Here is a 144,179-nt window from a genome sequence, read left to right as displayed (position 1 = left end):
ATTTATATATGTACCATAATATGTAGTGAGTCAGCCTCACTCTCCCAACTTCTGTCTGTCCTAAAACATCTGAACCAGCAATTTTTCTGCCCTAAATTCTTATTTGGTAAATATTTCCATATTATCAGGATTGACTTCAAAGAATCAATTTCAGTCTGTGTCAGCCAAGAAAATGTAATTAATTTTTAAAAGGAATATTCCTTTACTTAAACTCACTATTCCTTGAAATCAGAATTCCCTAGCAATTCAAAAAAATTAATTCTCACTTTTTGTCAGGTCTGATATATACAGCCACTGGATTAGAAGTCAGTAGCTACTTCATCTGTAAACCTGTATATTAAAACCTTTCACTTTTAATAAAAATAATAGTGGAAGATTGCTAACACCACAGAGCCCCAGGGTAGATTAGGAAGGCAAGAAACAAAGGAGAAAACGTAAAGCTTTTTCTCCACTTGTAAGTTGCATGTCATTTTTCATGTGTTAGCTAGTGGAAAAGAACAGGATCAAACATGCACAAGGATTAAGAAAGTTTTTGCTGCAAGAAATTGGTCATTCACAATAATCCCCAGCTCACTGCAAAGGGAATGACTCTAGTATGCACAATTTTAAATCTAGAGCCTTGTTTTTTTATTCCAAACTCTAGTCTAAAAATAAGGCTAAATTTTCAGTTGTTGACCAGCAGCTCCTCGGCACTTCTTCACCCACAATAATTAAATAAAGGAAATGCTGCAGAAAACAGCAACCAGAACTCACAAGTAGTAAAAGTTACACTTGTGGAACACACAAATGAAAGCCCCTCACCCCCTCCTGCCAAGGCTCTGGAGAGATTACAGGTTTAATTAAGCCAAAATGTTACAGAGAAGATGAGGGAACGGCTCAATGAGAAAAACACCTTGGCCTGATTTGACAGTGCTGCCTTACCACAAGAATTTGTCTTTCTTCTTGATTTCTCCTAGTTCAATAAAATAATTATTTATGAAATACTGAGATGGTAGGGCCCAGCAAAACTGAGATACAATTAAATTAAGAAAAACATAAAAAAAGAAGACAAGCTCAGAATTTATACAAACTTTATGGCAAGACATAGAGAGATAGCAGAAAGACGGAGAGACAACAAGAGAGATGTGGAAGAAAGAAGACTGGAATTTTTGTCTTTGAACCTTTTTTGGTCACTGGAGCTTAATTGGGTACCACATAATCCATTTAAGCACAGAATTCATCAAGTCATAAGAAATTAGGGGCAATTATGTGAGCAATTTAGGTTCAATAATGAAAAGGCTCACCTCCTTCAGAAGAGCACACAAACACTCAGACTTCAGAGAGGTGTCACAAAATGAAGCAGCTCTTTTACAAGGCTTTGCTGAAGGTCTTGAATAAGCAACCTAAGAAAAGTAAGGACAGAACAAACAATGTTCCTTCCTTGCTAAAACTGATGGATATTTGGCAGATTAATCATTTGACACCAGAAATAAAAAGTATGGCCCAGCACTAAATGCAGATCTCATCGGGTTCCTGACTTGCCTCATTTTTTCCCTTCAAGGTTGTTCCTTTTTTCTGGATGAACAGGTCTGAGCACTTCCTCAGGTTACGATGTAGGCAAAAGAAACTCACGAGCAGAAATACAAGTGGTTGTTCATTTTGCTTTATGAGGTAGGGCGACTGTGATGAGAGAAGTGATGTGTGCGGTACTGGACGAGTCCCTGCACTAAGAGTTTCCTGTGTCTATATTGTTATGTTTGCCCAATTATCCAATCACAAATAAAAAGAAGAAAGGTGTTCTAAACCCTTCATGGCTAAGAAATATTTCTCATTAAAGGCTTTACCACCATCCCTTGCAGAAGAAAAAAAGACACTTACCAGATCCATTTCCTGAGTCAGTTCTGAGAGATCCATTCCTGTTACACAATGGTCCACAACGCCCTATGGGGGAGAAAGACAGGATTGCTCAAACATCAGGCTTTGTAGTTACTATTTTCCAGAATTACTAGAATCAGATTCTATTTAATATTTTCCAACATTTCTAGAATGAAAAGAAATTGTTAGGCTGAGACTTCCTAAGATGTTTAGAAGGTTTTCAAGCCAAATTCTATCAATTTTAATGGAACTAGACCTTCACGTTCCCTAATTATCTCTGAAAAACCCTCTCATCATAAATTTTAAGAATTGTCTGATAACAAAAATCCATCTGAAAACAGACTCCAGTGGATTGGAGTCTAGAAATCCACTCCCACACTTTTCTCAGAGGTCTCAGATGTTCAGTATTGTAGCACTTGAAAGGTAAGCCACATGAAATTCAAACCATCAGAAAAAATTAAGCTGTGCAGAGATGAAAAAGATCAGAGGGCACTCTCAAAAATACATGCTACCTGTCAAAAAAAAAGAATCATTCTCTTCCCTCCACTGTAGTTTACAAAGCATTGCTTTGAACTGAATGATACATTCCATCATTGAGAACTTCTGTCTAAAAAGTGATGCAGGGGGTGTTCAATATTCCATGGGAGCGTACAATTTCATTATCAGAGCTTAAGATCCTTGGAATGTTTTAAAATCAGATACAACACAGAATTGTGCAATTAATTAACAACATTTAACTGTCTTCATTCAGCTATGCCAAAGCTTTTATAGAACAATTAAATCTGCTCCTTGTTAAAACAACTAAAACCAGCTGCCTCAAAATCAATTAGGCCTTGCCATTTAATCTGGGGAAGATCTTTGTGTAGTTTTACAGCTGCAGTTTGCAGCCTCAGCTCCCCTGGTGTCCAAAATACCAAGTCATACTTGTCAATATTTTCCTGCTATTTGCTGCAATCACACTCCTCTTCACAACTCTGGAGATCACCCAGAGTTCAACTAAAGAAAATCTGGCTATTTACCAAGGGGCCTGACTTTTCCCTGTCCTCTGTTTTGTACTGTCCCTTGCACCAAAGCACGTAAGGAGAGACAATTCGGGGGAGCTCTCAGGCAAAAGTTACCTTGCTGCCCTATCTGCCTTTTACATTTCACATTCTGTGAACAGTCCATTGGAATGTTCCTTAGATCACACAAACATGCAAAAAAGGAAAATGAACCCTTGCCTTCACTAGGTGTGAAACACTGTGTGCTGAATTATGAAGGGAGCTGGGAAAAGAACTGCAGACCTGGCTGCTAATCCCTTTCCCAATATTAAATCACACTCAAATTCACACTGGATGAACCTCAATCCAGAACACTAACATATATGTATTTGAAGCTACCATATGCTAATTATTACATATATTAGTATTGTTTAGGGATTATTTCTTCAGTTTTTATATAAAATTTAATTCACTAGATCTATGGTTTAATTTTCTTTTCTGCAGAAATTCTTAATTTAACTAAAGAAATGTCTTACGAAACTATATTTTGTATTTAAATCACTGTTTTTAATGAGCTGCACACTGAAGAGTACACTGAAGAGCACACTGCAATCATTTTAATAATAAATGCAAACTCCAATTACAGTACATTCATAAAAATAACTGCAAAATGGTGGAGAAGTGTACTTGAGTTCATTTTTAATAAACAGATTATTGCAACTTATCTTTTATTAGACATTCTTAAAGTAATTCAAAAAGTACATTAACCTGAACAGTATTACAAACAAAGTAAAACTGAAAAGCAAATGAGAACCTCACTTGCAAGAAACAAAAATTGTTAACTTTGTACTTCCTTGCTGAGTTACCAGGATCACCAACACACACACACATAATGGATCATGCTGCAAGTAAATTGCCAAATAGCTTGAATTTTCCTATTGGTTTTTCTCATTAGAAGTGGAGAAAGGCTTAACCTTCACACAGACATGTGTCAGAAATGTGTTTCTACAGGAGCTGAAGAAAAATGAAGGCATTAAACAGAATGGCTTGACAACAAGGGCTGCTATTTTACAACCACACTGGAAAGGAGCGCTCTGAAAAAACCAAGAAAAAGCCGTGACAGCTCTATGAACTCTGTGAGGTGTCAAACGCCACAACCTCACACAGGCAGCAAAACCTCCCTGGTCCTTCCCCATGGGACAATCTGTTTCAAGCAATGCACTTCAGACTTTTTCCACCCCAGTATGAAACCAAGGAACATAAAATGCCAATAACTATAAATGAAGAGGTCCAAACAAAAAAACTAAAAAGATGGCAGAAGTGAACAATTTTTCTCACCACCAAACCTTTTTTTTTTTTACATTAGCAATAATGTCTTTGAAGATGAGCTGATTTTTCAGCACATGAATTTTAATTTTACAATTACAATTGTAATTTTAGAAATAACACGAATAAGAGCTTGATGACAAAGAGAACCAGTTTAGGTCAAGAAGCTACATAGTTCAGAATGTAATTTCCTGTAATAAAGCATTTTAAGATTTCTATAAAGTTTCTATAAAGTTTTCTATAAAGAATATGAGCTTAACAGTTCTAATAGAAACTTAAGCCATGGATTTTTTTTTAAGAATTCCTATGGTTAGTACAATAATTAACATTAAATCATTAAACAGAGGTAGACATTTAGCAGCACGAAGTACATTACATACACAGCCATTATTCTAGGACACATGACGGCAGTTTTTGAATTCATAGGACACTGACAGGTAAAACAGTAATAATTCATCTGGTCTCATACAGTGGGCACTGATTATTTCACTTTGGAACACAGCTCTCACAGCCAACTGTATTTAAGTTTTTACAGGCAAGAGTCCCTATGAATTTTCTCAATTCAATCTTCATCTTCCCAGTGGGTAATGGACTTTGCAGCGGTAGAAATTCTGCTCTAACTAGCTTCAGACACCTCCTTTGCTCAAACCCTTATCAACAGCTGAAAGGTGATTCCTAAGAAAACAATTGTGTCAACAGAGATGGTGCAGCAGTCAGACAGATGATGGCTACTTTAACTGATTTGGGAGTAGAAATAGACTTGAACAAGAAGTGGCATTTTTGATCACAAAGAACAGGAACTTTTTCGAAGAAACAGATTTACATCCTAATGGAAAGCATTAGATACTATTTCCCCCCCCCCCCACACACACTTATCATATTCTCATAACACTCAAGAATAAGCTGAACAAAATTCTGCGGGTGGTTCTAGTCCCACCTCTCCACCTCCCTGAAGTCCCAGGCATCTCTCTTAGCAGCCTGTCAAAGTTACCAAGAACCAGAGATGCTGGAGGCCCAGCTCTGCAGCGGCCCACCAGGCAGGCAGCCACGGAGCCAAGCAAACTGGCAGGAAACCAGAGAGGTTCCTAATCGAAGCTTTGCTGACACGGAAAAATTCCCACAAATGTTTTGATTTTAAACACTTGCTGACTGAAAACACTCTATTAATAAAGTTCAACCAGCTTTACCCAAGAGCAGCTTGACAGGAATAACTCTTGAATTGTCACAGTTGAGGGGAAAAAAATTTAATTTAGTGGTCCTTTTATGTGCACTGCCTTGTACTCAAGTATTTAAATAAATGCCAAAAATGACCTCTCTCATGCTGCCAGAGCCTTGCTGTCAGCAGTGGAGCAGAGCCACAAGGGATGCCGGGCACATGCCTGACAGCTCAGTGGGTGTCTCCCGAAGCCCTTTCCCGCCCCCGCTTCCTTTCCCCGTCGTTCGAGGCTGTTTCAGCGGCTGATGTTCATCTCGGACAGGTTCTACAGCCCCTGGTTTTCGGGGAAGAAGTGGCACAGGAGCCCAGCACCGCCTTCAGGGAGCAGCGGCACGGAGGAGCAGGCGCGGCTGCTTCTCCGCGGCGTGGAGCCGCCGTGGTGCCCGCGGGGAGCAGAGCGCTGGGAGCCGGGCGATGGGAGCACGGGAGCGCCGTCCGTCCCGGTGCCGCACAGCATCCCGGCTCCACGCGAGTCCCGGCCCCGAGCACAGCCGGCTCGGCTCCGCTGGCCCCGGCCCCGCCGCCGCTGCTCGGGCAGGGCGGCTCCCGGGCACCTTCGGCCCTCCGCCCGGCCGGCCCTGCGCATCCCGCACCACCTGAGCGCAGCACCGCGGAGCTCAGCACCGCCTCCCTCCTCCCCCCGCGCTCCGGCCCGTCCCCACGCACGTCCCCGCAACGCCCGGCGCTCCCCGGCCACCAGCCCAGGTCCCGCCGGGCGCACCCACCTGGACGCGCAGCGCGTCCTTCCGAGCGGTGCATCCTTCCGAGCGGTGCACCCATCCTTCCGAGCGGCGCACCCATCCATCCGAGCGGCGCATCCTTCCGAGCGGCGCATCCATCCTTCCGAGCGGTGCATCCATCCTTCCGAGCGGTGCACCCATCCTTCCGAGCGGTGCATCCATCCTTCCGAGCGGGCGGGCCCTGCGGGGGCCGCGGCAGAGCCGGGGCCGGCCGGGGGTGCGGAGTGTGCGGGCCCCGCGGGGTGGACATGAGGCGGACCGGGGGCGGACACGGGCGGAGGCGGTGCGGGGGCGGTGGAGACACGGGCGGTGCCAGATCCCCCCGGACCAGCGCGGCTGCAGCCTCGCGATGATAAAGGGCCTGAGCAGTTGATGTTTCCCTGATGCTTTGTGGACCACAATGCAAAGATTCCCATGTGAAGCCCGGTAACCCCAAAGAAGGGGCCCGCACCAGTAGAATGTTTCTGGAAATGGAAATTGCTTTAGACCTGGAAGGAAAACATGAACTGGGTGTATTTGCTGGATTCATCTTCAGCAGTGGGGTCAAGAAACAATTACTATGACAATTTAATCAGGGTAGAAAGAGTGGTTTCTTTGTACATTAACTATCACAGTTGGATCACTGAACCATATGCTTTTATACAAAAAAAACCCCTTCATTAATTGTCTGAAGCAAAATTATGGAAATGGGGTTAATAAATAAACAAATAGTTCAAGAACAGGGTCTGTGGATAGCATATGTATCCAATTGTGAGTGAGAGCTGGGCTTCCTGCAGGATGAGCCAATTTCCAGCTTGTCTGGAATGTCTTTGTTCCTGGCCAGAAACATCTGTCCCCCTGGCCTGGGTCTACTGCCCGAGGTGACGGCTCAGCAAGGACAGAAGGGAGAGCACAAAGCTATTCCACAGGGCAGGCAGGGAGCCCACACTGTGTTCAGCTGCACAGGGCAGCCCTGGCACCCACTTTGACCATCACTTGAATAATTTGGATCTCTGGAACACAGACAATTGCCTTTCTACATCCAATTTCTGCCAGCTATATCCTGATAATTTTAAGGGGAAAAAAATTTCTCCAGCTAAAGAATTAATGGATTCCTAGACTAATAGCAGACACAACTTGAATACAGCAAGTAATAATATTAGATTATGAAAGTACCCCAGCCTATGTCAGGGTCTTGCCTTCAAGCAGAAGAATTTCTTTAGCAACTTCTGTACAATTTCTTTACCTTCACAAGGGAGGGGGAAATGACACAGTGAAGATGCTTGTGTGACAGGAGGAAGCTGTGCCATGAAGTTCAGATGTGCATGTCACAAAGTCTAACAGTCTTCTGTGGAAGCTCAGTTAAAGAAGGCTTTAGGTGTGCCTTGTGAAATACAGTACCAGGACTAATACATCATTTTCAGCTCAAGCCTGGCTCATTCCCCACTGGGTGGAATAAACCTCCCTTCTTGAACTTGCTGCTCCTTTGGGTTACATTAACAGATCTGTTGCTACAGGCAATGCATTCACAATGCATTGAGATCCATTCCAGGCTACTGCGTAGAGAGGACTGAACCTTCTCCATGCTTTTTTAAATGTAATAATAAAATACTTGATTAAAGCATATACACAAAACCAGCCATTTGTGTCCCCTCCTACAAAAAAAAAAACCTGGATTTTTTCAAGGTATCAGTGTTCCTCTTTTTTGCATCACACTGAATTTTTTCCTAAAATGCAGTTTTCTTACTGAAAGGAATGGCTGACAATTTACAAGAACTTATAAAATATATATAAGAGAAATGCAATGTGTTTAATTTAGAATTCTTTGTTTTGGGACAGTTAGCTTTTCTTAAATAGACATACTCAATCAGGACAAACATTTGCAGGTATTTGCTAGAATTCTGCTGCACATTTTGTCATTCAAACATTCTTTTCTTTCTGTTTTCCATTTTCCATTAACAACAGCAAAAGGCCCTGAAGAATTCTTATTTCTTTCTATGGCTAATAATTTCAAAATTATTTTCTTGCCATGTACTATATCATACCAATCTATATTGCCACCATTTAGTGATTACTTTAGTAATCTAATTCATTAATTTGCAATGCAGATCACAACTGATCTTGAGGATATGTCTGCATATTAAATAGTTCCATAAAAAGTAATCAGTCATTTCTATCAGATAATTTAAAGTTAATATATAGTGGATAAACAAAAAAAGTTATTAATATATCACTAAGAAGATCAGGAAGAATCCATAAAAACAAAATCAGTAATTAAATATGAAGCCACTTCCTATTCCTAATTAAAACTAATTAATCTTTTTCAATAACACAATGACACACTTTCTTCTCATAAGCTGACAATACCCCATGAAGCCTGAAATGAGATAAATTATTCTTTGGTTGTTTGCTGGACAGAGGTCAATAATACCTCAGGGCAAACACTGTCTATAGCCAATTTCTTAAAGAATTTCAAATTGAAAAGAAAAATCTTTCTGATAGCAAAGAAGGGCACAAATAGCACATTAAAAGAAGAATTTGTGAGGCAGTGTATATGCATTAAAAATCCTGCACAGTGTGTGTGTACAGCGCCCTTAAAGGCTCCTGTCACCTTGAATCCAGCTGGTGGGCAGCTCTGTGTGTGCAAGGATCCTGCACGGGGCTGTGCCTCGGCCCAAGGAGCCTGCTCATTCCCAGGCTTTCCCTGAGCTTCTGCTGCCTTAGTCCTGAACATGTGCAGTAATTTACTGCTGCTCATCTGCCCTCAGCCAGTGGGAACCAAAGGTGTAAGTGCAGGGTTGGTTCTTCCATTACCCATTAACTCAGAGCCAGCCTTCATATCATTAGTTAACAAAAGCAATTGGAGAAATTTCTCGGGGTGCTCACTCAGCCCTCGGAAGTGCTGTGCTTTTGGTTCCAACTCCTTTGCCGTCTGGTTCATGGGTCAGTTGGAACAACGTTCTTGTGTTCTGGTGGTTTGCTGCTCTTTCAGCAGCCTGGCAATGCTGATAGCTCTGGGATAGGGGCAGCTTGTTCACAGCCCCAGACAAAACACAGATCCTGGCTGCAGAGCGCAATTCCTGTGTTTTTGAAGGGCATGCATCGAGCTATAGAGCAGCTGCTGCTGTTAAACTGCAGGAATGCCCACCAACCAGCATCCTGTTGAGGGGGGTGATCATGATCCCAAGCCCTGAACTGCTCCGAGACTGCTGGGAGGGAGCTATTGCCGTGGGGAGCAATGCAGGAGCTGTTACAAGGAGCCCAAAGGTGTGCTCAGAGGTTTGAATGCACAAAGAATCTTTTCTGGCTGTGTTTGAGTATTGACTGCAAAACAGTACTTACTGCCTTTAGACTGTGATTGCTTCATGTATCTATTAACAGTAAACAAAAACATTCCCCAAAAGACAGATAATTCACCTTTGATGAGATACAGAAAATTTCAAATGAGAAGGAAAATCCTGCTGAAACTTTCAAGAAAACATCAACTAAGGAGATTAAAGACTGTTTTGCAACCTCCATACTTACTTAGGCTTGTTGCCATGTGAACCATCTCTTGATATTTCTTAGTACTTTACCGAAAAAAAGAAAATTGATACAAAATAAAAATTTTGTTTAACTGTTGGCATTTTTGCTCAACAAATTAGAATGTGTGAAAGAAATTACAAGATAATTTAAAAATTAATATAAAATCGCATCCCTTTGGCATACTTAGTAGAAAGGTGCACACTGAAGCATTTTATTTAATAGTCTAAATATATGGTGTTACAAATGTTTTTACTTCTGGTGAGTAGCATGATACACTTCATCCAAAGCTGCATTTCGGGAAGGTGGATACACAAGTGAGTATGTGTGTTATCAGAGGAGCCATTTTCAGAACAGAGACTACTGGTAAATATAACAGTGTGAAAGGATTTGCACAAGAGATGTATAAAATTACTATTCAGAATTGTTTTCATTATCGTAGTTCCCGGATTCGTATTCTTCATCATCTTCCTCATCAGAATTGTCATAATACTCCTCGTATTCCATGCTGTAGCTCACGCTTCTACTGCCAGCAGTAAATGCAAATGCAGGAGACGGGCCTGCAAGATGTAATTGAATCCAGATTAAATTAGCTGAAGATAGGAACACAGAGGAAGGGTTGGGTTTGGATTTGTACAGCAAGCCCAGATTTTCTGAATCCTTGTTATCTATGAAAAGGACAGGGGTTTTAGCCAATAGCTTGATCTCATACCACGGAAAGTCATGAGCAAATTTCTATACAGAACCATGGAATCCCAGAATAGATTGGTTTGAAATGGATCTTAGACCTTATCTCGTTCCACTCCCTGCCATGGACAGGGACACTTCCTCTGTTTCAGGCTGCTCCAAGTCGTGTCCAACCTGGCCTTGGACACTTCAGGGATGGGGCAGCCACAGCTTTGAAAAACCTGTGTCAGTACTTCACCACACTCTGAGTAAAGAATTTCTTCCTAACATCTAATCTAAATCTCTCCTGTTTTAATTTAAAACTATTCTCCCTTGTCCAACCACTATCTGCCTGTACAAAAAGTCCCTCTCCCTCCTTCTAGTACTCCCCGTTTAGGGACTGGAAAGGTGCTGGGATCTCCTCAAAGCCTTCTCTTCCCCAGGGTTAACACCGCAGCTTGCTCAGCCTATCTCTAGAGCAGAGGTGCTGCAGCACTTGGAGCATCTCCGTGGCCTCCTCTGGACCCACTTTAACAGGTCCATGTCTTTCCTGTGCTGAGGACATGTTTAAAATGCATTTAATTCCTAATTCTAATAAACTATGGTATCCGTCTTCTGCACCTCCTGTGCATCTTCAAATATTCCCAGAGAAAATGAAGCTTTGAAAGCCATTTATAGAAACTGGACAAATGACAAACTCCCCTAGACCAGGAGGTAAATATGACAATGCATCTTTTTCCTGAATTTGCCAGGAAAAACAGTTCTCCATGGAGGAAGAAAGTTATTGTTCTTCAGGGCTGGGCCCAAAGCAAATCAATAGAAAAGTTATTTCTTACATCTTTCGAACCACTCTCATTGAGGAACAACAACTGTTTCCTTCCTAATTTTATGAAAAATAAACAGCTAAGCAAACCTGCCATGATTCAAAGATTCAAACAGTTACCCCAGCTGTTGTTCTGGGTCCTGCTAACATCAAAGGACTTCTCTGGGATAAGGACGGTGGAATAATGTGTCTCAGCTGTATGGCTCCAATCCACAGCTTTCTGTTTTTTGGAAGCTGGTATAATTTGCAGCAAAATATTACTATATAAACTGTTATGGGATAAAGTAAAATAAAAGCACACAGAAGAGTGAAAATATGGTCACTTTTGGGTAATTTCTCCTATGCTTCATTTTCATTCCAACAACCCCATCCTTTGCATCCTGCTTGTATGCATTTTTATATTTTTTACATCCAAAAAAAAAAAAAAATTACCATCAATGACTTTCAATCTTGCAGAGGCATATGTTGCACCATGCTTATTCTTGGTGTGGCAGATATAAATGCCTTCATCTGATTTTTTGAGGCCTTGAATCTGCAGCCAGCCTGTCACACCATACTTCTGAGGCCCACCTCTTGCCTTTGAGGAGAAAAGAAATGGTTGAAATTAAGTAGCTAGGAGACACCATGATATTTCTGAAAATGATTGTGGATGGACTAAATATCATTACAACTTTTGCTTCTTTTTGATGCCATCATGCTTTGATTCTGCTTATTCTTGCTGCATTGTGCTTTACCTTCTTGTTGCTCTGCACCTCTGTTCACGCTTTCCCATCTCTGCTCTTTCACCTTCACTACCTTGCACGGTGCTCACATTCCTGCTCTCCTTCACACCACTCTGCTCCTCCTGTCCCTTGTCCCAGCAGCACTTGCTGATTCTTCAAAGCAGCTCAAACTCAGGCTGAGACAGGGAGTGACTCTGGGGGAGTTGTTAGGGCTAAGGGGGCCTGACCAAGCTGACACTCAGCAGCCAGGTTTCATGGGTTGGTACGACATTCCATGGGCACTTTCACACTTCATGACAGTTTCAGCTGGCTTGGAGTAAAGTCTCCTAAAGAAGCATAAGTGGTACCCTGGCTGTTGTTCCTTGTGCTGGGACTGCCGAAGCACTGACAGAAATCATCATTCTTTGCACAGTCACAGGGCCCCTACTGGGAATCTATTTATTGCAACAGTGTTGTGTTCTGTAGGAGGAACTCACAGATTAACCACCCTGCTCCTGTTCCCAAACTGGATGGAAAGGTAAATTCAAGTTTTACCTGTACGGAGACGTGGGTGTCATCTCCTGGCAGAAACATTTTATTCCCCTTTTTTTTCCATTCAAGCTGTGGCATAGGATAGGCTGACACCTCACAGCCAAAAATGACATCATTGCCAGTGTAATTCTGGATATCCTGAGGTGGCACAGAAATAACAGGAGCTGCAAAGAACCAACAGGGTGCTTTAGGAGGCAGTACACAAAGAACACAAACAAAAGGTTTGTTAACATTAATCCCTGCTTCACAGGATATCATCAGATTGTGTTTACCTTTTGGATCTCACACACTGTGAAGAGCCACATGGTTCCAAGCACCGTTTAAAGTTCAGAAAACCTTGTGTCTGTGTTTTCTGAGAATGCTTATTCATGTCTGTTTTCCCCCTTGCAGATGATTGTGGAATCCAAGCTGAAATCGAGGGCTTTATTTTGCCCCCTGAGCTGTCATTGTGGAGCAGGCTCGGGCTCCCCCAGCAGAGCCACCAGTGCCCGCCCTGGGCTCCAGAGGAAACCACAGGAAACTGGCAGCACATGAGTCACAGGGTGACTGGATTGTGTGACAGCTCTGAATGTGTCACATTTTGGTTAGCCGAAAGCCAAAACACTGCTGTTGCTGGCGTTTTCTGAGTACATCTTTGCCTTAAAGCTGCTAAACATTGTCGAGCACTGTTACCCATGAAAGTCACAAGTTACAACAGCATTAATGAATTTTACATTTATCCTCAATCGCTATTGATGTCATCCAATATTGGTGTTAAGAATGAAAAGGATTGAAATTCAATTATTTCCATAAGGTTTCATGTTATGCTTATTATACTTGTTACATTTCCACTTGTTTCCTCCTGTTCTCGCACTGTCACCCCCTCCAGCGTTTATTGATTGCCTCGGAATTCTCCTTTTTCCCTTTTCCCGGAGCAAAAGCAGTAGGCAGCCGCGAGAGGGAGCCAGGCCGGGGCTGGAGGCAGCGGAGCCATCCCCGGCGCTTCCGCAGCGCACCGCGGGCGCGTCCGTCCCGCCGGGCGTGCGAGCGCTGCCCATCTCCGGCTCGGCCCGGGATGAGCATGTCCGGCGCCAGAGACAAAACACTGGATTTGCTGTTAGCACAGATTTCCTGTGTTGGAGATCTCTGCTTTGTTCCCCCTGATCTGTTTGTCGACAACAAGAAATGTTTTTCCTTCTAAAACCTGTTTTCTATTTCCAGACCAGTGCTCAAAAAGGAATGCATTTTCTGGGTGACTTGAGTTGTATTGAATTATTTTTTTTCCACGCATCCCAGATGCTTGGAAATAGAAACTTCAAGTAAATAATATATTTTTACTTGCAATATTTGAATCAATACATAGGTGCAGCATTTATTCTTTGGCATTTGAAACTGTAACAGCCTGTTCCATGTTTTCAAGCAACAATTTATAACACGTTTGTCAGTTTTTAAGGATGAGTGTGTGCGCAGAAAATATTAAATGCATCCTGATTAAAATTAATTGCAAATAAATTATACAGAAAACTATCAATATTCCCATTTATAAATGACTCATTAAAAATCTTGCTACTCTTTAAAAGTAAGTTTTTTTCAAACTAGGAAATTAAATCCTTAAATGCTTGCTCTTTCATGAGAACTGTACATTCAGAATCTGTTATTTCAAAAATCTTTATTCAAATCAGCATTAACTGGATATCTTGGATGAGAATTTTCATTATTTTTTTTTTGCCTATGAACTGATCACAGAGGGTTTGATATTAAAATATACTTTTAAATCTTAAAATGAATTGAAACCCCATTCCTTTTAATGATAAATCCACTGTAGTTAAGCCTAAAATGTACAAAAGAAACCAAAAGTCTGCATTGACTCACAGGAGTTTTTTAAATTGTTCCCACACAGAGACAGTGTAAAAAACTTTTCAAATAGGCAGATATTGCCTGGTGAGTATTTTTGTTGTGCTGCTAACTCAGGTGTCCTGTGGATCCCCTGCCAACGCTGATGTGTGGCCAAGGACTGGGTCCTGCCCGTGTCACTGTCCCAGCCATGGCTCAGCCACCCACAGAACACTCCTGGAGTCTGGAGTGCACAAAGGTCTGAATTACAAATCCACATTGCAGCTGTCCAGCACTGCCGTGCACTAGGATAATTCCACACCAGGAATGCCCTTCTTTCCATTAACTGTGAGGAGAATACAGCAGACAGCTGGGAAGTGTCTGGGCTTGATCCCAGTCCTGCAGCTGAGTCCAGGGCTGGCCTCACCTGAGACCAAACCCACAGCAAGCAGCAGTTCTGATCTAACCAAACTGCCCTTTCTGAATGTCAGCACACCGCCAGTACTTTCACTGTCCACCCAAACTTCAGAAATAAAACACTACAACCTCACAATATCATTTTGCTGTGTTTTGTGGAAGAAAATTAAAGTAACATTCTACAATTTAAACAGAAGTTTATAAACTTTATTTTTGAATGTTTCAGGTTTTGTGTTCAGACAAATTCTCCCATGATATCTGTGTGTATTTTGTTTGCATAACTGATTAGAAACAGAGCTGTACTGTGTCATTTTGATTCCTGGAATAGATAAATTTTTGTTGATAGCTAAGGAAAATGTTCTTGTGTCCTGGCGTCCAGAGCTGAATGGGCAGGAGCTGCTTCTTTCCTTTTACGGTCCCATTCAGTCACAAATTATCCCTCTGCATAATAGAAGATGTAAACCAGAAGCCAGGAAAAGTCAAAATACTTTTACCTTTCACAATAAACCTGACATCACTCCAGACCAATTAATTACTTAATTAATAGGATATTTTTCTCATATTGTTTAGGATTAATTTTTGCTAATATATGTCTGATTAGATGGAAATGGCATAAATTTTTGTGGCTTATTTGTTTTTACGCCAAAATTTACATTTAAAATAAATCACGTGGCACAGCTAAATATAAAGCGAATCACTGCTATATTGTTCTGTTAGTTCATTAAATTATCAATGAGAAATGTTTGAATGTGAATGGGGATGGTTTAAGTGTGGAGAATCTGTATATAATCAATGTACTTAGAAACCTTGGTGAATTATTAAATAAACTGATCAAAACTGGTTTTCAGGAAAATAAATATTTTTTTCCATGATTTTTTAGCGAGCTAGGCCTTTTTCTTCTCCTTTTTCTGGCAAGAGAAGAAAGATGAAAGGCTGTATTCCTCTGATGAAAGGAGTTTATTGTTATTTATTTATTCATTGGTTGCTGTATACAATTAGTCCGTTTGGCATCAAGAGGAAACAGCAGATGCTTTGAAGGAGAGAAAAACAAAACAAAGTACTTTGAGCTGAGTGAAGGTTATATTTATAGCTTGGTACCAAAACCCCACAGTGCTCAGTGTTTGTTTCGCATGCAAATTGCCGTGAGGACAGCCCGTGCTGCAGCGTTCGCTGCTCTCAGAGCCAGGATCCTGCTGCCTTTTGTCACCAGCTGCCCGCGGGGCGGGGCGGAGCGCGGTGCCCTGCCGGCCCGGGCTGGGCTGCGGGCTCCCGGGACAGCCGCGCCCGTGGCGGCCCCTCCGAGACCCCCGAGCCCGCTGCAGCCCCTCCGCGCCCCTCCGAGCCCGCTGCAGCCCCTCTGAGCCCCTCCGATCCCGCTGCAGCCCCTCCGAGCCCGCTGCAGCCCCTCCGAGCCCCTCCGAGCCCCCCCGAGCCCGCTGTAGCCCCTCCGAGCCCGCTGCAGCCCCTCCGCGCCCCGGGCTCCGTCCGGGCTCTAGGGATTCCGAGCCAGCGCGGAGAGCGGCAGCTCGAGGCCAGGAGAAGGGCATTTGTGACCCCGGTCGCTGCCAGCCCAGCGCCCTGCCCAGCGCGGGCGTGCTCCAGCTGGGGGCTTTCCTCCGCCACAGCGTCTTTCTTAACTGAACTGCGCAGCAGTGACACGGCTGTGAACTTTCCGCAGGCTTCTGTACAATTCAGTAAGCCGAGCGGCGAGGATAATTCTCTGCATTCCTGGAGGGAGGCTCCGGCTTTTCCGGGGAGCCAGGGAAGCAGTGGGAAAGCGCTGGGGGTGATGCCTGCGTACGGAGCAGAGCAGCCAAGATCCTTCTGCTGGAGGAGCAGCAGTGCGAGGCGCCTCGGGGGTGACTGGGGGCTGCTGGATGACAGCAGCAATTAAAAGTGGTAGTACTTCCAAATTGAAAAGTCTCTTGTACGCGGACAGTTCTGTTAAATTAATTAGAGGGACCACTGCTTTAAGCCTGTGCGCCTGAGCAGATGCCGCTGGTGCAGACTTACCGACACTCGCTAAGGGAGGGGCACTTCTGGCCGAAATCTTGCTGGAGGGGTCATGCCACAAGAACTACTGCTACCGAGTCCCAAAGAAAGACTCCTTCCCAAGCTAACAGACTTCAGCTGTACTGCAGGCTGGCGTGCATGTCCCTTTCCTGACAAGCCTCGTTTCCCAGCTTAATACCCTGATAGCAAATAAAGGGTTCTCTAATGGATCCTTCTCTTGCAGGTAGAGAAAGAGAAAAGAAGCCTGATATTAACTGTTCATCACTTTTTCTAAGTGGTCAATATCCCTTGTTCATTAAATACAAAACCACAGCATACAGTCTAAGACTACTAGAGAAGAGCAGGTGAAATATACCTGAGTTACTCCCAGTCTTTTGCCAGAGCTGCAATTTCAGATTCCTTGAGCTGTGACCCATTTGTGACCCACAGACCTCTTCTACTTCGTTTGAGAAAATATTTGATTAACTTAAAAACCCACAGTAGTTTCTCATTTAGAAACAAACAAAAGCCTCTTCACATTTTCATTTTATAGTCATGTCTTAAGTGATAGATGCCCAGTAGTAATGACTTGTAGTAATGCAAAGAAAGAGAACAGCATATGAGCAGGGAGCAGAGTCCCCTGTACACCCACCTAAGAATCCTTCCACTAACAATGACCAGAGACAACTGTGCACTTTAAGAGTCCTTTAAGGAAATTGTTTCAGCTTGATTTTGTTTTACTATTTTGATTTCTCTTTCATGGATTAGCTAGATTTTATGATGATTCTGAATTGGATTAGTTTGGACCTTTTTGGTAAAAAGAACAGAGCTGTTAATTAAACCCTGTCTTCTTCTATTGCCCCTGCTTCACTGCTTACCATGTATCCTCACAGGTAGATACACACATGCACACATGTACCTGTGTGTGTATATGTATACATGTAGACACAGGATATATATATATATATATATATATATATATATATATATATATATATATATAAAGAGAACACACAGGTACATGTGTGCATGTGTGTATCTACCTGTGAGGATACATGGTAAGCAGTGAAGCAGGGGCAATAGAAGAAGACAGGGTTTAATTAACAGCTCTGTTCTTTTTACCAAAAAGGATATATATATATATATATATATATATAATGAGATCTGCTTTACTATCACCACTTTAAAATTAAAAAAATAATCATACTCTGATTATTCAGAACAGACCCAGGCTGTAGATTGATGCCTTTTTAGCTACCATGAGATTTAATCCACTAGTCTAATACAAAGGTTTATAACAAAGATTAAGTACCAGATGCTGAAACACATGTTTAACACAAAGTAGCATTAAAACAGAATAATGATAATTGTAACAGAAACACAGTATTAGTTTAATGACATTAGGCTAGAGTAACTAGTAGCACATCTGAAGATAAGAATCAGCTCTTTTTTCAGTTTGGAAGTGCCTATGTACACATTACCTGATTCACATGGCCCTTTATGTTTCATGCTGATGTTTCTTTTCGCAGCATAAGCCTTGTTGAACTGACAGATGTTTTCGTAGGTTTTCCCATCAGGTCCACAGATGCTTTCTTGAGATTTGCACACACACTGGGGTTCAGGGACTTCCCCAAACCTTGCTTCATCAGCATCCAACCTGCACTCGAGGTGATCCCCGCACTGCCCATAAAAATGATTGCCCTGGTCCAAGTCGCAGATCTGACCTTCCACATTCCCACATTCCGGACAGCAGCCACAGCGATCCAGCACAGCCCCAGCTGGACAGTCCTTGGGCTCAGAGCAGAGTGCCAAATCACATTTTCCACAACTATCTCCTTCCCTTAGCAGCCTCCACCAGCCTCGGTGGTACAAGGCAGGGAAACTCTGTGAAACCTGTACCAGTGCTACCAGCACTGCTGTAACCATACGGTGCTTCATCTCGAGAGTGTAACAAAAAGAAGAAAAGGTCCTTGGAGTAAAGCCAGGGAGAGGAAAAAAAAAGCAAACCAAAAAAAGAGCAAGCTAGTGAGAGAAAAACATCACAATCCTGATTTTGTTTTAGAATATAAGCTGTACTCCAAACACAGGCTTTAAGGAAAAATTAGTATCAGATTCCTAATCTGGAACTGATAATAAAAATGCATCAAGACCCAGCAGCTTTTCCCTAATGCAGTTTGGAATGTGAGTACTGCTTGCACAGAGACCAAACTGCCCCTTCTGACAGCTGAGTTGAAGCTCTCTGAAAAGCTGTTTGCTCCATGTCTCATTGAGCCAAATTTGCAAAGCCTTGCTCTACTGGAACATTACATTGCAGCTATTGTGGAAAGGGGAACAGGGAAAAGGAGTGTAAAATGAAAAAAGTCACTGCTATGAGTGGCCCTCCCCTACATCAGGCAAAATAGATGTCCACAAAAAGATGAATATATGTACAAAGTAGCACCCAAAACCCCAGTGCCCTGGGGCTTAGCCAGTACTCTAGAGACTAGAGCTTGGTGCAATACCAAATGTGATCCATTCCTGATCACAGCTAGGGGCTCTGAATTAACACTTTATTTACAGGCTCTGTACAAGCAAGAGGCAATCCAAGTCAGCCGGCATTGACTTTAAACTCTCAGGTTTAAGATCAAAGATGCCTGTAATCATTAAAGGACCCATTGTTTGTCTCTCCATATATTTTCTGTTCAGTGTTTATGGGTGTCTGTGCTTTGCAACACAAAATAATGTAGTCCATGTTTGGTTCTGAGAACAATGTGCAAAGGTTTAGAGCACAGGCAAACGTGAGCAAATTGCTATAGCTTCAGAAGGAGATTCTGCTAAGTGTCAGATGCTGTGCTCATCTTTTCAAAGCACTTCTTTGCCTTAGTTTCTTAAGATGTGCTTACACTGCAGGTTATGAAGGAAAATGAAAGAGGTAGCTTGGATTTCCTTCTGTGCTTTTCTGTGTGTATATGGCTGCCAGTTCAGGGAGATGGCTTTGCAGGGTCATTTCTCACCAGATGTTGCACTCCAAAGATGGAGTTCTTTCTCCGTCTCAGGATTTAGACATGCTCCCTGTCTCCTGGCAGAAATCTCCCTTCCTTTACCCTGCTGCTGAGATTTTGTAGCCCACAGGCTGCTGTTACCATTGTTCAGACTACATGCAGCTCACCAGCAATTCATCCTCCTGGCTGTGGGGGTGGAAGTGAAGCATCATGGACCTGCAGCCCAATGCCATGGGTCAAAGATCACCACTACCTACAAAGGAAATGTCTCTGGGTGCTAGCTTAAAACAACCCTACGAGCATCACAGTTTGAAGACAAACACATAAAACTAGGACAATGTTAAGAAGCTGCAATAAAAGAGAAGTCATGCTTCTGGCCTACTTTTCTTAAAATCTTCCACAAGCAGCATTTCCTCCTCTTTTTTTTGTTCATAGTGTGTAACTCCTTGCATGAGCTCAGTGAAGGATGCATTTTGTTGTACCAGCCTTGCATCCTCTGGCTGCATTCACAAAGCCAAATGTTTTGAGGTCATATATCTACTTTTCATCCCAAACATTTCCATGGTTTTTCCTAAATTCAGCTCCCGTACCATCTGCACTATTTGAGATTACCTCTTCATTTGAGTTAAGTAGCAGGCTGCTTCAAAATCACTTCCTTTTCCTAAAAAGCACAAAATGCAATTTCCCCCAGCCTACACTGATAACACTTCTCAAAGCCACCCTAGAGACACCTGCAGGGCACTGAGTTTTTTCCTCTGATCACTGGGATAAATAATATTCTATATGTGCAAGTTGTTGCTTTGAACTCTGAATCAGACTGTAAGCAAGTAAATTATGTGTGTAATTGATGCTTTTAACATTGAGAGTCAGAAAAAAAAAAGTAACCTCAATTTAATAGGAAATTCATTATTTTGTCCTGTTTGATGCGTTTTATTTCACATTTCTTTATCAAGTCCTAATTGGACATTTAGTTTTGCATTATAGGGTCTAGTCACCACAGTCTATTTTATTATCTGTCTGTACAGCTTAGGGGATGAGAACCTATAGGACAAGGATTTGCTAAGGCTCATATGAAGGAAAGGAATATTTATAGGGGTGAAGCCATGTGAGCAAAGTGGAGCCAGAGCAGGAAGGAGCTGCAGGCCAGCAACACCCCTGGTAAGGGTGAGGTTTGTCTGGCATCTCTCAGGAAACTTGGGATCTTAGTGCTGAAAAACAGTGAGTGTATCATAAGGAAGTACCTTCTGTGAGCTGGGACAGAGGAAACCCATCATAGATACCCTAGAAAGCATTTTTGGCATTTACCTGACTCATGTAATCTGAATTCTTGGTGGGTTCAGCCTCTAAATTAAGAACTGGAAGTGCCTGCAGTCTCGTTTAAAGAACTGCCACCTGGCAGATGATCTGCAGCTGAGGGTTACTTGGTCACAGACTCCTGAGATCACCTGGAACAAATTGAGGTTAAATCACTGTGGTATGACATGGAGAAATGGCCTGGTAAATCTCTGAATGTCTTTCATTATCAAGCCAGCTGTGACAAGCTGAAGAGAACTCCCCACACTGGATGGATGTGTGGCAGTCAGAGCAGAGCAGGGGGAGGGAGAGAGAGCAGGATGCACAGCTGGGTTTGAAGAGGCACATTAAAGGCATAGTCCCATCTGCTCATCTGCTTCTGGAATAAAAGATGCATTATTTCAGGATGTCTCTAATCCTTGAAGCTTGCTTTGGTAGGGAAAAAAGTGTTGATTTTCAGGACAAACCTTGAATAAACCCTAAGTATATCCCAGAAGGAAACACAAGCAGCAGTGGATGCATGTCACCACCGGAGCTGCAGGACAACCAGCACCGTGCCCTGTGCTTTCAGCCAGCAGCCCCCAGGTGCTGCCTGCAGGGCACGGGCACGGGAGCTCACAGCCCCAGAGAGGGCAGGAGGCTGCAGTGATGGCGAGCTGGCTGCCATCAGCTGGGAAATGACACCTTGGAGAATCATGTCCTGAACAGGGAGGTGGAGCAGCATTCACATGCCCTGGTCTCACAGCAGGAAGGGCTGTGTGGGCTGTGCAGCAATTTCCCCAGCTTTCCCCCAGTATTTCCATATGGCATGATCAGTGCAAGGAGTTCTGCTGCTTTCCTGTGGAAACACAGGCTGGATGATGGGCAGGGAGGGGACCCAGCAAAGCGGCCCAGGGCTGTATTACACTCAGCTTCTGATTTGTATCACGTTGTTCTGCTTTGTATCATAATAGGTAAGGTATGTGGCTGATGCAGCTTGAAATTCTGTTGTTGGTGACTTTTGAGGTACTGCTCCTTCAGACAAAATATGGTTTGGCTCTTTGTTCTGTTTTTATTTGTGTCAACATGAGTTTTAAGTAAGTGAAGGTTTATCAATTCAACTCCAGCCAGACTTGCAGACCTGGTTCCTGCATAGGCACAGGAGTCCTGTAAGGAATAACAGCAAAATACAAAAATCTTCCACGTGGTCCTTCTACCTTCTCTGTCCTGCAGTGGTTCCTTTCCTTAAATATCTGGAGTCGAGTTTAGAAACTAGAGTACTCTGTCTCTTCGGCTGTACTAATTACCTGTACTTGAGGTTCCTTAAGAAATCTCGGCTGACTCAGTATGTTTCTATCCAAGGTATTTTATACTTGTATGATGTGCCCAAAAGAAGCATTAAAGAATGTTCAGCCTGTTATACTGGCTCACAGCAGGCTACAGGTGGCCGTGCCCAGTGGGTATGTGTATTACCTGCTATTGTATCCATCTCCTAGGAAAACTTCTCCCCCCACAGTATCCAGAACTGAGCTTAAGTCAAGGTGCTTAGCTCACCTGAGAGCAGTATTTAATTTTGTTGAAGTAAGTGGCAAATGGGGATGACTGATGCCATGTGCTGGATCCTCCCAGAAGTGCTGACTGGTGCAGTCCTGGGATCTCCAGACGGGGCCTTTTCTGGGGCCAGTCCAATGTGCTGACACTGCTTTCATCTCATCATTAGTGCTGTAAGCACATTAACTATAAGTTAATCCTACTGTAACATGATTATTAAATCCATTAATCAAAGGCAGGAGATCCATAATTAACTTATTCTCCAGCATCAAGTAAATGATTCTGCTATGAGCTTTAAGAAAGCAATTGTTCCCTAATATGCAGTGGAGCTATTAGACTATAATTGTATAATTAAATTATAATTTTTAAAATAAATTTTGCATATTTCAAGAAGATTTTAATTATTTTTTTGTAGGTTAAAATGTAGGTTTATTTTTTAAGGTTTCACATATCATTAAAAAAAAAAAAAAAAAAAAAAAATCTGTCCCCCACCTTAAAGTTGATTTTTCCATGAAAGCACCAGCAATGGCTAACAGAAGGACGTAACTCATTCTCCTTACAAGCCCAGTTTTGAGTTTTTCAAAATAAAAAAAAAAAAAAAAAAAAAAAAAGTCTGTCCCCTACCTGTAAGCTGATGTTTCCATGAAAGTCTTTGAACAGACTTTTGGTGACTCACCTTGCACGTGTCTCCAACAGTGGCTCACTGTAGATGTCTCCTGTTATGTATTTCAGCATATTTATTGTTGGTCACTGCAGACAAATTTTAACTTGAAAAGACGAAAGTGGCTGATAGCACTGTGCTGGTACCAAATGCTGGGTTTGTTTCAATACAGGCTTACTGACTCACCTTCCTACAAGTTATTTCTTTCCAAGGGGCCAGATATATCAAGGTTCTTTTCAAGCCTGTTCAGTGTCTCTTGTCCTTTAAGTAGACTAAATTTCTGAAAGCTCTGCAGTCTTATCCAGAAACACCCGAGCCTCCCATCCCAGAACAAAAAGGTGGCGCGCAAACATCACCAGCTGTTAATCGTGCATTTCCCTGAAGTCATTCTCTTGAGAGGTGAGAGTTGCAGCAGGAGACTTTCACAGAAAATGCCAGAAAGACATTTCACCCATATGCCCTGCCCACATTTACAGTCTGGCAAAGCCAGCCTGCTCCTCTTAAGCCTTTTTCTGTACACTTCCATCATGTATTGCTGTATAGAGCAAAAGCCATCATCGCTCCTCTTCCCGTTGAGAGGAAGCCACGAACTTTTGTCCACCTTCTGTCTTTGTTTTGGCAATGCCTTTCTGTTATGTGGGGTTATGGGTTGGAGACAGACACATGACACACACTGATCCATCGTCAGCAAACAGCAACGAGTTTATTATGGCTGCCCTTTTTAATCAGGCTTTGAATCTTCCAGACCCAGATAGCTGACTGGATGAGACCTCTCTCTGCCCAGCTCTCTGGCCAGTGGAGTATCTGCGTTTAAGTTTGAACAGGGTTGGCTGAGGTCTCTGTTACCTCTTTTCTAGAATGAGCTTGGTCAGCTGAATTGGATTTGTTATGGCCAGATTTATCTTGTTCAGTTACAGACTAGCTGTACTGCAACATTTTTCCATTAGCCCTCTATTTTGCACAGACCACAGTACTTTCAGGTGTCATGTTTTACTGCAGTTTCACACAGAGTGAAGCAATTTTTGTGTCAAAGGTAGTTGCTGTGTACATCACTAGTGACATGGAAGTGCTACCAGATACAGCAGGGCTCCAAAGACACCAGGGCTTGGGGAAAACATCAGACCTTGGCCCACAAACCCGGAGAATAAAAGAGCAACACAAGAAAGAGTCTTGCACATGCTGCCAGCTACAAGCAGCAGGACAGAAATGGGCAGTGGGCTGGGGGGCCTGCAGGCAGTGGGCAGCAAAGGGTGGCAAATACAGGTAGGGCTCTGGGTGGCACCCACTTACCTCTGCCACCAGGGTGTGGCTGACATGAAAGTGTCAAGCAACATCCATGTGTGCTCCTTGCTATTCTCAGCCCCTTCTGGGTTCAACATGCAGCAGGATGTTGGAAAACTGGCCTGGCTCCTGCTGCAGACCTGCAACAAATATGCTCTAAGCATTTGGAGAGGAGCTGGAAGAAAACAAAATAGAAAACCCTGAAGCCACACGGTTCTGACTTCAGCAATGTTTCAGGGTGCTTTTAGAAGACAGTCTGAGCAGCAGTGTCATCCCTGGCTGCTGTGGGTGCCCATCCCTCCCTCCCCTGCAGAGCCAGAGATAGGAATAACATGAGGAGGGTGAAGCTCAAAGTTGATGCTAGTGCTGCTACCAGCAAAGTTCTTCAGAGTGGCAAGCACAGTGTTTCCTGGGAAAGTCTAATGGAAAGGGAGATCTCCAGAACTTGCAGACAATGAATATAGAGTAATTTTTCTTGCCAACCTTAATGTTGATGGATAGGACAGTTTGCCTTGTCCAGTTTATATAAGAGCAGCTGATATAAAATTACTTCATAGCTGGATATTTATGAGAAGTTTCATTTCAAATAATGTAGTTTTTGCCTCTGGTGGTGCTGTGGTTTAGCCCTATTATTACTGGGAACTAAATCTTTAGGATATTCCAGCTATAACTGTAGGGCCTGTCTGTCTACAGAACAAAGTTAATATTTTCCAAAGCAATGGAAACTTTATAATGGAAAGTCACATTAACAAAAACTCCCTGTCCCTAAAACTGCCAGGAAATCAGGCACAGAGAGAAAATTTGGGGCATGCTCCTTCAGATGCTCCTGCTTTCTCTCACAGCAATACTGAGTCTTCTCCATGACAGTGAATGCAGAGATATTCTATCTTGCTCTTCCTCTGGGAAAGCAACCAGAAACCAAGCTGTGATATAACCAACATTCTCTCACCTTGTCTCTGCTGCACATGGATCTTGCATAAACTACACCTGTCTCTTGAGGGAAATAGGATTCACCCCTGGTGCCAGAACTGAGCCACATCAAAGCAGCAAAGTCATAAAAAAAAAACTGTGGCTAATGAAAGCAAGCCCTGAGGGCAGCCACCTGCTGAAATCTGGGAATTGTTCAGGTTGGAGAAGGCCTTTCTGGGAAAGGGTCTGTAACATAAGTCATATGAGGAGCAGCTGAGGGAGCTGGGAAGGGGCTCAGCCTGGAGAAAAGGAGGCTCAGGGGGACCTTGTGGCTCTGCACAGCTCCTGACAGGAGGGGACAGCCGGGGGGGTCGGGCTGTGCTCCAGGGAACAGGGACAGGAGCAGAGGGAACGGCCTCAGGCTGGGCCAGGGGAGGCTCTGGTTGGATATTTTGGAAAATTTCTTCACTGGAAAGGTGGTGGCATTGGAACAGACTGCCCAGGGCAGTGGTGGAGTGCTCATCCCTGGAGGGATTTAAAGGCCATGTGGATGTGGCATATGGGAACAGGGTTTAGTGATGGCCTTGGCAGGGCTGGGGGAACAGCTGGACTCGATCATCTTGGAGGACTTTGTACAAAGAAATTCCTTTTGTTAACATTAATATTTGGTGGCTAGTGTAAAACATATAAGGGCATTTTAGTTGGGTTTTAAAGAAAGAAACCAATACAGAGAAGAGATAATGATTTTTTTTTAGTAGAGAATCTCTCTGAGGGCTTGTGTTCATATCACAAACATTCACTTTATTGCATTTTATGGAATGGACTTCAAATGCCAGTATATACAAGCCAACACTTCATTATTGGAGTTTGTGTTTATCCACTTGCCATTGTCAGCCTGTTCCCCTCTGTCTTCTTGTGCTGCTCTTTGTAAAAGTGATGATTTATGAATATGTGGGTTAGATCCCTCAAAGTACAGTGTGGTGAAGTGGTTCAATAAAAAGTTATTAAAGTAAAAAATCTATAGTTTCACGTGCTCTGTTCACCTTCTCTAGGAACCCCCAAGAAGAGATCCTTAAGCTAAGCAAACACTGCATGCTGAGATTGCAACATAAGCTACAAACTGAGGCCTCACCCAGCCAGAGCTCTGCTGGATGGAGCCACTGCAGGCAATTCCGATTCTGCCCACATAACTGCAGGATTGCCCTCTCTCAGTGATGAAAGCAGCACAGACCAAAAAGGGAGCCGGGTGGGGCACCCATAAAACATTCATTTTACAATCAGCAAATAAAGACTTCCAGTATTCTTAAGCTACACAGTACCAAATAGCATTTGGTTCTTAATTGTAACTGTGTGGCCACATTTCATTTATCTTTAAAAGAAAATTTTGGCTTTTGCTGATTGCAGGATAAACAAAGCTAACTTCGGGCATTTCCAGAGCCCACTTAGAATATGATTTTTCTCAAAAAAGTAACAGTGTTTCAGCCTAAAAGTGAAAGTGTGAGAGTGAAAGGGTGATTTAGACTAGCCTACCCCAACCCATGCATGTTTTTCACCCAGCAGCACTGTTGACTTGCCACAGCTGCACAGCCAACTAAAGGAGGGGATGACAAATGGCCACTTGTGCCTATGGCTGGCAAGGAGAGAGAGCTGCTTGTAGCAGTGAAGGCCGAAGGAAACATTCTCCAGGACAAAAAATAATTTGTGAGGAAGACACGGAAAGCGGTAGAATATGTTCACATGCAGTACAGCAGGAAGAGTATAAGAGATGGGTTACAAAATTATTTTGCTGCCTCTATTTCGTGTTCCCAAATCTCTGAAAAAATGCAGCTCTACAAACAACAACCTTCCATCTGCCTTGGGGATGGAGGACTTCAGCAAGTGAGGGTTATCTCAGTGAGTTACAGACTAAAATCAATGAGGCACCACTGTGCAGTACTGAATCACCATCCTGGCATTGCACCATCCAGGACAAAGCAGCATCACGCACAGGAGCATCCCACTGCCCTGCACTGAGCTCCTACTGCTGCCTCAGGGCTCTCACTGCAACAGAGCAGCTATTGAAGCAGCAATCACAGTCCCTCTGTTCTCTCTGGCAAACAAAGAATAACAGTCATGATCTTATACATCCTCTGGGACATCTCAGCTTGAAGGTTCCAACTTGCTCCAAGCTACCAAAATAATTCTGCCACCTGTAGTGCTCTGTAGCTGCCAGTGCAGTCCTGCACACCCACCTCCAGCCAGGTGAGGTGTGGAATGAAATGCAGCTATGAGCAGAAGAGCCCAGCACAGTCACTCAGTTGAACAGCTGCTGTCAGAGTCAGTGCTGCTGATGTATGCACACCTCACACACTTCTGCTGGGTACCTCAGGAAACACAAGGAAGCTTTTTGTCAACATTGAATTCACTGAGGTTATGTATCACAATTCCTCTCCTGCTGAAGTAGGAGAATGAAGCAACTAATTTCTACTAAAAATATAGATAATAAGCCCAATAAAACACATTGACCACCATGAAAAACAAAGGGAAAAGCAATTTGGAGTAGTGGTCCACATTGCCAGGGTTCTGAATTGTGAAATAACCAATGATCCTGTGCATTTTGTTCCTTAAGACACATTTGATTTTCTCATGACTTTTCATGGTCAAGTCACTGCAGTTAACATTATCGCTGGAAATCTCAATGCTTGTGAAGCTGATTTTCTGTTCATAGCTGGTGATGGAATTTTTGAGGATGTTGGTGATGTTAACTTCTTCTATTTCTTCAGTCAGTTCATTTGCAGGCCCCTAGGAAACAAGAGTGCACAGTTTTAAGGTCTGTCTTCTGCTGCAGAGGAAGAAGACCATAAGGATAAAGACATAAGAGTACAGCTTCACATGTGGTCATCCCAATACTCAAACACACCTTTCACTGCTGCCTACTCCTAGCAGGGCCTGAGGTCCAAGAGATGCCTGTTTCCACCACTGTATTTCTAGAGATATTTTTAGATCCTTGAGCAAGTTTTACTCTGGGTAATCCAATATCCATCTCCTACAGGATATCCATCTCTTCCTGTCTACACAGTAGCTTAATGGCTGGGAACTCAGTATTGGGGTGGGAAACCTCCTTTTCCCCTGACAGGATTTGGGCCCTTCATGAAACTGGACTACAGTCATACATGATTATTTATTATTTCTCACACTAAAGCAGAGCTCTTGAACAACTCACTCTCACAATCCCCACATAACACTGTGGGACAGATGTTTGGAAGCATCTTCTGGGAAGGGAGGAAGAAGGCTTCAGCTTTCCTCTGGTAGAGGGAAGTACCCCCCTTATTGGAGTTGTTTGATAGAAGAATGAAGAGTTGTGTTATCCTGGCTCTTCTCTGAGTGCATTTGAAAGGAGCAGTGGTGCTTCCTGCTCACATGAGCTCAACTCAGGGCTATGGACCCAATCCACTGCCAGGCCCAAGTGCCTTTTTGGATGTGGTCCTGTGAACCCAACAGAAGTCTGCCAGAGACACAGTATTCCTGTGCTATTCATGTGTTTGTTACACACAAAAGTTTAGATTTAGCGCCAGTTAGGAGGAGCATTGTTGATGTATCCATAGCAAGAAGACAATTTGTCTTGTTCAGTTAATGGAGAACTAATTGCTACCAGTCCAAGACCACTGGCCTTATTAAGGAGCATTGGACCTTACCTCTTCTGGTACTTTAGCTGCACACTTCTGTGAGGAGCTGTAGTGAGCCACTGCATATTCCACAAGGGCGCCAAAGATGAAGCTGAAGCAGATGCCAAGATAAACATCAATGGCCTTAATGAAACAGTTGATTTTTGAAAGTGAACTTCGTGAGCCGATCATCAGAGTTGTCATGGAAAGCACTGTTGTAACTCCTTGGAAACAGAGAGTTACAGAGAGTTTTCTTGTGTACACTTTGGAGAAGTCTTGGCCTACGCTTCTGTTCATGTCATTGCTCTCTATTGCTGGCCAGTTAAAGCACATCACTTCTTACCAAATCCAAATCATCCATCACAGCTACTGAAATACTTTTGTAGCACTCGCTAGCTTCACACAGGCTCTCCCTGCCTTTGGCAGCTTAGCTCCAACAGGCAGTTGGCTCTCTTCTTTTTCATACTTTCAGTAAAAAAATCCCTCCATCCCGCTTTCTCCAAAGCACACCAGAAAGATCCTGTGCCCTGTCCTCTGCTCTCTGCAATGCATCTCCTGAGAGCTTTAGCCACACACAGCCCTGCAGGTGGGCATGTGTCCCTGCCACAGCATCTCCTCCACACCAACCCAGCTCTGCCCTAAACAGCAGAAGGCGAGCACACCATTTATCCCTGAGCAGGTAGCTCAAGAAAAGTACCATCTACCCAGCCTTCAAAGGCTCCTCTGTCTGCTTAAATCTTCTCCATTCCTCAGGCAAGAACTCACCAATGCAGGTTCTTGCAGGCACTGAGTCCAGTGTGATCCAAAAAGAAACCCAGGACAACATGACAAGCAGAGTGGAAGGCACATAGGTCTCCAAAATGAAGTAAAGGATGTTTCTTTTCAGCTCAAACTGTAATATCAATCGTGGGTAACTGCCTGTATATGAAAGCAAGAGTCTTGGTGAATGTGAGGTTCCCAAGGACCCCCGAAGTAAAACTGGGACAGCCCAGCACCAGCACCAGCTGATGGAGCTCAGCAGAGCTTATGCAGGTAACACACCTGACACAGGAGGACACACACAGCACTGACAGGCAAAGAGGCGTCTGAACAACCCCATCTGCACAGCAGATGCCTTGCAAAGGGGCTCCTGCCCCTGAGCATAGCAGGAATGTTACAGCAGGGCCTCAGTTCTGAGTAGAGCAGGGCTGAGAGAGCTCACCTGCTCTTTCACACTCAGCACAGCACCTTTCCCAACACCTGCTCTGAAGGGCACTGCCAGGTTCAGCCTTACCTGATGGCTGAAAAACAGACAAAACATTTGTCTCTCGATCTCAGCAGGGTCTGGCTCACATCCCAAAGCACCCCTGTGCCTTATCATCACAGAAAATCAGACTTCCATTTTCATTAGTGATTTGTGATGTTTGATAATGGTATATTTTTGAGTTCTCTATCTTTTACAAAACAATTTGTTGTAAATACTGACATAAGGGTTCTGAGGCTGGATCAGTAGTGTTTTCAGGATGTATTTCTGCTCTATAAACAATAATTCCCTTTGATGTGTAGAAACAAAGTCCATGTTGTTCATGGACTGTGTATGCAACAAAACAACAAAATGCTGTTATTTTAAAAACCTTGTAATTCTAAGGAAGTTTCGCTCCCTTTCATACTATCTGTAATTGGAGAAAAGAGTATTTTACACTGATAATGAAAAAGACATTGAATTCTGATCTACAAAAATATGTTATTCCATCATGATAGAATTGTAATTTACAAACAAATGTATATTTAAAAAATTAATTTTACTCCTAGTTAATGTAAACATTGCTCTGTGCAGTATCTATAGACTGCACACCTGGATAGAAGGGATAGAGTTTCTTCACTGGATAGAAGGGATAGAGTTTCTTCAGGTGTGTGTAGAGGAAAATAGGAAGAAGGAAAAAAAATTAAATCCATCAAATGAATACAGCATATTTTAAACTTCCATCTTTCTATGGATTTCCATCTTACAGAATACCCTGACTGCAACTAATAGGATGTCACCACCTTTCTGTTCATCTCTTTTTGTGAGATTAAGATCTGCTAAAGGCTTTATGGTTCAGGACTGATCCTGGCCCACAGAAGGAGAGGAGACGGGATGGGGAATACCAAGAGCTTTCCCTGCTTTTTTCTCTCCCAGATTTACCTGTCTCCTGCTGTGACTTGGAGACCAGGGTGTGGTAGCGCTCCACCGTGTACTGGGAGAGCCGCAGCTTCTCGATGCCGTGCACAGAGTTGTTTCCCTTCAGCCAGGTGAAGGTGACATCGTTCTCATCATAGCCCCCTGAGGAGAACACAGACACTGTGTGGCTGCTGTGGCCAGGGAGGGCCCAGCTGTGCCCTGCTCTGCCTCCTGCGGGGAGCAGAACCCTGACCCCAGCACGGCAGACCGGACAGAGGCCCCTGAGCTGTGTCTGACCACGTGGGCTGTGCTTCCTTCACTGCCCTTGGTCTGCTGCTCCAGATGTGGACAGGAACACACACCTCTGGGAATGACACACGAAGTGCAAGGCTGCTGAGAGCCTACTGCAGTTGTTTACATGGGGTAATCATGTTTCCAAAGATAACCCACTGCTGTCACACACAGCTTGATTACATACAATGGGATATTAGTACTGCCGTGGTTAACCCTCAAACACAGTCTCTCTCTTCAGGCTGAGAGGAGAGAAGGAAAAACACAGTGGCTAAGAAAGAGAATTCAGATCCCACTGAGCCCCTTACCACGGAGCAGAAGCACATTTCACTGAGTCATCTATTTAAGTGTTTCAAAACCAGAAAATGCATTTTCAGTTAGTCAGGAGCTTACAGCTGAGATTGCTATGTGGTTATGAACCAGGCTCCTCTGACTGGGTACATATTGTCCAGAAAACCTGCTCATAAAAACAACTTTTTCCACACATCATTCCTCCTATCCTTAAAGACATTAAGTTACTGAGGACAAATAAATGCACACAACATTTACATTAACACCAAATTCCTGCCTCAAAGCAGTGGGACTCCATATATGCCATGTGAGTGTGTGCCTCCAGGGATGACATAACCTCAGGTTAGACTGAGGGAGACCTCAGTCTGAGGGGTAAATCTTGTACTGAGTTGCCAGCCTGCCATTCCCTTCAAAAATTTGACTTAATTTAGTAAACAAGTCCATCAGTTTCACTGATTTAATTCTTTTATTAAGAGCCCTTCTTTAAGACCATGAGTAGAGATGCTGTGATTCTGATAATAACCCATTTGTCCTGGTAGAAGGAATCAGATGAAGTTGCAGCTCTATTTACATCTAATTGTGTTTTCTTATTAGACACAAATTACCAGAGCTTGGGTGTGATGAACTCCTAAATTAGGTGTCCGGAGCATGAATCCCTGAGTAGAATCTTAAGCATGTGACTTTTCAAAGTTCCTAAGTGGTTTTATAAATTGTGGTTAATCAGGAAAATCTTATAAGTGATAGATTGTTGTTAATTCATCTGGCGTATATTTAAATAGCATTATTTCTGGGCACTTATCCTAATGAAATCTCCAGTGGGCAATATGTATGTAATTTCATTGGAATTATACAGCAACTGAGCATGATGTAGGACCCAATCAGTTTTAAACCAGGCCTAAACACGCTCCACTTTAGCAGAAGAGGCCAATCATTATTATTTCAGGAGCTAGTCTTTGTAATAAAGTTAACCATGGTGAACTAATATGATTTTAATGTGAAAATAATATGTGCTTCCCTACGTGCTTCATGCTGCAACCCCAGAAGTTAAAAATCTGGTTTTTTCCATGCTGAGATGGTGGAAGTTTGGTTTTGTGTCATGCAGCAGGAACTGGCTGCCTGCTCATCACAGGTCTGCAGCAGCAGTGCTGCGCTGGCTGAGCTTTGGGGCAACAACCCTGCAGTGGCCCACATGTCCTTGGACCCTTTCTCAGCCAGCACTGCCTTAGGCGAGCTTTTAATCTAACTGAGAGCAGAACTCACTGATAATTCTCCTTATTATTATAGTCTTATTGAGACTTCTCAGTCTGACACTCTTCTGTTGACAAAGGTCCCATCCTCTGTATCCTCTCCTGTGGGAGGATGGAATGTAGGAGAATAGAGATAGTGCTGAGGGCAATCTCACCCCGAGGAGCTGCAGCTATACTAATTACCAAGGAGCAGGAATGGGCCTGCCCTTAACAGGTCACAGCTATGTCCAGTAAGGATGGGCACTATAAAAGAGTGGGTTAGGGAGTTGAGAGGAGAGTTGGATGCTGTGCTGTGAGGAGGAAGGGTTAGGTAGTTGTGAGAGGGGCAGAAAGGGTGAGTATGTACTGTGAGGGACAGAAAGGAGTCAGCATTGTGAGGAGCTGCCCATGAGAACTCACAGAGAAGGTATGAAGGTTTTACAATAAGGTAATGACACCCTCCCTAGTGGGGGGGCAGGTATCACAAACCTGGGTTTGGCCCTAATTTCAGCTCATGAGTTTGAGAGTCATGTTCAACTCTAATTCTAACGAGAATCACCCTTCCCCATGTCCTCTTACAGTGGGGATTTGGGGGGTGCAAGAGGTATTAGCTACCTAAAAATGTGAGAATTGTTCCTTCTTGTACTCTATCACAGGCACTTATCCCGCAAGTTAGTTTTGAAGAAGCTGTGTGCTCAAAAGAACTTGAATTTTGAAAGCCAACCAACAACATTACTTGATCCTTTCTGTGCAAGATTGAATTATCTACACTTCAATAAATATTATTCGTTACCACTTTTTTGCATAAACTGCACAGTGACAGGAATTCTCTGGGCTGTGGAATACAGCACAAACATTTGAAGAATGATGACACAGAAGTTGTTTTCTTTTGGACATTATAATTTGCAGGAATAAAAGTCTACTCCAGAAAGCCACCGTGCTTAATCTAAATATTCAATATGTGTAGTTACTTATGAATAAACAAATTTAGAGTTTTCTAGAACATTATACTTACAACTTTCTAGCTGCAGTTGGCATGTTTGTGTGTCCATAGGGTATTTTGACAGGTCCATGTTACAGGCAACAGTAGTAGTGATTCTGTAGGAAGAGAAAGAGCTCTGAAAATTGAAATAAAAGCATATTTTACACAGTAAACTGGATCACAAAGCTCTGCTCTGTCAGTTAGATTATTTGGACCTATGATATGAATTAACTGAGAGCCCTCAAGAACAAGCACTCTCTGCAGCCACCCCAATGAAAATGTAGCCCTAGGAGGAATTTTGCTTTGATCTGGTGGAATATAGAGTGCAAATTCACATTTTTTTCCCATTGCTACAATTTGCTTATCTTAAGGAGTCCACACTTGCGACATGAGGCGCAGTGACTAACTGCACTGTACTCTGGCCTTCTCTGACATGGAGGTAGGTGAGTTTACTCTGCAGCTGAGCTAACTGGGACCCAGTTAATGCAAGCTAAGGGGAGCACTGTAGGAATTGCTAACTCAAGTGCTGTGCACCTTCCTGCAGTTCATGGACAAACACACTTCTTGGTAAAAAACAGAAGTAATCACTACATGGCATTGGATAAACAAATGGTTTCCCACTATCAGTTGAACTTTTACTTTGTGATGTCTTCCTTCTATTCCTCCCCTGCCCCCATCTGACTGGATTTTTCCTCAGTGACACCTAAACTTGTGAGCTTTCTGAGCAGGCCTCAAGATACAGCATGTACTGTGATGGGAGATCCTGATCATTGACTGGCATTTCTGGAAGCCAGAACAGGGGGAAATGGATCAGCAGAGAATGCTCACAGCTGGTTTGCTGACACCAAACTCATGACCTGTGACAGCTGGTACCTGCTCCTGTCCAGGGTAATTCTGGAAATTGATTCTAAGCCAGCAGCAGCAAAGCCAGAGGTGTCCGTACCTTAAGGCGTACAGGACAGTGCCATTGGAGAACAGCCTGACGAGGCGGTTGCCCACGGTGACGTCGTGCAGGAAGGACCTTTTTGACTCCACAATGTAGGTGTCTGGCACCCAGAGCAACTCCACCAGGCGAGCATCCAGTGTGAAGCTCTTGTTGCCATGGAAGACCAGCCGAGGGTCTGTCCAGCGCTGCCGTAGGGAGATGGTGGCTGTGTAATCCTGCCAAACAGAGCAGAGCCTGGGGATGTGTGTCCAGGCACCTGCATGGCACAGCTGGCACACCACGTGTGTGACACGGGACAGAACACATCCTTTTTCAACCTATCATAGCTAAGCTTCAAGCTTCACTTTCATCACAGTTTTATTCACTGTAATATTTCTAATACATTTCTACTCTAAGGTGTGGAGTTTGAGGACTAAAGATTATACTTACAGAACTTTATGTTTTTAATGAGCAGTTATTATAACTGATGCTTTTGTGCCCATTTTGCAGGTAAGAGAACAGATGGGAAGCACACACTTGAGGCTACCCCACAAGTCATTGACATTACAGATCAGTCATTGCCTAGAGCCAGGAAACTTGACATGTACTATAAATCTGGTCACCAAAGAGGCATTGGCACTTTGGAGAAAAAAGGTAAGTGAATCCAACCTGTTATGTGTGGACATCTTAAAAAAAAAAAAAAAAAACCAACAACAAATAAGTAAAAAAAAAGAACTTGTGCCTTCTATTTTAATAGGGATTTTAAATCTAAGAACACTGGGATTAAATTGAGTTTGGCCTGCCATAATCACCCTGAAGCATTGATTGGAGCATTTTCACAGAGCCCCACCAGAAAAGAATAAGCAGCACCCGCTCAGCTCTGAAGCTGATGCTTTGCTGAGTCTTCTGGACACCACAGTCACTGCTGGACTATTCAACTTCCTTCCTCACAAGGGATGCCACACAGGATTGATTTTTTTTCTATTTCCACGGGGTCTGATTTCCAGAAGGTGCTGAGTTTTTGACCAGTAGGACTTTTGGAACTACTTTTCTCTTGTAAGCTTACATTACTATGGCATCTACAGTTGTCTTAGGGTGACATTATGATGCTTGTATTCCTAATTGTCTGTTCTGTTTATGCTGGATATTAAGTTCTGCACCTTAAAGACTGGTTCTGAAAGTGAAGGGGGGGAAAAGAAGTGTGCAGTTTGTTTTCAGAAACTGCACTCACCCCTCCACGTTCCTTTTCATGGACTGGATTGTGTTGTCCACAGCACAGACAGCGGGAGAGAGCTCTCCTTTGCTTTGAGTTACTATTTTTAGCTAGCAGAGGCAGATAAGTTCCCTTCACTGTGTTTTTTTCCTTTTTCTTGGAACTGTTCAAACGTACTGGAAACCTAGAAAAACACCAGGAGCTCACGCCTGTGGCCCACCGGGGCTGGGACGCAGCATTCCAGTGCCGAAGGGATTGGTAATAGACTGAGTGAGCCAAGCTACAGCCCATGAAAAGGACTTTCTGAATTTGCCATCTTTTCAGAAGAGCTAGAGGTTTTATTGTTTAATATTATTATTTTTTTATGCTTGTGAATACTTTGCTTGTTTCTCTGCTTGTTTTTCCACTTATCTCCAAGAAAATATTTTCCCGAACCAGTTGGGGGAGGGGCCACTTGAATCTGCTTTCTAGAGGAGCCCTTGGGAGTTTCCTCCCAAATTTGCCCTAATCTAGGACAACAGTGTGCAGTCATAAAAGAGCTTTGTTTTCATCCCACTGCTGAAAGTGGTCAACAGCCCCCAAACAGCAAAGCAGTTTCAAAATGACCTTTTCTGTGCTGGACACACAGGAATACATCTGAAGTCTCTAAGGCATATCTCAATCTTATCTTGTAAAAGAAAAGTTTTTTCACTTACCATGTCACTCTCAGATATACTAGAAATACTTGCAATGTCCAGACTCATTGCAATTTGTACAGGTTCTCCTGCAGAGGGAATGAAATGCATCAGCAGAGAGAAGTGTGGAGGGCACAGTAAAGCCACGCAGGATTCTGTGCAGGGTGGGCACTGTCCTGAGCCTCACTCACTGTCACTAAAGCTGCAGAGCCCCAGAGGTCAGACACCGTTTCAGAGCATTAGGCTCACAAATTCTATGATCCGAAATGCAGCTGTCACTGTTAGGGAGCTGGAGTTCTATGTTTGGCGGTGGTAGCAGAGGGCAAATACCCATTAGCACTGGCTGCAAAGCTCAGCAGTTTGGATCTGCAGCATTTCAGGGACATTTGCCGTTGGACAGGCAGCCAGGGCCGCTTTGTCCCTTGATCCCAGCCCACACCAGGCACGGAGCAGCCAGGCCAGGAACCTCTGCACAGAGCACTTCCACAGCTCAGAGTGCTGGGCAGCCCCGGTTCTGGGGAGCAGCCACCGAGAGGAGAGAAGGTCCCTGGTTCCCGAGAACAGGCACTCCTGAAACGCGGAGGAGCAGCGGCCTCGGCCCGGCTCCAGCTCCCGCCCGAGCGATCCGCGAACCGAGAGCGCCGGGAGCCGCCGCGAGAGGGCAGCGCCGGCCGCGACACGGCCCACGGCGGGCCGGGGAGCGCGGCCCGGGCCCGGCACGGCCCCCTCTGCCTGCGCCACGACAGAGCGGCGCCTTTCCTCGAGGAACTGCTGAAACGGCTCTTCATCGTATGAATCACAGTGAGGAACGACCTATGGACACACCTCTGAAACTCTTTCCAGGTGGTTTTGGCTTTGTTTGTTTTAAACAGTTCATAAATTCATTTCATTTGCAGAAGATGTGTATTTTTGAAAGCAGCTGTTGTTCACGTCTCTGTCTATTCCGACTCAAGCCCACTGCATTTACTGACCTCAGGGCACAACTGTGAGGACTCGGCCTCCAGGGGAGGTCACACCAGAGTCCCGGCTGGTTTTGTTTAACATTTGCTGCAGAGGCAGTGAATCTCTGTTCTGTTGTAGAGAAGCATCTGCTCAATGGTGTCACAGGATTTAGAGGAGCTTTTCTAGTCCTGCAACAGGCCAGCCATTCTAGGCAGAGCAAGATGGTAAATTCTGTATTGTCTCAGACTTTTATTACCATGGCCAGAAAAAGGAAGAAGCTCAGGACTGTCAGTAGCAGCAGGTCAGTCTACAATGGGAAATATCCATGGCCTTGTGAAAGCTGATGGGAAATTTTTCTGTCAGGCGGGGCTTCATTAATTGTTCAGGCACAAAACCAAAATTAATAGAAATAAAAGCAGTCATTGCTGTTTCTTAAACTTTCAATGATACTTTTCAGGTTCTGAATGTCATTCTGAGAAACCTGTTCCTGTGTGATGACAGCACTAACCTGGAAGGTAGGAGACCTGACACCCAAATTGCTGGATAGCCTCAGATAAGTTCCTAAATTCCTGCCTGCTTCCAGCTCCCCAGTCTCACTAGGGTTTGAAACAGATTTGTGTCACAGTGTGAGGTGAAAGCATGTGTCAGAAGTTCCTGGCAAGAAGAATGGCTTTGTTTCTCTATAGCTGCATAAATAGCTATAATAGCTGTACACGACCAAAAGTAAAGCATAGAATCACAAGGGTCAGCCTCTAAACAAAAGCTTGTACAGTTAGAGCAGAATTTAATTATTTAGTCAAGTCTTTCATAGAGGTGTTAAAGTTTATAAATTCCCTGCTCTTCACCTCACGGCTGGACCTGTTCCCAAGCCCCACACGTATGTGCACCAGCTATTCAAGACATAGTGGCTGCAGAGAAAGGAGGGCAGCCTGGGACACCAATTTAAAAGATTTAAAAGAAACACAACTTCTGAAACTGCAGCAAGGTTAAAGCCTGCTCTCCCCTCCACATGAACGTTATAGACCGATTTTAAATGCTCCCTTGTATGGAGCCAACATACCACCAAAGTAGGGCCGAAGGTATTTGTTGTACCCCATGGTGAGGTTCTCAAATCCAGGGAGGGACGTTGTGCCCCTGCCATGCAAGCTGGATCCATGACCCAGAGAGCTCCTGGGGACACAAACACCAACTGTTACATGCTGGGCTGGGCACATCTGGTGTGCAGCTGCAGCTGCTTCCAGCTTGTGCTCGAACAAACAGTATAAAATAGTTATTAAAACAAAGTAGATAATTGAAATCACAAGCATTTGCTCACATTGCTGTGCTGGCTGAATAATTAGCACCTTCAAGAGGTGGAAAAATGGCAAATTGTCTCGGCTGATACCTACAGGTTGTACACACGGTATCTTAAGAATGTTCTGTTCAAACAGAAAATCAAGTAAGATCTGTAGATCACAAACCTGAGAAGTAAACCCCCATCTCCCCTTCCCACTCTTTCTTGTACAGTCTATATAAGGAATATTATTTTCTTTTTTCCTTCCATTTATAACAACCTGAGACAAATCTTACAGCCCAACAGCTCCTCCTCTCTAATTTCTAGTCCCCTAAATAAGCTTCATCCTCATAACATGTGAGTATCAGCTTCTACAGCTGCTGTCAGGAATCATACTGGAGGGGAAGGGTGGAGGACTGTGCACTTCACAGACACCCCCTCAGCTCTGTGGGCAGTGCTGCTCCAGCTGCTGGGTATACTGAGGGTCCAACTCTAGATTACAATGTCAAAATTTACATTTTGTGGCTGGTCATTGAAGGCAGAAGCTGTGTTATGAGGCTGACAGATCTGTACCCTCACACAGACAGTGAGAGGGATGGGGTTTGGGGTAAAAGGTGAGTGTTGAGGTGCAGGGTGGCACAGCCTCACCTGAGAAAAGTGTAACTGAGTGAAGGGTTAGGAGTTTGTTCTTGCTTTGGGCAGGAGGAGGTGGGAGGCAGAGCCTTTGCTGCTCCCAATGCCAGGACCCTGCTCTGGCAGAAAGCAGCCATGGAGTTACTCACAGCTCTCACCAAGGGTTTTTCTTCTGTTTCCTTCACAGCTGGGTTAATAGCGCCTTGGAGCTGCAGGATTTAGACTAAACAGGACCTTACAGCAGAATCAGGTTTTGCACACTATATATATAAATACTTCAGCAAATGTGGGACTTGTACTACCAAGGATGGTAATAACAGAGCTGGGAGCCCTGTGGGAGGCATTTCTCGTAAAAAACTACAACCCGTGCTGGTTCTGAACAGGAGATCAGGGGTTGCACTCTTCATGAACATAATGTGGTTTAGGGACCTATGCAGATTGCTCTCTCCTATACCACATCCTTGACTGCACCCTGCTACCTTTGGATGGGCTGGATAACTGGAAGCATAGTTTCCTTTTGACCCTTATTATTTATGTGAAACATCATTCAAATGTTCCCTTTAAAACAAAACAAACCCTACACTTACCTTTGGGTTGGAAGGAAAAGACATAGACCGAAGAAGGAAAAATATCTGCACAACATGTCTGGAGATTGCTTCTGTATTTGCTCTGCTTGTCTGTGAAGAGGAAAAGAAAGACAAAGTCTTGTGGTTTAAGAGAAATTATTTTAAGGGAAGGAGACAGGGAGAAGAAATGCTGCACAGTCAGAACCATTAGAGAGTGGTATTTAACATGCCTGATATGCAATGGCTTCTGCCCTTTTTCCTGGCTAGTATAATTTTTCAGCATGTTCTGTCACTTACCACATAAAAAGCCTTGGTGACAACTCAGGTCTTGAAGTCCTCGACAAATTCTAGCTCCTCTCCTCTCAGTATGGGATGGCAATTAGTTGGTATTGGGAATGGCACCACGGGAATGAATTGATTAAATAGGAAAATGTGTGGGTAGCTCTCAGAGCAGTCTGACTCTGAAGCCAAGAGAGATCCTGCCCACAGATGGCAGTTTCAGCCTCTTTTAGTCCCAGGCTCCCCCGCCCAGCCTCACAGAAGTGCTGTAACTCTGTGCTCCATTGATTGTATATGGGATAAACCCCTGCTATTAACAGCAGTGCTGGCAAGCCGCTCAGCATGCAGCAGAGCATGAGGTCACTGCACTTCAAAGCGGTTTCGTTGACTTTCCTGGGAGTGGAACAAGTTTGGCTGCTGGGCCAAGACTCCTCGGGCTTGTGCTAGCCTTGGAGCAGGTGCCACAGTGGCAGCTCTGAGCTGTGCTCTGCTCCACTCTGATGTCCAGCTTCCTGCTGGAAGTGCTGCTCCAGTCACACACCTTTTTTCAGACCTAGCACCTCTCTCATCACACATGGCATTTAGAGCCTCAGCTTCCAATGTGGCTGCACCATAATAACCCAAACATCATGAGTTTTCTGCTTGGGTTAGATCCTTCCTGTAGTAGCTTCCCACAGCCCAGAGGACACTCTGCCTCCTCAGCCAGATGCACAGCTCTGGTACTTTGCCATGGGACAAGCAGAGCACCAGGAAATAACAAGTTTGCCCACACTGAGCCAGTAAAACACCTGATCATTCAAGTACTATGAATGCAGGGCATCCCACTGGAGAAAGGATGGAGTTTTTTCAAAACACAGTATGCTCTAATACCAGTCCCACATCTGAATTTCCAGCAAGGCTTTGCTCTTCTAGCTCATTCTCTGAAATGGTACTCAGATGTTTCTAGATGTTCTCAAGGGCTCCTCACTATAATGTGAGGATACAGGACCGGAGAGAGAATAATTTTCCTGCTCACAGCAACATTAGACCACCATTTTGATTGAAAAGAAGGAAGATTGGTCCATGTTGTTAAAAAAAAAAAAACTTGTAGAAAGAAGTTAATTTTACAAATCAGACTACAGTTAAAGAACGAGACTTCATGAACTTCAGCTGAGGAACCCCTCATGAGCATCCCTAATGAATATCCCATGTTTTGCACAGGATGACTGTAAAGACAATAAATGTACTAAAGACTGGGAGACAGTGAAATAGAAATCTATGAGTACTCCTGGGCAAGAGAAAGGTGACACCAGTGCCCAGAGCTGAATATAACCACAGTATTTCTTCACTGTTCAGTGTGTCAGTTAATACAACAGCAATTCTGCTGTTAGAGGGCAGGAGCTTTCAAAAGAGATTACCAGTAATGGGAAGAAATTGTAATAAGGTTGTGTATTTATGTTTTTATGTCCAGTAAAGGGTTTCATTTTCACAGAAAAATGTAGCCTTAAACACTGTTGGGTGACAAAGGGCATAGTCAATACACCAAGAGGCTACAGCAAACACACGGTCACAAAATCCTCAGTGAACACGTGGGAATTTTTCTTCCAAGCTTCCAGGTAACAGGTAAATGTCAAACTGTGCAGTTCCCCTAGTAATTCAGGATTACTGTCCTTGGCCATCTGTGATGTTCATGACAAAGGGAGCTGGTTTCCCCTGCAGCCCCGTGCTGGCAGGCACAGCTGGGGGAGCTCAGCGCTCAATCCCTGCGCTCGCAGTCGCTGCGTGCCCCGGGCCACCCCTACAGGGTGAGAAGCAGCAGGGACGCGCTGACCTCTCCCAGCAGGAAAGGAGTGATGGACAGGATCGCTTTATTGTGCCTCTGCTCTGGCTGAGCACCTGCCCAGCACGGGAAAGGAGCCGGCAGGGCTGAAGGGAACGAAAGGGAGGGTGAAAGGAGCTGCAAGTGGCATTAACTGAAGGTTTGACAATGCGCTGACAGATAAGCACGTAAAGAAAAAATAGGAGATAGGGCCTCGAGAAGCACAGTTCAGACACAATCATTCATCTTACACATCTATTAGTCTGCGCTTCTGCAGGGCAGTGAAACACTCCTCACTGCAGGAAGTTTTGGGGGAAAATGAGCCACATGCCCTCCTGAGCACCTCCACAGCCCACATTTATTTTGCTCTTGCAGGCAGCACAGTAAAGGCTGCACTGCAGCTGCACATCCTTCCACGCCAACATTGAGTTTTCCTCCATAAATACTCAATATCTACAATAAGCACAAAGGTATTTCGTCTGCATTGGTTTCCACATTGCCTTGTTTTTAAAGGCCATTCAGCACCATGTTTCTTAGTGCAATAAGGAATTTAATACAGTAGTAAAACAAGCAAGAAGTTTTAAAATTCAGAACAGTTCTTGTTTTAAATCACTCAAGAAATAGCATAAATGTTCCCAACCTCTAAGAACAGAGAAATTAAGGTACACAGAGGTCAAGTTATTTGTCTTAAGTGTCATCAGTAAGACTGTCTGTCAAGATGAACAAGCCCCTGCAGAACACGTACCAAGAGCTCCTTGCTCCGATCACAGGAGGCTCACGCCTCTCCAGGAGATGCTGACAGCGCTGGAGCCGCACCAAGGCACTGCAGCGTTCCCCTGCTGCCGTCCGAGCCCGCACTGCGGAGCAGCCACAGCAGCACCCTCCAGATGTGCACTGCCTTATTTCCCTCCGCATCCTCCACATTCCATTCGGATCCACTGCCCCAGACCCTGCGCCCCTCCCTGCCGGGGCCTGGGATTTGGCCGGGGGGCAGGCATTGGTCTGCCAAGTACCAGCTTTATTTAAGCTAATCCTTCACACAAGTGACCATCAATAACTGCTAACCTACTTCCTAAAAGACACAGATCAATTGACATAATATTATAACTCCTTTAAATATTAATGCCCTAACAGGGAGACAATTGCACTGGGCCTAGGGACTCCTCCACTATTAGAAATTATGCCCTAGCATTAAATAAATTAACTCAATAAATGTCTTACCATGAATATAAATTCCTGCTTAGGGCTTGCAAATAAAATTATTTAGAGCTGTTCTTTGAGGAAAGATGAGGTGTTTAAACTTGCAAAAGAGCAAGGGTGGTCATATTCATTAGTCTTTTGTTTTAAATGAACTGCTTTGTTTTAAACTCAAGGCATTCCTTTTAGAAGGGAGGAGGAAGAATCTGGAAAATTGTTACATTTCTTCCTCTGGGCTGTACAGTTTCGGTCCTGCAAAGATGCAGATGTCTGCTCCAAACTCTAAAGGCAGCTCAGGACCAGGCCAGCTCTGCCCCAGTAGTGCCCAGTGTCATCAGCAGCACATCCCTGCAGCACACAGCACCTCAGGGCACAAGGAGGTGTTCTGGCTGGTGGCACTGGCCAGCAATCTGTGCTGCTACCTTGCTCCCGTCGGTTCTGGCAGGAGGTGGGCATGGCCATCAGCTCTGAGAAACTTCATCTGGATCCCTGAGGCTGGAGGGAGCTATTAGCCTTGTCCGAGGTCGAATTTTATCTCAAAAATGGATGCAATGTTTCTGGTTTTTACTTTTCAGTTTGTACATACAAACAGTTCAGAACTGCAAGGTACACATGCAGGACACAATTCAGGATTAAAAAAGAGCCACACTGACTCCACCTGACTGAAACAGAAAGGTTTGTAGAAGAGACCATAGATTCAGCTTATTTCTTTTGCTGTAGATAGAGGAAAACTCCAATGAAAACCGCACACAGAGACCCTTAAACACAGAGAATTTTACAAGTGGCTCAAGGAGCTTGCCTCGGCATCAGCCTCCTCCTTCCCCATGCCTTTTCTTTGCTGCACTGGGTTTGCACAGGGACTTGTTGCATGCCCAAGGGATGTATCAGTGAGCTGCTGAGCTGTTGTGACACAAACCCTCCCAGCAGGAATGCTGCTTGGATGCTGCAGCTTTTACTTACAGCATCTGAATTCCCTTCTGAGCTCCCTGAGGGCTGGGAGAAATTTAATGCAGGCCTCAAAAGTGAGAAACTGACACAAAAAAAGTGTGCGGACAGGGAGAGGGGGTGCAATCTGCTTGGGAGGGGGAGAGACACAAGCAGTGGCAAGGGCCGTTCTCTTTCTCCCCTCCTTACTGGCCCCCACATCCCCAGGACTGAGAACTCACTGTGGTGCCTGAGCTACCATGTGAACTCCAGACACCCAGTAGCACCTGTGGGGACCATTTCCCAAATCCTGGGTCATGTTCCTCCTCAGCTGCCTCAGTTTCCCCACAGGCCTCACATTTACAGATGCATGCAGCCACCAGCCCCAAGCTGGCCCTACTGCCCAGTGGCCAGTGCTCACCCCTGGACAGCCCACACAGACACCATCAGCCACCAGCACAGGGCCATCACATTTAGGCCATCACATCACACCCAGCTCTTCATCTTGAGCTGTGGGAAGATGTATCTGTGCTAAGATGTGCTAAGAATGAGTGTCAAAGCAATCTGCAGAAGGTAAGGTGAGAGCAGTGACTTGCCAGCCCTGAGCAGCAGGTTGCAGCCCGGTGGGAGGGCAGCAGCTGTGCTCACCCCCGTGCCAGCCCCGCTGCCACCCCCCTGTCCCAGCACCTCGGGGTCCCCGCTCTGTCTCCGGGCGCTGCCGGGCTCGGCTCCGCCGCGATGCAGCCAGGCTGATCCTCGCTGGGGCCAGGGATCCTGGGGGAGATGATTCCTTAATAGGCTGCTCTGTGTGCTAGCACAGGGCCACGGAGGGAATATCAGCCCTGATCTGGCTTTACAGCCTGCTTGCTGCTTTGGTTCTGCCTCCCAAGAGCAGAATTAATTGCTGGGCTAAAAAATGCCGATAAATCAATCAGTTCATAGCACATTTATTTTCTGTAGCTCTGCATTGGCCTCCTGGCAGCTTCAAACAGAAGCAACACCCCTCGTGCTACAGGGAGAGGTGAGGGTGGGGCTCTTGCCAAAGACTGCCTGCAGAAAGGAGCACAGGCAGGGCAAGGTGGGGGCTCGGCACCATCAATGACCTGGAGCCAAATGTCATCCCAGCAGCAGTACTGCTCCACTTCAGCCTTTAAGATGACTGCCAAGTCAGACCATTGCATAATTTATCTTTCTAGATTTTCCAAAATAAATCTCTGAAAGACAGGCTAGAAAGAGGAGGGAGAAAACTGATATTCTGTGAAAAGAAATGCTGATTTATACTCTAGACTTATTTAAATCTAACTCTGTAACTTGACAACGGTGTCTACAGCAACAAAGAAAATAAACCACTCAGTCATTACCAGTATGCTTTTTTTGGGTGAAATGATAGAGCAAACACAGACCCCAAACCAGACTTGGACCGCACACAAACCACTTGTAGTCAGTGCTTTCCCACCTGTGGCTCTGATCCCAGGCTGCAGTACTGCTCAGCCATCCCCATTGGCTGAGGCCTTTGCCAAGGAACACGTAAATCCAGGTAGTGACCCTTCCCTTCCCTTCCCTTCCCTTCCCTTCCCTTCCCTTCCCACCGGACACACCAATGTCCCCAACATCCAGCCCTATCCCACATCACCTCTGCTCTTTCCTCCTGCTTTGTAAAAGGGACTTCGATGCAGCAGGTTCCTACCACAACTCGAGCTCCACAGCTATGGGAGATGCCATTAGTGGGGCCGTATTTTGTCCTGTTATTTACATCACAGATCCAGCACTGCAATTTTTCCTTCCCACAATTTAAAAACACAAACACAGCCCTGTCCCTGTGCCTCAAGTGCCAGGCTCGCTGCTCACGGAAGGGCAGAGCAGGGCCAGGCTGCCCAGCCAGGGGAGCAGGGCTGGGCTGCCCTCAGCTGCTGTGTCTGAGGAGCAGCCCCGGGCAGCCCGGAGCCCCTCAGAGCCCCTGGGTGCCCGGCGCTCTGCAGCACCCCCAACAGCGGCCACTTCCCACAGTGCGGCTGTTCCTGCTGTGAAACGCCCTCAGCTTCCAGCTGCTCTTTGAGATCACGGTGCTCACAGCAAATGCTCTGTCACCAAACCTGCCAGTGATGCTCATACCAGAACCAGAACTACATTTCAATAAGAGCATGCCTGGGCTGATACCAGGCATGTTTTTTTTCCGATTTGTAACCCCATCTAATTATTTCCACTATGATGTTTCCTAGACAACCTGAAAACATTTTATCTGTGTGCACGTCAGCATCCAGTGTTCAGGATTTTAACTCCACCTTAAAGACAAGGAACACAATTTAAATGTAAAAGAAGGTTGGTGTAACCTCTTGTCAGTTACAGGAATGAGTTTGGGAACTGACAATTAATTGGATACACAGTTTTAAGCGCTCAACGTTCTGTTATTATCTCAGATAAATTAACAATTTTAAGTGCTCAACGTTCTGTTATTATCTCAGATAAATGCACAATTGTGGTTTTATCTTTGGCCAAAGCTCTTCCCTGATATGATGTCATTCCTTTTGGCTCCCTAACTTGTTAAATAAATATTTCATCCATGCAAGTGACTTCAGCTGTCAAAAGCTGGGCAGATATTTTAACTACACCAGGTCAGGATTTATTGGAAACAGTTGTGTACTTTTATGTTAATCGGATGAAATACACTTGGAGACAACAAATCAGATCAAGATGTACTCATTAAATGAGCTGCAGTAAGTACTAGTTTCTAGTTTTCATGATCCAGAGAGAAAAAGTTATCTCTACTGATAGTGCCTGGTATTTGGAACTGTTCTGTACACCATAAACATCAAAAAAGCTTAATTAAAAGGCTTTTCTTTAGTTTAACTTTCCCCCCAAAGGACCTAGGCCTATATTGTTCTGTCGAGTGAGGAATATTTTTAAGGAAAAAATCCCAAAACACTTTAATCCATGATTGCTTTATGCTGCTCTGCAAATGAAATGGCACTGATGAGAGGGATGCATCCCAGGGGCACAGCAGTATCTCCACGGAACAGCCACAGTGCCTCGGGAGGTGAGGATGCAGCAGGGACCCCCACAGCTCTCAGCATCTCTCCAAGCACTGCAGCAATACACCCAACTCAAAATATTTTGGGTTCTCATTCTGTCCTGAACAGTCACAGAGAGCAGACACAGACACATCCCAGTGTTTTGCTGTTGAGGTCACTGGATGTTGATTATAGGACAACACTTCCTATTATTATTTTCACTGTTTGAGAATAATCTTGCTGAGGAGCTCTGGCCAGTGGAAGACTGTGGCTTCCTGTTATTCATGTGGGATATGTGTGCTCCCAGCAGAGGAGTGAAAGAGCAGATAAATGTCTCACCTGAAGCTCTTGTCCTTTGCTGTCACAGGTGAGCACGGGTCCCATGGCACTTCCCCAGGAGCTCCAGCATGGCAGGCGTGGGAGCTGCTCCTTGGCAGAGTGCAGGCACAGGTTTGTCAGCTGCCAGGTGTGTGTGCTGTCTCCACTGGTAAGGACCTCTTCGAAAAGCTTACCCAAAGAGCACTTCAGAATTTCCAAAATTAATGTCCAAGAAGCAAGCCTTTCCTGCTTTTGGGTGAAACAAAATGAGGTGGAAAAATCACCGAGGTTCACATGGGTTTATCTTTCTAAACTTAACAAACAGTGCTGGTGGGTTTGCCAGAAGGAAGACAGCTCTCATTACTTAGCATGGGTTGAGGCTTGGTAGTCTTAAAAATGCCTCACCAAAAGACAGTGCAGTACAGAAACATATTTTGTGTTTAAAAATAATCTCAACAGTTGTTAAAAGGGATTAAGCAATGTTTTTTTCCTGTATCAGCAAACGGAGCAGTGCAGACGAAGTAAAAGGGTAACTCTGGGAATGAGGAAATACTGTTTTATCTAATTTACTGCAGCCTGAAGTGAAACATTAACTCAGCTCTGAGCTCTGATGCGGTGTAAGTAGCCTGAACAAAAACACTGCTGCAGTTGCTTTTGAGGGTATGAACTCAGAGGTCTTCAAAGCTGCGAATGTGGGTCTGTGTATCACAAAACACACCTTTCATTTTACTGAAGCATTCACTGAAACGTTTACCTTTGGAGTAGATTGTTTTGAACACTGTGGAAATAAGGAAAAGGGGAGAATACAGAAGTTTCCCAAAAAACTGTGAAAATATTTTAAAGGGATAAAACCAAGTCACTGCAGACTTACCTTCAGGTTTGCATCTCAAAGGACAGGAAAAGTCTCTACATCATTTCCCCACAGTTTAGCAGGTGCTACCTGCAGGGATCCCTGCTCCTGTGTGTGAGGAGCTGGAGTCAGCCCCCCACAGGCTCTGGGCTGGAGCCAGACTGATGCTCCTTGGCCATCTGGGACAGAACAGGTTTCAGGCCTTTCCTTCTCAGGGTAGTCCTCGATCTTGATCTTGACCTGTCTGCCTGGGAATGCACACACCAAACCAAAAAGGAATCCATAGAAATGGAGGAAAAGGTTTGACATTTTCCCTCATGATTATTTAGTTCATGTTTGTTACAGTAGAAAGCACCACCAGACCTGGCACAAATAAAATAACCAAAAATCATGGAAACACTTGTGAGCTGATGGAGAACGTGCTCTTGGGTATGAGACTGATAATTATGTGACAGGCAGAAAATGTCTGGTGTCCTTAAAGGCCCTGTAGCCTATTTATTGCTACATCTGCGGTCACGCCACATCATCACACACCCCTGAGGAAGCTTTGTGGCATCTGGAAAAGTACTGACCAGTATGTCCCCACGTGGGGACCAGCAGTGCCCTGGCAGAGCCTTGGTACGATTATCACAGGGAATTTTTGTATGCCAGGGCCATATCTCTGCCTGCCAGTGAACTGGGAGATTGGTACAAGAAGGAATAAAGCTGATGTGCAGTTCTGGCCTTGTTATCTGAGGGAAGGAATAGTTCGTGCAGTTATTTATAGTTTGCCTCTGTGCCACATGCAGGCAGTCAGAACTCATAACAATGGCTGAGGGGAGAAGCTGCAGCCCTCCAAAACCACTGTTGAGGTTTGGTTCCAGCCTGGCAACCTTGGTGATCTGTGCTCGTGTCCAGAGCTGCTGGGCTGTGTCACACGCTGGAATGACAAGTGACAGCAGTGTCCTCAGCTGTCCCTGTGGCTCCCATGCCACCCTGGCTGCGGACACCTGGGTCTCTGCAAGGCTCATCCACTGAACATGATTTAGGAAAATTGAGGGCCACTTTGGGAACGCTGCACTCCTCCCTGTGTTGTCCTAAAAAGCACAATCTTTTGAGATACATACCTGATGCCATGTCACATTTGCAAGGGAAAATGTAAGTCTAGTAAATATTAATTCAATGGGACTTACCGCCACATTTTTTCTAGTTGCATTTGATTAAATTTTGAGGAGTTCTGAGCAAATCCACAGCCTCTTGTTTTCTATTTGCCAGGCAGAGACTGTTCAGAGCATGACAAGCATCTGCTCTACAGCAAAAAACTACTTTCACTGGAGACTCCTGTCCTAATACTCCAAACCCTTTGATCCCCAAATGTCCTGTAACAGCCTGTATAGCCTGTAACAACAGAACCTGCAGAATGTGTGACAATATCCTTATGCTACAAACATCCATACACATCCATAGACATCTGTACACATCCACACACATCTGTACACATCCACACACATCCACAGGTTCCACACCTGCTGACAACACTGGTTGTTTTGCCCAGCTCCATGCAGGGAGTAGGGAGCACTCGGAGGTGTCTCGAGCCATGGGGTGGGTACAGCCTATTCCCCATGGAAGCCTCAGACCATTTGTTTGTTCCCATGTCAATATCCCAATACCTGAGTGCCAGCTGTCCCCTGGGATAATCCCAACTCTGCCTATGTGGTGAGTGGAAGCTGAGGGCTTGAGAGCAGCAGTGCTGCCCTTCATTGGGAACAAGGAAGAAACTTGCAGAGCCAGGAACTAGGTGCCCACAGAGCAGAACACAGAACACCTGGAAAGCACAACGTCAGAAGACCAGCCAAACACTACTATTGCTCCTTCTTTGCCAAGTGAAAAAAAAAATCTCCAGAAGTCCCAGCACAGGGAGCAGGTTTGACCAGCTTTGTCACATTTTTGTGTTCTCTCTACTAACACAGACCCAGGCAGGGTTTTGTCCGTCCCTTCCAGACTGTGTCAGTGCCATGAGGCATCTCTGGCTCTTCCCCCAGGGCAGCTCCCGCTTGCTGCTGTTGATTTTCTCCAAACAAGGAGATGCCTACAACAAGGCATCTCACTCCATGGACTTGTCCTTGGAGGAAAGGCAGAGCTAATACACAGGGACGCATCCAGCCTGTGAAACACTACCTTAGTTCCCAGCTGTCAGAATTTCCTCCCCAGTTCTCTGACTCCATTCAGCTCCACCAAGAACAGGCAGCTCCTCCAGGCCTTGCTGGGGCTCTGGGGACACAGGAGCTGGCCAGGTACTCCCACAGTGTCAGCACAGATCTCGCCCAGGTACTGCAAATTCATACCAAACCTAGAGTAAAGCTGCAGTAAAGGAACAGGCTGCCTTCGAATGTGACTTTTATTGTATCTAAAACTACCTGCAGGTCTCTGCAATGTCACACCCATTTCTGCAGTGATGTCTCTGGGCCGTGCTGAGCAGGGCTTCTCAAGCCCTGGAATATCTTCTTCACAGGCTGGAATGTGATTTCTGGTCCAAATGGGGATTAATGTGTACTTAGAAAAGGGAATTTTTAGGTTCTGAAATTCTGCTTTTGGACACTTTGAAGCTGCTGAAATCTACAACATATATTCCCATTTTTTATTTATGACATGCACTAAATATTCACTGCTAGAATAGGACAGAAACTAAAAACTTCAATATTCTGTTAATTTTATTTCATTGGTGAAATCACTACAAAGTATTGCTGATAGAAATCTCTTCAATTTCTAACAGATAGAAATCTCTTACCTTCCTTGCCTTTCAAAGCATTTCATTTGTTTGTGCATAGCTCCATCATTTGAATACCAAAGGAACCAAAAGCAATTCGGTAACTTGTTTGTGGCAGATGTTCTTCAAGATCTAAGCATTATGATATCACAGCTTAGTGCAAAATAAAATAAGGCAAATAAAGTGAGGTAAATTTTAAAAAGTCTGAAACAAAAATTGAGAAAAATTTAGAAGTATTTTTGCAACTCAGTTTGTCATACACATAGATGGGTTTTTCTAAAAAGTTTTCCTCATTATCAGTTATAGAACAGTGTGCCTCCCTCCTGTCAATGCTCACCCACCACAATGGGTGTTATTCTTCTTACTTATAACTTGTTGGTGACAAATGCTCTTCCATAACAGCTTAGGCTGTGTGAAGAAAACAAGGCTTTGGTAATTCTTTGTGTTCTGAGTTCTCTAAAATTTAGGAGATTTGTTCAGACAGAAAACATTGTGCTGACATTGATCTTTGTGTATATTTAAACATTGTGCTGACATTGATCTTTGTGTGTATTTAAACATTGTGCTGACATTGATCTTTGTATGTATTTACACTGTTATATATTTTCAATTTATATAGATTTATAAGTAAATCAATACGATAATTAGAACACAAAGGTTGGATCAGTTTCTGTGAAAATGTCAACAAATTCAATTTAACCCTGGGATTGTAAAATCAATATTAGATTTTATTTTTTTGTTAAAAATCAACTTTTTTCAATAACTTATTATTCTTCTGGAAAATGCTGGATCAGCACTAACATTTCACAGACATTTTAACAACAAGATGACTGGACATTACTAGCATTGGGCCCTTCCCCTGCATCCCTCACAACATCAGTGTATTCACTCCTTGGCTCTCTGCAATGTAAAGAGCAAACACAGACTCCAAAACGCTGGGACAGTGTATCCCTGGTGTGCTGCATCAGTCGAAGCAGAGGGAACTGGGCTGGGTTTGGGGATGTCCCAGGAAAAGCTGTGCTGCAGGGAAGGGAGGTCACAGCGGCGAGGAGCATTCAGGCTCATTCTCATGCTTTGTTATCTGGGCGAGAGCAGTGACCATCCAGCCCATCTCCTGCAGCCAGACTTCAGAGCAGAGCAGATTCCTGCGAGGGGAACTCTGCACTGGTGCTGTTCCCCTTCTCCATTTCATGGCTGCTGGCTCTGGGTGCAAATCCTAACAAGAAACTTTGGAAGTGTCCCAGGTTCTAAAGGAAACATCCCCCTCTCCCCACCACCAGGAGCCCTGTCCATCCCTTGCAGAAGCCCTTGTCCTGAACAAGGAGTGTGGATCACCCCACAGCCCCCAGGCTCCTCACAGGCTGCTGTGCACCTGGACAGGACAGCAGGTGGATCCCCAGAATAATGTCCCAGGCAATGTGACAACTCATCCGGTGCTCAGGAGGCACCTTCCGGCTGTGGGGGCTTCCAGCCACAGCCCTACAGCAATTCCCAGTCTCTACAAGAACAGATGGAGAAAGAGAGACTTTTCTTCTGCAAGACAACAAGGGAAATTTTAACAGAACAATCTGGAAATAACCACATCCACTGAAGCTCTGGAGATCATCAGTTCATTATTTCCCACCTCCTGAAGGGTGATGGGGACAGGGGTCCTGTTCATAGAGAACCAGTCTCTCCTGGCCAAGCAGCAGGGGTGGGTCCATCACCAGCTCTCCATCACACAGAATTTCTGCTCCTGCAGCTCCCATGCCTGATCCCACACAGTGCAGATTTGATGTGATGAAAGGACTTCATGTGCCAACGTGTTCCCAGCAAACTCCTTCTTTTCCTGTTTGCTGGACCTGCATGGTTAAGCAAAGGTAACAGAATTAATGTCTCAGTAAAAAAAAGAGTCTATTAATGGATTCAAAAATATCTTTGCATATGCTGAGTTGTGGCACTCACCTGAGGCTCCCCCACTGTGCTCCAGAGTGAAAGACAGTCCCTGGCCAGTGCAGAGCTGCTCTCTCCCCACTGCCCCTCCATCCATCAGGTGCTCTGCCCTGGACCCCTGAAGGAGCAGGACGAGATGCTCAGACTGCAGTAGTGATGGGCTCAGAATAAAACCAGAGCTGTCCAATATCTCGCAGCAGTAACTCAGGCTTCACCAGCCACTCAAACAAACCTCAGCCAAAAAGCGAACAAAAAGCCTACGCACGTGCTTTGAGCCCAAGACTGCTTTGCCTGGCAGCAGCTGGGACACATCCCAGGGAGTAAGAGGTTTTGAACAGGCAGTTAGCACATCTTCTTCTTGCAGAGGAAGCAAGAATTCCAGTCTGGCGTTGTCCAGAGGGCCCTGCTGTCTCTGGGAGCAGGAGGTGCCTGCGGGAGCGAGTGCTGGGCAGGCACTGCAGTGACACCAAGACCACGTTTCACACAGACACCTTTATTTCCATATTTCTGCATTTCTGCATGGATGAATGTTCTTTTTCCTGGGATGTACTGGTGGACAGATAATACCCTATAAAATGGAGTTTAGCAAATATATATATATATATATATATATACACACATATATATAGTCTGGCAAAATCACTTCTGCATTCCTCAATGTGTCAGAATGGATGCTTACAGTAAACCAAAGCTGAAGGGACACTGACATTTTGGGTTATTTTTCTTATCTATAACATAATATAGTGTTTGCATTTTTTTTTTTCAACATGATTGTGTTTTCCTGCTTATACTTAAGCAGAACTGCAGAAGAGAAGAGCCATGCCTGTAACCTTTCAGTTTTCACTACCATAAGTTACTATCAGCAGTGCAGGCAGGACATTTCTGAACTTTACACAAGGGCCAAACTATCAGTTCAGCATATGCCACCACATCAAATGTAAGAGCACCGCTGAATGAGTGATGCAAATAAATAATTGGAACGTAAGTGTTAGCTCATGACACAGTTCAGTTTCACAGCCCCCACGCACACAGATACATGTTTGAGTCCCACTTTTAAAAGTTTCATTGCAAAAGTTTCTTTTTTAGCCTAATAGTGTCCCTTGAGAAAAAATACATACTGGGTTTAAGAAAGGACATCCTCCTACAGGTATTTGTTTTTATTATTAAAACAAACATTTTTAAAATCATTCAACAAAATTGAATACAAATTGCCATTGGAGAATAGCATTTGTAACAGTGAAGCTATACATGGCTAATCCATTAACATGGCTTTAGATATCACAATTTACATTATTTGCACATTTCCTTAGGTCTTTCATGGCACTTCCATAAAGAAGAAAAGTTTGACACACTGCTGCTACTCATCAGAGGCGACCCATGGACACAAGGGTGTTTGCTCCCCTCACATATTGCAGTCAGGAAATGCCACTGCCCATGATGCCTGAACCTCAGGGTATTTGTGTCTCAAGCTTTTAGCTTGGCTCATGGTTACTCACAATATTGCATTGCATTCAGAGGAACAGGAAAACAAACAGCCACAGAACAGGCACGGTACTTTTTTTTCCTTTTTTTTTTTTTCCTTTTTTTTTTTCTTTTTTTTGCATTATCATTTATCACATTCCTATTTGTCAACAGATTGTTAGCTAAAATGCATGTTAGAAAGGCTTTCTTTATAAAATGCTGGCATGAAGATGCAGACTAATGTTTGTAACTAGTGAAACAGTCAGAGTCCTGATTCAGACATTATTTAAACATTCATAACTAGCAGGAAATGTGCACAGTTGATAGCACTGACAGAGAATCTGACTGCCTTCTGTCTACTGGCAGGAGGATTGATGAGGGTGGGAGACTGGAGTAGCATAGTGTGTTTTATTTAGAAATCTGTAGTAGTGTTTGTCATAAATATTGCATGCCCCGTTTATGAGCGAGCGGAGACTTGGCAAGTTTACAGTAGAGTAACATTTACAGAAAACATGAAAAACAAACCAAAAGCCATTTCCATGCAGAGACGGCTCTCTCACAGTCACTGATGTCTCACCTGGCAGCTGGAGCACACCTGCCATGGACAGATGCTGCTGATGGAAAACCCAGAGGCCTTCTATGCACTGGTGCATCCCAGCCTCTGGCTGTAACAGTGGGATCAGGGACAAACACAGAGAAATTATTTGGTTTGCAATGGCAAGGACTCTGCCACAGGTAGATTCTGCAATCTGAGCTTTGGGGAAATGCAACTGTGGGTGACACTTTGGAAGTCCTCCTGTGTCAGCTACTGTGGGCTTCAGGTGAAGCACAGAGCTCAACCCAGGGCTGAACATCAGGGGTGTACGGCAGGGGACTGACTCCAGTGGGATCCAAATCAAAGCTTGTTATCCTCTAAGAGCAGACTCAGCGTGGCTGTCAGCATGTCCCTGTCTACCTTATGCACCCTCATTGTTTCTGGCAGTGAAAAGCAGGCACAGTGGAGCAGTAAAGATGGCAGAAGTGCAGGGTCAGTACTGGTACCCTGATCAGCAATGCACACAGCACACGCTGACAGTGACAGCAGCTGTTTGCTGCTGAGCTGGAGCCACACTCAAGAGAAAACAGTGACAACCCTGGTGACAAAGGCAGCCCCCACAGAACTGCTGCCAGCAGGCCAGGAAACACAGATGAGGCCAAATTCATCATGGAAACTCCAGAAATTAATTTAGCTTCAGGGACTATGGCATCATGCAACTAATAACATTTTCTTTTGAAAAGGGCACATTCCAAACACTTCTGTCTATATGTGCCATTTCATAAGCACCCTTGAAACAAGACTATTAGAGGAAAAAGGCACTGTGCTAGCCTGATTCAAATCCTTAATTTCCATTGTCCTGACTGCTTCTCCCACTGATGAAGTGAACTGCTTAGAATAATAGATTAAGCAGTTTTGATGGGAGGGAAAACCTGGTAATGATATTAAATTCTGTCATTTGCTAAAGTGATTGCAAGAATATTCAAGAAGGAATGGTGTAAACTGTGTATTATTTCAGCTACAGCTGATGTCTTTACAAAGTGCCTGTTAAATAAAGCCTAAATAACCCAACAACTGGAGGAAAGGTACTCCCACAGCAGAGCATCACTCCTGCAAATCCCAGCCCCTCACTGGAGCTGCTGGATCACTGCTGGGAGGAATTCATTAATGATATTTGTATGAAAGGCAATAAACAAGATGGAGTAAGGTGTCATTCCTGCAGACATGTAACTTCACTTGAACACCACTTTTGATGGCAAGGGAACAACTTAGAGAAATACAGTTAAGACTACACAGAAGTGTATGGAAGAGCACAGTAAAAGGGGAAAATACCCCATCTTGGGGAATTGGCATTATCATTATTCTAGGACTGATCAGACCTGCTTCTGTAATCAGGAATGATTCAATAGATGAAATTCTTATAAAATTAGGACTACAGAACTGAGGCATTCTGTATATTCTGTATTAGAAAAACCTTCCACTTACATAATTTTTAAAATAAATTTTCAGTGCTAACAGTTTGTCTGTAATATAGTATGTGATACAATAAAAATAGATCCTTACTGGATGGGAATGATGCAGCACTATGGCAGGGACTGTCCCATCTGCGTGGTTTGAGCAGCTGGGAGAGTTGGCTGTTCCCTTCTTTCCTTTGCTTCTCAGCCATTGTCTGCCTGGAGATGGCAATGGCACTCTGGTGGGTCAGCTTTCCTAAAAGGCTTCTTCACAGAAGGCTCAGACGTTCCCCAGCTGACAAATCATCTAACCTTGGTGTAAATTCACTACATGTAAATTCATGATCTTTTCTGTTTTATTAATTAAAAAACCAAACCCCTAAACCAATACTCTACTGGGCATTCACAATGAAATGGGGTTTATACAAGGCATGCTACAGCCTTGTAGGAAAAAAAAATATGGGGCCTGGGAGCTGATTCTGAGGCTAATTAGAATTCAAGAACCCCCAATCAAATGTGCTGGGCACTTTGTGGGTACCAAGGTCTCTATGTTGAAACACAGCTGTATCTTTGCTCTTCACAAAGTCAAAAAAGAAAGCTTAAATAAATCCATAAGGGGGGTAAGACCTGACTGTAATGTCCAGTGATGAACCTAGGAAGTGTGTGCCAAACTACAGCAAAAGGACCAGAGCACATGGCCGTGGTGCTGCTGAGACGCACTGTGGAGGATCACCTGGTGTCCCTGGGACTCAGCAGGCAGCTGGGACCAGAGCAGGTGTTCATCTTTCTGTACCAGCCCTTACACACCTGCCTGGTCTCTTGGAAACTTACCATTCCTGAACAGGATTTGTTCTGTACTTTTATTAACATGTGCAACACGTTCTGCTCCTTTCTGACTTGCCCTGGCATGAAGATCACCTGGTTAATATGTTCAGGAAGAACTCCACTAAACTCAGTGTAATGGCACCAGTGCACGTGAGACGATAAACAGGATCTCTGCAGCAATGGGGAAACTGGCTACATGGCCTGTCTGTTTGATGTCCCAGGTACATTGACTGTTCATTTTTTCACAGACTGCCCTGGCAGATTGGGGTTTTGTCAAAGCAGATTAACAGCAAAGGCATCCACAGAACATTGTGCCAAACAGAGGTATGGACTGAGATGTCACTTGCAATAGATGTCTGAATAGCTATCAACATGTGCTATCATAGGGAATTAAGCTTGCTAGATTAAAAGCAGGACTTGTGCCTAGCAAACAATGCTCTGTATTACTCATTGAACTTCGAGCAGCAGTTCTCTCTTGTGGGGATTTATTAAAATATTCACATGCTTCCAAAATGAAACAAAAGTCCACCAGCATCTTCCGGCGAGAAATGGTGGGATCAGTTGCATTCAATTGCCATTTGGTTGGACATGTCGTACAAAATCCTCACACACTGGACATGGCTCAGTTGTAAAATCTTTCACCCAGAAAGAAGATCTTTGTTACACACAAGTCTCAGACTCCTCCAGTGCTTGTCTGGTTACATGACATTCTCAAAGAGCTGTAAGGATCGCATGATATTGTCATCCTGAAAGCAAGAAGAAGATACTCACATGAAACCAGCATGGACAAGCACAATTCATAACTCTGCCTCAGCACCAGAGAGCTCTGCAGCTGCTCTGGCAGGCAGCAGCCTGCTCTGGGAATGCTTTCCCCCTCTGTGAACTGGGGCTCAGTGCCCAGGCCTGATCCAGCACAGCAGCTGGCTTGTGCTTTGGCCCTGGGTTGGTTTGAGGCACACCAAGCACAGGGTCTTCTCCTGAGCCTGATGTCTAGCATGGCTGTGCCGGGCAGGGCACCGGCTTGGTGCCTGTGCTCAACCCTCAGAACCCCTCCCTGACCCTGGGTGTGCAAATGTGCTCCACGAGTCCAAATGGAATGGCAGGTTTTGAACCAACAAGCAAACTGCCTTGAGGGAGCACTTCCTGCCAGAAATTCCAGTTCAAACCCAAAACACATGCAATCTGTGCAACCTCAGCCTCTCTGAGGTTCCTAGAGCCAAATGAGAAATTTACAGACAGACACAAGGGAAATCCTGGATTATTTCTCCTGAAGTATTGGAATTTCACTTTGAGATAAGAACCAGATTAGTATTCAAAAACATAGTGGTGTTTTTTTTCCCCCAGGAATTCAGTTTAGAACAGCTGTTTGCCTGTAACATGGAAACAATTTTCCACATTGAGCAGCTTAAGAGATCTATTGCACTGCATTCCTCAGTCGTTTTGTGAGGCTGCATCGTCCCTGTCACTGCTCACTCTGTAGCAGTTGGAAGCCAATCAACCTCTCCAGGGTCAGGGCTTCACTGTCCTCAAGGCAGAGCCGCTGCAATGGCACAGGTGAGCACTGCTGTGCACTTTGGTTTGTTTTTCATAAAGATAAAAAGAATAAATCCTGGTGTTGCAGGGCTTTTTCCTGCCTGCCAGGAAACAGCAGCTGACAGTGCATCAGCCTGCCCAGCTCCCGGTGGCAGGATGGCAGCAGAAGGAACCAAACCCAAACAGGGACAGAGAATTAAAACTCTAACAGTTATAGGTAAAGTAAAGCTGCTTCAATACTGAGACCACCTGATCATACACACACCTACAGGCAAGTCACGAACATGCAGAATAATACACAACACAAATGATTAAATAAAGAGGGTGCCAAAAATAAGCCAAACAATCAGGCGGGACCAAGGATAAAGTAACTGAAAAACATTAGCTTTCTATTATGCATCTGCTAAACAAGGATTTGGCTGCCTGAAGTCCATGACTAAGACTTGGATGTGGCCAGAGCCAGGTTTGACACCCAAAGCAGCAGAAGCCAGCCCAGCCCTCCACAGTGAGCACCTTCCCCTTGCTCAGGGACAGAAGAGCTCTCCAGCTGCAGAACCTGAAAGAATTTTCCAGGCAATATAAAATGCACAGAAGGGCCAATATGCAATTCGGTGCACCAGTATAAACATTCCAAAAGGCAGAGGTTACCTTTTACATTATTATTGTAGTGGCCAAATATTAGAGATATCTCAGAGTGAATATGCACACAATCCAGGTCTAAGACAACAGACATTAGGCCAATGCATGTTAACGCAGATGCTTCTTTGTGCCACTGCTAAAAGTACCAACAAATCTTAACACAGCCAACCTCATACATGGAATTTGCAAGAGAGGGCTTACTTCCAAAACAGAGGAAAAATGAAAGTCATTGCTACAAAGACAGCACTTTCTTTTAATGTTTGACCATGAAAACATCAACTGGTTTTATAACTCAATGCTGTAATTGCAAGAATTTGAGAAACCTTTGACTCTGGGCAGTTCCATCTGGGGCAGCACACAGAGACAGCAGCAGACTCTCAAAATGAAGAAAAAAACCCCAAAACCAAACCAACAAAACCCCAAAACAACCTCAGACAGTTAAGAGCTTTCTACACAGTTGTCTGCTTGTCTGTAGAATCAGGGACTGCAGTCCACTCAGGAAAATAAAAGCACTGCACATGAAGTCATCATCTCCCATGTTCTGCCTCACCCTACCTCACTATTGAGTCACAGGCTTCACAGGGCATCACAAACTGAGTCGTGAAGCTATTTTGGTTTAAGTTTTTTTTTCCACAGAGCAAAGAAATCCCAGGATCCTGAGCAGCATCTTGTTTCAAACAGAGTTTATCCAAAGGGAAGCAAATTATGTGACATGAGATAGAGCTTTCCTTGCAGTTATAACTTAGTCCTTACCTCTTGACACGATTCAATAAACTCATCTAGAGTTACAACTCCATCTTTGTTTTTATCCATTTTCTGCAAAATAGAAGAATGTAAAAATTAGTTTACATTGGTAACACTATTGTTACAGTACAGTATCTTAGTTGATGCAACCTGAATAAAGCTGGGTACTTAAGCTTAGCCCACAGACTAAGTGGCCAGTGGCCAGTGCTGGATTGGCCAACTGCTAAGGACTTGTTTACTCTGGAATTTGGAGCACTTTTGAGGTCATCTCGAACTGCTTTCTTGACACACACCAGAACCTCTGTCCTTATTCCATCGTTTATTTATTCACTGCCTGACCGACCCACACCCACATTCCTGTCAGTCCTTAGGGCAACTGAGAGAAGCAGCACAGAAAGCCTGCAACACATGCAGAGGCTTCAGACTTACTGGACGTGGTGCATCTCAAGGCAAAGGGTCAGGCTAAGAGACATGGGAGATACCTTTGGAGCCAGGAAATCAGTAGGCATTGCAGTTGTAGGCTGAGTAGCTGCTAGGGTTTATTTTGAAATATATAACGAGGTATAGACTCAGCTTTACAGGAAAGTCTATCAGTGCCTAGTTCAAGTCTTAAGAAAAACCAATAAAAACCCAGGTACCTGGAAAAACACTTCTACATGCTGCCTTGGTGCATCTTCCTTGAGCACTGGATACGTGTATTTTCCCATCATATCATAAATTGCCTTTACGATATCCATCATTTCCTGCCATGGCAGCACGCCAGCACAAACACAGAAAGGAAATTAATAGAAATGAGGGCCCATTTCTGTCTTGCACTGCCCTATTCTTCACCCTCCTTCTCCTTTGAAAAACCAGCACCTGGAATGCCTGTGCATGTGCATGGAGACAGATGTACCAGGCATATAAACACCCTATAGAAAGAATTGCTTCCCTCTGCCCCCGCAGTGCCACATGCTCCCAGTGCTCCCTCCCCTCCCCTGGCCTGGCTCTGACACAGCAGGTGCTGGCAGCAAGTGCTGTGCTCAGCCCTGTGCTGTGGCACCAACCCTGTCCCAAGGGTCTCCTCTAGGCTCAGGGACCCTCACAGCTGGAACTGGGAATCTGCTCCCTCCCCATACCTTGAACAAATTGCCCCTCAGCTCCATGACCAGTGGCAGTAACTGCAAATCCTCCAGAGATGCACAATGGGTTTGAGTGGACCAAGTGGTATTTGACACATATTCAATAAATACACATATGTGTATTTATTCACATATTCAATGTCACATATGTGACACATATTCATATGATTCAAGATCATATTCAATTTGACACATATTTGACACATATTTGGCACATATTTGACACCATGCTCAAAGCCAAGGCTTCCCCTAACGGGAACAAGCAACACCAGATAAGAAGACAAAAACAGATGACAATGCAGGATTTGGTAGTGGTGCTGCTTCAGATGACCCCCACAGTATCTCCCCGTGCAGAAAGCAAGCCCTTGAGCCTCAGTCACAAAGTACTGACACCATCACCCTCCCCTTCACAAAGCTTATGTGGCTCAGAGGTGTAGCCAGCATTTTGCTACTGGATAACACAGTTCATTAAAGGTACCACAATATAGGAAAATACGTCTAGAAAATCATGCAATAAGACCACTATGCATTTTGCTTCCACACAGACAAATGCATGAGTCCACTCTGATTAGCGTTTAATTAGCTGCATGTATAATTAATTGTGTTCTGCAACAAAACCCAATCAACTCTCCCTTCCAAAATCAACCATATTTGTCAGGAACAGCCTTACCTCCTTGTTTATATAGCCATCCTTATTTATGTCATACAGATTAAATGTCCACCTCAGCTTTTCGTGAACAGTTCCCCGTAGCAGAATGGACAGTGCCATCACAAAATCCTGGTTTGGGGCAGTGAAAGAAGTGTGAATTCTCATAACATCCTAAAGTCACCCTTTTTATACAATGCCAGTCAAAAGATTAATCTTTTTAGGATGGAGCATATGCTTATCAAACTCTTTTGGCTCCCTTTTCCAAAAATGTGCCCTCCCTGACTGAACTGAATGGTTGAAGCATTCCCTGAGATGACTGGTCTTCAAGAGCACTGCCAGATGCTCCAGTAGCCTTTCTCCTCCCTGCTGCAAGGACCTGTCACTCAGATTGCCACCACCTGATCAAACACAGCTGGATTGTGCCGGTGGAAGTAGAAGCTGATGCTTTTTAACCCCCTGACCGAGGTGTTGGCAAAGAAGGGAGAAAATCCTATCTGAGAGGTAAACTCCTCTGACACAGGAAGCCCTAGATTTTGCTCTCTGGCAAAATCTGCCAGACTTGACCAGACGTTATTCCCACCACTAATTACTCAGTGTGGGACACATAATTTTAATTGGTTTTCTTTGCTTACAGTAAACATACTGCTTCTGATAACTGTGATTTATTAATTATACTGCACAGTGGCTCAGGCACTGAGAGTAGCATAGCTACAGGGAATTTTTAGCACAGGCAGAGTTTCAGGCTAACAGAGCTATACAGCTCCTGATAATAAATTCCTGATAACTCATTTAATAGCTTTAGTCACCTCCAGGAGCTCTGTGTGGGGGATTTCAGCACTGCTTAGAAACCTCTGCTCCTTTTTGCCAAGCCTCTGAGGAATTTGAATTTGTTGATAAAAAAAGGGGACAAAATTCTCATGTTTGACAACCAGTTAAGAGACAGATCTGCCAGGAATGAAAGTTCAGCACTTTCTAGGTTTGGAGTTTCTTTGTTTGTTTGTTATTTTAACAGCATTTTCCTGTTCTCAGACTGTTTAGGTTTCTGAGCTGCTGAGGAGCTGCCCCATGCAAAACTCCCACTGCAGCTGTTGCCGCAGAGACACACAGATACATATGGAAACATCCCAATTTTGCATTTAATGAACGGATACATTTCCCAGTCTTACCTGGAAATTAATAGAGGTTTTGGACATTTGACAGCAAAGGCAAGACTGCTTATGATTTGTAGTTCTATAGGAGTTTTATAGTCTTCAAAACTATGAAGTTCATCCTCCAGAAGTCTATGACTTAATACATCCCTTTGTTGCACTCCTACAGCTATGGGCTGAGCGTGAAGAGGGGTTGTTTGTAGCCACTGCAACAGGCCTTTTAGTTAAGTTTGTATTTAGTTTCCAAGTACCTGAGATGCTTGTTCAACACATCATGCAATGCATGATGACTGCAGAAGGTACAAGATGCAAGTTCTCTGTGTCCCTCATCTCATTACACAGGGGACTCTCCTCAGCCACTCCTCTCTGCGGCATAAACCTTTGCACTTTCTCCCTCTGATCCCGAGGCACAATCTAGATATTTCTTTACTGACATGGAACTGCATCTGCATAAACTAAAGTGAACTAGATTTGAATACACTGACTGGCTTTAGACTGAAACCTCTAATCTTTAATCCAACAAGTCCTACTACTTTGCAATGAAGACTGGACAGAAAAGGTTAAAACCACAAAATTGAGAAAGTGGCATGGATGGAAGATGCAAAGCAATCACCTCGAACTTCACGGAGCCATTCTGAGCAGTGTCGAAGGCATTGAAGAGGTAATGTGCATACATGCTGGCATCTGAAAGGCACAAAGGGCAGGGACTCCTCATACACTGATGATTCTAAAGTCATGACCTTATTTTCCTTCTGTATACAACTCAACCCTGATGCATTGCCAGGTATTCTATGAACCAGTAAATGTAATCAGGCACTTGCAAAATCCTGGCACCCTCCCTTAAAACAGCCTTGACATGCAAAAGCTTTTATTACAGTAGAAACTGGTTGGATTTTGGAGCATTACCTGAAAGAATGAGCAGGAAATCCCCACCAACCATGAGTGTCTCTGGTTCAAATGGTGGGAAACACAGCAAAAACACTGAGGAGTGACTGCAGTCTGCAGCATCCTTTCTCTACCTTTTTGTTTTGTGGGAGACACAGCAGAGACTCCCCCCCCCAGGAAATGCCCAGCTTCAGAAAGGTCTTGCTACAGTTACTTGAGTGTGACCCATGGCTGCTGGAGAGCAATCTCACTCAGAGGTAGGTTTTTGTCCTTTTGAATCTTAAACTGCTGGGTTTAGAAAATCACAACAGGAAATCATAAAATTCATACTGAAATTTAATGCAAACCTTTTATAGGTGCACCTCTTTGAGGTCCCACAGGTTGTAAAACATAAGCATAATATGTTTTATTTTGACATTTAGTTGAAAAAACACTTGTTAATGACCTTCTTAAAGTAAATGTACATGCACACATACACCCTTGCAGAAAGGTCAGCCATTGTTCCCCAAAGACTGTGTTCTGCTGCTACAGAGTGGGATATTTTGGAAAGTCTCAAATACTTAATCTTTTGCTAAAAAGCCACTTAAATTACTAAGTTCATTCAATTTGAGAAGAGCATCCCTACAAAACATATCCAATTAGAATATATAGATTCTTGATGTTTTTAAAAGGCAAGAACCTGTACTATTTGAGAGATTTAATACAATACCTTAATATGCCCATTCATGACATGGCCCTGTCTTAGTCACATAAACACCAAAAATGATCATTTCAGGTATCCAGGAGTTTACTTATCAACTAGAAACTGCTTTAAGAATTTTAAGGAGATTTTGATTGATTTTCAGGCCAAAAAGAAGTCTCAGACCCTCCTGTGCTAGACACTACATGCCCAGCAGTTCAACAGCAGGGAAGCAGAGACACACTGAGGGGAAGCAATTCCACTTTCTGCCAACAGAAAGAACAGAACAAAGCATCAACCCCCAGTTTCTATTTTGGACGTGGGGAAGGAAGAGCTGACATTGGGGGCAATCTTTATGGGGGTTTTTCTATGTGAAATAACTGTTTAAAGGGCCTAAAATGTTATTACCTTGATGTTTGTGTTTCTGTCTAAAATCCCTCAAAGCTTCAGCTTGATTCCCATTTCTCACACAGATGATCTGCAGCAGTTTTGCAGCCAGCAGGCAGTAGGCAATGTTAGGGCTTCAATAACCCTGACAGACACAAAGCACTCCACTTACCTCCATGAGGAAAAAACTGTGCATAGATCTGTTTGAATGTTTCTTCATTAACAACGCCACTAGGACATTCCTGTTGGAAAACAAAAGGAAAAAAAGAGAGAAAGAGAATCAAGAAAAACACAGGTTTGTAAAGGTTCATTTGCAAAACTCTACAAGCCCGAAGAGAGCAATGAAACAAATCACCTTCCTGTTCTCACAGTGCTCTGCATGCACAGGCTGTGCAGCTGGAGAAATTAAAGTAATTCAGAGTGCAGTTTCATCCTAAGCATCTCACAAAGCTGGCTCACCATTATTAACGTTTCTAACTGTGTTTTCAGCAGTTTCATTGCTGTTTTTTAATCCTCAGCAGTAGACCAGGTGAACAATCCATAGCACACTAGTAAGTCCTTACAAACAAACCTCAATAATAAACACACCTCCACCAGCTCAGTGCTGCTATAACACACATTACAGAGCCTTGGGCACTGCTACCTAACCATGTGATGTTTTCGGTTAGAGAAAATACTTCCCAGTTGATGGCACTATTCCTCAAATTTGCCTATCAACCAATTTTGAAAATTAAACCAGAGCAAACCAATAAAATAATGACATCACTCAGCCTTTTTCACAGAGCACAGAATTACAGACACAGAAAAGTCAGCTTCCTCCCACACTCTGAGCCACTGATCAGTAGAGACCCTGGGGTCTGTGTCCTGCTGCAGCACTAACCCCACTCAGCCATTTAATTCCCCAAGCTCCCATCAGGGAGGGAGGAGGGAACAAGAGCACTCTCCCTGCTGGTAGGAGGTGCTGGGGATGGATTATCTGAGCAGGCTAACAAGACTCTTTCACAAGACTCTCAGAACTGGCACATATGGCCGGGCTTGATGCTTATCCTAAGCTGAAGGGCAGACTCGGGATCAAGAAAGTTCCCCTTTTCCTGGCACTATACTCACTCCATGCATCCCTCTCTGCATCATGCTGTGATCTCTGCCTCACTTTAACACAGGTGCTTCAGGCGGGAACTTTGCAAAATATAACCCTTTGCACAAGGAACCACCAGCTTTCCATGCTTGGAACCTGACTCCTACTACCTTGCCTGATAGTACTGAACTGCTGTTTAGACAGAGCCAGCAAACAGTCAATCTGACAACTTTTCTATGTGCCACTTGTGATTTTGTAGGTTGCAAAGTTTCTAGTTAGATGAGTATTCTCGAACTGTTCCAGAGCTCCTCATAAAACATCTGTTGCCTGGTTTCCTTATCACAAGAAAAGTGGTTACTTTTTCACCTGTAAAACAGAAATCATCAAAAGAACATAATTAAAGAGAAGCTAACCATAAGAGATTCTCCCAAATATTTCCTAAACATTAATGTTTTCTAAAGCTTGTAAGCTAACATACATTAAATAAATCATCTGGTATTTATTTATGATATCTTTCAATCATTGATCAGATCCAGAACCATATCCACAGCCATTCTTGGGTAGCAGTGTTCTTCTTGGTCACTGAAGTGCTGTTGCTACTAGATCGCACAGGGCCCTAGCGAAGCATTTCACCAAATTATCATTCTTTTTAAAACCAAGCCTGGCACAATTGGCCCATCCTTTCCAGCACAGTGCTACACCAAGATTTATTTCCTTCTCTCCTCGTGATAAGACAACTGTTACACTCTCTAAGAACCACAACTTCACCTGCTGAAAGATGGATTGTAGTTGAGGGACTGATAATTTTTTTCTCTATGTTTCCCACAATTGCAGAGTCCCTGAGGTCCCTTCCCTCTGTTTATCACCAGAGATGTGCATGTGGCTGCTGCTGCTGCTGCCTGTGATCTCTCACAGGGGCAAGGGCTACCCTGGCAGTTGGGCCATTGGGCCTGCTTAATTTTCTGAATTTCTAAGTGATCCTTATTGCTTCTGATGCTCCATCTGGAAGCCAAATGAAAGTTTGCATCACAGCTCTCGGAGTGCTGGGGAGAGGCAGTGCTGACATTGATCAGCCCATTTAGCTCTCTATAACTGGATTGCTTTCAGACACATATGCAACTACCAATTTATTTGCAGTTAATTGATCACAATTTTTGTTTTATAAGAGCCAAATAATGCTCCAGAGGCCTCATTACTGCTATAGTACTACTTAATTCTGCTGACTCAAAAGAAATCTCTCTTGTGAAACAGAGCAGGTGAGCTTAGTGTCAATTTAAATTCCACTGAAGTTAATAAAGATTCACTCATTCAAGAAAAAATCCTTGTCAGTAAGAAGAACACAGTCCTTCACTGTAGTATTTATAAGACTTTTCTTTGATAGCAGGGTTTTAGGTTAACCCTTCTCATTTCCTTAACCTAATAATTCTTTTAAAATGCTGAACAGTGAACATTTTTTTGTATTGTCATCAAGCACAGAACAAACCCCTCATTTTCCCAGGGCTGACTATCAAGCTCTGGCAGCACAAGCTGTGCATCTGAACTCACCCTCTTCTTTTAAATCACTATACCACAAAGGAACTGAATCCATGTAAAAACCAAACACACCAACCCACAAAACCAAAAGGAAAATAAAACAGCAGTTGTATTTTTCCTCTGCTGGAATCAGAAATAAACTTCACTGATTGCTTTCAGAGATGTGCAAAGCCGGGAGCTGAGCATGCCCTGCCTTTTAGACCCTCCTCAGCTGAGCTGGCCAGAACATGAGGATGAGTACTCAGGGTCATGTTTTGCTAAATTAGAGGTACTAAGTTAGCCGACCACAGACAAACACACAATCCAGATTTGCGTCTCTAAGCGCTCACACATTCCACGCAGTTTGTTGCTCTATGTTCTCCCACTTTGGAGATGTTTTGGGGATTATTAAAGTATCAGAACATTTCTCCCTTGCTTGTACTGCTCACTTTAACCTCTGAAATCCTGCTTTGTTTACAATTGCATCTCATACTACCCTTTGTTACAGATTTGCTAAAATACTCACACTAAAGCAAAGTAAGGATGTCTCCAGTAGCCCCCCAGTCATTTGGGTGTCTGTTTCCCGATTCAGTATTAAGAAATTATTCCTTGCAGCTAACAAGCATTTCCCCTAACAGCACAAACCTCCCCACTGAGCAAAAAAACCCACAAAACTCCCAGTTCTTTTAAATCCATGTAGTCTATTCCAAAGAATGCAAGCCATGAAACATGACCTAAGTGGAAGATCCTGAATTATCAAACTCAAATCTCTGTATTGTTTGTCACTTCATTAGACATCAGTTTATCAATTTTAATAATAAAAACACTTCCTTGCTCTCCTCCCTGCAATTCCATAACTGGCCACCAAACTTTACTCCTCTGGGGGGCAGAAACTTTCTTCTCATTCCAGCCTATGTCTATTCATGGTCATTCTGTTTCTGTGCCAATACTGCTGTTTAGCTCAAACAGTTCTGGTGGTTTTGTAGACAGAAGATATCACATTTTCTTTTGTTGTACCAAGGCAAGACCCACCAAAGGCTCTGATGGGTTTGCCTGTTACTATACTTTTTTTTAGAATCCCAACCAAAGAGATGGGACCAAACACCTCATGCTAGTCTGGCTCCAGTCTTACCACAGCTAACAGAGAGGTGCAAAGGAGACCATTCACGTAATGCAGAATCCTGCGGGCAGAGGCAACTGATAGATAAATGTGTACAGTTGGTCCTGGAACTAAGAGATACTGGAGGGGGGCACCCTCTCACAACTGGAAAAGCAAGCTGAAGGCAAAGAGAGGGAACATTTGGCCAGGCAGCAATAATGCAGGCCTGGTTAGCATACTCGGCTTCTTTGGAGATGAATTTATTGGCATCCTCTATCACTCTGGGGCAAAACTGCCAGACCAGACTAGTGACACCCTGGGTAAAGACTGAGACGATGTGGAGGGAGGCGGGGCAACAGAATTCAGAGACAAAGAAAGAACAGGTTTAAAGGTACTGAGAATTAGGACCCTGGTCAGACAAGCACTAGTCCAGAGGCCAGCCCAGGCTGCGCTGAGCTGCCTTTGGTGGAACATCATCCCTGCAGCCAGGACCTCCATCCCTCTGTCCCCTACACAAGTTCCTGCAAATTGCTCTGTGATTATCCAGGTGTTGCCTTGTGATTAAACAGGACTGTGCAATAATCACTGAGAGCAAGCAGTGAGTACAAGCCAGGGGGAAAATTACTGTATTCCCACAGAGATTTTGAATCTCCAGATGGCACTGTAACATCATTCCAAGGAACAGACTGTTTGGTACAATAGCAAATACAGTAACAGATGAGCCAGTTTGCCCCCTATGCATAATTACCCATCCCATTGAAACCAGGATTTGCAGCCTACCAGTGTTAAAGCTGCACTTTCATGTAAATTTAAACCCCACATAGAAAACTTTGTGTATATTGTATAAAACAATCTGCTTTGTCCTAATATTCAGATATAAACCAAGACCTTGCCATCACTGCCAATTAATACTAAGACCTTCAATGATGTCCTAGGTTTAGGTCACAAGTTAAATGCCCTTGTCTGCCACTATTGCCCTGGGAGGTAATGCCTCTGTAGTGCAAAGTGCTAGTAGAATTGGAAAAGGCACGGGGTAAATGTCCTGCAAGCTGAGAGTGTTCCAGGTCTGCCTCACTGGTTTGCACCTGCAGCTGCAAATCCCCCCAGCACAGAGCAGAGCTCTCCCACACAGGATTCCTACCCAACAGCGACACAGAAATCACTGCAGAGATCTTAGCAAAACTGGGTTTAACATAACTCCGTAGGCAGTCATGCCATATCAGGGTGTTAACATGCCAAGCTCTGTCTCAAAAGCCGTGTGATTTCCTGCTGGCTGGCAAAAGCATAAAGAGATATCAGTGTTCAGTTAGGCAACTTCACACATGAAATGACCTCCTGCATAAAGCAAAGGCTGCAGAAATATGCCACATGCACCAACAAAAATACAGAAAGCTGAACTGTGTTTTGGGCCACTTAGGTGAGCAGAGAAATAAAGGGTGAAACCACCAGACTCCTTGGAAAAGTCAAATATACACTGCAAATGTGATTTGATCAAAAATTTTAAAAATCTGTCAAAAAGAAAGGCCCTTCTCAAAGTCTTGCAGGTTCCTCAGAACTGCCTGTATTTGAGGTAGCTCAGCTTTCTTTTGACAAGTTTTTACCCAAGTTTTTACTGAGAAATGTTAGCATTTTGCTGTAATGGTTTCTAAATGCTGGAGCTGTCCTGCAAGATAATATAAAAACCATTCTGTGTTTATTGAGCCAGTTTGATTCTGATCAAACTGTGTTTGTGTTAATCATCATTAAAACATCAGCTGGCACAAACCACCTGGGTGACTAAATCCTGACCCTCAGGCAAACATGTAATGAGTACTCATTCTTCAAGGTCCATAAAGCATCTGCTCCATGTAGCCTCAACATTCCCCATCCATTTCTCCTGACTGTGAGGAGCCTCTGAGAGGCAGCAGCAGAGGCAGGCGAAGGCTTGGGAGCTGCAGACTCTGGGCTCCCAGGGAGCCTGGCTGGAGCGGCGGCTCCCAAGGCTGGGCGCGGAGCTGCTCTGCACACCCAGTCACGCCAGCTGGCACTGCTGCCTGCTTGCCCAGAAATCTGCAGCCTCTCTCTGGTCTCCTCAGTCTTAACAGACATTCAACTTTTGATTTCTATTTGGCTCCTGCCACTCCAGCCTTATTCCCTACTTATGCAGGACCTTAAAGTCCTAAAGTGCTCTACTACAAGAGCAAGATTTCTGCAGCTAGAGAAGGGATGAAATATCCATCCTGGGCATCTAATTACAAGGGAACAGTACCACTTATATTTCAACATGAGGAGATGACAACAAGGCTTAAATAAGTAGCCATAAAAACATTTTCAGGTTATCTTCAAGTACTGGCACAGCTGAGGAAATTGAAGTCTGCTTGCTGACATTTGGGGAACAAATTTAATGAGACCATTATGTGCTGAATATTCATCCAAACCCAGTTTCAGGCAGATTGCAGTGTCATAAATATTAGATGGAGAGGCAGATTGTGCTCATTTTGCTGTGGTAAGGGAGATCTTATACAAAACTACTAATTCTTAGCAGGGGAATAATACAAAATCGAGCTGAGCAGTTGAGGCTGGTGAGGACATACATATTAGACTCTGTTCATTGCAGTACTGTTCTTACATTTTTAAATCCTCTGTAAAGAACTTGAAGTTCTCTTTTAGTGAAATTGGTTTGTGCTTCAAGCTGTTCCAGTCCCTCGGGTCTATGGCACACTGTCGTCATTTCTAATTCATCTTCAATTTTATCTGAAAGAGAAGACAGGAAAATATTTATTTTGGCTTTTACCTTTGCTCTTTTAACATGATGGATAGGACAGACTGGATTTCAAGAGCAACAGATCAAAAAGAAACCACCAACAGAACTGATCTGTGTGACTGTTTTCAACCTCCTGAAATCAAAATAAAAGCCACAGGGGTAAAGTAATAGCTCACATTTCTTCCTGGGCTGCCAATTAGCTGCCCATCCACAGAGCCAAAATGGTGGTGAGAGCAGCAGGGCAGCAGCAGACACATTGCTCCAAAAGGCAACCACAGACATTTCATACCTAAATATTGAGACAGTGTGGAGGAATGGCACTTCTAAAGTACTGGCTTTAGCTTTCTAACTGTGCAAATATACCTGAGAGAGCAGACATGCTCAGGCATATCAGACAGTGACCTTATACTGGGGTGAAACAGTGAGGGAAACTCCTCTGTGTGCTAACCAAAAAGCTTGCTCTAGAGACATTGAAGGTCACTTTTGTCCTAGGAGAAATTCAAATTTTGTCTACAGTTGCAGAATCTGGAATTAATTCAGCCTGAATTTAGAAGGAGTTTTTGGAGAAAGAGATAAAAAACAAAAAACACTTATATGCATTTTATTCAAGAGTGTTCTTCTACAAGGAAGAAAAATACTATCACACCCTGATTTACCATAACCTTACTTCATTTTTGATGTATGTTTTCCCCTGCCAAGCCCTTCCCTCAGCAGTGTATGCAATGCCCAAATACATAGATATTTAGTGTCTATCAGTTTGAGATTCTCTAAACTTCAAGGACCAGATCCAGCCTTCAGCTGACATGAAAATCCAATCCAGATCCAAAAGGTGCTTGGCATAAAAGCAAACACTCCCCTTACTGTCAAAAACTGCACAATTCATATCTTGTAAAAACATTTTAGGCTATTTGGCTCAAGCACAATATAGTCATTTCTGTTGTAAGCCAACAATTTAAATCAAAATTTGCAAGCAAATAGAATTACTCCGAATAGAGGAAAGGCATGAATTCAGAGCAGACTCAGTGAAAGAACAGACCAGACCAAAGGTGTATTTTCATAAGCTAATTAATTTTGCAGAGATACACACACACACATATATATATACACATACATATATGTATACTAAATTGAACATTATTAAGGGAGGGAACATGTCAGTAAATGCTAATGGTTAATTAACATTGGTTCATTTTGTCAGTATTAAGAAACTGGTTCAAAATACTGGTGAATTCAGCCATCCTCTTAATCTACCACATCTGCAGCATCACAGTCATCATTTGTAGGCCTTGAACAGATAAAATGTATTCCTAAATCCTGTTCTGAGGGTCCCTTGCACAGCAGGAGAATAAAGGTGAGAGGCTGTAACAGCAAGGAACAGGAGCAGAGTATCAGCTGTTCATGATGAAGAAAAAGGGACTGAAGGCTGGCAAGGGGCCAAAAGAAGCCTGAAGTACACACCTTCCCCACACAAAGGGAAAATGAAGAGTCTAGAAATTACAGCTTCTGTTAGAATAAAGGAAATATAAAAGGATGTCTGCTACAGGAAAAAGTAATTTGAAATAAGGGAGAAAAGCCATTTTCTTTGCACGAGAATGAATGACACAAAACGAAGGAATACAGAAGCTGTGAAGAGAAAATTGTGGGGAAAAACCTCTTTAAAACGAGGAACGAGAAATGAGTGGTTGAAAAAAGGAAAGAAAATCCACCTCAACAGTCCTCACTCTCCACAAAGATTTGGCTTTTTTTGTTATTTGTTTCCTTTCAGTGCTTGCTCTCAAGTCAGCTCTTTTCAACCTGTAGCTTCCATTCCCTGATACCCTATAAATTAACCACAGAAACTTCAATGGCAAACCAGGAGATTGGCACTTCCTCCTCTGCCCTCGCTTTTTATCATGGGCATTGTATTTCCTTTTATTTGCATTTTCATTATCATCCTGGCTCAGTCCCTCCAGCTCTTCAGAGGTGTCACTGTATGAAATATGAGCTCTTGCATTTATTACAACTGCAGTTTTATTAAACTGAAGTTCAGTGAGGGTGGTGAGTGCAAGCAGAAGTGTATATACATTAACACATGCAAATCTAAACTTCTGATAGGAATGATGTTAAGATATTTTATCTAATACCACATTCTTCCTCAGTTTTGCCTTGTTTACAGTTTTCTTCTGAGAGATTTGAGTGTAGGAAACAACCTTGCTGCTGTTTTAAAATTAATTTTCTTCTTCAATTCACTGATGCATGAACAGACCTTGGGACCAACTGCACACACAGTGAGGGGCGAGTTTGGTCACCTCCCCAGCTCAGTGACACCTGTACCTGCCTGGTTCTTACAGCATCCTTATCCTTTCCAAGCTGGCAGGACATCCCTGTGCTGCTGATGGAGACACACACTCAGGGGCTGGACACCATCCAGCTGCTCAGTGAGAGCTTGAACCTTAGCAAAGCTGCCTTTCTGGGGTTCTTTTCTTTTCTTTTCTTTTCTTTTCTTTTCTTTTCTTTTCTTTTCTTTTCTTTTCTTTTTTCCTTTTTCTTTTTGGGTTATCTGTGCTCACTAATCAGGCGGAAGCAGTAACTAATGCAGAAGGCTTCTTCTGCTTACAGGTACTGATAAATGGTAATTTATTCTTTTTCTGTTTTTATTGCCAACACTTGTTGAAATCATCCCAGGATGACTCGCTTCCACACCAGATGGCTGCAGTGAGTTGTGTCCTAGGCTGAACATTGTTTAGCCGGTACAGAGCATTCACGTAGCTGTTTTCCTTACAATGTATTTTAAAATGGAAGAATGGGACGTAGCATTTCTTGAGTTAGGATTTATTTCTGCCCATATTTTTGTGGCTGCTTTAATAGCAGGGTATGAGGTCGGCATCTGGTAGAATCACCTGTGGTAATCTTACTCCACTGTAGGCCCAGGTTAAAATAATCACTTAGGTTTGTATTTTTTGTGCAAAATAGCATCTGAATTTGCTTAGCCCCTAGGATATGCACATTTCCTTTCATAATGGAAACCAAACAGTGACTTCACTTTACAAAGAAAAATAATCTTGACACACTTGCAAGTACATGCATATTTTAGATTGTTGCTAATGAAAGAGACTTTTTTCATTTCACTGCTCCTTGCTCAAGAGCAGAGAGTGAATTTTCCTTAAGGAAAATCGATGTTTAAACAGAATACGGTTTAGAAGTTACTTTAAAAATGAGGTTTGCTTTATTCATCCTTTCATATTTGTTCCAATTTTACCTTTGGTTATCTTTACAATTTGGAAAGTTCCACATTCAAAGTGCCTGAAAATGGCCCTGCATTTCAGACAACGGTTTGCATTGGAAGGACCTTAAAGATCATCTAGTTGCAACCCCCTGCCATGGGCCGGGACACCTTCCACCAACCCAAAGCCCATCTGTGCACCATAAAACAACGGTGTGTTATTCCCCAGCTGCTGCCTCGGCCCTGGGACTCAGCAGCCACCATCCCGAGCCTGCCCATCCTTGCTGGTGCCTGCAGCTGCCCCTGCACCCCCAGACCGTGCCCAGGGCTGGGCTCTCACATGCTGGGGAAAAAGCATCAAAGAGCACCTAACACACCTTCCTCAGGTGCAATCCTGCAGCATTTCCAGCCCACGTGCCTGCCAAATGAGCAATAGTGAAGCCTCATACAGTGCTAGGGCTGGCCAAGGACAACCCAGAGCCTAAAACAGTTTAAAGGGTGTAAACGATGATTTAAATAAATATGTAAATTATTTAAATAAAGATGTAAATGACACTGTCCCCTGCATCCAAAGGCTGCAAGGTGAAAATGCAGAACACCAGTCTCCATGGTTCATGGGAGGACCTTGAAAACAAGTTGCTCATAATAAATTCACTTTTTGTTAAGGAAAACAGTCAAGGCATAAAGTGCAGCTAATGTGCCCCGTGTTAATTGTAAAACTGACAGGCGTTAGATGAAATGGGTAATTTTACAAATACAGCTGAAGGGGATTAAATTATGTGCAAGAATTATTAGACTGCATCTTACTTTTATTAAAAAAAAAAAAAAAAAAGAAGCTGTATTTTAGGAGCGAGGACCTGAAGAAAAAATTAACTCTACCCATTATATACTTGAAATTAATCTCCAGACAGAACGTGCTCTTGGGCAGGTCTTGCAGGAAACAGGTCTTGCCTGTGAGAGATCACTTGCAAATATTAGAAATTTCGCGAGGAAAAATAACTCAAGGCCTGAGTGCGTAAGTGCTCATTAGGGCAGGAGCTGGGCGAGAGCTTTGTCCCTGGGGCTCTGAGCCTCCCGACCCCGGCCCCGCTCTCGGGCAGTACACTCCTGTGCTGTGCCATGTGCTTGTCCCCGGGCACTGTCCCTGGCTTCAGGCGACCCCCCTGGCACAGCCCGCACGCCCCTGGAGCCGCGCAGGGACAGAAGCGGCATCTCGGGTCAGCTGTGATCCCAAAAAGGGGGCAAGGAAAATCTGCTCATGGCAAACAGCAGTTAAAAAATGGAACAGAGGTACCTAGTGATGTATCAAATAGTAAACACAATTAAAGTTGAACACCTATTGTTATTATTATTATTATTATTATTATTATTATTATTATTATTATTTATTAATATTATACTGCCTGGCTGGAGAGATGAGTTTCCAAAAGGGACTCTCTCCAGGCAATAAACCAAAAAGAGAGTGGTGTCTCCTTATCCACTCCCTTTTTTCTGATAAGACTTTCTGACTCCTTCAGGTCTATTTTGAGTTAGATTTGATGGCCCTTGTGGGTCTCTTCCAAGTCAGAATATTCTGTGATTTTCACCAGTAAACCAGCAACATCAAATTAATTCCACAAGCAGCCAAGCTTAGCAGGGTGGTTCTGCCTGTGTGAACCTGCAACACCACCACTTGCTGAGAGAAGATACTTGAAAACCCAACAGCGTATAAAACTCTAAGATAAAAATAGCTAATAATAACAAATATAATTAGTAAAAAATAGATTTTTTTAGATTTCTTGCCTAATCCTTACAATGATCTGTTCACAATGTATAAATACTGTCCACTGCCTCTCCTTTAATTAGTTTCACAGCGGTACACAGGGATGAAAAATCAACATTATTCTCCAAAAAAGGAGGGACCAGAATTTTGAGGTACCCCCCAAATGTTTTTCTAGCACACAGCTAAGGTCAGGTACCACGACTTGAACATGAAATATGCAATGTCAAATTTGAATTCAGATGTTTCTGCAGACACTGTATGAAGTTCACCTGTCATCAGAACTGTTTTTGTTGTGACCATTCCCAGAGGAGGAGACTGCAACATGTCCTTGCAGTGCACACAAAGGATATGCGGGCAGAAGCCACTGGCCTTAAACTGGTTTCCCCAGGTGGGAAATTCAGGTTGAGCTGGAACCAAGCCAAGATTGTGATTCCAAAACAGCGAGGGAAAAGAAAAACCATGAGAATGTCAAGCAATCCAACACGATGCTTTTTTTAGAAGAACTATCAGAAACTCTTCAGAGCACATAGTCGTAAGAAACTTCTGAATTATGAATTAGGTAAGTAAAACTAATTTTTTTTCCTTTTATGGAATAAGTAATTTATCAAAAAAACTCTGACGAGCCAAGAAAATGCATTACAAATGGACTTATTATCTCTGTGAATTATTGCTGTCAATGTTTTTTTTTTTTGTCTTTAAAAAGCAAATCAGACACTTCAAGTCCCTGATTTATGACTGCACCAATTTCCATTTAGACTGGCTTGCTCTAGCTTTGAGTTAGGAAACGGGTTTTGGAAGAACAATAATCAATGAATATATATAATAGGGTGAAATCAAGCAATCAAAACTATTTATTAGTTCAGTGCCTAATTCAAGTACCTTTTATCCCTGAGTTATCATGGGGAAAATGAGTTGTGTATTTACATTCATGCAGGTTTTAACTACAATGTAAAACCTAAGGGTTTTTCCTCCCATCAGAGATACCTTTTTTGAGCAGGTGGGATTACACACACTTGGCACTGGCTGCAGACTTGACAAGAGAACATATAAAACATTCAGAAAAAGAAGGTGAACAGGTACAGAGTTTGGCACAGAGAAGGTGAACAGGTACTCTGTTTGGCACAGAGACAAACACAAGTTAAACCACATAAACCCCTTGTAAGGGCACTCTCAATCATGTACAGTGTTTAAGGGCACAATTGCAGCTGATCACAAAGCTGTAGCCTCCGCTGAGATTTTAGTCCGCATTGGGACTTTTCACCTGGAGACAGAACTTGTGCCTCTAAGTGTGTGTTTGTTCCCCTTTCAGGGAGAAAACCCTCTCCTTTTCAGGGAGAAAAAGTGTGTGTTCGTTCCCCTTTCACTGAGGGCCTGGCTGTGCCCCCCCCAAGGCACCCTGCACCAAACGCAGATCTGGGGAGATGCAGGAGCAGCCCCAGGTGAGGACAGCCAGAGCACTCTTTCAAATTATATTCCTCGCAAATGTTCACATGACTGTGATACATCCAGAAGCCATCTCCCCCCTGCACCATGTTTGTGGTCAGTTTGTCAGTCTACTGAGAGCACAGCAGTTCTTTGCAGCTTTCTCTCTCTCAAGTTACCCAGTCACATAAAATTTTACTTCTTCACTAGGGAATTATGCAGCAAATGAGCAGAGCTGTAATACATCCATGCTCATAACCTACACTGGAATTCTGCACAACACCAGTGCTAATTTCATGCTAAGAATCTTTAAAAAACAATTAGCTGTTTTTTCTACTTTGACCTTAAATGTCAATTAATGATCAGTTTGTTTGGATTTTGTTGTTGTTGTTGTTTTTTAAATGAAGCTTCGGTTATGGTTTTTAAAACAGAAATATTTCTTTTCCCAAGCTGTAAACGTGTGGGTTTACTCACATTTATGAGGGAAATTTGTGTGTGTGTTAGCATACACTCTCTTTCAGAAACAACAGTGTATGAAACAGAACTTGCCACAGAAATATAAAGCAACAGTAGCAGTGGAAGCAATTTTCCTCTTCAAACAGGTGCATCACTGCATTATGGCAATTCACCTGTGTAAAGACTAGAAATAGAACAAATTGGTTTGGTCCAGTCAGAATTGAGGACAGAAACACTACCACAAATGAGCACTCTGCAGATCCCATGCAAATGAGCCAGTTCTTCCTAGAAGATCACTTTTCCCACTTCACAGAACTGTTCAAGTTGAACAGATTGCTCCAAAACGTGAAACATTATTAAGCAGAACACAAGTACCAATTAAGCTCTATTTGCACAGAAGAAACTGCAAAAACAGTATCGTTCCAATACAGATCCAGATGCTTCAGTAAGAGAAAATGTCCTTAAATGCATGTCATGCTGCGAGCAAGCTCTCTGCTGACACACAGTGCACGCCCGGCGGGCTGGGGACAGCTCAGGGCCACCACTGGGCACAGACTGTGCTCTGGAGATGTGCTATTGTATGGGCAGCACCCTCACTTTGGGCATTTAAATGGACCCTGATCTCGGGCAACCTATAGTGCCTGGATGTCTTCTTCATAAAAATATTCACGTCCCAGTTTTTGTTTTGCCAAAGAAGCAGAACTAGAAGGGAGGCTTCAGGACACTAAGATAAAAGGACAGTGCCTGAACCCTGCTACCTCTGATGTTCCTTTAAGTACAGACTACATACTTCCTGACTCAGATAAAGCTGCTTTGATACCTGTACCTAGATTCTCCTCCTACAGAGCATTTTGAATGCAGAATAAATCAGGTACTGGTTTTTACACATACACACTGCTACCCAGGGTGAGAGCATTTGCTCGCTAAAACTTTTCATCCAAATAAATGTCAGTTCCTGATGGCAATTAAAAAAAATAGAAAACCTCATCCAATACACTATTTCTTTGGCATTAGTAAAAATCCAGTGTGAAAGCAGCAAGTTGTTTGAAGATTTCCAACAGTTTATTCCTTACAAGGAATTAATTCCTTTTCTCTTTCCCCAGGGCCATACCTAGCTTGTGGTGATGCTCCCAAGACCAGCTGTTTCAGCCAACTGCCTCAGCCACAAATCCTTCCCTATCCTTCACCCCTGGGGTTATTCCCTCAGGAAGGGAGTGAGTGGTCAGAGGGGTATGAATTGTTCGCCTGTCCTGTACACTCTGCTATCAGCATTGTTGTTGTTACTGTTTGTTTTCTTATTTCATTGCTATTTCTAGCGAATATCTCAATCCATGATCTTTACCTTTCTGTCTCCAATTCTCCTCTCCAGCCCACTGGAGGGGGAGAGAGAAAGCAAATGAGGGGCACATGGTCTGAGGTGTTCCAGTGGCAGCACCAGAGCAGGGGTGAAACTGAGACCTCCCTGAACTCCCATGCAAGAGCCAAACCACCAGCTGCTCCAGACAGGCAGCAGAGCAAACAGGCAGGGAGCTGAAAGCCCAGCAGACAAGATAGAAGAGTTTCAGGATACAGACAATAGATTAACATTTTCCTAAATTTGGCCCAGTTAGTGGTGCTGGAAACCGTACAACTTTGTCCCTGTGGCAAAAGGTTATTTGGGACAAGGACGAAACTTCCTTCCATTTTTCTGTGTCCTTATTCTGTTTCTCCTGGAGGCCAATAGGGACAACCACTGTAAGACATTCTACTAGGATATAAATGCAACCAACTACACACTTGTGAAGCCAAAATATTTAGTTATTTAAAACTTTACCATGCTTAGGGTTAGAAGATTTAGAATCTACTAATCTAAGGATCTCTCTGCTTCTAAAACTCAGTAATTCTCTAACTAGGAAAGGAAGGCCATGAGGTTTAGATCTTCCCAGGCTGGGATCTGGCTTTGATCAGCCCTCTAAAAGCATTGGCAAATTCAGAGATCTGGTCTGTTTTCGAAATACCACCAACAGAGAGTGATTTGAGACTAATAAACACCAGTGCTTGTAAACACTGGAGGTGTTCTGGCTGACAGTGTCTGAGGACTTCTGTGGGCAGAAAACAAATACACAATTAGGAACATGACCAATGCCAGAATGCAACTTATTAAATTTTCATGCTGACTCTGATTACTTTCATTTAGCAGCACAGATGTTAAACCAGAATGAGGAGATAGAGTGCCCATGAGTACTGGGAAATGGCTGGTAATATGAGCAAGATTTGGAAAAGAGTCATTAGAGCAGATGCTGCACACACGTGCACTGATCGCTCTTACCAGTCAGTTGATTTTAAAGAAGCCACAAAAACATTGGACTATATTAGATTTCATAATTCTGATTGTTCCATCCTGTTTTAAGGAGTCACGTAGCAGCTCTAATGCAATCCATTGGAGCGTCGTGGTTTGGAATGGGCAGAAATTCAGGGAAGTGATGCAAAGTTTTTTTGTGTAACTGACAGTCTGTTGAACCACTGAGAAGCTGGACACGCCGCTGTGAAACACACATGTTAAAGACGAAAAAACCCGGGAACTTTCTCTTTCCTTTCCAGTGGGCGAAGAGGTGGCGGCCCCAGCCCCGGCCCCGGCCCCAGCCCCCGTCTCGGCCGAGCCGGGCCGGGCAGTCCTGCCGCGGCCCGAGCCTCTTCTCCCCTCATCGGCCCGTTCCGGCCGGGCCGGGCCCCAGCACCTGCCGGGCAGGCATGGGGGGAGGCTGCCGAGCCCAGGCCGGAGCAGGGCTGGCCGCGGCTGTGAAGATCTTACCGTCAGGTCCCCTCCCCGCAGCACGGCTGAGACCAGAGAGCCCTGCAGCCCGTGTAGAGTGGCCCTGCGGCTGGAACTGAACACGGAGAAAACCAAAGATCAACCACGAGGCCGATCCTGATACAGCCCAGCCGTGGCTCCCGCCACAAGTCACCGGCGGGTCAGGTAGGCCCTAGGTGGGATGTTAAACCTTTTGTTATGAATAAGGTGGTAATTCGTGCTGGAAGAGTAAGATTATTAATATAAAATAAAGCCTTACAAATCACGCCAGCAAGAGAGAAAGGGAGATTACTACATAGGATGACAAAAACCACAGCTAGCAGCTGAGGAGGAGGTGCATCATTAACATACAAAGTAAACCTAGCCCATCCAGGAGATGGGTGCTCCCAGTGGCATGAACGAGAGAATGCCCAGCGATGATGGCCCATGTAGATGTTCACCTCAGACAGACAGGACCATCAAGGACATACATCTGAATGCCGGATTCTGGGAACGGGAGGACAGATACACATCAGTTCCCAACGAGAGGCTTTGTCCAGAGGCTTTGTCCAGCTGCAAGGCAGAGAATAGACACAGCATGAATATGAAGAACTCCAAAAAGGGACAAAGGAACTCCACCAGCATGAATATGAAGAACTCCAAAAAGGGACAAAGGAACTCCACCAGCATGAATATGAAGAACTCCAAAAAGGGACAAAGGGACTCTGCTGTGGGCAAGAGTATAAAAATCGAACTCTGCCAGGCGTCATTGGTGAACAGAGGGATTTGGTGCGATAGAGGCTGGATCATCGTTCACCCGTTCTGATCCCAGGGTCGGTGCTGCTTTTGATTGTTGGTGGTCGGGACTGTATATTGGTGGTGAATAAATTCTATTTTTATTTTTTTTATTAAATTGGCTGGATCAATTTTTACCTATAACACTTTCAATACTTCAGTCCTACCTCGAGTGAGAGAAAGGAACAAGATGCAAGCATGTAAAGGAACAGCATGAAGACATCGAGGTCAGTGAGGAAGAAGTTAAGTCCCAGATGGGAGGGAATGAGGAGATGCCTAGATCTTGGGGCTGAAATCCTCTTGTAAGCTATGGAGAAAATACTCTTTTTCCCTATAATGCATGAAACTATGGGGAGATGAAAGTGTTCAAATTGATACTGAGTAAAGGCCTCCATGGTAAAGTAAGCTGATGTTAAAGTAGCTGTGATCCCCTAAGAAGTTTGAACAGAGAAAGAGAGAAGGGTGCCTTCTCCCATGCCCCTAGGAGAAGAAGATGTCTCTTCCCAGGCATGAAGATGATTTTAGAGATAGATAATGAGAACTTTTGCCTTTGAACAATTCATCTTTAAAACAATACCCCATAAGCTGACACGGCCCACTGACAAGCTGTGGGAAGGCTTGTGGCAATGGGAAGGGCTTCACGATGGCAGGGTTCCCCGGGGTGGCTGCTATTCGTGACAACGTTGAGAACCACAAGAGAACTGGTTTTTTCCTCTTGTGGAAAAGTCTCCATAACCTTAACAAGGGAGACTTCTCTTCCTAAGTGAACTGAAGAAAGACTCTTTTAGAGGTGTTATACTGACTGGAAATTTTAGGTTTGGTTTCTTTACATTGTCAGTGGGAAAGAAAAGGTTGTGGGGGGAAGAGAAGTGTTCTGAAGAGTTTGGTTTGATTCTCACTACTTTTTTTCTTTTAATAACTATTAATAACAATTTCTTTATACCCTCTTAAAGTTTTAAGCCTGTGACCTTCTCCTAATCCTGTCTCACAGCAGGAAGTGAGTGCAGCGTTGATTAACCAGCACCAAAACGTACCACACTCTTTAGCACATTGACTGGGAAATTTTAAAATTGGGAAGATCTTAAACTGGTGAACCAAAACCACTATACCAAGGAAATCTGCCAAAGAGCAAGAGGCACAAGGAACAGTTTGAGATGAGTATGCCATCATGGTTAAGCTCATCTCAGAGCTGAGCCTTGCACAGAGGAGCCCTTTGGCTCTTTCCCTTTTGCTCTGGACTCTGACATCTGGATGGGGCCACAAAAGAGAAAAGGCAACCAAGACCCACAACCTGTGATAGGAACTTCTGGTCTAGAATCAACCTAGGGAAGCCTGACCTGTCTGCAGGTGCACAGTCCTATTTATTTTAGGGAGGAAGAAATACTTGAAATATTTTAAATGGTGCATGTGAAGAATAAAGAAGAAAAATTTCCTTTTCAGAATGCTTCAGATTACATCTTGCAATGTCAATACTCCTTTTATTCATCTACATGAAATTATAATTAAGTTTTGGCCTAGTCCCAGAATAATAGGACAATGGAGAGCTAGAGTACTGTACATGCAAAGACACACAAAGGCAGTCTCTGTGAGCTGCCAGTCCTGCCCTGGCACCTGGGAGCCCTCACTCCTGCCCTGGGGCAGCAGGAGCAGCCCTGAGGTGTGGGCACAGGGCACTGCTGCCCCTCTGGCCCTAGGGACTGGTCTGGCAGCTTCACCTTCACTACAGAACCTTTTGTGCCTAAACCTGTGAGAAATGATGCTCACTTTTAAAATGTCAAAGATTTATTAAACTTTAACAAAATACAACAAAGGACTGAATAAGGAAAAATTACAGCACTAGGAGCATGGAACTAGACCACCATGTGCTCACCCACAAAATGCCTGCTCCGCCTTTTGTACCTATGGTGTTTCCTCAGGTAACCCTAACCCCTCCCTAAGTCTGCCAATTAACTCTTCTCTGCCATCTATTGGTGGAGACTGCTTCCTTGCACCTTCACTGGAGGTCAGATGTCACCATGCGCATCTCCTGGTAACAAGCCTGCCCTCCCCCAAATGCCTCGTGCGAGGGGCACAGGTGCACACCCTCCGTCCACGTGTCCTGACTACCAAGGCCGTACCTTGGCAGCCATACAGGGGGAAAGGGGACTCTGGAGAGAACAGAGGACATCCAAACAACAAATCACAATAACGTAACTATCCAGCAATAAAACTTCTTAACATGCACATACTATTCATCCCTTAATTGTGAGAGCCAACTATCGCATTACTCATCTATAACAAACCCCAGCACTCTCAGGTGCAGTCAGCCACAACAGCCCCTCGCCCCAGGTGCAGTGACAGACCCCACCACTGGCACTGCCACACCCACCCACAGGCACACGGCTGCTGCCGGGAGCCAGGGACTGGCACAGCACTGCTGTCAGGAAGGGTGATACACATAAAATGTACAAATTAAATGTTTTACTCTTTCAACTGTGTGAAACCTCCTTTTAAGAGAGAAAGAATTAACTTAGGACTTAATTAAGATACATTAAGATTAATTAGGACTTAATTAAGATACATTTGGATATGCATCCTCAATTCAAGGTTCCCATGTGTGGGCTTAAGAACTGCAGAAGAGGGCTTAAAGTAATGTTAATTATATTTCATTTATATAAACTATTTATATAGCGATCCCTTTTCAATTATAAGCACGTCTAAATTCCTTCAAGAAAAGCAGCCTTATCCTGAAATTCTTGAGGATCCTCTTCAAAAGAAATCTCTCCCCTACAACCATAAATTTATCAAGCCAAGTGATATTATTCCAGATTTCAAAACATGACACTTTCAAATACCTTTCTTGTGGTTCTTGAATGTTACTGAAAACAAGGACACAACCATGAAAGCACAGGCACGTCTGTATCTAGATGAGTGATGCTTCATGTCAGTGAGAATGGGTTCAGCATCAACGGGGGAAGCTGGAGCACAACTCTCATTTTAAGACTTACTAATAACAGTGTGTCCACGATACTTTGGCAAATCAGTGTAAAAGATGTTAACATTTCACCAGAGTGAAGCCATCTCAGACACTGCCCTGGGGTTGGTGGAAGGATGTGTTTTCAAAACCCTGATGGGCTTTTCCAGAGTTCACACAGTCAGTCTCAGGCTGCACACTTCTCGTTCCTTCCACCTCAGTGCCCCCTTTCCTTCCCTCCCTCCTCCTGCAGGGAGAGCAGAATCTCCTGCCCTTGCTGCTGTGGGGCTGTTCACCTGCTCTCAGGACACAGGCTGGCACTGCTCACAGGAGCTCACTGCAGCAATGGGAACAGAAACCATAGCTGACTGCTCCTCTCAGGCCAAATGAAAAATTACTAAACACATCTGTCTGCAAGATTTCAAGCACCTTTTGTGTAATGATGATCTAAGTTATCTTTAATGGTACAAGCAAAAAACCTTTTTAACCTGACCAGGTCTCTTTAACGTGAATGCTGTTTTCACACTATTTAACTTCTATAAGTTAAACATGTATGTCAAGTGGGAAAAAACTCCACACTTATTTTCTTTTCTGCTGCAATAAGAAACCACATTTATTTCATTTAAAATTTACAACTATTATTTATTAGCAGGCAGAAAGCTTCTGGGTATAATAAAAATCTGGTACATAATGCTGCAGAGCTTGCCTGAGGAGAGGGGGAATTAATTGTAATAAAACTCATTTAAAGAGCCTCGTAGCATTACTTTAGAAATACTAAAAAGAAGGGGGGAGAAGCAAGAAGAAAAAGAAAGATTTTTTTGGTAAATCACAAAATATTTTCTGTTCTTTCTGCTAAATTCTCATATGAAAAGACAAGTTTCCTCTCATGGCTGCATTTAAGAGTATACATGGAAGGAATATTTTCTTTTCCACACTTGCTAACATTTTTTCTTTTGACACCAAGCAGTTATGTCTGATAATTTCTTCCTGAGTATCAGATTATTACATTCCTATTTTAGAGACTTTTGATGGCTACCACACACAGGAGGGGTCAGCTCTTTAAGCACACCCAACCTTGTGGTTACATGTTGAGGCCAGCTTGCACAGCTTCACTCAGAAAAAATAATACCAGAATCACCTAGAAACGCACTTGTAACGCAATGGCAGGACTGAAGAGAGAAAAGAAAAACTTAGGGAGAAGTTCAGGACTTGTGTACTCCAGACTGCACGTAGGGATAGCACACAGCGACAGCACACGGGGGCATCGCTCTTGCCTGGCTGAGTGGAGCCAGCCAGCGATACCAATTCCTTTAATAAGGTATTATCCTTACTGTGTGCATTTTCTATTAGATATTGGCTGTATTTCCCACTATTGGAAACAAAAATAAATAATCTTCCTGTGAAAATTAAATCCCTTCAGATTATACTTCAGAATTCCGTTTCAGTCTTCAGGAGGTTGGGTCGGTTTTTTATTACCTTGTTTTGGAAACACTCTCTGCTAAACAAAGTAACCTGCATGGGACTGCTGTACAATTCTGCCTGAATCCCTCATCATCCAACAGCTCCTCCTTTCCAAAGTACATCATAGGAAAGTGTTGCAAGGGCAGAGACAATAAACAGTGAGAAAACAGAAAGCCAGACTCATCAGGTATAAAGAGTTTGGTCTGTAACCATCAATCACAGACACTGTAACATCTATCAAGCAGCCTGACAGCTGATTCAGGAGCATCGGGGAATCCCTACTCTCCACAATGCTGCCATTCAGTTTAGAAAATGATGTGAATATATTTTTCTTGAACCATATTAGCTTTTCCTTAAAACCAACCTCTGCCTTGCAGGCAGTGCAGGTACTAATGCTTGCACCCTTCTCCCCTCTGGCTGCCTGATGCCTCTACCCCTGCTGCAGCTGGATGGGATGTGGATCCCATGGATGAGGGCAGCACCCAGCACCACATCCTGGCTCAGGGAGCTGCACTTTTGACATGCACAGCCACCTGGAGACTGCAAGTGTGCAAGGTGGATTTTAGGCAGCAGTTGCAGTCCACAGTCTCTCTTGCAGCTCTAGAAAATGGGTAAAGCATAGGCTCCTCCTCTTCAGGAATCTGTTAGATCAGCTTATCATCAGTGCATTTTATCTTGGAAAAAAACTGAAGCCAAACCAAAATTACTGTAAAAAATAAAACTGAGGATTTCCATCAAACTTTATACAGTTCAATAAATTTTATTTCAAAATAGTCTACAGAATATTAAGTGCTTCTTACAACCTTCTTCCCAGCAGATAAAGTGATGCATATAGGGGGGAAGGGATAGAGACAAGATGCAAGGGAAGAAACATATTCAGGTACAAAACTCTGGTACTGTTGCATTTTAATATACATTGAAAATTAACAGAAGCACAACAATCATGGAACATGGTGTGGGATATGTTAGAAATTTTGCTGTGGTATATTGGTGTATTCTTCTTGCACATCTACCATGTTATTTTAAGAAAGGCCCATTTTAAGTTGTGCTTAATAAAATACCTAATCAAGATCGTTATCTAGCTGTTGCATCACTACTACAAAGGTTTGCGCTTTTAAACCATTAACAAACTTCTAAGTTAGCTTAGCACCCAAGTCCTTCAAACACTGATGCATAAAGCACAATAAGCAGTTCTACTTCACACACTAGTGCACATTTTTATATCTTCCCCTCAGCACTCTGCCCATCCCACTAAAAACACATCCCTTTCTTCTTATGGCCATCTGCTCCAGAATTTCAAGGAGGGCACTTCTATACTTTCAGTCATGATCACTCCCATACCAGCAATTCAAGATCATGACCTGGAGAAGTGTAGGGGAGAGCATTGCCAAAGAAATCAGTCAGATGACACACCCTACTTTCAAATTCCTTACAGAGCATTAGTATCTCACTGTGATCAACCCAAAGCAAGGGGACTGAGGCAGCTGTTCCTCTCCTGCCATGTGCTGCCTGTGGGGAGCTGATACTGCACCAAGAGCAAGAAGGGAACAGTTCCTCAACCAGAACCTCTGTAAAAAAATCCTAAACATGAGGCTGTGTGGAATGTGTCCCATGATATTCTCATCCTGTTTTTGTTCCTAGCTTCCCAGGACTGGTGATCACTGTGTTTTCCCTACCTTTAGGAAACTGGGAGACCAAAGACAGGCCCTTCTATTTTCTCCTGTAAGGGAGAAACAGCTAAAAGAGAGGGAGGGATACAGGACTATGTAATTTTTTTCACCTTTCACTTCAGTTCTTGGGAAGTACTGAAACAGCCAATGATGCATGGTCATTGAATGGCCAGAACTGCTGGAGAACGTTTGTCAGTGTATCCTTGTGCAGAGGAGAGAAACAGAGAACGCATTACATCTCCATCCCAGTAATCCCTTTTGGCCCTGTCTCACATATTCACTCCTGGAAGCTGGGGAAAAGAATGGTCTGTGAAAGAGCTGTGAGTCAGATGGAAGCTGACTTAACAGCTGGGAAGAATTGAGAAAAGGCCTGAAGGCCTGAAGATCCCTACTGGTGGATTTCAATAAAGACAGATGCAAAGGGCTACAAGTTTGACAACAGAGCAAAGCACACAGGTACAGCTGGAAATCTGCGCATGATCCTGGGTCAGTAGCTGAACAAAAATGACTGGTCTCAAGAGGCTGCAAAGACAGCGAGGACTTCCCCAGTAAGTACTCACAGGAACAAGCTTTGCCAGCTAGTTTTTTTTCTCTGTATGGGGGGTTTTTCATTATTAGTATATTTTATTTAAACAGAACAAAGGAACATGGTTTAAGTAAGCCTGTTCCATTTTCAGAAGAGAACAGTTCTAAAAGAAATATACATAGCAAATTCAGTGTCTTATTTTAGTATTATTACGTGCAGCTATGAGAACACAGCTGGAATTTCTAGGTGTTTAATAAGGTTTTTATTTTTAATAAGTAAAAGTAGTGATCATTTCTAGTGAGTATAAAGTTGTGAGAAATACTTGGACTGAAATGTAAGCATCCACTTTGTCTTTTCCATTGCTGCCACCAGCACATCAAAGAAAACAATTTAATGTCACCTTTAAAGATCTCTGACTTATTGAAATCTGTATTGCATGATATTAACAACAACCCACATTATATTAATGTTCTAATTTCACATATAAATAATTCTTAGCACAGGAACAGAGTCAAAAGGGAAAAACACAAGCTCATCTAATAAGTACCAAATAAATATATCTTGGCTTCCAGGTGAACTATTTTGCAGCCAGAAACATAGATTTCCAATAAAAATTATCTAAATCTGATCAGGTTTATAATACTGTGTCCCTGCATGTTGTCAGGCAGCCCATGCAATCAGAGCTCTGTACCAGTAACTGTGGTCTCTTGTAGAGGTAAATGTCACCCCCTCCTGCACCTGCACGGATGAAGCAGTTACTGACTGCTGACCACCAGCAAGCACAGCAGAGCTGTTCCATTAATACAACGTGGGCTATTTGCTCACTTTTACTCCTGTCACCTTCACACAGACACCTTTCTCACCCATCATATACTTGACTTTGCTGGGGAAACAAGGGGGAGACTCTTCTAGAAAAAGTAAATGCTTCAGGAACAGACACAGGAATTAAAGTATTTAGGTCTGCAAAGGAGGTATAAACACATTCTTGCAGCTAATGCAAAACAAATGCAATAGCAATGCAAATGCATCAACATTTGACTTGGCACCTATTTTTAAGGTGAGCATTTCTGCTGCTATTATTTGAAATTAGTTGTCATTGTTGGAGATCTTAATTTATTTGTAATTATATAATTGCAATCCAATGACATTCTAAGAGTAAACTAAAAGCTCTCACGAAATTAATTTTGAAATAAGGAAATAAATCATGTAATAACAAATACATGCAGATTTACATCTCTTAATAGAAATAATTCTTAATTAAGCAATTTTTAGTATTTTTTCCTAATTCTGCAGGAGGATTTCTAGGATTATGTGACAGCATTTATTTTACTGTAGTAGGGTTAAAATTCCATCTGCTTTTCTTGATCCAGTAAAACAGATTCAATATAGAAATTTTCTTTACTTTTTTGGAATCTTTTGCCAGTCTGTACTAACCCATATCTTGAAGAAATCTGAATAAAGAAACATAGGTGTTTATGCTACTATTTTATCCTTACTATTTCCTTTGGTAGATGAACTTGACACAGTTAGTGATCAAAGCAAGAATATAGTCAGTGACTTGGGGGTCCCGTTGCTTTAAAAAATACCTCACTTGCATAATCAGGAAGTTATTTTCTTTAAAAATTCAGTGATACCTACATCCCTTTATGAAAAGATGAACTCTAAAGCACACTTAGTTGTTAAAACCCATATGCTTCACATCTGGGAAAACCTTCAATACAAAAAATGTTCACTACATTCATTTGAGTTCATTACACTGATTCACTACAAGTTGAAGAGAGACCAAAGCTTCCAGCTGGTCAAAACAGAAATATTTATTCTTAGGTTATTTTGCTGAAGTGTCTGGAACGGCAATTACAATGAAGTTTTGTTTTGTTCACATTCAATTCATCATGTCTTTAATCTGCAAATGTCACAACAAAACTCTTGTAGCCCTATGCAATCATACACTTAATTATCAGTTCTGGTTCCGTTATCCCAAGAGGACCTTTCCTGTTTCAAGTTTGGTACTAATTTATTTTCAATAGAGAGTAAGAATTAACAGTAAGAAAAAATAATTAGGAAAACTTAAAAAATAATACACAAGGCAAAAACCATCACAGCTTCAGATCCTCTCTGGCTAAGGTGATATATCAAAGCAAACAAAAGTCCTCAGTAAGGCATAAATCAGAATTGCCTCTTTGCAGCCTGTATGATTCTTAATAAAGACAAAGCCCACACTGAGAATCCGTGCACTGACAGACACCACTTTCCTCCCACAGCCATCTGCTGCCTACGCTGGCTACACACACACGCATTTACACACAAGCAAACAGGAGCTGCAAAACTGGAGTTCTCTTACCATCTGACAAGTCAATTAGCCCGAGGTAGTGCAAAAGTTTCAGAGAGGAGCACACCACCACCACAATCCCTAACGTCTGGAGTCCCTCTGACTCGCCTTTAGTCCACATCCTGCAAGGCACCACAGGGACACCGCTGGTGTGCCTGTTAACAACTGCCAGGCATCAGAAGCTGAGAAATCCTGTTTCAACCTTTCCTTCCTACTGCTCAGCTAAGTGCACAGCACATTCCCCTCTCCCCCTCTCACTCCCTCTCTTTCCCAACCTCTCCCCCTCCCCTCTCACTTGCTTTTTTTTTATTTTTTTTTGTTTTGAACATGCAAGCAACTTCTGCATTAAACCATAACCTAAGGTTTTATTTTCTTTCACCTCAGGGTAATTCTCTCAGGAGTTTGCACTGCTCCAGAACAACTGAGCACCATGCTGCTAACCTCAGCAATATCTCACACCTTTTTTTTTTTTTTTTAAGTACCTATGATACCAGTTGCATTCGAGATTTTCTCAGTAATTCTGCCAATGCAGATGCTTTTTGTCAATGCCTCTTCTGTACTGCATAGCAGAATAAGGGACACTGTAGGGGAGGAAAGGGCTTTCCTTTTCTGAATGCCTCCCCTCACCTATAACATGCTGGAATAAACAAAATCACACTTCTGACATCCATGTGTGCACCCACACCCAGCCCAGGAGCTGCAGTAATTCTGTCTGTTAGAAGTTCCCCTGAGGTACACAGCTGGACAGCCAGAAGTGCACCCAGCATCTCCAATGCAGCCACACCGGTGTGGGCCAGGCTGGCTGAACAAGCTCCTCTCGCAGGCAGCTGAGGCAGAAGAGCAATTTCCACCATTTCATCTCAATGTTTCACCAGGCTGCTGGCACTGGGCAGCACTGTGGGCTGCTCACAAGCCGATTATGTATTTCCCCATTATCACCACAGATGAGAAAACATTTGGCAGAGTGAGCGTTTTATCAGGATGTCAGCAGACGCAATATTGCCGCACCAGTAAAAGCTGGGTTTTTCAAGCATGCTATTAGATGGTGGTAGTCCCATGCAGGACGTTCAGGAAACTGAGCTCACCGATGCCTTTTATTTTACTGGACTCAGAGGCTGCTGCATCCCCACACCCCAGCCCAGTCCAGGCAATCAGTAGCTCCCTTTTCCTGCAGTTCCCAGTGAGCAGGGCAGGCTGCCTTTCACCCACAACACTAGTCCACAGCCTCTCCTGGTGATGACTCTGCCTTAGACGGCTGGTGAACACCAACATCAGGTGCAGAATCTCAACAGGATTTTGTGTATCACAGTAACTAATAGTGCACTTGGATTGCTAAGAGATTCTCATGGTGAGGCCAGGTTGGAGGTGCAGGCTACTCACACACACTTGAGTGATCAAGTCAACAAGCAATGAGCAGTTTAATTGAATTTGAGCTTTATTTCTGTATGCAGGTGGACAAGGAGGAGAACACACTAGCAAATGTGTTATAAGGGTTCTCTGACATGGGCATCCACCTTCACAGAGTTCAGTGGCATCATACCAAAGCTACTTCTCCTGATGAATACTTTAGACCAAAGGACTTTTTAGTACTCTGTAGCATCTGCCACATTAGTTTTTCATTCTCCTGGCTGTAATGCCACATCATGTTTCGTATCTCCCAGATTACCACACTCAGCTTTAAAACTATCAAGGATTTGAAATCACTGCACTGTCAAATTTCTTCCAGATAGAGAGAAGAATTTGAAAGAATAACATGATAAGCAGACCTCAAAACATTTAGATAATTCCTTGGTTTACCATGTCCTGTTTCAATTAAAAAACCAAACTACTACTACACTAAACCCCGAAATAAACAAAAAATCATGCCCCCCATCACATGAGGTTTGGACAGGAATAACGACCACAAAAATAGCCAGATTATTTCCTGTCTATGGAAAGGATGTTTGTCAGATTTACTGGCTGTCTGGTGGGCTTTACACTGTTTTCTCAGACTCCTGAAGTTGACGGATCCTAAAGAGCACACAAAAATCACAGCCTACTTCACACACTTGTTCCCAGACACTTTGTTTACTTACAGATACATTTAGTCACAAAGGTTCTTCCCAGCAATGCACAAATATGCTGCATCCCATTATCACTAAAAAAAAAACCAAAGGGAAACTCAAAAAATTATGCTATAATGAGTAATGAAACTCAAAGCACCTGGCTCCCCCAAAGGTGTCTTGCAATTCTATGGTTCTCTCACCCTAATATCTTAACTTCGCAGTTCTGAAAGCCCTGCAGCAGCACCTCAGCAAGAGAAGGGGGGAAGGACACAGCAAAGTGTGAGTTCCATTGTTTGTGTTACTGCAATTTATGCCAAGTCCAACGTGTTTGATGCTTTAGGCGATCCTGATACAAGCAGCTCCAAAAGAACATGCAGTTTTGTTTCCTCGAGTGCTCACAGCTTGAAGCGAGCCAGCATTCATGCATGCCAGAAGCTCAGAATTCATTTAACAATATATCCACTGCTGTTAAGGCCAAATCATTATTTTTCTGAGGTTGAGTCAGTTTTCAAACAAGCTTGGAGGGAATGTTGAACGAGAATTTTCCCATTCAGGACCTTCAGGCTGCTTTAGGATTACCCTGATGCTGGCAGCTCCTCCTGGATGCTGCTTTTTCTCTCCCACTTCCCAAAACTACTCAAAATTGTCACTTGGTTCAATGTTCACCTGCTTGTTTGTGCCTCAAGAACAGGGATTCCTCATGTTGGGCACACATCAGGGTCATGCTGTGCTAATTTTTAATGGAAAATGCTGTTAAGTTGTCTGACATGCAGAGCACCAAGACCCCCCGTCCATCCAACCATCCAGCTTGGAAGCCACATACTGACCTACTGTTATGGTTTATGATTAACCCAAACCAGCTTTCTGGTGTTCCTTAAGCATTGAAATAATCACGAGTGACTGACTGAAGAGCTGGCTACAGATGTGTAATGGGAGACAAATCCTATGGACCCAAATACTCATGGGTTTTCCCCATAATAAGAACTAATTTCAGTAAGGGATAGAGCTTTCCTCAACAGCTGGGCCTATTCCCTACAGTCACACTCATTCTTTACTGTAGTATTGAGCTAATGAGAGAGATTGGTTCTGTGATTTAAACCAAAGGAAGGCTATCGAGCTTAGTTTTCCAGTAGAAATCTGCAGAGAAATAGAGGATCATCAACTCCTAAAAAGAGGCAGAAATATTAATCAAGGTATTATTAGATATTTTATTTCAGTCACTTCTGAAGCAATGAGGAAAAACCCAGACCAATGCCAAATAAATATTGTGTGTGACTTTTTTTTTTTTTTAATTTTAATTTCTACAGAACTCTGCTCTGCAATCTAAAAACCATGCTGCATATTCAGGTTTTGGATTAATGCCTCCCAAACATTTCTGATCTGCTGCAAAATACATGCTGTCATCCTTAGACAGGGTAGGCAGCTCAAGCGACTATGATTTTACCTAGAATCACATGTGGAATAAACTGCACGAACTAAACTGCCTGGTTTTCTACTGTAGACACTGATCAACAGATTTTGCAGAAGACCAGCTGGAAGAACATTTTTCTAGTTATATACAATGTTAAGCTCACCAATGAAGCAGTAAGCTTTGTTTTTACCAAATTTTAAATAATGAGGATGTAAAATGCCTGATGTTAAAATACCAGATGTTCTGATAATAGAGATAGATGTTCCTGCTAATGCCTACTGTACACATCTCTCATATGCAGCAAAAGGAGTTGAATGCCTCAATTAGCTGCAGAAAAGATATGCACAACATGTGCACTCTGAGAACGTAAGTGGGAACTTCATAAAGATCAATCAGAATAACATGCAATGAAAAGTCTTTTCTGGTAATAAAAGAATTGCTATGATGAATCATATAAATTATTTGTGTAATCTATAATCAGCTCTTAAAAGTGGTTGGGTGGAAATAATGCATCAAACAGGTGAAAAATTCACAGCAGAATGGAGAATAATATTCCTCTCAGCAGAAGCTTCTCCAGTGGCCAAGCTATTTAGAACAGATTTCCACTTAGGAAGAGGAGGATTTGTCTCCTCATTTTGCATGATACAAATGCAGCATGACATGTTCTCAATACCAATGCCTTTAAGAAAACTTGGTGGTATTCTGTGATTTGCCTAGTTTAAAACTCTAAATATTAGATTTTTGTCATTTTGATGAACTATTCCTTTGCTGTTATTTTATGATAAAGAATAACATCAGAATGATTCTTCTTGTAGAGAACAGCTACAAGGTGCAGAACAGCCCCAGAAACAGCTCTGTTTACATATCTTCTGACACTCAGCAGTCCTGAACGGTCTTCTCACATGGCTGCTGTCCATAAACCTATTTCCACTTCAGATTTCTGAAGCCTGTCCACTTGTGGTTTGGTTTGGAAGCAGCATAATGTCTTAGAAGCGGCATTCACAGCACGGCAGTATCAAGAGTATGAATTTACTCTTCCATACATATATATCCAATGAGTTCTTTTGTGTGTATATAAAGTTAGCTGGTTTTGTTGCTGATTTGATTTAATGTTATTCAAACCAAAATGAAAACTAGGCCTTTCTTGTGACTGACTTTGACTTACCTAGTCCCGAGCAATGACATTTACTGCTTAAATGGAAGGATTTTTATCAGCTTGCCTTGGTCACCAGTCATTTCTCTGTCCTGTTCACACCCATCTATATTTCTCAGATTTCTCTGGATCTCACTAGCCCCAAAGAATTTGTGTCATCCGCAAATTGTGTGATGAGAAAACCACTTATTGATAACTACTGACTACAATTGAAAAAAAAAACAAAAACAAAGCTGCGAGTAAATTTAGAAGTTGGGTGTTTAAATAACTGATGATTTAGAGCAAGTCCAAAAAGTCTCCACAGCCATTCAGTGCCAATGAGCTCAGGTCCCTGCCCATTTGCACCACTACAATTCCAGCCTGACCCCTCTGCCTGCAAATTAACTGGATTTCATATTACATTGGTATTTCTCAGCAGTTATCCACCAGCTAGAATAATTTTTTTATAGTCCTGGCTAATTGCTACTTATTATTTTTGTCAGTAGAGGTACATTCAGTATAAGGATAGAGGAACCACAAATATCTCCTTAGTTAGTTTGGATAACACAGAAACTGGGATACTTTTCTATTGGTGCTACCCAGGGAGGTGGGAAGAAAGAAATCAGTTCTTCAGCTGCCATTTCCTTGCTGTGTGAGCATAGGGAAATAACTTGCAGATGAACACTTGTCCTGACATAATATCAATTTTTCTGCTATAACAAAACCAGCTATAATTCCTTCAGCATTCCCCCCTTAGTTCAGTTCTTCTGATGCATGTGAAGGTGCTGCTATCTTTGTGCTATCAGAATCTCCCTGCTTGCTGACAGTGGTAGGTGGTTGTGGGGTCCAAGGACCCATGAGGAGAAGCAGGAAGATCCCCCCTTTCAGAGGACTGTCTCAAGCCAGTGATTCCCAGCCTTCTGTGAGCCTGTTGGCTCATCATCAACTTCACAACACACAGGAATAGCTCTGAAAGGTTCCAGAAATCTAATCTATCATTCCTGACTTTTTCCAGAAGAGTTGGCAGCACAGATAAGCCTATCCCACCTTGAAGTGAGGGTTTGGCTTTAGGCTGGAGCTCATAATGGAAAAAGCTGAGTGAGTGCTAGTGATGCACACCCAGGTCATGAGAAGAGCAACTAACAAAGAAACCAGGGAACCCTGAAGGACTAACCTGAGCCACAGTTTACATGCAGAGTCTGAAACTGCAATAGAGACAATATATAATTGATGAAAAAGTAATAAGAACCTCTCACAACTGTTAAATGTCCTTGACAAGCTCTATTTAACTTTTCCCTTCTAGTTTTCACCTGTTTCTCTAGATTTTTATTTGTAAACCAACCCAAGTACACAAACCACAGCAGCAAACCCAGCAGTCTCCTCCGAGATCACACATCACTCTCAGACTTGCAGAAATGCAGCGTCTGCTCTCAGGATGGACCCAAGGAAGTTCTCCAGCACCAAACTTACTGTCCTTTCGGCTGTTGCTGAGGCTGGATGGACTGCTAGCAATCACCTAATGACCTCAGCTCTGCTAGGAGATGAGACAGGGAAAGCTTGCAGGACACTTCTCATTGTCCTACTTTTAAACAGCCAATGAAAGTTGAGAAGGACATATGCTGTGAGGAAAAGAGGAGTAGGGCAGAGAAGGTGAAAAGTTAAGAAGAAACAGAAGGTATTTCAAGGCTGAAACAAGGAACAATGCATAAGGGCATGAAATGGGAAGAACAGGTCTGTGAGGGACTGGGATGGGACTATGTACAACAAGACACCGCTCAAAAATAGAAAACCTGATGTTTCAATTATTCTGGAGGCTCATTCCCCAAAAAGGGAAAATGCCACTGCATGAGTCCCTGCAGCCAATCTGTGCTGAGCTCCACACCCACCTGTATCAGAGGTGAGCACACCTCACCAGCAAATGCGCATCACTGATGAGTGACAAGTAGCCAAAAGAAGCTGCCAAACACCACAAATAACCAGGAGACAGATGTGTTTTGGAAGGGCAGTTTTTTGCTGACTGGATTTCTGCCACAAGCAAGAGGAGATGTGACCCCTCCCTTGCACTGGCAATCACTGTCATGCTCTGGAAGCAGTTAAGAGGCATAAAGCTCAAAGCCTCTGCTATCAATTCAGGCTGCAGTGGACTCATCACAGCTCAGGTGGTCTCCAAACAAGATATCCCCCTTATTTACCCATCTCTCTTTATTTTTAAGAGGCAAACTGAAGAATCACTTTGCTTAGTGCATTTTTAACTCGCATTCTAATGACATACTAAATTATGCCCTCATTTTTGCATGAGAATTATAAAAAATACTTCCCAGTAAAGGTCATCTCATACATTTTTCTTAGTAACAAGAGGCCTAAGCACTGAAAAACACTCCACTTGAAGACCACTGTTTCTTTGTGTGTTACATTAAACTCACCAGGTTTTTCTCAATGGTTTTCTCAACATTTTTCATGCTGTTCTAGATTTCTTATCTTTATGTGACCTCAAGCGATAAATACATGTATACAATACTCTAAATAAGGCTATATTTGTTTCACTTACTGAACTGTTGCATGAGGAATTACCTTTAAATAATTTTGTTGACTCTGCTGGCATTTCATCTTCATTTTACCATCTATGCAATAGTTACACTTAGGTTTTTATTTTATCATCTGTAATTTGTATTCCTGTTCTAGACCCAACTCAGAAGGTTTAATTTACTTAGTTATTTGCATAATTATACTAGATAGTGCCACAACTACTAAGAGATGAGAGTAATAAATTAATGAAAGAATTATGAATCTGTATGAAACAAACCATATTTTAGATACATCACAGTGAATTATGAAGTAGTACCACACTATTTTAGATACATCATAGCCTCAAATTACACCATCCCAAAAATTTTTGAAATCTGTACCAAGCAGCAAAACTCTCAGCAAACAAAAACATCCATTTATAAAGCTAATGTCTGAAGTCAAACTTTCTAAAGTAGTTTGTGAAACACAGGCAGCAAAAGCTGAAATGCTGGTTTATGCTGTAGTTCTAAGCATACAGAGCGTAGGAGAACTTTTATAGGGCTGTCTGGAAAGAGGGTTGGTTCTGCTTTTGCCAGCACTGCTCCCACTATAAGGTTATGGCAGCAGCTCCATGTAACCTGCATTCAGTAGAGGGGTCAGCTCTCACAGCTAACCAAACTGTCCCTGATTTACAAATTAGAGTTTAACTGCTCCTCCAGTGGCACCACTAGTGAAATTCTGCTTCATTGACATGACACAGGTAGGCTGACTTTCATGGAAACAAAGCAAATGAAGAGCACATGACAGAAACTATACTTAGGATGTTAAAGCTAAGCAGCAGCCTCAGATAATAAACCTCCTTCATGTGTCTTGTATGTATCTAAAAATATTCCATGACCAAGCATGTTATCATGCACGCTTGAGCAGGCAGAATACTCTCCAAGTGTCCCACAGTCCTCTTGAATCACAGTTCCATGGCTAAGATGGTATCACAAGTATAGTTCTCTGTGTGTGTGTGTGTACGTGAATTTCTTCAAAGGACTTCAACGTGCAAAACTCAAACTCCAACATGTTTCCAAAAAAAGTAAGACATTTGAGAGCCAGCTCCTTGATAAGAGAAACATTAATCTGCATGAAAAATTTTGGATTTTATTGCAGAGGTGCTCACCCTCTAAAGGAATTATACACCCCTTAGGCTAATCCCAGCGCTGAATGGGATAAAACCAGGTTCCAGAATTAAGGACAGAGTTCAGCACATCTTAGAAGCACGGAGCACAGGACTGGAGTGCTTCTGCCAGTGTCTGCAGAATACCAGCAATTCCAGAGACTCCTACCCCAGAGCTCTCCAGGAACAGCTGCTCTACAGCAGCACACGCCTGACCCTGGCACCGTGAGCCAAGTAGTTTCCCCTGGGTGTCCATATGTAAACAACCATGTGATGAGCATTATCAGTTGTACTATGACATTTCTTGATGAAAATCAAATACACAGCATGCAAAGTACAGAGATGAAAGACCAAATCCCATTGTGAAATGTGCTGGACCAGTTCCCTGTCAACCTAAATTTCAATCAGTTCAAGCACAGGAAGACCATTGTTCTCCAGGACACTGCAATGGACTACCCAAAGAGCATTTTTAATGAAAATTTGGTCAAATATGTCCATTTCAATTAACTAGATATTTTCACAATGGTCCATACTATTAATTGGAAATTTTAATAAACCTTTGTCTCTACTTAAACATTCCTGTCAATTTGCTGATTGGAACACATCCTAACTAATGGAAAAGAATATGACAGAGGACATTACTTTCCCTGTCCTCCCTGCAATTTAATTAAACTACAGCTTATTAATTAATTGCAAGTTACATTCTCATGAAAAAAGTGCAAAGCTTAATTGCTGTCATTAAACTACATATCAATGGATGCATCAGTGCATACTTTGCTGCTGCTCAAATACATCCCTGCTCAGGCCTGGAGGGCAATACACTTAGATGAAATGAAAGGGTATTTCACTTGTCAGTACTATTTCTGTTCAGAGTGCTTTCAGGCAAACAAAAAACCCAAAATCCAGCAATGATGCCAAATTATGTCCGGAGGTACTGGAGATAACATTATTGTTAATGTAAAACATGAAACACTCTTCAGTACATTGAAGAATCCTTGGCTTGAGATTTCTCTATCCTGAAGCATTTTAGATTTACAGCAAGTAGCTAATTACTATTAACTCTTGCTAGTCATCAGGAAAACATGCACTACAGTACACTTGGGTTTCTATTAGGATTACCTTCCAGGTACATTTTGAACCAAAATATTGATATGAATTCTAGAGATATCTCTCTAGATATACCTCTGCTATTTCTAGAGAGAAAAAAAGATGGCACACATCCAAACCACTCTACTCAATAACAAACTACTGAGCAGGATCTCATTTTCATTGGGCCTTGGGAACTGAAGGATGCTTCCCTGCAGAAGAAAAGCATGCAGGCTCACATATGGGAAATTAAGGCAGGCAAAAATTCTTTAAATTTTGCAGCAAATCATGAAATCATTCTGACAGTTTAGGCTTCTTAGAGAGAATGATAGCACTTGGTGATGTAAATGCCAGCATTCAAGCTGCTATATAAAGGTTTAGTTTGCTTAAGGGAAGCTGGATGAACTATGCTGGGAAAACACCATATTTGCTGCCCACCATTCTCACTGCTTGGTGCAACACTTGACTGTCAAGGGTGGTCTTTACAGACTGGCTATTGCCCTCAACCAAACTGGAACAGAGGCTCAGCTGGCAGCATTAGTGTCTTTCTGCCTACTTTGACCATTTCAGCTGTATGGGCTGCTTACAAGAGGGATTGCTTTTAGATTAGAAGAAAAATGCATCTGAATCTTAAAGCATCATGAAAATCTCATACGTCATGATTACGGGAGGGTTTTTTTTGGAAAAGATACATAAAAATATTTGTGAATACGTGAAGCTTTGTGAGCCTGAAAACTATTTGCAAGCCTCTGAAATCATCCAGTTCCACAAAGTGCACTAATCCTGTTTCAGTTGCTAGCTCCAATATCATCAAAACAGCAAAGTGGAAAACCACTTGATTTCACACATGGGCAAGCTGGCATGGATTCTGCTAAAATAACAGATCTAAACAGGAAGGAATTTTCCAGTTTGTTGCCCAGGTTGCAAAGCTGCGATTTTCTGTGCTAAGCCACAGAAAAATTCAATTCCTTTGTGTTTCTCCTGGATACCAAGTAGGCAGCCTGTTGTTAGGATATAACCATCAGTAAGCGTTAATATTTAGATTTCTTCAGACCTGGGTGTAAACTATTTTCCAGTGGAAGATATATACATATAGATCTTCCTGAACCACAGAAGAGTGCTTATGAGAGTCAGTTAAGAATGAAATAGCATCTTCTCAATTAACATACCTACTAAAATTTCACTGTTACAACTCTAGAAGGAGAAGGTGAAGTTGGCATATTTATTCAATACATTCCGTACAGTTTATACAGTAATTGTGCTCAGAGGGGGCATTAGACAGCACACAGACTTGGAAATGCCATACAACAGCTTTAAACTTTAAATGTCAACTGAGGGTTCTGGTTATTACTTGTTTACGGTGATGTTAACTGCACAGACACTCAGCTGACTTTGCTTCGGTCTCTGCTATAACTCCAAAGTACTGCAACAGGGGAATTAACTGTGCCACAAAGCTGACAAGCTTTTGTTTTGTGCTAACAAAAGCTAAGCTGACAAATCTTAAACTGCAGCTGTACTTGAAAGTAAAACTGCACCTTGGATCATGATGAAATTGCAAAGGCTGAGCTGGAGCCTTCATGAGACCAATTTCTCCAATCCAGTTCTTTCTTAGTGTGCTGCAGGGAAAGGATGCAGAGTCCCACCTGCATATCCACGCAGCAGTGAAGCAGAATCAACTCACCACACTCTGTACTGGACACACACAGACCAATCACCAGGGCCACACTGCGACTCGCTGGGGGCTGGCTGCTTGCAGACACACAAAGCTGGCAATATATGACCTGGATGGGAGGTATGGGAAGTCCTTTTTTGCACACCTGTATTTTGCCTGACTATCCATAAAACACCTAATAGTTTGGCTTTGCTGGTCACCTTTATTTCTTTATTTATTTCTATCACCTTTACTTTTCTCTTGGGCATATCTAAGTCAACACCACTTAGATACTGGAATTGTCCTTTTTTTGTCATTGTTCTTGCCTGGCTGAGGTTTTTCTGTGTCACCACTGGTACAATACTCCTCAATTACTGCTAGGTGACTCACACAAATGCTGTTACTTGTGTGAAGCAATAACTAATAGGTGGTTGGTGGCAGCCCTTTCTTGTTCCTAACATGCTGCAGGGTGTCACAAAAAGAGAGGAAAGATGTATGTTAGCCCAAGCCTTCAGAAACCTAGTTACTGTGCGGGGAGAAGTTATGAAATCACAGCCAAGTCACAGACACCAGAATGGCCTGGGGTGTTCACCTGCCCTGAGCTGTGGCTTTGCTCCCCTCTCCCAGGCAGGTGGGCGTGCTGCCTCAGAGGGCTCTCCCCGCCACTGTGCTCAGTGCTGTGCAGCACTGGGAGTTACAGCATGCAGCACTCACTGAGCCAAGTTCAGCGTGAAACACAAACAGGGCAAACTGACGCCATGGAGCAAGAACTGGTATTGGTGTAAGCCTTAGCTCTAGGAAATAACTATATGCCACAAAATATTAACAACCTCTTCATATAAATTTCAGCCTCTCAGAGCTCAGCAACTCACTGCCAATTTCCTCACATGCTGACAAGGACACTTGCCTTCCAGGAAGTCATTTGGGATCAAACTAGATCCCTTCCCCAGGTCTCATTGGCATAATTTTAAAGTTTCTTGAAAAACAGTTCTGGTCTGCTCTACCAACAGATAGGAAATAAATACATTTTCAGCAGACTGCATTCCAGAGAGGAGGCCCCAGGCTGGGGTCCCCTTTATGTAATGGTGCTCAGTAAGACATCAGCTGCTAGGCACATTATCTTGTGGGTTTGTTGTGACTTAGGAAAGGCACATACCAACATTTCCATTTTAATAAAGAAATCATTTACCAAAAATGCTATCAGGGGAAGGTAGTCCCAGTAATGGGGAATTAACAAGTTTCTGTAATTAACCAATTATCTTAGATATAAGTCATTAGAAGTTGCATGTTCTCATTTCATTAACTTCTCCTAGCCTCTGCTTTCCAGCTAATTGTAATTGCAGAAGAAGGTGGGAGAGGTAAAACTCAGGAAGACACATCTGCTGCAGTCTCAAGCACACTCCAGAGCTGACCCATGTTGCACAGCCAATGAAAGCTGGAGGGACTCAGCTTCTGGCAGGTTTGCCCAGAGCCAGCTGCCATTATACAGAAGATGGGTAATTTTAAGTAGTAGTCCGAACATAACATTAAACTAGTGATGAACTTGCTCAGATCAACACAAGGCCTGGCAGCATAAATCTCTGTGCAGAGTAAACCTTCTATATTCAGGATGTACTATTTGGAGGTATCTTAGAAAGCTCCTCTAAGACCCTGCTCTACCAACAGAGTGTGCTCAATACACAGCAAAAATCCATGAAGGCAAAGGGCAGTTACAGGAACCCTTCAGTCACACCTTTTTATTTGCCTGTTGCTGGGTCTTAGCTCAAATATGATGTATAGCTCCAGCCTGATGTATTCAAGGAGTGTAAGAATAGCAGCTCTTCAGTTCTGCCTGAAAACCACTTACAGAGAAAGAGTGCTAAATTCCCTTTCACAGCAATTTTTTTCTAAGTTATCAGTTCACCTCTCTGCCTCCTTTCCTTCTTAGGATTAAAGAAGGGAAAAGAAGCTGGTTTTGCTTCAGTTTCTGCTTACAAATCAAGCCATAAAACCTGCTTTAACATCTATGTGATCAGCAGGAAACATTCACTAGCTGTTTTAAGAACTGGCACTGCAACTGGGGCTTCTCACAGTATTGGATTATTTCTTGAGAAGCAAAGGTCTCCACAGCTGTAATGAAATGGAACTAAGTCCCGAGAACTGCACTTTTGTAGTGTGTCTGCAGATATTTTTTCCAGTTCTGGATGATATGGTTTGTATGGTACATTGCTTAAGTGAAGTTTAAATTGCACAGCACAATAAAATGTATCAAATTATTAAGAAAGGGGAGAAAGCATCACACAACCTTTGTAATAAGTAAATAGCAGCAAAAGAAAGAAAATGGGAAAATAGTTTTGGTAGAAATTCATGTTAGGTAAACACCACACAGGAGATAATTACTACTACTATTATAGAACCTTTACCTACAGTTTTGGACTATTTGACAAAGAAAATTCTAGTAAGAAAAAAATGTAAGGAAGCAAAATAATGTTGCCCAGAACATGGAAGGAAAGCTAGGGACAGAGGTTAGGTTTCCTGAGTTTTTGAAGCAGCTTAGTTTGGTACTCTGTGTTATGAATAAAAAGTTATCTATTTTTGTTTAAGGTCACAGAGGCCTTCTTTCTGAACCCCTAAGTTCAAATTATTCAGGCTCGGGTTCATAAACACCTTTGCCTTCATTTTTTTTTTTCCTAATTACAATACTGTTTAATACTGTTTTCAAGGTCTTCTTTACTAAAGTCTATTTTCCTCTTGTTCAAAATCAATTATTTGAAAATTCACTATTCCTTTCTCATTGTTGAGTCTTACCCTTTAGTCAGCCTCAAAACACAAGCCAGAAGAATACACAAAGGGAGAAAAAAACAAGACAGAAGAAAGAAGGAAAAGTGACAACCGAGTGATAAATCAAGACTAAGAAGAAGAGAATCATCAGATAAAAAACAGTTTATCCATGTCACATGTGCCCACCAAACCTATGTTGCTTATTGCTTAATTCCACCTAGAGATGCCTGCCTTTGTTTCAAGAAATGTGTCAATTGACTGAACCAGCATTGAGGGAAAATGCATTTCAAAGACAAAGTTAAAAATAGCCTTAATAAGCAGCTCAAGACCGAGGATGGATCTAAAGCATTTATCTAAATGCAGATACCTCCACACACAGAGGAGTACAGCCTAACACCAGGTACTTTTTGTCTAAATCTGCAGTACTCATCACAAGCAATTCTGTTCCCCCTGCAGGTGACACCAGGCAAACACAAAGAGCACAGGCCAGCAGCAGGTTCTCCCATCAGGATTTCATTTCAAGGAGTCACTTTCATAAGCCCATTTGAAATTCTGCTGAACAATGATCACACTTGGACTCAACACTGAGCAAGTCACAACAGACTGCAGCTCGTTAAACCTTACAGGCAGCTCTTGAGACCCTTTGCTTTTACCCAAGCAAACATCCACAAAGCCGTTCTGACTTACTTTCCAGAAATTAACTAAGAACATCACAGAGCTGGTATAATCCGGGCCAGGAGACTGCTAAAAAACTGGAAGACAACTTTATGGAACAGGTCCTAAGGGAGCCAGCTGGGAAAGACGCCCTCCTTGTCGACAGAGCGGATGGTGAGCAGAGTAGAGACTGGGGCTGACTTGGCCATGGTGAGCACAGAGCCATCAAGTTTAAAATCTCTGGTGACAGAAGGAAAAGTGCCAGAAAAACCTCAGCTCTGGACATGAGGAGAGCAAACCTCAGGCTGCTCAGGAAATAAGTAAAGTCCCCATGGAATATGCTTGAAATGCATAATTTTTCACTTCTCAGGAGAAAGCAGTAATTTTAAAGTGACACAGGGAAAGGCAGTCTGTAACAATAAGGAGGCATTTGCCTTTTGTGGTCTACCTAGAAAAACATTCAAGAGCAGGCACTATGTAAGAATTTTTCACAAATTATGTCCAGCATCAATACAAATGGACAATTAATTAACATGTATTTGGAAAGTAATGCTTCTTTTGCGCAGAGAATTTTTTAAAGTTCTATGTAGACAGAGAATAAAACAGGTGTAGCTGAAAAGCTCAGTACAGCAGATTTAATAAACTTCACTCAGACACATGATAAAGCTATTAAATGTCTGCCATTCAGGTAATTATTGGAGGTTTGCTATATATTTTACTGTCTTCAGTCCAAGACATGAGGAAAAGCAAGGGGGAAAAAACCAAAAGAGGAGGGTAAGTTAATGGATCCAGCCAAGGAACTCTTCTCAGTAATTATGCCTGATTGGAAATTTGTCTGCTTCAAAGAACAGAAACCTGAAGCTTTATTAGTAATGAGAGATCTCAAATTTCTAATTAACTGAAAACAAAAGTACCATGCATTTCACATTGCACCTTCTTGTCACACAGTCATTGTTTTCAAATTACTCTCTCTGTTATGAATAAAAAGTTATCTATTTTTTTTTAAGGTTGCAGAGTTAAAACAAGTTGAACCAGTTGCTGTTAAGTTAGCTTCATGTTGCAGCCATCTATTGTTGACAGTTCTTCTTCAATTTCCTGTTAATGGTTGCTGATTAGCCATCTGAAGGACTAATTTGTGCTTGACATGAGAGAGAGAAGGACAGGGAATCTTAAAAATAAAATAATTCCAGTGATTCAGGCAACACAGTTTTGCTTGTCTAGAAATCCTCTAGATCCTCTACCTACCCTGTCTCCGTCTCTCTGGGTGCCTCCCAGTGAACCCCGGCCAGCCCCGGGTCGGCAAACAGCGGGGGCAGCCCCGAAGTGACCGACAGCGGGGGGACACTCTCTGGTACCCCGAGGGTACTGAGGGCAGCTGGGCTTGTCACCTTTGCAGCAGAAGAGACAAAGGAGACATCGGTGGAGGGTTATAAAAGCATGCTACAACACTACCCTAAACCTGCCCAGATTCCAGTGCAGATTGCAGAATTTTTATGCATAACTTCATGTGAGAGGGAACAAACCCAGGCTCACCAGGCTCAGGAAAAATATTTGAATTTAGCCTTTTTTTTCCCCATGAGTAGTAAGCTGGAGTGGAAGGCTGCATGGCTGAGGGCTGACTCCTGTGCAGGGTATTTTCAACAGCATATTAACACCCTTTCCCCTCATACTTCTGTGGGGCCATAGATGTCACCTTCTTTAAGGAGATAATTGCTTCTTACTACCTCTGCACACAGGGAATAAATGTTGGGAGTTTCCAACTGAAGCCAGATGGCCCAGAAGTCACAGACCTGCTGCAAACGCTGTCATATGAGAGCCTCTGCCCACAGAAGCCCAACTCTGAGGGGATCATAACACACACCTACACTTCAGCTTATGTCTGACTTTAGAAGTTTTGCAGCAGTTAACATAAATCTTCCATGTTGTTGAAGATGGCGCTGGTAAGTTTTGCGAAGAACCTCACAACCCAGCAAAGTCTGAGCCAGGATATTTCTGTGCTTGATCTCTTTGCTGGTATTATCAGCAAGAACATGGACTACATCCAGCTGTGAAAGCAGACAGAGAAGAGCTCCCCCAGCCAGTGACAACCGGAGTAAGACTGTCTTATTTCACAGATGGTAAATCCAAGTTATTATCTGGTAATGAGAGAGCCAACATTTAATCTATCATGAACAAGGACAATTGAAACCAGGATGTCTATCTCTACTACGTGTCCAAAGGAAACTAATCACATGCAGAGAGGGCAAATCTCATTCCCCATTATAGGCAGCACACAGAATAACAGAAGTTTGCAAACTTCCTTTGCCCCCTGCTAGAACAATCATGAAGTCATCCTTACACTTCTTATTTAATCAGACTATATCAGAAAAGCCTGATTTATTCCAAGAAAAATATAACATTCACTTTAACTTCTCTTTCTTCTGTTAAATACTTAATTTTGCAATTTCATATCCTCATTCTTTTAGTGTATGATTGAGACACTAACATATTTTTTTTCTTACAGAATATCAGAGACCAGCTAATGTTAGGAAGATGATGGAAAGCACTGTTCAGAGCTGGGTAAACTACAGCAGGGTAGTTTAGAGTCAGGCTTGGCTATTTCCAACGCAGACTCCACAACCCATCAAATCAGCCTATTCCAATATTGGATCTAAAATGTGCTCAAGTCAACAAGCAACCTTCTACTGACTTCAACACCTCATGACTTACCCTGCACAATGACACTCGTTATTTAGGCTCATAAACACTCTGGAAAGGTCATGCAGGTTTTCTGAAATCAAGTAGTCCTGCCTTCTACTTCATAAGACAGTTTGATGCAGTGGTATGGGAAGTGCACATAAATAATTCTAAACAAATTGGAGTCAAACAGCTTGATGTCTTCATATTTATCCATTTTTCATGTCTCGTTTGAAAACAAAAAACAATGTAAATCTCTCAAACACACTCTCATAACTCACAATTCAAAGAACTTGTTCACTGTTTTATACTGAATTTATCTACATATATTTTGGTTTAAGGACTTGTAATAATATTAAATAAAAATACCTTGGCTTACACAAGATTAAGTGTCACTGTAATAATTCAGTAAGGGAATGAAACTTTAAAAAATAGCAGAAAAGCTACACAGTTTATATAATCATGCAATGACAACAGTTTTCTGCAAATTGGCATGGTGCTCTTTCAGCTAACTAAAAAACCCTCCACCAACTATTCATTATCTACAACAAAAGCCCAGAGCAGAATTTTGGGGCTGGGAAGAGATCCCTTTACTGAAAAGGGCAGCAGAAATAACCAAAAGAAGTCAGAGACAATTAGTACTTCACAGCAACAGATTTTGCTAAAGCGCCAAGATTTTCTCACCTCCCCCAGCCCCAAATTTAGATCCTCAAGTCTTGTATACAAGTGGTTTTTGCTGCCCCACCTTCCCTGTGCCCAGCATTTGTAGCATAAAGAAAAACTAAAATTTGTGGCTAAATCCAGGCAGTTTGGATGGTGAAAATGAACTGTAAGGGCAAAAGTGGCTTTATGTCCTTTTGCTTCTGTTGAGAGACTGAGGAGACAAGCACAGGCTCCTGGTAGCCCCTCATTCTGCCTGATGAGCCCATCACTCTAAGGGAATCTGTTCCAAGTTTCTGGTCATACAATATATTAATTCTATTCTCTACCCCTTAAAAGGGAATCACTTCTACTCTCTTACAAAAAGGAACAGTTGTGGGACAGGATATACACTTGAAATGTTCAAAAGTGCAAATACCCGTTCTGCAAGGCAGCTCCTCCCTCCACAGGCTCAGGACACTCAGGCACAGGGACAGCAGAAGCAGCAGGGCCAGGACAGCCCTTGCGTTCCTCAGGCTCTACTCGGCAAGGCAGGGTGACTCTTGAAGACAGGACTTTTCCAGAACTTTCCCCCATCCCCCCACCTCTGCAAGCCATTCTATTCCTCCCAACTCCTATTCCACAGGGGACTTAAGATGAAAATTTTGGTACTTTTTTCATCCCGGCAGTGCTAATAGACATTATAGCCATGACAACTACAGCAAAACCCAGCTGTAGAAATGAGGTCTGGGGAAGGGGTGAATGAAGGAACACTCACAAGGTTTGACATTCTGTTTGTACAGCTCTTTATTCTTGACTTGGTATCCTCTGAATGCTCAGCAATGCACAGCACAGTTTTTTCCCTAATTAAAAACCAAGTGAAAGTGGTACTTACCAGACAAATTATGGTTTAATTAAAAGAAAGCGTTTCATAACTAAGACACAGCCATAAGAAGCAATCACACAAACCTCCAGAGATCCCTGAAAACTGTGGTCAGTCCTTTTACAAAGGAGGCTCAGTTCTGGAGTCCTTCAGCTAATTTTATTAGTCAGCTTGCACTTTCTGACACAAGACAATCTGTTCCACTCATGGAAGACTGCTACAAATAAGTCAACATTAAGCTCATCTGTCCAGTCTGGATAGCTCGCTTATCTTTTTTTCTTACCACATCTCATAAGCAACTAGTAAATACACAACACTTTGAAGAATTTTTTTTTTCTTTTTTGAGAAAAGTTTTCTGCCTCAGCATGTTCAAGCTAATTATTCTGTAACACTCAGGGCTCAGGAAAAACGTTCTCACAGTAGCATGATTAAAAGTCAACACGATAATAGTGCCCTGCAAGCTGTAGCACTAATTAGATTTCTTAATAGGACTGGGTTGAAAAGGTTTGGATTTTGCTGAAGGAAAAATAAATGAGAGACAAAATGAGAAAAGAAAGACTGATCCAGATATGTAGATATTAGATACAGGTTTTGTTCCCAGTTTGCCTACTCACCTCACAAGCAACATCAGAGAAGTCACTTTTGTCCTCAAGCAGCTCAAACATCAATCCTGACAATCACTTATTCATGCAAAAAACTTCATTACTCTTGAAGTGATCTTCACACTGTACAGAACTATTGCTAAAACCTTCACTAAATGAGAATGGACTTCAGTTTGCTACAAGAAAGGCACAAAACCCCAAATGAGACAAGATGCTATAATTGCCAGCAGGTGTGATGACATGAGTATAATTAAAAGCTTTCATCTACTAAGTACTAGTTACATGGTCCCAGCAGCTACAATGAAGCACTGGAGCCACAGTTTGAGTGATCTCCCTTCTGACCCTTTATGTCATCAAGCTGATCTGCACTTGGGTTTTTGTGGGTAAAATTCCATAGTTCCAGCTTCAAACTGATGGGACAAGAACTTGCAGTTTCTCTCTGCAGATCTCAGCTGTCAATCGCACATATTGAACTTATTTGCTTTTTTACTTTTAGATGCTTCAGTTCTTTACTACCTACATGATCCTTTTGCAGTTCTTTGTTATCTGCGCCATAAAGGAAAAACCAAACAAGAAAATTGGTCTGAGGACACAGGTACTGCACTTTTGCCATCAATGCATTGCTGTGAGCAGCCTTCCAAGGCTGGGTAATTGCATATTGAAGATTTGCTGAATCAGAATATACTAGAAATGAGCAGGCTTGTTTGAACAGAAACCATGCTTTATTTCATGCATAATTGAATTACTGATTTTCCTGAGGTCTATGATTAATCTGAATGCTGAGTTATTTGGTGGCACTGAAATGAGAAATCAGATTGTTTGTTACTTCTGGCTGGGATTTTTGAATGCTTCCATCCACTGCTACAGCAGAATAAGCTTTGTTTTCCTTCTAACCAAGTTTGTATAAGATGTACATTAAATAAAGAAAGTTGCATCCTTTGAGGGAATTGCTAAGAAAAAAACATAAGTAAAAGCTCTAGAGATTAAAAGTCTTTGATGTATCCTCAGAGCAGGCACAAAGAGCACATATGTGCTCTATCTCCAGCCAGAGCTGCCACCTGCACTATCCCTGCACTTACCTTTCCCCTGTGAGACTTCTGTATCTGCAGTCACTAAGCAATCTGGTACATTATATATAGAAGAGGTTTTGGTACTTTCATTCCGATGAAGCCATTTCATAAAAACCCCATACTTACCAAACCATTACAGCAAATAGAGGACAGATTTTAAGACAGCTGTCAGGTCATTGAAATCAATCTCCCCAACTCTTCACTGAACATTGATGGGATTTGGGCATTTTCCTTCCCCTCTTCCTTCACTGAAAACTGTGTTTTCCTTCACAGCTTTTCTGATACTACACTGCTACATCACAGGTCTTTTCTGTTCTGTAGGAACAGAAACCAGCAGTTCCCATGGCAAGATCATCAACTGACATCCAGAAGCAGCAAGCCAGCCCTGTGCACACACATTCATCACAGCCCCCAGGAACAGCAGTGTACACACAGTGATCAAGAAACTGTGTTGCAGAGGAAAGCATTTCTGCCAGGTGAAGATCACAAGCATGGGTTTTGTGCTCCCATCCTGGCCAGTATTGTAATGAGCATATGTATTGATGCATGCAGTGCATTTCCCAGCTCAACTAAAAGCCAGAATAGAAAATTATAGGCACTACTTTCTCGCAACCTAAATGTGCTCTGAAAGATGCTCCACAATACAAAAGTAAAAATGCTAAGTTTGGAATTGATGAAGCTGGCATGAAACTGCTGTCGTGACTTAACTGCAGCAAGCGGCTCATCCCCACGAAGCTGCTCCATTGCTCCCCCTCCATGGGACAGGGGAGAGAATTAGAAGCATGAAAGTGAAAAAAATCATTAATTGAGATTAAAAGTTTAGTAACCCTGGTCAGGGGTGAATAATGCTTTCATTTGCATCACTTGTCTTGGAGTTAATTTCTTTTTTGTTATAGTTTATATTTTTTAAGGACTTCTGACAACACATATGGATCACAGTACACTCAGAGGAGCTCTGCTGTATGTTCGTGAAAGCGGAATTATTTTCATTTTCTATTATACTTAAATGGCAGTAGGCTTGTGAAAGCTATTAGACTTGACAACTTACGTTTTGTGACTTTCACTCATGATAGTCTGTTGAACTTTATCAGTCTCAGTGCTTCAAGAGAATCATTTTTGATTACGTTCGCATATAATTTACCAGAATTTCAATTCATTTTCTCATGTAACTTATTTCATACACTTCCTAGAACAAATGCTTTTCAGACTCATGCAAACACACATAGGCAGTAGTCCCTCTACCTGCAGTTTCCGTGTCATATGGACCTTGGCTAGAAAAATTACGTTCTATTCATCTCTGGACAATAAGGAGCACTTGTCACCCTCCAAGGAACGAGTTTGCTCGGTGACAACTCTGCAATGCCATCTGCAGAAAAGCTTTCCTCAGCTCAGACTAGCCATCTAGGAGCCAAAACCTTGTATCACTCTGGAAAGGCATTTGGCCTACAATATTCAAGGGTTATTACATTTGCAGCAAGGAAAAATCAATAGAATATTTTCCCCATCACAGTTGGAGGGGAGGGTTCAGATGTCAACTGTCATTAAAATATCTTTAAAAGATGTGTTCCACACAACCATCTGAAATTCAAAAAGTAAGATTTCTCTGCAGGAATAAATATTGTAATATATTTTAAAATGGAAGTTTGGGTGGATTTTTCATGTAGCTTCTCATCAAAACCCTCATTTTCTAATACATTTCACAGTTCATTCATGCTTCTTTATTTTCTAAACCCCCAGACTGTTGGGCTGAACAAAATGCATACAATCTGCTTTTAACTGTTTCAGCACATTGCCAGAGAGATTTCCCTGATTGCCAAGCAGTAGCCATTTAAGCTGGAAAATGAAGCAAAAGTAGAATTCCAAGTCTTTCCACCTTCACTATTGTTTTAATTGAAATGAATCAGTTCAGTTTGAACATTGTTAATGAAGGCTCTCTTTTCTGTCTTTCAGCTGCATTACCATAGCAGCTGTGGTTTAACCTGACAGGAAATGTAATAAAGACAAGGTTTGGAGAATCTAGAGAAGAGGGACCACAAAGGATTTTGAGCAGAGACAGAAACAGAGCAAGGACAAGGACTTGTTCTGTTCTCCTCCAAATCCTCAGTCTTAGATAATAGGTAGCTAATTTTACAACTGCAAAGGATTCTAAGGATTAAGACAATATTAAAGAAAATACTTTTACCACAAAATTTTTTCCTGAACAAGTTACTGTTTACTTTCACAAAAGACAACCATGAAGTTAAGTTTATGTCTCTGTTCATACTGCTTTGTTCCCCTGCCTTTATCTCCTGCTATATTCCTTGGGAACAGAACAAGCTGACCTCCCAGAGTACACTCAGACCAGGCTGCTAATATTTAGTCTGAAGTAATGTCTACTCTCCACCAGAATTTTGCCTGAAGTGAAAACCAAGCAATGCATTTAGTTCCGCTCCAGAGCACTCCTGCTCTCTACAAGCCCAATCCACGTGTGCAGCTACACAAACAACTTGGCAAGCAACTCAAAATTTTGCTAGACTAAAACAACTAGAAAGTCTAATCACTACTAAATAAGAAATAAAGAAAACGCAATTTACAAAAAACCTGTTTCAGAAGCACTCTATACTTCAAAACCAAAAAGGTTTTGAAAGCCACACATAAAAATCTTTAGCCTGAAGATATCTGGAGAAAGACACTACTAAATAAATGGTCTTACTTGAGAGGAAACAAGACAAACATACCTGAAACAGCTCTACTGAACCTGAGTGCTCCTCCGTGCTATTCCAGGGCTCTGACCCGGTACCCAGCCCCTGGAGCAGCAGCGCTCTCGGGTTTCACCCAGCAGCAAGCGCCTCTCCTCACAAGGGCCTGTGCTTCACACAAATGCATTTTCTTTTCCAAGCAGAAGTGCTGCATAATCAATGAATCCCAAAAGTAAGACTAACAGTACATCAACAAATGTTCAGCAAATATTTATTAGTATTCAACAAAGGGATACATACATCCCCAGAACACACATCGAGACAAGCTGCAACTCAGGTGTTTGTGAACCTCGAATATATCTAACAGATTTAACGGAACCAGCTGCAAATAAACTCTGAACAGGTGGGCTGAGTTTTGGGAATTATTCCTCACTGAGTTACTGCCCATTGGCGACCTGGCCTCCACCTCCACACGACCCTGCCGGCGGCAGAGGAGGCTGGAAGTCAGCGGCCTTGGGGCCGGGGAGGGAGCGCTCGGCGCAGGCGCCGGCCCCGCCCCGGGCGGTGCGGGCTCCGCCCGGGGTTGCTGTCGCTCCTCCCGGCGCGCTGCAGGAGCCGCCCGCTGCTCAGCCCGGCGCTGCCGGGCCCCGATCCGCCCCGCTCCCCCCTGCAGGAGCCGCCGGCTGCTCAGCCCGATCCGCCTCGCTGCTCCCGGCAGCGCTGCCGCCCCTCGGGCCCGGCTCGACTGAGCTTGTAGCACAGGCCTGGGAAAGGCTTTGCCTCTGAATCCAAGGCTTCCCGCTGCACACCCGGAATAGAAAAACGTTACATGGCTAAGGAACTGGTGACCCTTTTCCCAAACACAGTTTTCTCTCAAGTTCCCCTGCTATGCATGAGCTGGGACAAAATGTTTACAGGCTGGGAAACCAAGGCCTACATGAGCAGTTTTCACATTAAGCAGATCTTCAGAAACCACCAAAAACCTAAAAGGAGCTGGCGCTGTTTGGTGTTGAAAGTTGGAGTTGATTTCTTTCAGTTTTGTTTGTTGTCTTTGAGGGGAACTTTTTTTCCTTAATTAGGTAGTAGGTCAAACCTGGTTGTTTTAATGAAATAGCTTGTCTTTAAGAGGTACCAAAATCCACAACATTTCTGAAGAGTCTAGGACTTCAGAAAACGAGGTTATTCGTTTTTGGGTCTAGCTATTAAGATGGATAATTTTTAAAAATAATTTTGTTTGAATTTTGTCAGCAGCTATTTTAGGAGTGACATTTCATAGTCTGTCCTGACAGCTGATCAGCCCAAATAAGTGTTAAACCTATCACTTTCACCAACAGTACCTTCACTCCAAACAGGAGAGCAAGCCTCTTTTGTATTTATTCACTGAGCCTAGTTCTTTTAAGGTGATGTTTTGACTTGTGATACAGCACATGTGCTAGAGATTAACTGGAAACTCCTTTAAAACAATCAGTATTCTGTGTGATTGTATCAGTGATCAAAGACACAGAGAAATTCTACTTATTTATTAATAAACCAGGCTTTAAACCACAAATATGGAGCAACCAGAAATAGGGAGCTGTCACTGATGAAACATAAATCAGCATTTTCCATTTCTTTTCCCACCCGGTTAATTGCAAACAGTAATGAACCATAAACAAAAACTCAAAGGCTTTTTTGGGGAAAAATTCAATGCCAAAATGGCCTATTTAACCAATTGATAGTAATTATGTAAAGAACATTATCTAAACTTCCATTTTCTGAGCAATTATTGTAACAGGGAAAGCATCAAACTAGGGAAGAAGAGAGAAGGAATTCAGGATACTTCTTTTATGGCAAAACTTGCAAGGGAAATAAAAAATCCTAGTCTCACCTGTATTGATGCTGATATTTACAGCAGATTCTTCAAGCTGTGCATTTTTTTTAATACATATCACTCAGATACAAATATTTACTCCTAATGGACATTTTTCCTTGAAGGAATGATATAATGTGTACCCAAGCAGAAGGCTCTGAGTTAACTGCTGTTGTCACTTCTACTCAATTGCTGCCTACACAAGAACAGTCATGCAGTGAAGGCAAGAGAAACACCAGCACTGATGGTGAATTTCCCGGCTTTTATCACTGTGTCAAAACACTATCATTTTGTAATCACAGGCTTTCATGTAAAACAGCTCAAATGGCAGCAAAATCTCAATGCAAAGCATTTCTGAATATCAGTTTAGAGATGGCAAGGAGCAGGACGAAGCACTGCCTAGATGTGGTGAGCAGGTCCTTAGAAGAAGTCCCACCCGGATCGTGGGCCAGGCTCTCCACAGCATGGGCCCATCTGGAGGCTTTGGAAGATCTGCAGCCTGTGCAGGCAGCAGGAGGGTGGTGGGGAGCCCTGCGGACCCATCCTGTAACCTGGGCCTTTTCCTCTGACAGGCATTCACTGCCATGAAGCCTTTCCTGGAGTTCCTCTTCAACGTTTGGGGACCAGGAATTCTGTTGTTCATCAAGAACACACAAACTCAAGTTTAAACTGCTTTCCTGTGCCTCAGATTTCTAAACCTAAGTTATCCTTGGAGACCTCTTGCCAAAAAATATCTTTTGCTCTTTGGCCTTGTGACTATTACAGTTGTCTCTATTGGTTGAACCCAACCAACAGTGCTGAAAGAGACCTGGAAAAGAGTACCTCTTGGGGTGAGACACATTCTCCTGGGAAAGGGGAACCCACATTCAAATGCCACTTCGAAAAGAAGGAATTTTGCTCCCAAACCAGACTAGTACTCCAGCCTCTTGGACTAGGAGTTTCTTCCTCAGGCTCCCCAAATATAGCTCATGGTTTTCTCAGCACCTGCCAAGACTCAACTCTTACTATCTGTGAACTACCTGAACCTCTAAAATGAGCTCAAATGAAATGTGTTGTGTATAGGTCGCTTCAATAATTTATTTTTTGCTAAAACTAGTTATTTAAAGGTGTCAAATTTATAAATGAGTTTGACCATTCTGCTGCATAAATAGTTTAACTGAAAAGATCCAACACCAATTCCACACTTTAAACCCCAGCACAGTGCGTCCCTCTGGATTACAACTCATCCCTGAAACACATGAGACATACAGACAGTGCAGGGGATAAGACATCCCATTATGATAGCAGATAATGACACATCGATACATTGTTACAGAGTAAGTTCACAGCTAACCAAAGCTGTTCCCATTAAAGAGCAGCACCTCTCCAGCTGTGTGTGATCACACACTTCCAGATACAGACAGTCCTGTACAGGGCTTGCAAAGGCCTCAGGTGGGAAGCCAAATCAGTATTTTAATGATATTAGGGGAGTGCACACACACACCATACCTCTGTTGTGATAATGAGTGACACAGGGACCCCAGGCAGGTGCAGAGGTGCCAAAACCCCGGTCTTTTAAAGCAGTTAGCTGGTTATCAGTTTACATAATTTTAAGGCACAACAAGCACAAGTCAACCAATCACCGTACACCACAATGTGGACGTGCAGCAGTCTCTGCGGCACATCTCTCTTGTCTCTCTACCCCTGCTCCAGCTGAGTCACTCTCCCATAGTTTTCTTCTACTTCGCCTGCATAACAGGCCAGAGCCATGTTACTAGGCCTTCCCTTTATAAAGCCTTACCTACCGGCAGCTTTCCCTCTGCTCACGTGCAACCTTCACTCCTCACAGGAAGCTCTGTTACTGCCTGCACAGCTCTGTGCATGTCTTGTTTAGACTTGTTTTCTGCAGAAAGCACTCCCAGCTGAACTGCACCGAGACACGGGATCACTGCTAAGCAGTAGAGTTGTAGGGTACAGAGGCATTTATATGCCTCAGCAGTTCCTTCCCCTCAAGTCACTCACACATGATTCTTTCCCTGGAAATGAAGCATGAAAATGTGGGAAATTATTCACAGCTTGATGACTGCATTTCCTGCCAGCCAAAATACTAGGACTGTGTGAATACACAAATCTTTTTTCCAAATCAGGCTGTTAGAAAACTTGGATCCAAAAGGAGGCATCTGTGTGTTTTCTGTGCTAAAAGTAGTCACAACAGGTTGCCTGAAATGGCTTGCTTCCTTAGCTAGTGGGCAAGATTAATTTATGAAAATGATTTATTAGATACTTGTATCTAAAAAAAGAGGTCATCAATTTACAAATTATAGTTTTTACTGCTTCTGAAACATTCAAGGAGTGTCTCTGGGTCAAACTACAAAACCGTTACCCGACTCCCTGGGTGTGGGAAGCTGAACAGGGGAGTTGCAGTGCTGTACAGTTCCCAGGCTGGGTGCTGGAGCACGGCCATTTCTCTTTTAAATGCCACGATGAGCCTTCCCATCCCCAGACAAAAGGCAGTGATAACAGAGGTGTGTGACTGATATATTCCCCACTGGTCTTACAGGCAGAATTGGAATTTCTACAGTACCTGATGTAGCACCAAAGAAAACCAAACCATACAACCCTAAAAAAGAGAATTCAACCAAATGGCTCAAGTTTTGCATTAAATGCAGCTAAGGAGCAACCTTCCAATTAATTCATGGTGCTTATAGCAAGCACTACAAAGTCCTTGGAGTACTCTATATACACAACACAACATGAGTTAGGGTTTAGTTAGCATCTCATTAAAACACAAAGAACTGACATGGGTGAATTCCCTTTACTGCTTTCATAATCCCAGCTTTTATGTTGATGCTACACAAATTTTACATGACTAAAAAAATATCAAGTCTAAAATCCAAGTTTTTAGACTTTTTTCCCTCACTTAGGATTTTGTCACAATACTGCATGTACTACAGATCTTGGCCAGATGAGTAGCTGGAATTAATTTTGTTGTAAGGACCACCTCTTTCTTTTAATTAATTCTTGGACTAATAAGTAATTTACTTATTATTAGAAGGGATGACAGTCACCAGAGCTTGGGGCAATTTGTCACTAACACCAACAGATGCTTTAGTCCCATTACCTATGAACATTTAAGCAGAATGTATCTGGGTGAAGCCAGGCTTTCACTGGGAAAACAGTAAAATATATGTTTTAGTTGAGTGGGTCCTGTAAATACAGGTCTGTGCTGGCAGTATATACTTCTCCAAATTTGGACTTGTCTCAGGGATAAAGAATAACTGAATTACATTGTCTGCACCTTATTTTTTAAAAGCAAAAGTCTTGAATGGCACATTTTTTTGGTAAGTTAACATTACTAGAAGAGCAAACATTTTCATTTAGAACTTGATAATGACAAAAAGCCTGATAGCTTGCTATGGAATGCCAGCCTGATCTCATGTGTATTTAGTTAATAAGTCAGTGTTAGGCTTTTCCCTACAAACCAGATCCTGCCACCTCAACAGCTCTCAATTCTCACATCCCTTCTCAAGCTAAAGGTTTGGGGATTCTGTTGACATGGAATCACAGACTGATCACTTGGAAATTATTCTCATCCAATGAATATCCCCCACTTTTCAAGCACAACTCCTCTGGTTGTATGCTAAGGCATATTTTGAAATGTACCTTGCTTTTGAAGAAGTAAGTGGCAAACTATTGATAGGAAATTTGGCATTAATTTGGAATAATTGACACTGATTTTTCTTCCAGCATTGTATCACGAGTTTAACATTATTTCGTGTGATGTTTATGATGAACACCAACATACAAAAGACTTTATATTATCTTTGCAGTAAGGAAAGTCTAATGTGTTTAAGACCAGCAAAGAAGAGGGGCAACAGTTTTGCTTTACTTGTGTGCACAACTTCTGGTCTCCCTTTTAAACTGTCTTTATTTCAACTCAGGAGTTTTCCAGCTTTTACCCTTTTGATTCTCTCCCTGATTTTCCTGGTGGAGGAGTGTGAGAGAGGCTGTATGGGCTTGACTGTTGGCTGGAGTTAAACTACAACACAGCTGAAATGCAAAGCTTCTGAGTTAGGGGTAAATCTAAACACTTGGGCTTGAATAAAAAAACCTCACCACTCTGCATAACTAAAGAAACAAAGTGAAGATAACCATTATGTTTGCTACAACACATTGCTGGAATCAAACCTGCTTTATGTTATTAACAAACAATACATGGTGCAGGGTCCTCCCAGAAAGAACCTCCCAGAGAGAATAATAATTCACAGCTGTTGGGGGGGATTTTTTTTTAACCCTACCGTTTCTCTTCCACTGAGGTTTCCTGCTCCTGCCTCTGCAGCTGTCACTGTAAGAGTCATCAGGCACCAAGAAGAAAAGCCTGACTGCAGCTGTGCCCCCCAGAAGAATAGTGGGCACACAACAGGCGTGCAGCCAGGGCACGGTGGCCTGCAGTTTGCATTTGCCAGCTGGGGTGCTGGCTCTGTGCTTGGCTCTTCCTCCCAGCTCTCTTTTCTATTTCCACTGCCTTTGTCCTGGTTTATAGAGGAGGGTGCTGTCACGTCGCTTTACTTTTACTGAGAGGTTGCTTTCTAATTTGCATGCATGCGTATTTGCGCAAGGGCACGGCGTGCATTTCAAAGCTATTTTCTCACTTTCAAAGTAGTCCTTGTGAGTAAGTTGTCCCAAGTCTGATGTGCACCAGACTTTTACTTTTGTTCTTGATTGAGTTCTGCTGCGCTATATTCTTTTTAAAACTCTAGCTATTTTGGGAGAGGTGCATAATTTAATATGTTCAATAGTTTTCTTGTCAGGCATTCATGTACAACTTCCTTCATCTGGCACTCAGATGTTTGATATTCACAGTAATTTGATTTGATACATCTGTGTTTACTTTTACGACCTACAGTAAATGCTGTTTTTTTAGCCAAGGACTGTTAAAGTTCTTGATGAAGCCTACAGTAGCCTACCCTGCAGGTTTTCTGAGGCTTGCAGTGTCAGTTTTCAAGCAATTCAGAACTCTTTCCACAAGGGTAAATAATGTACAAATTAGTATAGCCTGAACACTGCATTAAGCAAAAGCTCTTCCCATACAACAGCAGCTATGGGCATGCAGTGCCAGCAATATCAGTGAGAAAAGCTTTTCATCCTTGTCTCTGCTTGAATATTTGGCCCATTGATAATATTAAAGTGAATTGCTGTGAAGCCCATTCATAGGCAGAACTGGTCTCCCCATTGAAAACAAAATAAGAAACCTGAAGATACAGTGCAGGAGAGATCTTCAAAACCCAATGTCCCATGGAACTTGGACCCAGGAAAACTGATCCAGGACTGCAGAAAACAAACTCTGTGAAGAGGAGAGCTGTAGGACATCCAAAGACTAGTCCCATCATCTCTGCCTGTAAAACCAAAATCCAGACAAATAACTTCATTTGGAAGCACAGTTAGACATCTACAGTCACATAGAGACTGTCCCTACTGGCATGGAGCACGACATCCCACAGCCAGGAAAGCAGGCTCTGTGCTTCTGACAGCTCTGTTAGCTCATTACTCAGGTCTTTACTTTGGAATCAGTTTCCTTTCCCACTGAATAGATGTGGGAGAATCAAGGGATGAAAGCAGAAGAGGAGAGAGGCCAGAAGTAATCATAACTTAAAAGAAATACATTCAGGACATCATTAACAGGCCACACATTTTAGTTTGTCTCTGATGTTTGCACTCATGCTACTCAAGTTTCTCCTACAAGTCCTGTCACAATTGTTTTCTTTCTTCTCAACAATATGTGCATGTTGTGTTAGGAGTTGTCTTTTCTGCTCAGGATCAATGGTAGCTCCTTTCAACCTTTTCCTTTTATATTTAAAAAGCCCAGCTGGGAGTTCTAAGCAGCTGAGCTCAAAAAGCTGCTTTTAAAATCAAGAAGCAGAAGTGCAATCAGCTGCAAGGGAGAGCTACTGAAACCTTCAAAAAGTGGAAGCAGAAATGCTCCAGTACAGCCAGCTGATTCCCAGTGTGTCCGTGCAGGATGCATGTGGCAGGACCTGGGTGGCCTGTTCTGAGCAGGACTGATAACAGGTTTTTCCCAAACGCCTTTGCAGGGACAAGCAAGTATTGGAAACTTGAAGAACCTCACTGTTCTTCAAACCCTTTGTTCTGCAGGTCTCAACACAGGATTCTCAAGTTTTATAAATAACAGAAAACTTGAGGAAAGCAAGTGTTGGACGGCAGGTAAAGGACAGAGGACAGTGAGCAGACAGCCAGCCATAGCCAGTGCTCCTCCTGACACGGAGAAAAAAGCTAGCACATAGTCCTGCTAGGAAACAAATTTAGGTCAACTGGAAGCAATGACACATTCATATTCTTTGGAGAAACACCCAGAGAAAGCACTTACTGGAGCTATTTTTACTTACAAAAGTGAAAACCATCTTAGGCTGTGATGAAGTAGCTAATTGTTCACATGGCTGGGAGATTTGGGTCTCCTCCATTCCAGTACTGTATAATGATTTGCTTTTATCATCCTAGCACGTTCTCAAGTACTATTGGACTGGTAGAGCAGCTCACATGCTGTCCCAGATGGAATGCCACTTGAGTAGCAATGCATGCCCCTCTGCTAAAGGAAAGCCTCAGCCTGCCCTGTGCATGACCATTGGTCCCACACAGGGAGACCTTTGAGGACTGGCCATGGAGAAACAGGAATGCAGAAGGAGCCCTCTGGTCATAACTTCTCTTTGGTACACTGAACCTTGACCTGTCCATTCACAAAGTTTCTTTAACCTGTTGAAATGCTATAGAAGTGCTTTTTATTCAGATTATTTCACTCCTGAAGGCTCCCTTTCTTCTTTTTTCTGATGTGGGAAAATACCAACTGAAGTGGGATCCTCGAGCCCTCCTCCTGTGTTCTTTTCTGGGCTACCACTTCATCCTGTGCTTTTTGGTTCATACATGACAATGATCTTCCACCCTCAAAAGACAACTCAGATTCTCCTATGGTGTATAGCACTGAGCTGTAACAGAACCACAGTATGTCACCACTGATGTACACATTGTACAACATTATTTCCCTACTTTTTCAATGAAATATATCAATAGAGTATATTAACCAAGGCATTGCAAATTAGTGACTGTATGTGAGCTGGTGTGTGCTCAAAGAATTGAAAAATGTGCTATAGAAAGCACAATATTTTTAACTATATGATAAATGAAAATTAAGATGCATCACATTTTAATGGAGTACCTCTTCTTTTTCCACCTCTAAAATATGCATATTTTACAGTAGAATTTTCACAAGAATTAACTAGGGGGAAAACCCACCTTTCAGAGCACATCAGAATTAGGTCATCTCAACATTTTTAGGATGTTTACTGAATTCATATTTTTCTATCATTTTTTAAATGACACAATAGAAGAATTTTTGTAAGAATGCTAACAATTCAGAGGTTGGGACAAAAGCCAAAAAGAGGGACAATTTTAACAACTGCTAAAATCTTTTGAATCCAAGACAACTGAACTAGGAAGCAGTTTTAAGTACAGAAGCATTCCAGTTAGAACAAAAGTGGGTCAGGTGTTCAATGGAAAACCACAGATTACAGCAAAAAGTTTTTTCCCACTCCACAGTACAGCAAACTTAGATTAAATAACAAGCCCAAAGCTAGATGGTTTTGAGGTACAAAAATAAAATTGACATTTTGTCAATATGGACTTAGGATTAGTTAGTAAATAGAGTCCAGGGAGTGCCCCAGAGAGGTTATGTCCACCACAGTGGGCTCTGTGGGAATCATGGGGTCACAGAAGCTCCCCTAACCCTGCAAAAAGGTCTGAGATGATGAAACTGTGAATAGAGTGACTTTCCTGTTGGGTCAACATGTCTTGCATCCAATTCCCCTGGCAGGAATTTTCAGTAACACCATTTGTGGCACCACCCTGCCAGGGGCCACGCACCATGACTGACACAGGAACAGCAGCTCCCTCCACCAACACAGCAGCACTCAGGGCTCACCCTTGTTTGTGCTGATACAATATCCCTGGGGGCACAAACACTACCAGTTCCTGCCTGAGAAAATAAGTCTCATAATGTTGCGGAGCCACTTTGAGCAACCTGATCTAGTGGATGGGCAGGGGGCTTGGAACTGGATGATATTTAAGGTCCCTTCCAATTCAAACCATTCTGCGATTCTATGATTCTACAATTAGGGCATACTCCTCCCCATCTGAAAGAACAGTTACATTCTTCTGCCCTAACCTGCTTTCCTGTCTTTTTCATCTTGACAGCTTATTAGGAATTATACACTAAGACACAATCTTACTTTGTCACTTTCCACATTTGAAGTAAGCTTGTGTACCTGAGGAGTGTACTGAATGCAAGAAAAGTGCAGCACTGTATTCACCTGGACAGCATCAAGAACTTTCAGATTTTTCTGAAAAGCGTAAAGATTTTTCAAGTGTAGATGGTAAGCAGAGATGTAAAATATCCAGCTGATATTACAAACTAAGAGTCATGTAAGAGCAGTGGAAAAAAATTAGGATCCTGATTCTTCATTTCACCCACCAACTCTCCTGTGATGATCTCTCATCCAGCTTCTAAGGTGTGAGTTAGATTATCACTACGATGAGCCTGTCAGAAGTGGCAGAACAAAGACAGAAGTTTATTATGTGCACAGCAGTATGTAATAGCACATGCTGCTAGCAGATTCTTACAGTTTACAGACTGCTGATTTAGAACCTTTCCATGTAAAAGTTACAGATATTTTATGGTCAAGGTTAAGCATGGAGGAAAATGGAACTAGTCATTATTTTAAACTCCATTTTACTTATGCATAAATTATGTAGAGAAAAAGACATTCAATCTGTCTGTCTCACATCTTGAAGAAGTGAGAGGAAAACCTCTTGTACACTCCTGTCACTGTTAGAATGTAGAAAACCATGTCAGATGGTAGCAAACAAGTTTATTTCTGTTCAGGTGCCTGTCCTTTGGTTATTCTGTGCTCACAAAAGTGGTACAGTCCTAGTGGCTCACGAGTGCACAGAAGTGATTTGTAGGCCAGAGCTCATCTGTAGGTATAAATGTTTTCTCTTGAGTTCATCAGCTACTCAAAAAAGCCAATGAAAGTGCAGGAATGTAAAAATTCCAAAGCTGGAACAGAACATGAGTACTTGCTCATCCTGAGTCCACACTGAAGCAGACACTCCCAAAGTATGTTCATCAATGACAGCTGAAACTGCCCAGTACCAGATTAATTGTGCTAACCTCGTACAGCCCAAAGCAGAGGTGCTAACCACGAGCTCAGGCTCTCCTGCAGGCGCTTTGTGGGTGTGTTGTGGGCACACATGTCAGTGTGAACCAAATACCAAAACCTATGAACGGAGACACAGCACACAGCTGTCCTGTGACTGCTGTGGGAACACAAGGAAAATATTACAGTTCTGATAATGACTTCCTTTCAGCCAGCAAGTGTGTGACAGCCAGTCAGCTCTGTCACCTTCTGAAGGACAGCAGGTGTCTCTCAGCTCACAAGGGTAAATGCAAACACAGAGCTGTCTTCATTGTTAGTCTGGAAGCTGCTGGTTTGGCTCAGTCTACCCAGAGCCAGTTCTTTACACTCAAGGATAACTCTCTGAGCTCATTCCAGGGCACTGGCACGATTAATTTTTTAAAAGATAAAAAGCAGTGACAAATGGGCAAGACAGAGGAGTAGCAAAGGGAGAAACCCAAGTGTGGGCACCAGAAAATACAAACGCTGGCCCTTCAATCTGTTCTGTCACCATATATTTCTAGCAGTGCTCTTGTGTTTTGCTGTGTGGAAGTGGCCCTGCAGTCTGAGAAGCCCTGCTGGTGCTGACATGCTCTGCCCTCTTGGCCCACGCAGTCAGTGCCCCATGGTGGTGCCATCGCCGCCTTCCGAGAGCTCTGCCACCAGCCCTGTCCAATAGCCACCTGCTGCCAAACAGCCAAGCCACAGCAAAGCCAGGCATGGGAAGTGAGCCAGGGCTGAGACTTAACAAGGCACACACTTCAAGAAAATAAAGGAGAAAAAGGAAAAGGAGATAAGAGGTTTGAGGAACAGAGGGTTAAAATTCAAGATTACACGGTAGTAGATCTCAAAAAGATGGGAATTAATATGCAGGTGTTCAAACCAAACTAAGACTATGAGGTGTATATAAACATTTGAATTGTAGTTGTCAAGAGAATCTTCTCATCATTCTGCTTTTCCTCTGTGAGAAACTCCACTCTTTCCCTTTATCCTGCACCCTGTATACCACAGGCTGAAGCTGAAGGACAGCAGATTTCCCTAGGAATACCTAGTGTTGAACATTGTTCTCCACTGCATTTTAGTAGAAGTGGAGGAGATAGAAAATTGCATAGGAGCATTTGGGGTTTATTGTGAATGTTGGTATGTTTTTCAAAACCAGTTTTGGATAGAGGCAAAAGCAGTTAGGAAAACTCTGATGTCCTCCGCTCTGCTCAGTTACTGACAGATGGTTTGAGCTAGTGCTTTTGCAAATAAGTTTCTAAGTTTGAGTGCTCTATGTGACATTTAGACAGAGGCCCTTTCTCAGCAGCACAAAGACTCAGCTAGCTCACCTGTCCAGGTGCTCACAAATGTTAGAGTAAGAGCAAGAGGCCAGCAAGAGTCAAGGAGTCGAACACCAGCACCAGCATCTCTTTTGAGTGACTGTGATCTTCCAGAGAGCACACTTATTACTGGCTGGTCATGGCTAGCTGGAAGGGTGCAGAATTTCAAGAAGATTTGCCTGGTAATGGTAATTTGAGTTCTCTTCCTCTTCTTAAAAATGTATAGATTTTATATTCTATATTTGTATGTCACTTTGAAAGTCTCTCTGTAGAAAGTACAGATGAGCTTGAATCATAATTACAATGGTTTCAACACAGAGTTTGTTAGCAGCATACTTTTGTAAGCTGTTCAGTATAAACAAAGTCCACAATGGTCTGGGGAAACAAAGCACAGCTAGGAGTTACCTGGGCCTAAGGCAAGGTCCAGTTGTTCCAGCTGTTGCTGGCTAGCACTCTATATGCAGTGCTTGAGGTTCAGCACGCCTTTCTACAGCTCCATGTTTAACTTGATGCCTGTTTTCTCTTTGCTCAATGAAGTCTGGCAACAGAAATTTGTTTCTTCTTAGGATAACACACTCTTGTGGAATTTACACTGTAATGACAGTGTAGATTCCTATGGAGCATCATGCTCTGTAAATCCTACAGCATTATGCAATACTGTTAAAAATAAGGGAAGTTAAAAGCTCAACTTTTTTCTCACTAGAATATTAAATATAATTTCTTTGTATAACAACCAACATGTAAGCGTTAAGAACTAACCTATTGTAACAAATAGTCAATAGTCTCTGCTGGAAATTATTGATAGACAACCTCATTCATCTCATCATTACAGCAAAGGAAGCAGCAGATCTCACAAGGACCAGGGTGCACATGCCAGGAGAAGCTGTAAGGAAGCCATAATTGTGTACAGGTTCAAACTGCAGAGTCTGAATACCATCTAGTTCTAACTGAAGTTCTAACATATTAATGTGAAGTGAACCTCATCCCTTTTGCAGCATAATTCACAGTATTTTAATGTAAATTTAATCAGAAATACAACTAGACATTACGATGATTTGCTCTGAATTATTCAAATGTTCCCAAACTTTCCATCTCCTTAGGAGTCAGCAATGTGCCATTCCCCCCTTACTCATGACATGAGTACAGCTCACAGGTGCACTGGAGACTGGGCAGTGGGAAGGAGCAACTACCCAAACCCATGAACCGCCCTCTCCCAAAGCTTCCTTCTTCAATGCTCTATTTTTTTTTTTTTTTTAACCAAGTTGTTAAATAGAATCTGCCCTTAGATGCATTCAGGCAGACAATAAAAGAATTCCAAAAATCCAGGTGCCCAGATGGACCAATTCATAACAGACTTTGCTAGAGCTGGAGACAGGAGATTACCTGTACATCAGGTACCAGCTAACACCTCTCTGTGATAGCAGCACATAGACATCTGAGGATGTCTCACAAAAGCCAGAATAAATTAATTTTTCTATTGTCATTCTGTCTTGCTTGCACAATTTGATCATTCCAACAGCCCTGGCAAAGTCAGAGCTGGTAGGTAAAGCACTTGCTATGCAATCTGCCCCAGCTTCAAAATGCTTTGCATCAGTCATCACCAGGTACCTCTTAATTCATGCAAACATAAAAGTTAGGAAAAATGCTCAAAGCAGCAGGAAGTAGGAAAAGCAAACACATGCATGAGAACTAAAACAAAGCACACAATCAATGAACCAGAAGTTTTATAACTTTCCCCCTCCATTTATAGTTCCTCAAGATTCTTCAAACCTTCTACCAAATGTTGTCAGGTAAATTACTATGAGGCCAGCAAGCTCACTTCTTCCAGGTTGTCATGAGCTCTGAAGCAGAAAGGAATAATTGTTCTCTGTCTGTGGTAGCTGAAGGTTATTTTAACAACTGTGTACTTCTTGCTCACCATAAAAAATGACTCTCAAGTTTCTAAAAAAAGCAGCTGTTCAATATTCAGGAATATTCAGGCATACTGTAAAACTACCCTCCCTATTAAACAATGACACTGTCTGTACAGATATGCTTTCATTTATGGAGCTCACTGTCTAAAATTCATCCCTTCTACTTAAATTTAATATTTGCATGTTTCTACATGAATTATATTGTTTATAAATCAGAGAGGTAACAAGAATTAAGATACCTTTTGCAGTCCTGTAGCTCCTTCAAACTACATTCTACAAAGCATATTTACCTTTCAATCAGCAATGTTTTCCTAAAACATACTCGAGAATAGAGAGCAAGACCAAGCAGATCTGTTAAAGATAAATATTCTGAGAGGGATAAATTGATTACGACAGAAACATTCATCCAAATAAGTTCAGTAAGGTTTTTGGATTTTCTGTTAATAACAGCCAATAGCTAAAAATAAGCCATGACATTTCTAGAAATTAGAACAAATTGAGAGGATATAATGATAAACTTACTAAAATGTAAACCTTTCATTTAGAGCTTTGGGATGTGAGCTGCAGTTTACTAAAGTGGACAAATCTGTATTGAAGTTCTTGAAACAATCTTAAACATAAACAAAGAATGGTTTAAGATTGTCACATTTATTTTCAGCATTGCAATGAGAGCTACAATATTATATAGAAATTTAAATACATTTCATTTGCCTAAAGAAAGTATATAACGTTATTTCAGCTACCTTTCAGCTCCCCAGATACTCAAATGCTGCACATGCACATACAGATTAAAGTAAAAGCCTCTGCAGCAACTGGCTTTCATAATAAAATAGTTTCTATTTCTTAATATCCTACCTTCAAAGTTGTCTTCTAGGAGACCCATATTCTCAAGTACCTTCACAAATCCAACTATTATCACCAGTACAACAATCATTTCAAGTCCCTCCAAGTTCATCTTGAAAAATTATTTTTGTAAAAGCATGTTTTCTTAGGGAGAGTCCTGACTTCAGTGTTAGAATTTAATTAAAAAGCCCTCCTAGTCCAAGACATGCCACACAACCAGATAAATACAATGCTAAAGAAGCCCAGAATATTCGCTCCATAAAACATTTCCATTGACAGCCAGATGAACAGAGGAATGTAAGGAGTCAAATCTTACCATGTCTGCATCACTTGCCTGCACGGATACAGATGTTTCAGTCTCTAAGGCAACAGAATATACAGTAACCACTTTGTTTAGCATTTCCTCTCTGTCACAGCCAAAATCCACCAGATCCGATTGATACCTAGTAAAATTTTTCACACTGAATTACAGCTTTAGAGGGCTCTTATACTTTAACAACACAGACGAAAAAGTCCAAAACGCTTTCTTTTCCTGATAGTGAAGTTTAGAAGGCTCAAAGCAAAATCGTTTCGTTAAAAAGATGCCCTATTTCTGTATTTCGCTATTGACTGGAATACAGTTACAAAAGGTTAGCTGTTTGTTCAAGGACCTTCTTTTCCCACACTGCAAATACATTCACAGGAATCTAGTAAAATCTGAAATATTGTAAGAAGCAGCTTGTTAGAGGGAAATCAGATTAAGTCTGAGGGGTCTATGGGAAGCAAAAGCCTTTCCCTCCTGCTGCACAGCCCCAGGTGTTTCACAGCTGCCCCTGGTGCAGGTCAGCAGCAGGCCAGCTGCTGCTCCCAGGCCAGGAGAGCCAACAGCTGACTCCCCTGGCTCAGGAGGCACTTCCAGGAGCACCCAGAAACACTGAAATTACTTCCAAGTCCTTGCACATGACAGTTAGTAACATTCTTTGAAGGACCTTATTCGGAGCTGCCTAATAGCTGCCATTAGCAAGCACTTGTCTGTCCTTCCTGCTTACCTTCCCTTAGCTCTCCAGATGTGCAGCCACACGTGCGTAGCATTACAAAAAAAAAAAACAAAACAAAAAAAGAAAAACAAAACAAAACCAAAAAAACCCCAAACAACAACCAAAAAAAAAAAAAAAAAAAAACCAAAACAAAAAAAAAAAAAAAAAAACAACCCCCCCCCCAAAAAAAAAAACAAAAACAAAAACCCCCAATCCTGCATCCTTTTGAAAATAGGGCCACTTGTTCTGGTAAATTGTGATTACTTGGTCTGCAATGACTAAGAATTCTGTGCACAACATCAAGTACCACACTCATCATTCTTTTAACTCATTTTGGGACAATCTGACCTAGGAAGATAGATAGATAGATAGATAGATAGATAGATAGATAGATAGATAGATGTGTGTAAAAGTAAAACCTTACATTACTATTGTACTTATTAAGCTACTGCATTAATAATACTCCTCTGAAAGCCTGAAATCTAGCTTGCTGTTTCAGTTACTGGTTTTTAACCATTTGTGTACTTCTATCTTCAGCTGAGGCTTTATCTTGCTGTCTCCCAGGACACTCCTGTCCAGCAACATTAAGCACTGAAGTGATGCTGCGAGTCCAGGGCTGTCTGTGTGATGAGAGGGGGCTCTCCTGAGCTCCACAGTGGGCCCTGTGTTGCTGTTCACAGCAGGATCAGTCCCACAGAGTCTTTTGAAAGCTGCACATGTTTTTCTTAATGACTTCACTAAAGCTTTGCTGTGTAGCAAGGTGTCCCTAAAGGCCTGAGTGAAGCTGTTTTCTGTATGAGTATTCCAATATAGTAATATTTATTAATATTTTAGAAGTATCAATTCCTTAGCAATGTAATTAGCATCACTGACATCCACAGTTTTTCTCATCCAAAATAAATCTTATACTTTTCATTACTGAACTTCACTTGAGCATCTCACAGCCCTTACTGAAATTCTCAGTGAGCCTAAACACTCCTGAGAGGAGGTTAAGAATTTACTGAAATATCAAATCCAATTACCATGGAAATCAAACCACCTTTGGAACAGTCCAGACATAAGTTATTAACATTTAGAGCAACAAAGAAAGCAAAAGAAAGAAACACTACCTGATGGAAATGGTCTATGATGGAGGGTAAAAAGAGGAAAGTAATTTAATCTTATTTTTGGTCAGGTTTGAAATCTCTGCTCCTACTAAAAATGAAAGCTGGGTGATGCCAATAAGCATTGAAATTTACTTTTATTTGTGTTTGGCAAAGGGGATTTCTCACAGTTCACTTTTACCTCTTTTCTAGTTTGCTGCTGCTCTCAGCAGATCTACCAACATAACCAATATGTTATTTCTTTTTCTTGTTAAAAGATCTATTTTGTAGAAAACAAAAATGATCCATATAAATGGTGGGTTTTTTTCTTTCTTTTTAAAAAGAAAGTTGCATTTCCAGAGCAGCCCAGCTCTTTGACATGCCAAGGCATCCTCCCTTCCTCAGAGAGATGGAGCACCTTTCCTATGAGGAAAGGCTGAGAGAATTAGGATTGTCCATCCTAGAAAAGAGAAGGCTTCAGAGACCGAGCTGCGGCCTTCCAGTGACAGAAGGGAATTTACACAAAAGTTGGGGTAAGACTATTTACAAGAGCCTGGAGTTACAGGACAAAGGGGGAATAGGGTCAAATTGAGAGTAGGTTTAGATTAGATATTAGGAAAAAATTCTTCCCTGAGAGGTGGGCAGGCCCTGGCGCAGGGTGCCCAGAGCAGCTGTGGCTGCCCCTGGATCCCTGGCAGTGCCCAAGGCCAGGTTGGACAGGGCTGGGAGCAGCCTGGGACAGTGGGAGGTGTCCCTGCCATGGCAAGGAGTCTGGAACTATATGTCCTTTATAGTCCTCTTCCAACCCAAACCATTCTATAATTCTGTGACTCTCCCTGCTTGGATTCATGAGGTAAAGTCCAAGTTCTGCTTTATCTCACGTGGAGCAGAGAAATGCCCTTGCTCTGTGCACCAGTCCAGTCAGGGGGCCTCTCCCACCCCCGCAAAGCAGAAAGAGACTTCCACAGATTTTGCCTTTCCCTTATGACACTTCTGTTACTGAGTTATTGGTTGCTCTGCACCCTAATTTCTGGAGGCTACACGAGGGTTCCTCTTTTTTTCAGGCAAAAAAGAACAATTTTTTTAAACCTAGAGCACTTTCCAGCTGTTCTCTGAACAGCCCAATCCACCAGTAACAGTGTCTTTGGGGAAAGACAGAGGGAGAGAGAGAGAGAAAAGATAACCTACTCCAATAAACTCCAATCAAAATTTATTTAGCTTGGGCAAGCCGACAGAACAAAGCTGCAGGCTGTGTGTTTCCTGCTCGTAACCTTCTCACAGCAATAGATCATATTTTTAACAAACTCTCAATATAATTTTCAGTTGTTCTTTTTTTTGAGCCTGAGCAATCCACTGCGCAGGAAACTACTTCTGTCAACAAGGAAATGCAGGAGCGTTCTGGAAGGAGAATATCCACCTACCACAATCCAATTCAGCCATGCACATGCAGAGCAGTAGGGGTACTTCTGCCCGTATTCCTCCTCCTTGTGCAAGGAACAAACAAGGAACAGCCTTCCTTTGTACGAGGAAGGCTGGGAGCCTGGCATACTCTGGCACTGGATAAAGTTTGAACTGCTGCAGAACGGGGCATCAGGATGCTTCTGGCAGATAATGTGTTGGGCAAAACTCTGGGGACCACACAGGTAAATGGCTCGTACCAGGGCCATCACCTCACTTGTGAGCAACACCTCCCTTTTGCTTCCAGCAAACAAGGAGAGATCTTTGCATCAGAAAGTAGGAATCGTGATAGCAGCAGGAAAAGCACCAAGAAGTATCTGTTTGTTAGTTAAATTTTCCTGTACAGCTACCCTTAAAACTGCATCTAAGATTGGTGTCCGTTCACAGTGCAGATGAACTGTTCCTCTCATTTCTACCTGTCATTTTGCCTCTATACAAAACTTCTGGGGTTTTATCTTTTTCTTTAAACCTTAGAAACTGGGCCAAGCCCAAAGAGGAGAAGGTGAACCATTTGGCACCACAGCAGCACTCTGACAAGGGCAGCAACTGACAGCAAAGCCCCTGAGATTGCCCTGCTCTGATCAAGCTAAACCATTCCTAAGGATAGAATTACCTTCAACAACAACTGGAAACAAGGAGATCACTTCAGAAACCCCCAGCATTCACAGGGATTCACCAGGGATGGAAGCAGCACAGCAGGGCTGCAGACCTTCCTTCTGCTTCCTGGCCCTTCACTGCACACCAAAATGAAAAGGACAGTGCCAGCTGCCATGGGAGACGTTTTGAAAGTCAGGGTATTGCACAACTGAACAGCTAAATCAGGATAGAGATTCCCAAGCTAGTTTCCCAAGCTAGTCCATGTGCTTCTGGTCTTCAATTCTCACATTTCTTTTCCCCATCTAGACAGTAACCAGGCTCTTAGCTGAGTTTTGTTGCAGCAGACACCGACTGATACATAATTTTATTAATAGCATGATTACAGTATAAATATTTTATTCCATGTTGTGTGTAGGAGGCTTCATTATGCCTTGGATTCTTCATGTGCACATCCTTTTTAAATACAGCTCTGTTAAATCAAATGTGTCAGTTCCAGCTCTTTCAATATTTTCTTTAATGTTCTCAGTATTTTCTCAATTGCTGATAAAGAATTAATTCTGGGCCAATTTATTCCATGAATAAAATTCACACAGAACAATATAATTCTTCTCTAATGGGATCATACAAAATGACGCAGTAAGAATTTAATTAAAAGTTAAATTCTAAAACCTGATGAACTCTTCCATGGTGCAGAGTTCTGAGGCAGATACTGGGGCAGATGCTAACTATTTATGGATGGCATTTTCAAAAGCATTCCCTTTTAACTTCTCTCCTAAATCGTCATCATCTTTTCTGCACCCAGTGGAAGGACCATATGAACTGAATACCAGTTTCAGCTTCAGTGGATCTACAGGAAGTTATTTTTGTATGTTTTTTTTATATTGGAGTTTCTTTCCATAATGCTGCTTATAACTTTGGCTACATTAGGTGTCTGTTTTAAAGGCTTTATTTTTATTTGGCAGTATTCCTACTTATATCTGAAAACCTTTGAGAGAGGCATTCATACATTTCAAACAGAAATGCTGAAATACAAGTCTGCATTTCATGGCAATGAGATGTGATGGATGGTATTTTCACATTCAACCCCTCTGTCACTAGTAGCTCCAGAGCTCCTTAAAATACACCACACAACCCTGTTACACTACAGCATATTTATTACAGTGCAGTATGCCTAGTTGAAAGTTATGCTTACTGCCTTTAGAGGCAATGAATAAATTGTTTAAGGAGTGTGGAAACTGCTCCTTGTGCAAAACTCTTCAAGCCAAGGCTGATGAGGGATCTAAGGAATGTGGAGAGGGAACACAGCCAGGTACCTAAAGCATGAGCTCAGTACATGACATTTAAAAAGGCACAGAAGTGCCTTTTTTCATGACATGACAGAGTCAATGTCATGACACGAGAGAGTCATGTCACATGTCACGACAGAGTCAATGGTACACAGATGTATTAGAGGCTGGTAACTGTTGCAGAGGAAAAGGATCTGCTCAGCCAGGTTTTGGAAACCAAACTGATTTCAAAAGCCAAAAATGGATTCAAAAGGCTTCAAAGGAACAACCCTGAAGTGTAAAACATCTGTGGTGAATGTTGTGGTCTGAAGCAAATGCTGGATGCAAGCTGAGTTATAAAACTGGTAGCCAGAAGGTGTTCAAAAGTGGATGTAAATTTATATTGAGGTTGTTATGTCTAGGATGTCCAAACAGACAGGTAAGCATGACCAAAGCCATTGCCATCTTTCAGGAGAAAAAAGTAAGAGACAGAAATGCAGCATATGTGAATCCAGTTACACGTTTTGCTGACCTCAACTATCAGCTTCACTCACTTCAGAAGGGAGGCACTCACTGTCCTGGGAAAATGGCCCCTTGATATGCCATGCTCAAAAGGGGAGTGGTGATGCAGCTGTAAAGAACACATGAGTTCTCAGTTGATGAAAACCATCCTAACATCAGTCAACAGAAGGGGAAAGGGAAGAGAAAAGGGAAAGAGAAAAGGAGAAAATGGGAAGAAAAAAAGGAAATGGGAAAAGAAGTTTCTCAGCATTCATTAACATTTTGCTGGCAGATCTGAATAGTGACTGAAACATAACCAAATGCACAAAATTTAGAGCAGTGCAGAACTAATCAATAATTTGAGGATGGGCAGTAGCTTTTGCTAGATCTACTTGAAATATGAAAAGAATTATATTTGGATAGTGAAGAGTTTTAAAATTCCCAAAGCTGACTTGGGAAAAAAATTCCCAGTTGTTGACTGCAACATAACATGCCTTGTGTACAATTTTCTGTATACTAATCTTCAATATCTGCAATTCACATTATAACAGCATTGATCTGAAGAGATACCACAACATGGGTGTACAGAAATATTGCTGAAAGATTTTTGTTACTGGTACATACAGAGGAATCATAGATGAGGACAAGGGAATCCTTCATAGTATGGATTTCTAAAGAAGCCACAGTTCAATTTACAGACATAACACTAGGATTTGACAGGACGTGAATGTAATTGTTCCTGGAGATAATGGGAGAAGAAAAAAGAGGAAGAAAATTTCAAAGGAAATAATTTTCAACTCTGATACAATAAACATGCCACTGTCTGAATGGAGCCCTCTCATTCCAGTGCCTGGAGCTTGCAAGGGAAGCCCTCTTGCTACCAGCAGCAGTGCCACAGAGCATGGGTTAAGTGGGAAGCACAGAACGCCAGTCCAGCATTTTACTGACTTCTAGCAAGGTCCTGCTGCCAGTTGATTAATAAAAGATAATCAGCTCTGAATGATCTACAAAGTAAGGGTTTCAGAGTATGACCTGTTAACTTGGCCCTATTCAAGTGAAGGTACTGTAAGTTTTATATCTGGAAATTGTCATAACTAGAGAACCCATCTAAATGATCAATGAAAAAATAGTTTAAAAATTCTTATTACCCTCTAAAATGTCAGTAACATGAATATTTCATATTGTCCCCACTCAGTTCTAGTTAAAAGATAGACCAGAGAAACAGCATAGTAGTTCCCAGTGCACATATTTGTTCTGTGACATTCACAGCTGACATGAAGATCTCATTGTGTCTCACAGCCATAGCAATCTACAATTACAGTATTCATTCCATTTTAATTTTAATTTACATAGAGTATTAGACCTCAAAATAAAAAAACATCTCTGAGTTTGTCAACAGCTTGAAGAAGGCTTACTTTGTTCACTTACATTCCCAAACTGCACAGTTCAAACAGACCAATCCAGACTTACGTGCAAGAAAACATACAGATCTGGGGTTACCACTTCAAACTTAATAAAACTCTCTCACTGAGGTGTGCAAATAGATAATAGTTTCCTGAAAAATATTGCAGTACTTAGAATTAAAATAATTATTTATAGCATGATGAATAATTTATTTAACTGTATTTTTCTCCTAGTCCTTGAATAATTAAAAGAGGTTTATTTTAACCTGATAGTTTAATTACAAAAATGTAGCAATGACAAAGGACAAAACATTATATCTGTTGCCTTTCTTATTACAAAGTACTGTTTTGTCTGTTCATTGAGTCTTGCTCTCCAAGCCCAGCATTCCCTTCCACAGCTGCTTTACAATGCATCAGATTTCAGCATTGTTTAAAACAGCACGACTGAGTGCAAGGCTGAGCAGACTGGAAAAGACAGGGTTTGCACACTTTTCATTGACCTTCTAAATAGAAGAAAGGTCAAAATCCAACATCCACATGGTGAACTTCTGTTCCTACTGTGGAAGCAAGTACCTGGATCCCAACTATCAGCTGGAGTCAGGTGAGCTTTACAACGAAGTCCTCACATCAGTCTCCCAGCAGCTTTTCTTACAGAATGAGATTTGGGTGGAAAATATTTGAATGAAAACTTTTTCCATTTGCCAAAAGACAGTAAATTTCTTAATGGTGGTTGAATAATCATCACAGGAAGAGCCTCTCCCTGCTGGGTGGCAGGCTGAAATTCCAAGTGAAATATCCCTCCTCCGGGTTTCCCAGATTTCCGACCCCACTGGCTGCCCGATGCACTGAGGCGAGTTCGACTCCACAGCACAGAATGATTCTGCGTCAATTCCCTGGGTGGGAAGGTGACAAATGGCCCCACACACAGCCTCTCCTCTCTCCAGGGGACAGCCCCACCCTCGGGATGACAGTCCCACTCCAGGCTCTCCCCCCTCCACTCTACAGGCGACACAATAAAGGCGGCAACTTGATGCCGTGGTTTGTGCCAGCGTTATCTACCTTCAGCCTGAAAGGCTCTCACCCCACCTGGTGGCACCGCTGCCTCTCAGGTGACAGAGCTGCGCTCGGAAATGCCGCTGTCCCCAGGCTCCGTCTCCGCCCTCTGTGGCAGCAGCAGGCTGGCGGTGTCCGGCGCTGCCGGGCACTGCGGATCCAGCGGGAACAGCGCACATTCCCGGCCTCTCGAGGCCAGGACAGCGCGCTGTGCCGCGCCCCCGCAGCTCTCACCGCTCTGCCCGGGCTGCGGGGCTCTCACACCGACCCTGGGGATGGTTCATGCCGGGAGACCGTGGGATCCTGCTGCCACCTGCTGTCACCGTGTCACACATACAGGAGCGCCGCACACTGCGCCTTGGCAGCCCACAACTGCAGGGAATGAGAATTGCGTGAGGAAAGAAAAGAATGGCGATCACTGTACGAGTTTAGGTTAGATTATTAGGAATTCCCCTCCTTTCCTGCTGCATAAATGAACCCAATCTGTGCTTTACTGACTTTTAACATTAACACTCAAATTTCAAAGGGACTATTTGTGCAACCCTACATTAACATTATTTTGCTGCACAAATAAACTTGTGTCTTTGTATGCACAGTCTTTGAAAAACCTTGCCTTTCTTCCTACAGAAACTTGTACTTGCGGCCCAACCCTCAACACTCATACAGCAGTGTGCCTCAGTGGCTAGCAGCAGAGAGAAGTGTGAGATGGGCTGAGCATAATCACAACAGGCAGAAGCCAGAGAAAGGGATAGGGAAGCCAGAGCCAAAGAATCAGCAGGAAGAGCATCCAAGGACTCTCTTTTAGCTGTAGTTTTATTCCTTTTCCTAGTCCCTAGCCAAGGTAAGGCCAGATAACAGCAGAAAAGAGCTAAAAGTTAGAGTTTAGCCCCACACAGCTCTGGGTGCCACCAAGCAGGAGCAGCCAAGGCTGGCTGGCCAGGGCTTAGGGAGATGCCAGCCAAGAGCATCCTTTAAGGCTTGTTTGACACACCACAGCCTTGCCAGGCTTAAAGTCTAAGCATTTGTAACTTTCATTTAAATGAAGTTAATGCATGTCAAAACCTGCAAATATAGGCATAAGCATTCTGTCTTATTTGCAGTATTGAATTTCTACCCTTAAAAATAACAACAGGCAATATGAGCTGCTGAGAGATTGTAAGAATCATCTCTCACAGTGCCTGCCACAGCCACAGGACTGCACCAGGAAGAAATGGCTTTATGGAAAAAGACTTCTGAGATTCTGCCATGGGAAACCTGGTCTGACTGTGTGTGAGGGGTGTGTAGGAGCAAAGCACCCATGGGCTCACTGGAGCCGCTGTTGTGAAGGGGCCTCAGTACCAGCAGTAAAAGTCTCTGGCATTGGAAGTGTGACAGCCAGAGAGTCTCATTAGTCAGACTGGGAAATTTCCTTAACAGGCTTTTGTTTCCCTAATGTACACAGCCCACTAGTCCTCTCCTTGTCCAGCTCTGAAAGATCCTCACAAAGTGGAAAAATTGGAAAAATATACCACTAGAATAGGTTTTATGGCTCCTATCCAAGCTGATGGGACTCTGCTGCTCTAGATTGTCGGGTCAACATCAGAGTGTTTTACACTCCAACCAAGGTGTCCCTACAATCGTGGTCAACAGCCCTGTCTTACTCCAGGTGGTGAAAAGAACAGAGACTGACTTCTCTCCTTCTCTAGGGCTAGAAGGAAAGCTGGCACTAGGTGCCCTGCTTCTCTCTTTTTGTTTTCCACAGCATGCCAGGCCTTGCAACCAGGAGACAGATTCCCTGAAAACTGTTCTTTGGGTGCTGATTTCCCTATACTTCTGTCATAAAGTACCTCAGGCTTCCTTGGGTTTCACCTGCAGCTCTATCTATTTATTTCCCTAGAGAAGAAGGGTGTTACGGTGATCAGCAACTTCCATGCAAATGTCCTTCCTTTTGCAGGGTCTCTGCAGATTCCTCCTGTTGTAATGATATTAGGAAGCATCCCACACACACCCTGCTTCCCAGCAATATTAGAAGTGCTCCTCCTCTACCAGAGATAGAAACCAGCCCTGCTGCAGGAAAGATCATTGCATGTGATCAAGAATGGGTGAGCACTCTTCAGATAAATTGAGGTCTCCGTGGCTCATGCAGGAGCAAGAAGTGAAATGGTTTTGTCTGAGTTCATTGACCCTGAGGACTGGCTGGGCTGGGTACAGGCTCTTGGAATTATCATCTCTAAAGAGCTACTTCCCTTGGAGAAGGGGAGAACCCTGTGCAGAAAATCTCCCTTTCAGAAAGAAAAATGTTAGTAGTACGCTAAAAGCATATTTTTCTTTATGGATAGAATGCGTTATCTGAATCTGCTGGACTGAATCATAGGTTGCTAAATGTTCTTGGCATTCCTATCTGTGGGTATAGCTCCGTGCTGGAATTGCAGTGTTTTGCACTGTCAAGGATGGCTGGGGGGGCTGGAGTGGGGCATTAGTCACAGTGGGAAAATACACTCTAAGACGTGATCATGTCTTGCACATTTTGTGGAACATGCATTGAGCTACATTGCTACTTTTCAGTGGGAGGCCTCCAAACCAAGCTGCCTTACAGTATGCAGAGCCTTTTGCATAACTCCAACCAAATTTGAAATGCAAATACCATGTTAGGGATGTGATAGAAGTTCGTGCCAATGGATTACAGATATATGTATCAAACATGCTATTAAAGGGGGGACCAGGGTTTAATCCTAGAGCGATGACACCTCGGCTGGCTGACAAGAGTGGAACTCGGCATTAACAAATGAAGGAAACTCGGCTGCACAGGAGATGGTCGTTCGGTGGCGTGTACCCGAGGACACCCAGTGATGATGGCCCATGAAGATACACATCTGAGATAACCAGGGCCATTAACACCTTCCACCTGAATACAGGATTCTGGGAATCGGAGAAGGAACATTTGTCTCTTCCTGGACAAGGTTTTGTGCAGCTTTGAGTGAAGAAAGAAACCAAAATGAATATGATGATCTTTGAAAGGAGAAAAAAGGACTATGCCACGGGCAAGAAAAAGGATATAAGAATTGCCCCTGTGAAGCAGCAAGTGTGGATGAAGGGGGGTTCGGTGTGATAGAGGCCAGATCTGCATCCACCCAGCCTGTATCTCGGGGTCTGCGCTGTCATTTTTTTTATTGGTGGCTGTTGGGACTGTAATAGGGTCGTGAATAAATTTTTTGTTTTTATTTTTATTATGATTGGGTCAATTTTTATTTTTACTTGTAACATACCTGAAATAGGATTTATATAAAATAGTAGCATAGGTATTTGCAAATTGAATATCTCTGAAACAGGAAGAGCTAAATATAGAGATCTGGAAACGGCTTTTAAACTTAAAATCCTGTTTCAGGTGCTAAGCATAGATTAATACCCCTCCATATCAGTAAAACATTTTATGCAAAGGCAGTGGTTTGATAACGCTCATTAGGAAGAACTGTCATTTCACATTAAGAATGAGGTAGTCAAAACAACCATTATGTGCACTTCTCCTAAATTATTCTGCAAGATCTGTGGGAGCAGGGCTAGGCCTATGCTGATTCTAGATCAATATTTACATGGTGAGAAAAGAACCTGTGAGATCAGAGGGAAAAAACAAGATGACCTATTTTTTAAGCATTAGAAACATGCTTGGCTAAAGCAAATGCAGAAGAATCATTCCCAGTGGCAGTTGATGAAATTCAGGGCTAGTGATCCCTAGTTTGAGCAGGCTAGTGCACAGAAGCACTTGTAGAAATCTTCTCAAACCCAATTTAAAGCCCTTTTGCTCATCTGGCAAGTCCTAGACCAAAGATACTTATTCACTTCTCTGTCAGACAGACCCCATCAGCCCTGAGCAGATCAGGCTTGGCAGAGCGAGTCCCATGGTCTGAGTACCAACCCTGACTACGACACCATTGCTCTAACCATTTGTTGACCTACCAGATTTGTCTGGCCATTTCACATTAGCTGTAGTCATGCAGAGATGATACTCATTTATGACTATATTTCACACAGACATTGATCAGCTGATATGGATAAAAACCTTCCATTACAGGTGATGCAGAAGGGAAACACCTGTCAGCATGACTTTATGAAAGGCAGGTCCTGCTAGACCAAACTTATCTCCTCCTGTGACATGGGGACCTACTCAGTGAATGAGGGAACGGCTGAGGATTTTGTCTATCTGGATTCACTCAGTCTCCTGTCCCAAGTAAGAAGTGACTGGACAAGAGGAAATGGCCTCAAGTTGTACCAGAGAAGGCTCAGATTGGATATATTGGAAAAATTTCTCCACTAAAGGGATAGTCAGGCATTAGAACCAGCTGAGCAGGGCAGGGGTGGAGTCACAACCCCTGGAAGGATTTAAAAGAAGTGTAAATGTGGCACTTGGGGACTGGGTTCACTGATGGCCTTGGCAGTGCTGGCAGAATGGCTGGACTTGATGATCATAAAGTTCTTTTGCAACCTAAATGACTTTATGATTCTATCTAACTACACAGGACGAATCCTACCTGAGGTTTTCCAAAGCACTCTATGCAGTGACAGTGAGTCTGTGATCCTCCTTTGTGAACTGCCCTGTGGAGAGCCAGACTGGATTGAGAAGTGTTGCCAAAATAATTCTGTAATGCTGTGAATGGTTTTACAAGCTACACACATACTGAGCTAAGTTAATTTCTGCTGTACCTGACCTATAGTTGAGGAAATATGATTACTGGACTGGGAACAGCTTGTTTATTTGATCTATAAAATATTGTTACTTAAACAGTGCATCGAGTTCCTCTGACTTGAGTTCTCTTTCCTCTAAAAGGTTTTCTTTCTAACTGGAGTTATTGGTCACTTTAACTTTAGACAGGAAATCATCACTGTGGTAGCAATCACCAAAATGGTCTTCAGTCCCCAAGACATTATTCCCTCACATGTCACTGCTTTCAGTTTTTTGAATAGAGAATGTTGTTAAATTATTGTCTGATAAAAAGCACTTCAACATGCAATGTATTTTACATTTGTCATTTTGATCTTGTTATAGATGAGTAATGCAATGTCTGACTCTCACAAAAGGCAAATATATATATATATTTAGAGAAGTTTTGTAGATGTATAGTTATGTTTCTCCCCACCTTGAATTGTTATCATGGCATGTTCTGGGTAGCTGGGACATTTGGGAGGGTCGGCTCATTACTATGGCAACACCTGACCTCCAAGCAAGATGTAAGAGTGATCTCCACCCCTGGACAGTGAAGGAGTCAATTGACAAGACTTTGGGAGGGGCTAAAAGGTTAAGGGGCAGAACATCCATTGTGTGGATGAGCACATGGTGATAGTATCCTTTGCTCCTGGCATGCTGTATTATTTTCTCTATTCAGTCTTCTGTTCTATTTTTTAATAAGGTTTTAATAAACATTTTAAATTATTGGAAGTGAGTATCATTTCTCACAATGGGGACTCTTTCCACGATATACACCTTGCCCCAGTGACCCTAGGAGTTTTCGAAAGAGGTGCGCCTCGCCACAAGTTTGGTGGAATCTATCAGACCCTCCCAGGACCATCGGTGGTCGCAGGTTGGAACCCCAAAGACACCAGGAGACTGGATAAAGAAAAAATGGGTGTGAGTACCATCCTCATAACTATTTTTGGCTAGATTGTAATTCCGTAATTCCAGTGTATGAAAGTCAGCTTCAAACATGTAATACATGGGACTGGTCTTGGTCTGTTGAAGCTTCAGGATGTTGGATGGAAAAAACTGGCAGGACTCATGGGGGGAAGAAAATGTGGACCCCATGGAGAGGGACCCCTTGGCAATCAGGACATGTGAGATTGAAGAATTTGTGGGGACTTGGGAGCGGGGCAGCTGCCAAAAGGTTTGCGACAGGGGTCACCCATCGGGGAAGACCGTGCTCGTGTTGGGACAGGGAGCCACAGCAGATTTCCCAGCCTGTTGGGAAGGATAGAAGTTTGACAGATATGTATGCTTGGCAGAAAGCTCTCTGAAGGTAGAACAACGAAATAGAGATGTAAGCAAGTTTTGATATAGAATAATAATAAATGTGTAAATTGAGGTTTGCTGAGCCAGTCTTACTGGACAAGTAAGAAAGCAAAGGTTATGTCAGGTTGGAAAGAGATTTTATGACTTAGAGCAAAGGATAAGCTGACTACAAACAAAAAGATTTTTTTACCAAGCAGAAAGATACCACAGGCAAACAAGACACAGGCAAACACAGACAAACAAGATGTGGCAAGTAGAGAAAAGGTTTAAGAATTTTCCATTGCAAGAAAACTGAAAAACAACTTTAAGCTTAAACTGTAACATACTAACTCATGTGATTTGATAGTATTAACCATAATATGGTAATGATGGTGGTTTAGATAGGCTGTAGGTAATAGTAAAGGTATTTGTTGATTATGTTTTAAGATGCACAGTGTTAGGGATATAGTTAATAATTCATGCAGATAAAATATAGACTTCTATAAAATATATGAACCAAACAGTCTGTACAAAGCGGGGCTAGGGATTTCATTCTCAGGACGGCGAAACCATTGCAGATTGGCAAGGGAATACCATGACATTTACATACGAAGGAAACCTCGGCTGCACAGGAGGTGGTCATTCACGGAAGCATGTATCCAGAGACGCCCAGAGATAATGGCCCGCAAAGTGAATAAATTCTTTTTGTTTTTTTTTTTTTTTTATTAGAATTGGGCATATTTCAGTTTTACCTATAACACACAGCAAAGAACAACATATAATGCATTATAACCAAAATTAAAGGGTCTTCAGGCTTGTCT

The 144,179-nt window shown here is 42.8% G+C and overlaps 3 protein-coding genes across 4 annotated transcripts; all 3 read right to left on the bottom strand.

Annotated features, from left to right (window-relative positions):
* Positions 1-10,031: 10,031 nt before the first annotated feature.
* LOC121355130 (kazal-type serine protease inhibitor domain-containing protein 1-like) lies at positions 10,032-18,731 on the bottom strand. The gene is made up of 4 exons (XM_041470329.1): positions 18,062-18,731; positions 12,363-12,523; positions 11,539-11,683; positions 10,032-10,177 (listed from the first exon to the last, which is right to left on the bottom strand). The coding sequence occupies exons 1-4, from the start codon at positions 18,516-18,518 to the stop codon at positions 10,032-10,034; spliced, it is 909 nt and encodes a 302-aa protein (XP_041326263.1). The 5' UTR covers positions 18,519-18,731.
* A 7,346-nt stretch (positions 18,732-26,077) lies between these two features.
* LOC121355114 (gamma-aminobutyric acid type A receptor subunit pi) lies at positions 26,078-40,112 on the bottom strand. The gene is given in 9 exon segments (XM_041470308.1): positions 26,078-28,016; positions 28,910-29,103; positions 29,645-29,797; positions 31,044-31,181; positions 33,843-33,925; positions 34,753-34,970; positions 36,643-36,710; positions 38,624-38,730; positions 40,051-40,112. Coding segments are annotated over 9 exon segments (1,338 nt in total). The 3' UTR covers positions 26,078-27,701.
* A 17,722-nt stretch (positions 40,113-57,834) lies between these two features.
* On the bottom strand, positions 57,835-113,973 carry LOC121355219 (Kv channel-interacting protein 1). Of its 2 annotated transcripts, XM_041470470.1 has the most exons (9): positions 113,919-113,959; positions 92,998-93,059; positions 71,442-71,566; positions 65,320-65,389; positions 63,810-63,880; positions 62,070-62,177; positions 60,917-61,021; positions 60,288-60,350; positions 57,835-58,108 (listed from the first exon to the last, which is right to left on the bottom strand). In XM_041470470.1, exons 2-9 carry the CDS (start codon positions 93,047-93,049, stop codon positions 58,061-58,063), a joined length of 642 nt encoding a protein of 213 aa, XP_041326404.1. In that variant the 5' UTR covers positions 93,050-93,059; positions 113,919-113,959; the 3' UTR covers positions 57,835-58,060. The 2 variants fall into 2 exon arrangements, with proteins under 2 accessions (XP_041326404.1, XP_041326410.1); XM_041470476.1 differs by lacking the exon at positions 92,998-93,059 and having other exon boundaries at positions 113,919-113,973.
* Between the last annotated feature and the right edge of the window lie 30,206 nt (positions 113,974-144,179).

The sequence above is a fragment of the Pyrgilauda ruficollis genome, unplaced genomic scaffold (genome assembly GCF_017590135.1).
Source record: "Pyrgilauda ruficollis isolate IOZ18807 unplaced genomic scaffold, ASM1759013v1 scaffold105, whole genome shotgun sequence".
Lineage (NCBI taxonomy): Eukaryota > Metazoa > Chordata > Aves > Passeriformes > Passeridae > Pyrgilauda > Pyrgilauda ruficollis.
This window is presented reverse-complemented; position numbering and strand designations above follow the sequence as displayed.

What these genes read in the sequence shown, in the direction of transcription:
- LOC121355130 (XM_041470329.1), bottom strand. Translation starts at nt 18,518, where the DNA reads ATGAAGCACCGTATGGTTACAGCAGTGCTGGTAGCACTGGTACAGGTT. An exon ending in ACACCCACGTCTCCGTACAG is followed by an intron (nt 11,684 to 12,362) that starts GTAAAACTTGAA and finishes TTCTCCTCAAAG; the next exon opens with GCAAGAGGTGGGCCTCAGAA. An exon ending in AAGATTGAAAGTCATTGATG is followed by an intron (nt 10,178 to 11,538) that starts GTAATTTTTTTT and finishes TACATCTTGCAG; the next exon opens with GCCCGTCTCCTGCATTTGCA.
- LOC121355219 (XM_041470470.1), bottom strand. Translation starts at nt 93,049, where the DNA reads ATGCAGCATATTTGTGCATTGCTGGGAAGAACCTTTGTGACTAAATGT. An exon ending in ATGGCTATATAAACAAGGAG is followed by an intron (nt 61,022 to 62,069) that starts GTAAGGCTGTTC and finishes CTGCCATGGCAG; the next exon opens with GAAATGATGGATATCGTAAA. An exon ending in ATGTAGAAGTGTTTTTCCAG is followed by an intron (nt 60,351 to 60,916) that starts GTACCTGGGTTT and finishes TCTATTTTGCAG; the next exon opens with AAAATGGATAAAAACAAAGA.